Below are 121,896 nucleotides of genomic sequence, written 5' to 3'. Positions count from 1 at the left end.
CAGTGATGCCTCCAGTTTTGTTTTTCTTTTTCAGAATGCCTTTGGCTATTCAGAGTCTTTTGTGGTTCCATACAAACTTTAGTGCTGTTTGTTCTAGCTCTTTGAAAAATGCTGGTGATATTTTGATTAGGATTGCATTAAGTATGTAGATTGCTTTCAGTAGTATAGATATTTTAACAATGTTCTTCCAATCCATGAGCATGGAATGCTTTTTCATTTCATTGTGTCCTCTTCAATTTCTTTCATAAGTGTTCTATAGTTTTCAGACTACAGACCTTTTACCTCTTTAGGTTTATTCCTAAGTATCTTTACGGTTTTGGTGCAATTGCAAATGGATGGATTCCTTAATTTCTTTTTCTGCTGCTTCATTATTGGGGCATAGAAATGCAACAGCTTTTTGCATATTGGTTTTCTATCCTGAAACTTTGCTGAATTCATGAATTAGTTCTAACAATTTTTTGGTGGCATCTTTCAGGTTTTCTACATAGACTTTCATGTCATCTGTAAATAGTGAAAGTCTGACTTCTTCCTTGCGGTTTTGGATACTTTTTTTTTCTTTTTGTTGTCTGATTGCTGAGGCTAAGACTTCTAGTACTATGTTAAACAGTAATGGTGAGAATGGACATCCTTGCCTTTTTCCTGACTGTAGGAGGAAGGCTCAGTTTTTCCCCATTGAGGGATAATATTACTTGTGGGTCTTTCATATATGGCCTTTATGATGTTGAGATATGTTCCAAATATCTCTACTTTATTGAAGGTCTTTTTTTTTTTTTTAATCAAGAAAAGATGCTATATTTTGTGAAATGCTTTTTTTTTTTTCATCTATTGGCAAGATCATATGGTTCTTATTCATTCTTTTATTAATGTGGTATATCATGTTGATTGATTTGGGAATATTGAACCAGCCCTGCAGCCCAGGAATAAATCCACTTGATCATGGTGAATAATATAATTCTCTTTGTTATGCCCGAGTTTTCGCATCCGAGAGACCACCAAGGAGCCAAGCACCGATGCAATCACAGGAGGGTTTATTTGACAAGCTTAAGCTTGTCAGGATACTGAAGGCCTGGTTACTATCAAGCCAGGGCTGTTTTCCTCTAATGAGGCACTAACGAGTCTCCTGGTGGAATGTCACACTCCTGCTATCAAGCGTCCTTGTTAGTGAGATTTAGGTTTAGAAGAGATTTAACTTTATTTACTTTTCCTTCTACCTCAGCCTCCTCTAGTTTTGTTTATGGAGGGGAGGGTGATGTTGGGGCTTGAGGAACTGAGTTATGTGCCTCTGGAAATTGGGCTATTGATAAGGTAACTTCTTTGTTGTAAATCTCTAGGACATTTGTAAACCAAGGGAGACTCCAGTCTTTCAGGATTGTGATCTCTGCAAGTTAACTATTTGTTTCTCCTTTATGGCGGTCAGGGGTGCCTGAGGAATGTCACACATATTACCGAGGGGAGCAGGTGGAGAGGGAGTGCAAGGTGCCAGCTTTTGCTTTGTCTTCAGCCGCCTCCTGCTCCCTCATCAGTAGAATAGGGACTCGGACCCGGAGCTTAGTTAAGGCAGGGGTATTTATGGGTTCCTATTACTAAAGCAGGGTGAGGCTTCCTGGAACTAAAGTAGGGTGAGGGTCTTTAGAACTAAAGTAAGGTGGGGCTTCCTGGAACTAAAGTAAGGTAAGGAAAGTTCAGTCCTTCGGCACAGGGGTCTGAGATGGCTGTACTTAAATGGGATGGCCTTGATCTTTCTTGGCCTCCACACTCTTAATGTACTGTTCAATTCAATTTGCTAGTATTTTATTGAGAATTTTTGCATCCATGTTCATCAGGGATATTGGCTTATAATTTTCCTTTTCAGTGGGGTCTTGTCTTGTTTTGGAATCAAGGTAATACTGGCTTTGATGAAGTTTTAGAATAAAAGTGAGGTTCTGTGGGGTGAGGTCTAGAGCCAATGACCAAGAAAGAATTCTTGAGACATCTTTAGTGCAAAATGGTGGTTTATTAAAGCACAGGGACAGGACCCATGGGCAGAAAGAGCTGCTGCCCCAGGGTTGTGCAGAGTAGTCCATTATATACTTGCAAGTTGGGAGGGAGTTAGGGATGGAGTAAGTCTCTAAGGAATTTTGGGAGCAAGGTTTCCAGGACCCTGAGGGGGAGCTGTTGTTGGGTAAAAGGTTATTCATTAATGGTAATAAAACCTTTGTCATGAGACCCCTTAGATGTATATCAGTGGGGCATATGCTTGGGAATGATTGTCAACAGTATCTTGGAGGGTTTAGAGATAAAGGAAGTTTCCAAAGGAATTGTTAAAGTAGACTTACAGGATCCTGGTTGGGGGTAAGGGTAGGTCAGGCTAGGATTGCCCTTTGCCCTTAACAAAGCCTAAAGGTGCAGGTAGTTGAGTCCCTAGAGGAATATCACTCTGTCTATTTCAAGGGCTTGTCAGTGGGTAAGGCAATTTAATAATTTTTCTTCTGCCTCTGTTTCCCACATCAGCTTCATAGCATGAGTTTGGAAATTTTCCTTCCATTTCTATTTTTTGGAACAGTTTGAGAAGAAAAGGTATTAACTCTTCTTTAAATGTCTGGTAGAATTCACCTGGGAAGCCATCTGGCATAGGACTTTTGTTTGTCAGGAGATCTTTGACTACTAATTTAATTTCTTTGCTGATTATGGGTCTGTTCAAATATTCTACTTCTTCCTGTTTCAGTTTTGGTAGTTTACAAATCTCTGGGAATTTTGCATACCTCCTCTCAATCCCATAGATCCATGCAGGCAGCTGAGAGCTCTTACCCCATTTCTTTGTTTTTAGTTACCCCCAGGAGAAGTTGTTTCTGCACTCTTGAATGAGTTGAGATAGAAGTAGATCTTTTGGGCAACATCCTGAAGAGTGAGGGTAATCTCAGATACTTGCTTCACTCATTTTTTTGACCCTAAGGGAGAAATTGTGGGCTGAAGGGATTTTTTTTTTTTTTTTTTTTTTTAGGTGCCGACTGTTACAACTAATGGGAGGGATTGATACCAGTAAAGTGAAATAGCATTCTTTTATTGGTGTTTTTGTTAGAGAATGAGGCCTAGGACTTCCTTTTCCATTGTCTTGCAGATTTTACTTCCTTTTATTTTTTTAACTACAAATGTAATTTCTTTAGAAGTTATAGGACAATTCAGGTCATCTATTTCACCTTGGGTTGGTTTTAGTTGTTTGTGTTTTTGTGAAATTGGTCCATTTCAACTAATTTGTTGAAAATATGCATGTAGAGTGGTAACAGTGTTCATTTTTAGCTTATCTATATATCGAATATTTAAAAGATTTCTTAAATCTTTATGTTTGCATTCATTTTTCATTGAATATCTTTATTGGCCTAATTGATTCTTTTTTTGGCAATTAAACAAATATTTAATTCAGAATAAATGAGAAGAAATAACTCTTCAATGAAATATATAAAATTATATGAGGTACACTTTCAAAGGGATGTGGTGGGGGAAAGATTGAGAGAAAGACGAAGAACCCGGGAGCTAAGTGGGCTATTTGACAACACCATTTTTAGCAAGTCAAAACATGGCTTTACCTTCTGCCAACATGTTAAAAGGTATATAAATTTTTCTAATAAGTTTAGCACATACAATAGGTACCAGAGAAAGCATGATTTTTTTTTTCTTTCTTTCTGAATCTATTCATTGCTCAAGAATATTTAGCATGGGGCACCTGGGTGGCTCAGAGGATTAAGCCTCTGCCTTCAGCTCAGGTCATGGTCTTGGTCCTGGGATCGAGCCCCCCACATCAGGCTCTCTGCTCATCGGGAGTCTACTTCCCCCTCTCTCTCTGCCTGCCTCTCTGCCTACTTGTGATCTCTGTCTGTCAAATAAATAAATAAAATCTTTAAAAAAAAAGAATATTTAGCATATAGGTAATAGTTACTATATGTATATATATATATATTTTTTTTTAGATTTTATTTATTTGACAGACAGAGATCACAAGTAGGCAGAGAAGCAGGCAGAGAGAGAGGAGGAAGCAGGCTCCCTGCTGAGCAGAGAGCCCAGATGCGGGGCTCGATCCCAGGACCCTGGGATCATGACCTGAGCTGAAGGCAGAGGCTTTAACCCACTGAGCCACCCAGGTGCTCCACAATACATATATATATTCCTATCCTTTCCATAGGCGTCCTACCCTTTCCATAGATCTGTGCTTCCCATCCCGCCATTGGACTCTATGTGACTCCATAATATATATATATATATATATATATATATATATATATATATAATATTTATATTATATATAATATAATATATATATATTATATTATATTTATATATATATTTTTAAGCGGATAATTAACTATACTCCTTGCCCCCCAATCACCTTTGCAATGTGTGCTGACTGACTTGTGCTCATATTTCACAGAAACCATCAATCCCCCAACATGTTTTAATTTTTTCCTAATTATCTGAAATGGAGTTAAGCAACAGCCTTTGAGAGGAATTAGGAAGTACTTCCATATCCCATCTTAACTCCAGGACATTCTCAGGATTCTTCTCAACCCCCGTTTTAGTGATCTTACCAAAAAAAAAAAAAAAAAAAAGTTAAGACTTTAACAATCTGTAACAATGTGGACAGAGGGGAAAATATAGGGGCAAATACAGTAGTAACTAATGAGTTTTTTAACCCACTGAGCCACCCAGGCGCCCCCCTAATGAGTTTTTTAACGCAGGTAAAAACTCAAAAACACGATGACTCTATTTTGAGGAATCCATCTATTTCCTAAACATCACGCCTAATTCTAACCTTTGTTCTCCATAAGCAAAAGTCAATCATCCAATCAAAATCACCAGATGTCAGCAATTTTAGCAAATAGTTGGTCTCTCCTATAAGAAAACAAAATGGACTTAAGCAGTCTCTTTTAGGAAAGGGATATATAGAAAAAAGTATACATATGTGCATATAAATTTTGCCTTTCAAAATAAACTGAATTTTTACGTCTGCTGTATAAAAATGTCATGATATTTTATTATGTATATATTTATGTATAAAAACCATCAGAGCCAATCTTTGTGAAAGGAGAAGGGGGCATCTAGAAGATCACACCAAGAAAATGGGGCTTGGTGCCTCCAGCCTAAAGAACAAATTCCAACTATGTCTGTGGCCCTGTGGGTCTAGCCACTTCGGGGTGGCTCCTGCAAGGTTTGCTGAGCAGGGGTTCCGGCTTGGTACTGCCTTCTTGGAGAGGGAAGGGGGACCCATTTTAACAAGCATCCATCATGGAGTCTACAGAGCTGGTCTTCTTTAGGATAGATGGTACATGCCATATCCGACTGGAGTCACATAGAGTCCAATGGCGGGGTGGGAAGCACAGATCTATGGAAAGGGTAGGACGCCTTGTACATGGATGTGCTCACAGGGACGAAATGAGGGGGAAAGGGTGGCCGAAGCCAGAGGGCAGGCAGCATAGGTTTTTCAGCCATTTTCAGCTTTTCTAGTTCTGCCTCCTGCCGTCTTTTTGCTGTGGCCCATTGGTTCTGGAACCAGATTTTGACCTGGGTCTCTGTGAGGTTTGGAGCCCTGGACAACTCTGCCCTCTGTACAATGGAGAAGTGCTGCTTCCCGCGGAGTTTGCGCTCCAGAGCAAGGAGCTGGGCCTTCGTAAGGGGTGTTCACGGCTTCTGATGGGTCTTGTGCTTCTGCAGGGAGCAGGTGGGGGGCTCCTGTATCTTGGCCGCGGGGAATAGCTGCCAGGTTCCTGAATGCAGGTGGCCCGGTCTCCTGAGTTTTCCGACTTGACCGAGGCAGTCTCCAAGGGCTTACCCAGCGGCCCGGCGGGGTGACGGTGGTGAGGGTGGTGAGGTGGTTTTGCCTGGCTGGCAGTGGGGACGCCCCCTTGGGGGGTTTCTTGTCCCATGTGAGCATGAGCACCTCCAGCTGAAGGGCAGGCTGGAGACCTCCACGTGGCACTCTTCCACCATCCCCTTCGCTCCCCCAGGCCCCGGCCCAGACTAGCCACCCTTGCCTGGGCCTCCTCATCAGAAGAAAACAGGTCCTTGCCGTTGACGCAGAAGCCATGACTTCTCTGACCTGTGGAGCGTGGGACTCCCGGCCCAGCCGATTTTTGACCCGTGGAAGACAGCTTTCACTGAGGAAGCTCTGCTGTTTTGTCAGGATCTCAGTGTTCTGTGTTGCCTTTCTCTAAATCAGGGGACCTTATGCATCCTTTCACTAAACCCACAGAAGGAAAAGTAACATCCTGACATTTAAACAAGAGAAAATATACGTCTCTAGGTTAAAACGAATTTTGACAGAAGAACACCTTAAGGGTCGGCAAATATCAGTCCTAACGTGGGGTAGCTTTGGCAGACTGAAAGCTGAGAGCCTTGAATTACCTTTTTCTTGTTATTGTATCACCCAATGACCCATCTCAGATATGCTATATCAGAAAGTCAAGGGAAGGGTAGGGGCCAAGTAATTTTATACTTAGTAAATTGGTTTTATTTCACAGCTAGACTGAGGACCACTGTTGAAAGCAACATGCCTCCCTGGAGACAGAGCTTTATTTTGTTCCTGGAGACTAGGCCTGGAAAAGGCACTAAACCAGACAAATCATTCAATGGCATTAGCTGCTTCCCTGTATTTCTCTCATCTTGTAATATATTGAAACATTGTGTAATATTTTCAAGATCCTAACATACAATGTAATACACATCCCTTTACAAATGTAAGGCAGATACATAGAATTTGACCAATGTTTAGTAGAGCAATAATCTGAAAACTATGGCTTGGGGATGCCACCTATATTTTAAAATAAAGGTGTATTGGACACAGCCATGCCATCCATGTATGTATTGTCTATGACAGTTTTCACACTACATGGCAGAGTTGCACAACTGAGACAGGAATTACAGAGACCACAGTGCCATGAAATGCAGGAAAGTTAGTCAGCCATTTCTATGAAGAGTAAAACCTTATTTTTTGCTGAAAACTGAAAAAAAAACTGTATCAGAAATAAAAAGGCTAGTGAAGCACATTTTATTTTCAGCTTGAAAAAAAAATTTATTAACATATAATGTATCATTAGCCCCAGGGGTACAGGTCTGTGAATCATTAGGCTTACACATTTCATAGCACTCACCATAGCACATACCCTCCCCAATGTCCATAACCAAGCCCCCTGTCCCTACCCACCTACCCACCCCCCAGCAACCCTCAGTTTGTTTCTGGAGATTAAGTCTCTTATGGTTTGTCTCCTGATCCCATCTTGTTTCATTTTTTTCCTTCCCTACCCCCCATATCCCCCCACCCTGCCTCTCAAATTCCTCATATCAGAGAGATCATATGATAATTGTCTCTGATTGACTTATTTCACTCAGCATAATACCCTCTAGTTCTATTTGTGTTGTTGCAAATGGCAAGATTTCATTTCTGTTAATGGCTGCATATTATTCCACTGCATATATATATGCCCCCACACCACATCTTTATCCATTCATCTTGTTGATGGACATCTAAGTTCTTTCCGTAGTTTGGCTATTGTGGACATTGCTGCTATAAACATTCAGGTGCACATGTCCCTTTGGATCACTACATTTGTAGTCCGATTGTTGGGTCATAGGGTAGCTCTAGTTTCAACTTTTTGAGGAACCTCCATACTGTTTTCCAGAGTGGCTGCACCAGCTTGCATTCCCACCAAGAGTGTAGGAGGGTCCCCCTTTCTCTGCATCCTTGGCAATATCTGTTGTTTCCTGACTTATTAAATTTAGCCATTCTGACTAGTGTGAAGTGGTATCTCATTGTGTTTTGATTTGTATTTCCCTGATGTAGAATGATGTTGAAAATAATTTTTAATCATTTTAAGAAACAACCACTTGCCTAGGATTTAGAAAATTAGGATAAATTCTATATACACTATGTAATACCAAGAACACTATTTTCTTGGCCAAAAAATATAAAAAGAAATCTATAATTTCTTTGGGGGAAAATCAGCAAACTTCCAAGTATAGACTGCTAAGAACTGGGAAAATATTGCCTAAATTATAGGACTATAAACAATCTAATAATTTAGTTCAGTTTTCTAATATATTATCTGTCATCATTTAAGGTCCATCTTTGTAAATTATATATTGTTATAAATACACAATGCATAATTGTCATCACGTTACTATGTTCAGCCCAGTGTCAGTTACCTAACATTCTAAAATGTCTCATTGAATTTATAATCTGGGTGAATTGAACAGGAAAGGAGTGTTTCCTTTTTTGGCCTGTTTGTTTGTGACCCAACCCCTACTCATGCTAATGATTTCTTTCATCTTCTTAGGAAAACTCTGTAGAGGTTCTGGGTCTCTATATAAGGTGGCTTGCTTCAGCTTGGAATCCATCAGGAAGGTTGTCCTTTTCCAGGGCCTAGTAATCACAGAACTAACTGCTTAGACTGTGCAGTTGTGACACAGTAGAAAACTGTACACACACCTTCTTCACTAAAAAGCTAAGATGGTTGTCCCTGACATTGAAACCCATTGTACACTTGGCCAAACTGATGCCCCACTTTGTTCTTAAATTTTTACTTAAGATATGGTTTTTATCCATTTGTCAACTAATGGTCACGCAGAAGAATAAACTGCTCCTGAATGGTACCAGCTCAAATACCTTCTGTGTTGTTAGAGAGGTAAAACCGACCTTTGTTACACAACTTACAATATTTTTAGGAAGAGGACATGATTTTAATTATAGCACTGCATGTCTTTGCAAATTTATAGTGTTATAAAAATGCAAGACCTAATTACTTTCAAGTGTGATGCTATATTTACAAATTCAAAAATTACTTAAGCTATGCCTTGGTTAAGAGTGACCAGAAGGGGCGCCTGGGTGGCTCAGTAGGTTAAAGCCTTTGCCTTCAGCTCAGGTCATGATCCCAGGGTCCTGGGATTGAGCCCGGAGTTGGGCTCTCTGCTCAGCAGGGAGCCTGCTTCTTCCCCCACCCCCACCCACCCACCGCCTGCCTCTCTGCCTACTTGTGATCTCTCTCTGTCAAATAAATAAATAAAAGTTTTAAAAAAATTAAGAAAAAAAAGAGTGACCAGAAAAGCTCTGTTCTTTAAGTCTTCAGCTTATGACGCATACTCTCCTTGGCTTTGCTATGTTCCTCCGGAGATTTTCTATCTCATTATGAAGTTGTCTGCTCTCATTTTGGAATCCTTCCTTTAGTAGATGGGCCTGTTCCTAAAAAGGGAAAAATGGAGACTGAGTATACCAGGTTTCCACATTCATCGATTTTTTAACAAATATTTCATTTCTTTTTGACATTTTCTCTACATTTACTTTTCATTAGTTTCTCTTGGGCATCCTGTGATTACATCTATGATTACATTTCCACTGAGTGGTAAAGACAGTTCAGATATCTTACCCAGCTTTGTGACCCTATAAAAGTTATTGGAACTTTTCTGAACTTCTGTCTCTTTTCCCAAGTAATAGAGGTATGGTATTCTTGCTTCATATAGTATTAAGCAAGAGATACAAATAAGTGATTTTTCAGAAAGCCTAGCAGATAACGGCCATCACTGATTGAAGGATGTACAGATAAAGGACTGGATGGGACGTAATGCAAATAAAATCTTTTAATAACCAGGCAGAGGCAGGAGCCAGGTTAGGCAGGAAGACAGAAATTGAAAAGTACAAGTGGTGCAAGGTCCTTCTTCTGGGTGTCATGTTCTCACCGCTGCACTAAGATATGATCAGGGACAGTGGAGAGGAAAGAGAAAAGCAGACACCTCAAGGAAATGTAATGAAATACCTGAAGTTTGCAAGCTAGAGTTCTCTTTTGTTCTTCCAGCAACTGGATTCTATCCCTCTCCATCTTCTCAGTTAATTGTTTCACATGTTCCTGATAGCTCCTATCTTTCTGTTCCATCATCTGCTGATTCTTTATTTGCATTTCCTCCAGTGCTTTTGTTGCAGCCTGTGCAGATTCGGCTTTCACACGTTCCACTGTGAGGAGGAAAAAGAAAAATGTATGTGAGAAAGCATGTTGTCCCTTCTTTCCCTGCACACTTACCTGTCCTTGTTGCTGCTCACGGCATATGCCCTACTCAGAAATGACCTCAGCAAGTGAAGGGCATCTTTGTTCTTTTTGCCTAAGTGTAAGGATCACAGGCTTACCCAGCCAAATTATTGAAACTTCAAGAGCTCTCGAGGCTATCTAGTCTCTGGACTGGCTCCTCACCTTCGACCTCCTTTTCCTTTTCTGTGAGAGTCTGGTCCATCTGCAGAATGGCATCAGTCATAGACTCTTTGGACTTCAAGTATTCCTGAAGAACCTCTTCAGCCTTAGGACCCAGAGAACATGGACTTAGTAATAGGAAATGGCTAGAAATGCTTATTCCTGATTGTCTTCCCACCATCTTTTCCTCTAGGAATTGCTCCTCTGGGCCCTGGTGTGGCTGCTGGTCAAGATTCCTTGCCACAGGTATGGACACTTGCTCCAGGCTGGCCAATCATGGCGCCCTCCTAAGCAGAATCCTTTATAGGAGACTGACAGAGACACTGGGGGAAAGAGATTCTTTGTTCTTTCAGACTAAGGGCTCTAGTTTTGGAGTTATTGGTGCTGTGGTATCCTTTTGAGTGAGTTACTAAAAAAGGAAGCCATCATGGAGAAAGCAGATCAAAGGAAAGGTAGAGGGAGAAGGAAAGACAGAAGTGTGGGGTTGAGGAGAGTAAAGACAGAGAGACAGATGATAGCATTACTTGAAATCTTGAATCTAGCTGTCCTTAAAGCCAGTTTGTAGCCTAAACTAATGAATTACCATTTTTGTTTAAGTGACCATTACTGGGTTTCTGTCCCTTACAGCATAAAGATCCAGCTATAATAATGAATTACAGTAACAACTTGGTGGTTAATCTGAAAATCTAATTAATAACTCAGTTATTAATTGAGTGCACTCTTTTGGATAAGCACATAGGACATATGTGGTATAATAGGCTCCCTGTACGTGTTTATCAAATGAAAGCATGAATGCTGTTGTTCTTCCAACGTGGGCAATTACACTTGGTTATGCTGGTCTTCCAAGGAGGCATGTCAGCAGCTTTCCAGAATCAGCAGATAACAATTGGTTACCTGTATCCCCTTCCCAGGTTTCTGAAGGTACTCTCTCTTTAGCTCTTGCATCTTCTGGATAAAGAGACGATATCCTCCTGGTTTAGAATAAACCCCCTGATTCACAGCTTCTTCTAGAGTACTGAAAATATCCTTAAGTAAATCTGAGCAACGATCTGTTGATGCTTGCTGATTCTGTTTACAAAAGTCATCTCGCTTCTTTTCTAGTTGGGCCTTTAATTTAAAAATGAGAAGTAAAAAGAATAACAGGGAAAAGATGTTAGCTTGACCTTGGAGATTTTGGAAAGGCATCTCAAGCACAAGTCTATGACCCTAGAAAAAGTTACAGGCACTTCAACAGCATCATATCCTTCCTTTTGCTCCTGACTCTTACTAAAGTCCTTTTTCCTTGGAGGTAAAGTTCAGAGCAGAGCTTGCTGGCTTTTTTTTTTTTTTTCTTGCTACACCTTTAAGAGGTAGACTTCTGCTTGTCAAATTAGACTAGTGATTACATAGAATAAACGTGGCTCAACATAAGCCTGATATGATAATCAGGACTACAATTTTCTTTGCCTTTGACTAGGATATCAAACCGTCTGATAACAGTGGACATTTGAATAGAAGCTCCGATTGTTACCTATATACATTTAGTTAACTTTTGAGGAAGATTATTATTCATGAAAGAAAATTGTTTTAAAACTTTGATTCTATCATAACAAACTTTGTTCTTCTTTTTATGATAATAACAAATAGTGGTTATTACCATTCTAAAGTCTAGTAGACATTCCCTGTCTCAAAATAAATGCCCATTTCATTTTCTGGTAGTACTTTGTTTTCCAAGCCCTAATCCATATAAACTTGGGGAAAAAATTACCCCTAAGTCCTTTTGAAATAAATGGTCTACATCTTTGAAGGAACTATTCATGAAGAGTTCGATGGCCTCTTTCTCACACGCCTGGTGCAGGTTCAGCAGCTCCTGGAGGGTTTCTGTGGGCAGTTGCACCCTCTGGCTCATCTCCTGGTCATAGTGGGCAATGGCCTTTTGCACTGCAGCTGCATTCTCAATCTGGGCCAAGGCCAGGACTGCATTCTCCATGCAGGGCAGATCCCCACTACTGATGGCATTGACATAGGTCAACACCAGGTTCTCTAGACCTACAAATTGAGAACAAATAAGAATACTTGTTGCTGGTGGGATGAGGAAACATTCTATTCTGTGTAATTCTGATCACATCTATCACTACTCATTTGCCTCACAGCATCAACGTCCTCAGGAAGCTTGCTTCCTTCCAACATCCACCTGGAAGCTTCCTGGAAATGCAGATTCTCAGCCTTTGCCCCAGATCAACTTAATTAGACTCTCCTCTCTGGCAAGAGGCCCAGGTGAGGGGCACCTGGGTGGCTCAGTGGATTAAGCCGCTGCCTTTGGCTCAGGTCATGATCTCAGGGTCCTGGGATCGAGCCCCGCGTCGGGCTCTCTGCTCTGCAGGGAGCCTGCGTCCTCCTCTCTCTCTGCCTGCCTCTCTGCCTACTTGTGATCTCTCTCTCTGTCAAATAAATAAATAAAATCTTTAAAAAAAAAAAAGAGGCCCAGGTGATGTGTATATGCATGGAAGGTCAAGAATCTCTGTTATTGATAATATATGCCTATGTTTTTTGAGTGTTTGCCTCCACTTTATCCCCCCAAGCATCATTAGGACAGGAACCATACCTCTGTCATTTAAGTCTCTGTCATCAGCCCTGGTCTGTGGTAAGCATTTGATCAATATTGTAGAACAAATCAAAAGGAATTTTGTTTGTTCTAGCATAGTGTTGTCCAAGAGAAATTTCTGGATGATGGAAGTGTTTTATGTGTATTGTACAGTACGGTATCCAAATGCTAGCCCCATGTAGATATGTATGGGCCTTTGAAGTATCGCTGTGTAATTGGAATTTTAAGTTTTTCTTAATTTTAATTAATTTACGCTCAAATTTAGAGAGCCACACTTGTATAGTGGCTACCATATTGGGCAGTGCAGGTCCAATTAACTAGGTAAATTTAAGAAATAGAGCTTTTTCTCCTTTGGCCTCCCCCATCTTTTCCCGTCTTTCATACCCAAGGGAATTTGGCTAGTAAAATCTATTAGAAATGTTGGTGTCATCTAGAACTTAAAGGTAATAACAGTAGGATTTGCATTTTTCAAAGCTGAAACTGTATGGATATAATTCTACCCTCCTTTAGTCTTAACAATGAAAGAAAAAGACTAGGAAGAGGACTCACGAGGTCCATTGATTGTGATGCCTCCTGAAAGAGTTTTAGCTTTGGAATTGCTAAAGATGTAGGAACAGAAGACTGCAGTTTGTTGCACAAATTCAGAATCCAGCTCATTATCATGCAATATCTCAAGCTGGCCCAGCTTCTTCCTGTGAGTGGGTCGATCGAAGATAAAGCATTTCTTCTTTGGGAAAAACTTCCGGATACAGAGACGGGGCAGATTAAAATTTTTGTCACTTTCAGTGGTACCTGCAGGAAGATAGAAAAGGAATTTCCCAAATATAGAGGCTTGCAAACCTTTTTCTGTGAAGAGCCAAACAGTAAATATTTTAGGTGTTTCAAGACGGGTGGTCTCTTTTCCAAGTACACAGTCCTGCTGTTGCAGCGTGAAAGCAGCCATAAGCAATCTATAAGTGAATAGCTATAGCATTATTCCAATAAAATCTTATGTAGAAAGATAGCTGGCAGGCTGAATTGGCCATCATTTGCTTGTGGACCATCATTTGCCAACTCTTGGACTAGAACACTGTTCAGGCTTTAATCTATTTTCTTCCAATCAAGGCCTATTCTATTCCATATTCCTTAGCTAATTGCAAGCCCTAAGCAAGTAAATAAAATCAATCTCATAATAGCACAGGAAAAGATAAAAGAAAAAGAAATTATTCTTAGAAAAGAGGAGACTATAATTTAAAATCAAACTTATTAATTCAGGTATCAAATAAGCAATAATTCTTAGTTATAGCTACCTAAGAATAAATAGAATACTATAAATGGAATAAAACTGTAAATGGAATGCTGAACATGATAGTTTCTTATGTTTTGTTATCTCCTTTTAATTATAAATCCCTTCCTTTCACCTTTTTTAAGCTTGAGTGAATTCTCCAGGTACTCATCTGCTGTGATGGGTAGTCCATTTACTTCCAAATCTAAGGAAAAATCTCTCAGTGTCCACACAAAATCTGGAAAGAAGCTCATAAAGTCAGCTGAATCTTCGATCCCGTTGGCATTAGGGGAGGATTTTGCCCTGATTCGATCTGACAGCTCTGTCACATAGCTGAGTAGCAAACTAAGGAAAACTAGCAGAAAAGAACAGTGTCCTCCATCTCATATTAGTTCCATATATTTAAAACCTTCACTTCACCCTTGTTTTTAACCCATGTCAATTCTTTAATGGGTACATAGGATCTTTCCCTTACCCTTGAATTATTTCTTATGTTTTCTCTTTTTGTGCTTGATTCACCAGGATTCACAGCCAAGCAGCTGTTCTTAAATAGGTCTCCCTCCTACTTTGGTGCTATTTTGAACAGCAAAAAGGATACTGTAGTTGGTCCATGGCCTGCTGGTTGATGGTTCCCATGCTGTTGTACACAAAGGTGCTGCTCAGGAGTATTGCTAGGGCAAAGATCCAGGAGTCATTCTGGTTATTACCCTGGAAATCAGAACACATTTGGGCTGAGATGCTGAGATTATGTTTCATTCTCCTGATACTTTCCAGATCAGAGGCAGTAAAAGGATGCTCATTTAATTAGAGGGTCATTGTGTTTGTTTGTTTGTTTAAGTTTAGTTTAATTTAGTTAATGACCTATATGAGAAAACCAAATCCAAACAAAGGTGTTAGTGGGACTGCAGTTTTGGGTCATTTTATAATTAGTATTTTTAGTTTACATTGATTCTCACTAGGTCCTCTTATGATCATTGACAGGTAATTACAAAACAAATAATCAAGATTGGTGGGCATGCTAAGGCTTTAAATACAACTTAAGTTTAAAGTTTTCTTTTCCGGGGCGCCTGGGTGGCTCAGTGGGTTAAGCCGCTGCCTTCAGCTCAGGTCATGATCTCAGGGTCCTGGGATCGAGTCCCGCATCGGGCTCTCTGCTCAGCGGAGAGTCTGCTTCCCTTCCTCTCTCTCTGCCTGCCTCTCTTGTGATTTCTCTCTGTCAAATAAATAAAATAAACAAAATCTTTAAAAAAAAGTTTTCTTTTCCTTTTTATAGCAAAGTTGACTTATATAAGAGTAATAATATGTGTAGCTACTTCATTGAGCAATTATTAGGCACTTAACATTTTCCATTACTTACCTTACTCAAAACAAGGCTATGAGGCAAATACAGATCTATAGATAGGCAAAAATCTGTTTTACAGATTTAGAGAGCTGAGGTCAAAATAGGTCAAATAACTTGCCAAAGCCACTGAGTTAGTGACCGGGCTTATATTTAAACACTAGGGTATGGGACTTCAGAACCTAAATTTTTTTTTTTTTAAAGATTTTATTTATTTATTTGAGAGAGAGCAAGAGTGAGAGAGATCACAGAGGGAGAGGGAGGGGGAGAAGTAGAATTGCTACTGAGCAGGCAGCCTGATGCGGGGCTTGTTCCCAGGACCCCTGAATCATGACCTGAGCCAAAGGTAGACTTTGAGCCACCTGAGACAACTGAGCCACCCAAGCACACCCAGAACCTAAATTCCAAACTAAAGTTCTCTGCAGGATTGAACTCATGACATTGATTTTATTTGTACTACTTTTGTGTATCTGGGTTAACTGACTTAGAATATAGGCTGTTGTTAATAGTTAGAATACTACCCACTGACTACTATGATTTTCTCGGATTCTGCCTTCTGAATGTTTTCCTGACCTCTGGTTGCTAAAGTTGGTCTCAGGGCACATAAACAGAAATGAAAAAACATATTTAAATGAAAGCTCTTGTTAAAAAAAAATAAACACTATAGAGAATATTATTAGGTTCTTATGCCAAAATGAAATCCTTAATCCTTACCTTCTCTACATCTCCCAGGCCCTCAGTGTCCAGAAGAACCAAGGTGTGGTTTGGCTTCTTGGGATGAGGCACACACCACATCCAGATTCCTTTTGTATGGGACTGCACTGTGGAGCCCAGAGAAAAGCCTATGAAGGGGAGTGGGGATAAGAGGAGGTAGAGTTTTAATTGCAGATGGATCTAGAAGTCCTACAATACAGCACAAAAAACAACCCTGAGTAAAAAATGAGCAAAGCCCAGGAATAAATCGCACTTGGTTGTGGTGAATAGTCCTAAGAGATGCTGAGCTCTAGGAAACAAACTGCGGGTTGTTAGAGGGTAGGGGCAAAAAATAAATGGGTAGTGGACACTAAGGAAGACACTTGATGTAATGAGCACTGGGTGTTATATGCTACTGATGAATCACTAAATTCTACCTCTGAAAGTGATAAATTTTTTTTTTTTTAAATGAGCACAGGACTCGAATAGACATTTCTCCAAAGAAAATATACAAATGACCAGTAAACAAATGAAAAGATGCTCAACATCACTACTCATTAGGGAAATAACAAATCAAAACCACAATGAGATACTACTTCACACTCATTAGGATGGCAACTATCAAAAAACCAGAAAGTCGTAAGTATTGGGGAGGACGTGGGGAATATAGAAACCTTGTGCTTTTCTGGTGGGAATGTAAAATGGTGCAGTTACTTTGGAAAACAATATGATGATTTCTTAAAAAATTAAACATAGAATTACAATATGATTCAACAATCCCACTTCTGGGTATATACCCCCAAAAGTGAAAATAGGCACTTGAACAGATATTTGTACCCTCATGTTTTTAGTGGCATTATTCATTATAGCCAAAAATGGAAGCAACCCAAGGATCCTTCAACAGATGAATGCAGAAACAAATTGGTATGCCCATAGAGTTGTTCAGCCATAAAAAGAAAGAGAATTCTGATACATGGTACAACATTGATGAACTTTGAAGACATTATGCCAAGTGAAATAAGCAAATTACAAAAGGAGAAATAATGTCTGATTCCTCTTAAATAAGATTCCTAGAGCAAGTGTCATAGAGACAGAATATAGAATGGTAGCCACCAAGGGATGGGAAGTTATTGTTTAATGGCTGCAGAGTTTCTGCTGGGGAAGATGGAAAAGTTAGGATGACAGATGGTGGCAATGGTTGCATAACAGTGTGAACTTAATGCCACAGAACTGTGTGTACACTTAAAAATTGTTACAATGGTAAATTTTAATGTTATGTTTATTTTACAACAGTTAAAAAAAAACAGCCAATACAGACCTAAACATTCCACTTAATAATCAGTGGAAAGTTGCTTTTACTGCATGAGCATTTCAGCAAATGTCTTGTAGTTTATTATTTTGTACACTAATTCTTTTTGTTACTGCATTATTAGTCTTTCTAGGAAAGGAACAACTTATGCTTTTAAAAGGGGATACTAAGGCAAAGTGGGAAGTGAGATGAACTGCCCTTTACACACCATAGTGAAGATAAGAGCATAACTGTGGGCTGAAAGGTAACTTTCAATATTCTTCTGCATCTCTGACTGCCTCTTCTTGCATCATTGCACTCAATGCTGGCAGTGGGTGGACAGAAAGGACTTGGCAGAGCTTTGTTGGTGCCACTCACCCTTGTTCTTCCCAGCCAGCTTGTTCATCAGGTAGGATTTGCCTGTGCGGTAGAGGCCCACAATAGCTACCACAACAAGAGGATTCTTATGGGCTGACAGGATCTTCAGAGCTTCCTGATTAGCCACCAGTTGCTCTCCAGTGTTCTCAATGAGGCACACGGGGCCTGGCATCACCATCTCTGAGGCCATGTTCAGAGTGTTCCTTAGTCTGTAAGAGAAGAGATGGGATGAAATAAAACTTCCAGTATAAGTAGATCAAATAATTCACCAGGTTATTTTACATTCAGAAGGTAGAGTCCCCAAATGTCTAAAAGTTTGATGTCAGCATTGAGATAGATGACGGTAATATCTGTATCATTTTAGGAAGTGGCAGAAGTATTGTCAAAGTAGTCCACTGAAAAAATACTGGTATGATAGTATCTTAGGATCATTCAGCCTCCCTCATTAAAAAAAAAAATTGTTCACTTAGTTCACTATAGAAAATTTTCTTTTTGGATTTGCATTAAAAATTTTAGAGTAAACTTTAAATGTAAAATAGAATAGAAATTAGAAAGATTTATCTTACTTCCTGGTTATGTGTAAAAAATTCAATGTTGATTTATTCATTACTTCTTACTACAAATAAAGACTTTCATACGTCATTTCATGTATAACCTTTGAACAGTTCCCAGAGATTTTAAGTATTTTTCCCCCATAGTTATTCTTATTTTGCTGTAATGATGGTCCACAGAACTGCTCACACTGCCATTCCAAAAGTGGAACCAATATAACTTACTTTTGCAAATTTTATAAAAACATATGCCCATGTAAGACACATGACTAGAGACCCATCCAAAGCCTTGGTGTGGGTCTGTGTAAGCAAGGGACCTTTAAACTTAAACTTCATTACCTTCACAAGTAAATTAGCCTCCAGCTACATGAGAGCACAAGTGCACAACTGGAAATACTTAATGTGGCTAAAAATTATGTGTATAGACATATACATATATATACATAAATATACATATATATGTGTGTATGTGTATACATATACACACACACGTATATAAGTAAGGGAACAAAAGACTGAAATAAGGATTAAATAATCAGGAGGCAGAGAAGCCTGGAAAGATTGCAGAATAGGAGGATTCTAAGCTCACCTCATCCCATGGACATACCTAGTAACAGCTACATCAGTGTAATTACCCAAAAATGAAGCCAAGACTGGTAGAGAAGACTGTCAACAGTTAATCACAGTGATGAGACCACATCAAAAATAATAGCAAGGGTAAAGTCTGGTTGGAAATGAAACTAACATGCAAGACTAACCACAAGCAGGAGGAATACCACAAGTACAGAGAATGGAGAGGAACAGACCCCAAACCAGTCACCCCAGACATGGGGACCTGCACTGGGAATACACTCCCCATTACATCTGGCTTTGAAAACTAGAGTGGCTTAACTTTTTGAGTTTTTATAGGCAGTGGTGCTTAACGTCAGGAACTTTTTTTTTAAAAAGATTTTATTTATTCATTTGAGAGAGAGAGAGTATAAGCAAGGAGAGAGGCAGAGGGAGAGGGAGAAGCAGATTCCCAGCTAAGCTGAAAGCCCGACATGGGGCTTCATCCCAGGACTTGGAGATCATAACCTGAACTGAATGCAGATGCTTAACCATCTGAGCCACAAAGGCACCCCTTAAGATTTTACTTATTTATTTGAGAAAGCACAAGTCAGGGGATGGGCAGGGGGAGAGAAAAGCAGACTCTCTGGTGGGCATGGAGCCTGACGTGGGGCTTGATCCCAGAACTCTGGGATCATAACCTGAGCTGAAGGCAGACACATAACAGACTAAACCAATCAGGCACCTAACATAAGAACTTTAAAAGACTTGGCTCTGAGGGAGCCTGGAGGGTGATGGAAAAGTGAGTCCCCACCCCTAAAGAGCCTGCATAAAAAACAACCCCAGTAAGACACAGCACAGAGGCAACAGTTTGAGAGGCAACTGGGGTATATGAAGAGATTAATTTACTAACCTCAGAATGTGCACAGGAGGGGCAATGATCCTTGGGAGACTTCTCCAAGAACAAAAGAACTGGTGGATGCCATTTCTCTCTCTCTCAACTCTAGCCTAGATATGCAGACACCTGTGGTAACTAGTGTGAACATTCGCCATCTAGTTTCCTAACACCACATACCCTGTTCTCCTGCAGATCCCCCCATCCAATCTACCCCACTCAGGAGAAGTTCCTCAAAAGTGCTTTGGCCCAGTCTCATCTTTCGAGTAGCTCTGATAGTTGTCAGCACCACTCCAAAGTGTCTGAAGATAACTACACAAGCACCAGTTTATCTGCAGCCTCAATGGTCTGATCTGACTACTGGTTCTGCCCACCAAGAAAAACCTCACAAGTGTCTGCACAGAGATCCCTGTAGTTTGGAGTCACAACAACCCCAACAGATAGACTGGAGTCAGACATTTGGTCTGACTGCAGGTCCTTCCCACCAAGGGAAGTCCCACCAAGCCTCTCAGAGGACAATGCAGAAAAAGCACCCTGCAGTTCTGTACAACCACATTTCTGGCAAATGGGCTCAGGGCAGCCATCTGGTCTGACCTAACTATAAGCGCAAGGCTGCCCAGACTGGTCCCTGAATAGATAGAGAGCAAATCCTTCTTTTTTTTTTTTTTAAGATTTTATTTATTTGACAGAGATCACAAGTAGGCAGAGAGGCAGGCAGAGAGAGAGAGGAAGGGAAGCAGGCTCCCGATGCAGAGACCCCGATGCGGGGCTCGATCCCAGGACCCTGAGATCATGACCTGAGCCGAAGGCAGAGGCTTTAACCCACTGAGCCACCCAGGTGCCCCGAGAGCAAATCCTTCTAACAGGCAAAGAAGGCCATTGCAAAGAGCTGAGGCCACTACTTTCAAGATCAGGAGATAGAGCTGACTTTGCTAATACATAAAAACAAACAGAGAGTTAGACAAAATGAGGAGGCAAAGGAATATGTTCCAGATAGAAAGAACAAGACAAAACCACAGTAAAAGCTAAATGAAATGGAGATAAGAAATGTCTGATAGAGAATTCAAAATAATGATGATAAAGATACCTATTGGAGAATGGAGAGTGGAGGATCTCAGTGAGACAAACAAATGGAAAGATATTCCATATTCAATGACTGGGAGAATGGATATTGTTAAAAATGTCCATACTACCTAAAGAAATCTACAGATATAATGCAATTTCTATAAAAATACCAATAGCATTTTTTCACAGAACTAGAACAAACAATCCTAAAATTTGCATAGAACTACAAACAGCCAAGGCAATTTTGAGAAAAAAGAACAAAACTGGAGGTATCAGAATCTTGGATTTCAAGATATACTATAAAGCTCTAGTAATCAAAACAGTATAGTTTTGATCATAGATCAAACATAGATCAATAGAATAGACTAGAGAGTCTAGAAATAAACTTGTGCTTTTATGGTCAATTGATCTACAACAAAGGAGGCAGGAATATGCAATGAGAGGGGGGTGCCTGTGTGGCTCAGTCAATTGAGTGTCCTGCTCTTGATTTTAGTTCAGGTTGTGATCTTGGGGTTGCGGGATTGAGCCCTGCATTGGGCTCCATGCTGAGCATGGAGTCTGCTTGGGATTGTCTCTCTGTCTCTCCTGTTCCTCCCCTGACTCACACACTCTCTTTCTCTCTAAAATAAATAAATAAATCTTTAAAAGAAAAAGAATATGCAATGGGAAAAAGTTTCTTCAACAAATGGTATTGGGAAAAGGGGAGAGTACATGCAAAAGAATGAAACTGGACCATTTTTTTATACCACACACAAAAATAAACTCAAATGGATTAAAGACCTAAATGTGAGATGTGAAATCACAAAATTCCTAGGAGAAAACATAGGCAATAATTTCTTTGCCATCAGCTTTACAAGCATTTTTCTCCAGAGGCAAGTGAAACAAAAGCACAAATAAACTGCTGGGACTACATCAAAATAAGAAGTTTTTGCACAGTGAAGGAAACCATCAACAAAACAAAAAGTTAACCTACTGAATCAGAGAAGATATTTGCAAATGACATGCCTGATAAGGAGTTAATATCCAAAATATATAATGAAATTACATAATTCAACACCAAAAAACTAATAATCCAATTAAAAATGGGCAGAAGACATGATCAGACATTTTTCCAAAGAAAACATACAGATGGCCAATAGACACATAAAGAGATGCTCATAACATCACTCATCATCAGGGAAATGCAAATCAAAACCACAATGTGATATCACATCATACCCGTCAGAATGTTTAAAATAAAAAACTCAAGAAACAAGTGTTGGCGAGGATATGAAGAAAAGATTCCTGGTGCACTGTTGGTGGGAATGCAAACTGGTAAAGCCACTGTGGAAAACAGTATGGAGGTTCCTCAAAAATTAAAAATAGAGGGGCACCTGGGTGGCTCAGTGGGTTAAGCCTCTGTCTTCGGCCCAGATCATGCTCTCAGGGTCCTGGGATCAAGCCCTACATTGGGCTCTCTGCTCAGCAGGGGGCCTGTTTCGCCCTCTCTCTGTCTGCCTGCTTCTCTGCCTACTTATAGTCTCTCTCTCTCTGTCAAATAAATAAATAAAAACTTAAAAAAAAAATAGAACTACCAGGTGGTGGGTAATAGGGAGGGCACGTACTGCATGGAGCACTGGGTGTGATGCCAAAACAATGAACACTGTTATGCTGTAAATAAACAAATAAACGAATAAAAAAAATAGATATAACTCTAAAAAAAAAAAAATAGAACTACCATATGATCCAGTAATTCCATTACTGGGTATTTACCCACAGTAAACAAAAATGCTAATTCAAAAAGATATATGCAGCTCAATGTTTATTGCAGCATTATTTATGATATGGATGCAACCCAAGTGTCCAACTGTAGATGAGTAGTTAAAGTGGATAAAGAGGAAGTGGTGCATATACATATGTATATGTACATATACATACATACATATACATAATTGCCATTATATGTAATACATATTAATAGAATAATAATATGCCTTTAATATGACAAAATACTACTCAGCCATAGAAAATAAGATCTTGTCATTTCTAACAACATGTGTGGATCTATAGAGTATTAGGCTAAGTGAAATAAATCAGTCAGAGAAAGACAAACACCATATGATTTCCCTCATATGTGGAATTAATTTAGGAAACAAAGCAAACAAACAAAGCAAAAAAGAGAAAACAAACAAAAACAGACCCTTAAATATAGAAAAGAAACTGAAGGTTGCCAGAGGTGAGGTGGGTGGGGGTTTGGGTGAAATATGTGAAAGGAATTAAGGGTGTGCTTATTGTGATGAGCACTGAGTAATGCACAGAATTGTTGAATCATTATATTGTACACATGAAACTAAAAAAAAAAAAAAAAAAAAAAAATCAGGGGCGCCTGGGTGGCTCAGTGGGTTAAGCCACTGCCTTCGGCTCAGGTCATGATCTCAGGGTCCTGGGATTGAGTCCCGCATCGGGCTCTCTGCTCAGCAGGGAGCCTGCTTCCCTCTCTCTCTCTCTGCCTGCCTCTCTATCTACTTGTGATCTCTCTCTGTCAAATAAATAAATAAAATCTTAAAAAAAAATCAGGAGGCAGATCAGGAGAGGTAGAGGGGAAGTTGTTCAAAGAAAATATCTGTATTTTCAGCCATACACTTCTAAGTTTTCTGTTCCGTTTTCTCTTCCATTTGGTGGAGAAGGAAAGGCAGGAAGAGAAGGTGAAGGGGAGAGGGAGAAGAATGAGAGATGAGGGGAAAGGAGGAAGAGAAACGGAGAGGGAGAGGGAGCTGTCAGACAAGGGGATGATGAATAAAGCTTGTACCAAGCCAAAGAATTCAGGGCAGGAGTTTCCAGAAGCCAAGGTTGGAACTGCTTGAGGGCACGGAGAGGTCAAGGCAAACAAAGATGTTGCCTTTAGTGATGCACCACAGTAGATTCTTTACAGAGGAGGCATTTAGTAAAACAGGGCTGCAGATACTATTTGTAAGGGGTGAGAAATAAGTTGGTACCAAGAAATTGGATCTACTGAACCTGGATTATTTCTAAAGGAAGAAAAATACACTTTGAAATAAAGTTCAAGTATGTGATTAAAAAGTACGGTGTTTTCATAAATCTCATCTTTCACTCTGGGTTTCAGTTTTTTCTTTCTCTGTCTTTAACAGTGTCATTGGCTGTTTAGCACCTCTTTTACTACTCGAATGTAACCTATTTCAGTTGCCTTTTAGTTTCTTCTTTGCAGTCAGATGGGTACCTAGCAAGTTCCATCAAAGACAATGACAATTTAAAAGAAAAGAGAAAGAAATTCTAATGCATTTCAAACTTCATTTAGGCCCATATCTGCTGGTGCCTAATTCTGCAGAAGCACAGTGCAGAACAGGTAGGAACCTGCTACACCAGGTAACACCAGTATGTCACCATCTGACCTGGTAGCCCACAGCAGGTTCACTTGCAGCCTGTCCCGATGCTGGTCACCTTTTAAGAAAACCACTCCTTATGAATCCCTTCCCATCTCTGCCCCAACCTTATCATGAGTTCCATTTCCCAGAGCAGAGCTTCTTTAAAGCTGAAGAGAAAGCTGCTTTGGTGAGAAAGTGGTGTTCTTACCTCTTTTTTCCCCTTCTCAGTTAGGTGGAGTGGTTTCTGTTACTTCTCTGTCTCTCACTGGATCATGGATCTTTTATTTCACCTGTCCAATGTCATTGGACTTTCCAGATTTCCTTTAAAGACAGAACGGAAGTAAAGCAACCACTGTAACAGACTTTATAGTAACACGAAAATGAAAGCACTAAACACAAAACAATGAACTCAATGACCATAAAAGGAATTTCTGGAAGCTGAGTCAATGGGAGGGTAGATGGGCTTAACATAATTTCTCAATCAGAAACTTCACATTTCTTTGAAAGAAGAGATTTTAGAGAATATTTGTTGATTTAAAGAAATGTCTATCAGATATTTAAATATACTGAAAGGGATCTCAGACTTGGGGTTCAGTTTGAGAAACCCAGAATGAGGAACCAATCATGTAAATTTTTAGGTCTAATTTCCTTAAGTAATGAACACAGTTACAGTAGACCTGGCTTCTCATTTATACATACAGTAAGCGAGGAAAAGGACATGCCTCACACACTCATAACACCCAGCGTCTGCGCTAATCCCCAGTGCACAGTTAGGAAGTATCTCCATACATGGCACACATGTTCCAGGCTCTATGCTGATTGCTGTACATGGGTTTCATAACTTATATCTCATGCTAAACTTTTCCCCATGATTTTATAGAAGCTGAGGCTCAGAAAGGGTGAATGTCTTAAGCCATATCACAGCACTATAAGTAATCTGAACTGAATCGGCGTTGTCCCCTCTTGTTAAGCTACTTCACTGTGCAGAGATCTGAGTGACTAGCAATAGAAGTAACAGGCTTATCTCTCCTTTTTTATGTGTGTTATGTGTCTAGCTCATTCCTGGTAACAATCATGCTGAATAAGTGACATTGTCTTCATCTTACAGTGAAAAGGAGGCTTGAGAGAGGGTGTATTATATGCCTATCCGTATTCAGTAAGTGAGTCATAAGCATGGCAATCAAACTTTAAACTATTTTTACCTTTAAACTCTGCCTTTTCCTCTTCCTCTCCATTGTTTCTGAAAGGAAGGAATAAGAAAATGAGGAGAAAGAGAGAGGTTTACCAGGTTCTCTGCTGATCCCAGATATTTCTCTATACCTAGAAGTCAGTGGGAGATATTTAACAAATAGAATTGTACACTTTCTTTTCTTGTCCCTTTTTGCATTAACTTTCCAAATGTCTCTGAGTAAACAGCACTTCAATTTGTTTAGAAAAGTATGACTTCTCTGGGTATTTCCGTTGCTGGTACACACTCAGTTTCTTCCTGCCTTAACGGACGGGAAACAGCAATTTTGCAGATGTGAAACTTTCTTATCCTTGATCTTGGTAAGATTGGTCCCTTTCTATTCTTATAGAATAGAGGTCTCCCATGAGCCCTTTCTCAGTCTCCCATCACATCACCTTGATTTTTTTTCCCCTTATGACTACCTGAAATTCAGGTTCATAAAAGCCATTAACTCACGTATTCACAGCACCTAGAGTACGGCTTGGCATGGAACAGAAGTTCAACGGCTATTATGTGACTAAATACAAAATGACTCCAACTATGAGAGAAACCCCACACTTTTGCCAATTCGAATATATAAACTTTTTGAAGTATAGAAAAAATAGTAGAATACCTATGTAAAAGGTATTTTTTATTTGTTAATTTCATTATATAGTTCTAAAATTCCATATTACATGTATTTGTAATACAGATATATTGTTTCTTACTCATATTTTAGTTTTATTCAAACTCTTCCCATCCTTTTTTAATATTTATCTTCATCATTATTAAAGCTATTTTAAAATCCTTTAACTTATTTCTTTTTCAGAAGCATCATTCTTCAGTCAAATAATTTGAACTATTTAAAATATCTGTGGGACACCTGCAGGCCCAGTCAGTTATATGTCCAACTCTTGGTTTTGGCTCAAGTCATGATCTTGTAGTCCTGAGATGGAGCCTTGCACTGGGCTCTGCGCTGAGCATGGAGCCTGCTTGAGATTCTCCCTCTGTCCCTTCCCCGACTTGTGTGTGTGTTTGTGTGCGCACATGCTCTCTCTCTAAAAATTAAAAAAAAAAAAAAAAAAGCTGCAAGCAGTCCTAAAGTCATACATTAAACAATGGAACATTTATTCAGGAAGATTTCCTATAACTGTGGAGAGAAAAACTGAGAGTCGATGGTACTTGAGCAAGGACGCACTCCCTCCCCATTTCCAGTTCAGTTTAACAAAAGCTCCACTCATGGCGGCTATGGCAAAAAAGATATGGCTTTCTTTCCCCTCATTTTCCAAGCAGAGATAAGGTATCTCATTGGTAAATGCAGGTCATTGGTATTTCTTATCCCCTCCAACACTGAGTTGCACAGACTAAATTCCTGGTTACTGTGACCAGGGACTGGTGGTCTCCCAGTCTCTACCCAGCCCTGCTTTTAGAGTGGAGGTTTTAGCTGGATTTAGCAGGCTGAGAACATCTGGCCTGACCACCCTCCCTCTGGTTCATTTGTAGGGTGGAGTTTCCATGTTTAGGAAAGACAAGTGAAAAACACCAGAGGCTACCATCCTTGCCCAGTGGAAGGGCACAGAGAATTTTATCCAAGGACAGAGGCAGTCCATAAACACAGAGCACGGTGAAGCTCTCCCCAGTGGGACTGACTTTATTTAAAATGGAGTGTGGGGAAAGTTCAAGCCTGAGGACTTAAAGAAAATTTATTGCTGCAGATTGACATTTATAAGAAATATTAACAGGAGATTTTCAGGCAGGGAGCAAGTGACCCAAGTGGAAAAACTACTACCACCAATGAGGGATATGTAATTATAAAAGACAAAATAAATGCATATTATTTCTCTTTTCTTAACTGACTTAAAAAGAAATTATATAAGGGGTATCTGGGTGGCTCAATGGGTTAAAGCCTCTGCCTTCGGCTCAGGTCATGATCCCAGTGTCCTGGGATCAAGCCCCGCATCGGGCTCTCTGCTTGGCGGGGAGCCTGCTTCCTCCTCTCTCTCTGCCTGCTTCTCTGCCTACTTGTGATCTCCGTCTCTCAAATAAATAAATAAAATCTTTAAAAAAAAGAAATTATATAAAACAATATGTATATAATTGTATCAGAGGGCCTATAACATATATAAATGTAATATATTAACAGCAGAACAAAGGAGCTACATGAGTGCAAAGCTTATTGGAATAAAGATATAACACCAGACATTGACTTGAATCCATGGGAATAAATAAAGAGAACCAGAAATTATAAGTAAGAAAGTTAATATAACAAGTCCTATATATTTATTCTTCCTCTTTCAGCTACTTTAAAAGACACACAATTGTATAAATGAATAATTATAACAATGTATAGTTGGACTTGTAATATATGTAGATGTAATATTTAATATATATAAGATTAGTAGCACTAAAAGGGGGAGGAGGAAGTAGGAGTATAGGAGTAACAATTCTGTATCTTGCTGGAGCTAAGTTAGCATAAATTTCAGGCTTAGAGAAGATTTATATCTCTATCTATTTATATCTTTGTTTATATGTGGTTAGCCCTGGAGCAGCCAAAGAAAATAGTAAGTCTCAAATCAGTATCTTTTCACCTTAAGTAACTGGTAAAAGAAGAGCAAACTAAAATCCAAAGTAATGGAATGTAGGAAATAATAAAGATTTTTGTAAATGAATGTAATGAAATTAATGAAATAGAGAAAATTAATGAAACCAAAAAACTCTTTTTTTTTTTTTTTAAAGATTTTGTTTATTTATTTGACAGAGAGAGAGAGAGCCAGAGCACACAAGCAGGGAGAGTGGCAGAGGGCGAGGGAGAAGCAGGCTCCCTGCTGAGCAGGAAGCCTACGCAGGGCTTGATCACAGTACGCTGGGACCGAGACCTGAGCGGAAGGCAATTGTTTAACCAACTGAGCCACTCAGGCGCCCCCTATCTTTGAAAAGATCAACAAAATCGACAAATTTGAAGTCAAACAGGCCAAGAAAAAACGATGGAAGGCTCAAATTACTAAAATCAGGAATGAAATAGGGAATATTAATATTGACTTTCAGAAATAAAAAGAATTGTAAGACAATACTATGAACAACTGTACACCAACAAATTGTTTTAAAAATGGACTAGTACCAGGGCACCTGGGTGCCTCAGACGGTTAAGCACCTGACTCTTGATTTTTGCTCAGATCGTGATCTCAGGGTTGTGAGATTGAGCCCTGCGTTGGGTTCTGCTTTAGCTTGTCCCTCTCCCTCTTCTTCTGTCCCTGCTCACTCATGCTCTATCTCAAATAAATAAATAATCTTTAAAAAAAGAAAAGAACAATGGACCAGTACCTGGAATGACACAAACTGCTTAAACTGTCTCAAGAAGAAATAGCTCATCTGAATGCACTGAAGGACACAAGTGAAGTGATTGAATTACTGATAAAATTACTTGCAAACTTGGTAAAAGAAAGAAGAAATTTACCCAATTCCTCAAAAGTTATTTTACCACATGTACTTTCCTTCTCTCTCTGAACTATTTGAGAGTTATAGATACAATGCCTCTTTGCTCCTAAATTGTCCAATGTGTATTTCCTTAAAAAGTAATGATTTTACAGAAGCTTGTTATTTCCTTAAGTCATGTATTTTTTTGGTAGTTGCTGTTGTAAAAAGCTGGAATTCTGCCTCCCACCCCTCTTGGAAGGGACCATTGAATGTCCGAACAGACATTTTAGACTGGTTATTGCAAATGTTAAGTAGATATGTAGCTATAAGAAATGAGCAGTTGATGCCTCTTATCCGTATATCTATCTCCTTTATTATGAAATGATGGAAATTTGAATCAAGACTGTGGCATCTTTTGGTGCCATTCTTTGAGCTTTTTAGGTGAGGGATTGGAGTTATTCTGTTGGGACTACTTAGGCCTATATTTGTCCCTGAGCTAATAAACAATATTCAAATTTTAAAAATTATTCAAGCTGTTATGAGATCATAGCTAGCCTATTCCAGAACTAAAAGTTTGTATATGTTGTTTAGTTAGTGAATAATTTTCACCAGGACAGACAATACTTGTGACATGTAGTTTCCAAACTGAGAAAAAAAAGAAGCCTCAAAATCTGATGAAGACTCCATAGAACACAAAAAGCTTTGAATTTCTTGAATTCAATGTAAATCAAATATGAAAGTATTTACTAATGTCTTGAAGAAACTTCACTATTATTTTGAATGAATTGTTGCAATTATATTTAGAATGAGGTTTCCACTACTGAACATCATGATGAAGAGTGACATTTTTCAAATGTCATGGAAATCTTCCAACTAGTTGCTGGATTTAATCCACTTTTGCATGACTACTTGGAAAAAATGCTAAAATTTTAAAAAATACAACATATTCAGTATCTGTATCCCAAATAGATTATGATGAATTAGTCAGAATAAAAGGAAAACATATATAAAGTCAAGTGTTATGTAGAGTCCGAATGCTACTCCATTATTGTAGATTTTCCATGATTTTAACAAATACTGATCAACTGGCAATACTGTGTTTAAGTTATTACATAAAACCATGAAAAATTTGTGGGGTTCTTTTCCCAACTGCAATAACTTATCTGTGACTTTATTTAACACAGCGAAATATATTCTGGGTGATTGTAACTTGCTATTGGACAGTATTTGTGGGCATTAGTATGAGTATGTCATATAACAATGCAGCCATATGAAAAGTAAAGACAAAGGGCCACATGCAATCTTTATAAACGTTAATAAATAAGTAGAACGTGCTGTCCCACGGGAGCTTATTACCTTTTTCATCAGAGTATAAGCTGGCCTTCTAGTACCTGAAGTTATTAAATCCTTAAGTATCTTTCCAATTATATTTTCTCTTTGGGTTAGTCTTGTTTTGTAGAACAAGTATTTTAGACACACAGCTCAACTTTGTTAAGTAGCTAAAGCAGAAAGCCTGGTTTGGCTATAACAAGGAAAATACAAGATGGGTGTGGAGGAGGGACAGGGTGAGCATCAATTATGGTCTATTGTCTATGTACAAGTTGCAAGAGTTAAAGTCTGTGGCATGCACAAAGTCATGTGTCCTAAGTCCTTTACAGAATTGTAGCTAGTCACCAACTTGAAGATAAGATGATGGACTTCATTTAACATAAGGCACAGTGATCAGAGTGGTGCAAGGAGTGAACCATTTCAGATGCTTCTGGTGCACAGACTTGAATATTCTCCATCTAACCTCTGATGCCAGCTCTGGCTGTAGTGGACAGTTCAGAGAAAGCCTGAACTCATCTCAGGCTGAGAACATCTTGCTTTAGTATATATAAAAACCATGTCCTCACAAGAGACTACAGAGGTTATGGGCTTGGGGTTTCTCCCCTATAACTTCCCTCTCCTGGCCTCTCACAAACATGCTAAGCATGATCTTTCCCTAGGGTCTTTGTACTTGCTGTGTTTCCCCTGCAACTTACAACTGTTTCCGCATATATCCAAGTGATCTACTCCCTTTAGAGCTTTAGCTCTTTGCTGAAAGGTCGCTTCACTGGTTGGTGCTCCTGACACCCTATTTAAAATTGGTCTACTTCAAATTGCCAGCACTTTCCCCTATTCTTGCTTCACTTTTCTGCATAGAAATTGTCATCTGATATTCTGGATTGTTGATATTTTTATTGCCTGCTAGAATGTTAACCTCCACGAAGGCAGCGATTTTTGTTTGTTTGTTTTGACTTCTGAATCCCTCAAAAAAAAAAAAAAAAAAAAAAAAAAAAGCCTGGCATATAATAGGCCTTCAGTAAGTAAGTATTTGTGATTGAATGGATCCAGTTGTGAAAGTGAACATGCTGGTGAAAGGTTATGCTCTTTTCAGAGACTTTGGAGACATACTATAAAATTTGCTTCTGGAAATGTTCATACTTTCCTACTCTCCAATTATGTATATAAAGTATGTACTTTTCACATCCTCCCAAACAAATGGAATCATAGCTTCCTAAAATCTAAGCTACACTGAGAGGTAGATAATATCATGCTATTTCAATAGACAATTTTTTATTATTGCTGAAAAAGAACATATATTTATATAGTTATTTTACCACATTTTTATCTCATAGTATAGAAGTTTTGTTGAGGCATTGAAGTCTGAAATAATGTTATAATAAATAAAATGCATTTGGTGCCTACTATATGGTAGACATTGTGCTAATTCCTTATAGGTGTTACTAATTAAATTTAATTTATTCTTTAGCACATGCTTATGAGTAGGTATTATCATTTGCATTCTATAGACTAGTAAATACAGTTTAAAGATTTTTTTAATTTATTTATTTTAAAAAATCAGTTAAGAAAACTATTCATACTGTCTTACAATTATATAATTTACTAGTGTTCTTTTCTTTTTATGTGCATTCATATTACCTGGGCTCACCTTCAGTCTGAAGGATTTCACTATTTCTTGTGAGATGCGCCTGCTAGCAAAAAATTGTTTTTATTTATCTGGAATGTTTTTTAAAGTTTTTATTTGTATACCAGAAACACTGTATGCTAACTAACTGGCATTTAAAGATGTTTTTTAAATAAGAGTTCAGTGGGCAACAAGACAATTGAGATTTCCTTAAATGATAAGTCAGTGTATTAAAAGAGAGAGGTCAAATTAAGTTCATCCATGCCTCTGTATTTGCAAAAGTGGCCTGGGACACTCTGGTATAGTATATATCTTTTATCCCTACCAATTTTGACAGTCTGATTAGTCCTTTCAGTAAATAAAAGGCTCTGCTTCTCAATTAAGGGATTTCTTGTCTCAGTTAAGGACAACTTGAAACTGTTTTTATTGAACACATGTCAATTGAAAATGAAAGCAGGAACAAGCTCTTAGTTTCTCAGAAGTAGGTCAGATGTTAAGAAAAAGCTCTTTCTTATGTAACGTAATGAGTTGTGTGCAATTTTTGTGCATTTTGTTTCTATGTCAGCCTTGCAAATTGTTCTAGGGACTTTTTCTTTTAAATACTGGGTATGAAGAAGCTATCTATATTCCCTTACTTTCTAGTATAATTGGAATTGCAGCCTCTGGAATACTTATTCTAAAAGACAGATACACATCAAATTAATTTGTGTGTTAGTATTATTAAATTAAAAATGTATGTATATATATGCTTAATGGTTTCAAATGTTACCCAGAATTACACGTCTAGAATGTTTTTATATTAAGCTGCTTTACACATGGAGAATTCCAAGCAGAACATTTTAGGGTACTCAGTAACAGGAATTCATTATTTAGTTGGGGTCACTGAGTCTCATATGCAATAGGAGGCAAGACCAAGAAAACAACTTTCAGAGTGTGTGTGTGTGTGTGTGTGTGTGTGAGTGTGTGTGTAGAGCGAGAGAGCGAGCATTTCTACATTCCATTCTCGTCTCACTCCAGCGCTTGGTGACACCATTTGTACTTTCTGTGTCTATGAGCTTGATTAATTTAGATACCTCATATAGGTGAAATCATAAAATATTTGTCTTTCATAATTTATTATTTTACTTAATGTTTTCATGGTTAGTTCATGTGACAGATTTCCCTTTTAAAACTGAGTAACATTCCATTGTATATATACAACATTTTCTTTATTCATTCATCTGTCCATACAGACATATGGGCTGCTTCTACTTCTTGACTGTTGTGAATAATGTTGCAATAAATGTGGATGTGCAAATATCTCTTCAAGATTTTGCTTTCAGTTCTTTTAGATGCATACTCATTAGTAAAATTTCTGAAACATATGGTTAACTCTATTTCTTTTTTTTTTAAAAAGATTTTATTTATTTATTTGACAGACAGAGATCACAAGTAGGCAGAAAGGCTGGCAGAGAGAGAGAGGGAGGCAGGCTCCCTGCTGAGCAGAGAGCCCGATGTGGGGCTCGATCCCAGGACCCTGAGATCATGACCTGAGCTGAAGGCAGAGGCTTTAAACCACTGAGCCACCCAGGCGCCCCAACTCTATTTCTAATTCTTTGAGGATCCACCTTACAGTTTTACATAGCAACTGCATTTTTTTTTTTTTTTTTTCTAGAAAGAGAGAACATGTGTCTGGTACAGAGAAGGGCAGAGAGAGAGAGGGAGAGAGAGATAATCTTAAGCAGACTCCATGCTCTAAATGGAGCCTGACATGAGGCTTGATCTCATGACCCTGGAATCATGATGTGAGCTGAAATCAAGAGTTGGATGCTTGGGATGCCTGGGTGGCTCAGTGGATTAAGCTGCTGCCTTCAGCTCAGGTCATGATCTCAGGGTCCTGGGATCGAGCCCCGCATCGGGCTCTCTGCTCCGCAGGGAGCCTGCTTCCTCCTCTCTCTCTGCCTGCCTCTCTGCCTACTTGTGATCTCTCTCTCTGTCAAATAAATAAATAAAATCTTAAAAAAAAAAAAAGAGTTGGATGCTTAACCGAGTTACCCAGACGCCCCCGTTATTTATTTATTTATTTCCATTCACATTATGTAAGAGTTTCAGTTTCTCCATATTTCCACCAATATTTGTTATTTTCTATTTTTTTTTTATACTGGCCATCCCAATATGTATGAGATAGTATCTCATTATATTTTTGATTTGCATTTCTCCAAGGATTAGCGATATTAAGCATTTTTTCATGTGCTTATTGGCTATTTGTCTCATCTTTAATGAAATGTCTATGCAACTCCTTTGAACATTTTAAAAACTGAGTTATTTCTTTCTCATTGTGAATTGTAGAGTTCTTTATATATTCTAGATATTTGTCCCCTATTAGATATATGATTTTCAAATATTTTCTCCCTTTCTCTACATTGCTTTTTCATTCTATTGGCTTTCTTTTTTGCTTGTTTGTTTGTTTTTTAAAATCAGATTATGGTTTTTTCTTTTTTTTAAACTTAAATTCAACTAGCCAACTTATAGTACATCATTAGCTTCAGATGCACTCTTCAATAATTCATGAGTTTTGTATAAAACCCGGTACTCATCACGTCATAGCTTTTCCATTAATGCATTGAAGTTTTAAAATTTGATGTAGTCCCGTTTTTCTCTTTTTGCTTTTGTTTCTGTGATCTGTTGTTGTCATATCCAAGAAATCATTGCCAAATCCAATGTCATGAAGCTTTCCTCTATGCTTTCTTCTAAGATTTATAGGGGTGCCTGGGTGGCTTAGTCAGTTAAGTGTCTGCCTTTGGCTCAGGGTCCTGGGATAGAGCCTCATGTCTGGCTCCCTGCTGAGCAGGGAGTCTGCTTTTCCCTCTCCCTCTCATCTCCCCCCACCCCCGCTCCATCCCTCATATCTTATGTCTAGTTCTTTAATGTATTTTGAGTTAAATTTTATATATATTTTAAAGATCCATATCATTCTTTTGTATGTGGATGTTCAGATCTTCCAACTTTATTGAAGAGACTGTCCTTTCCCCATTGTGTGGTTTTGATAAGCTTGTTAAAGATCATTTGACCACATATGTGAGGGTTATTTCTGAGCTGTTTATATGTCTATCTTTATGCTAGTATCTGACTGCTTTAATTACTGTAGCTTTGTAATATGTTTTGAAATAAGAAAGTGTGCAGCCTCCAACTTTATCAGTCTTTTTGAAGACTGTTAGGGCTATTCAGAGTTCCTTGAAAGTCCATATGAATTTTAGGATGCTCTTTATGTTTCTGCAAGAAATGTTATTGGGATTTTGATAGGAATTGCATTGAATCTGTAGTTTGCGTAGATTAGAATGGACATTTTAACAATATTAAGTCTTGGAATTCATGAACATGGGATGTCTTTTTATTATTTGTGTCTTCTTTAAATTCTTCCAGCCAGGTTTCATAGCTTTCACTGTATAAGTCTTTTGCCTTCTTAGTTTAATTTTTAAGTTATTTTAGTAATTTATAACTATATAATAATTTATATAATACATACATATATTTTAATATGTATGTTTATGCTCCAAAAAGTTATTTAAAAACATTCAGGAATAAATCTAACAAAATGTACAAAGCGTATATGTTGCAAAATATAAAATATTACTGAAATATTTCAAAGGGCTAATAAATTGTGGGAAGTATGATGATGAATTAGAAGACTATTTTTTGAGTGTCATTTCTTCACATATTTATCTGTAGATTTGGTACAATTTCTATTTTCACACATGTAAAGAAAATTGTTTCATGACCACTATAGCAAAAAGATATAGCTATTGAGTCTTCTCAATAGCTGTTGCTAGGTCAATATTACATGCTCATAAAAAAATTAAACTTGACTCTTACCTTCTGACATTATAAAATTGATTTAGGTGGGTTATAAATCCCAATATGGAAGACGAAATAATAAAATGTATAGAAGTAAGTCAAAGAGATTATTTTCATGTCCTCCAAGTCAGGCAATAGAACAAACAAATCAATAACTTGTAAACAAATAATTGATAAGTTTATGTTACTATTAAAATTCATGTTCACTCAAACACCACTAAGAGAATTTAAAAGTAAACTAAATGATAATAGAAAAAAATTATAGAATATAGGATATATAGTCTCTAAGTAAAGAAGAAAAGAAAAAAGGACAGACAACCCATTAGACACATAAGCAAATATATTGAATAGGAAGGTATGCAAAAGGCAACAAACACAAAAATGCACTCAATCCTCCTAATTATCACTAATTAAACAAATTAAACCCACAATTAAAACTATACACTTATTACAATTACTAAAATTTACAAGTCTGACATTACTAAGTGATGATAAGAATGTGGAACTAGGAATTTTGCATATCACTTATGGCTGTATAAATTTGGACAATCACATTGAAAAACTGATATTACCTACCATAAAATGAGCAAATACTTACCCTATGAGCAAATAATTTCACTCCTTGTTATATACAGAAATATTGTTACTGAATCCAACAATTTGGATGAATTTAAAAAAATACAATGTTGAACCAAAGAAGCCAAAATGAGATGAATCATCTACATACTTGAATTTATATAAAGACAAAACCCAGACAATAGCAATCATGGTGTCAGAAGTCAGATAAAAGTTTCTGTGTTAGTCATCTGTTACCACATAATAAATTTTCCCCAAATTTAGCAGCTTTCCATAACAACATTTATAATCTCAAAGCTTCTGTAGGTCACAGTAATCTGGCTATGGGTTTAGTTGGGTCCTGTGCTTCAGTGTCTCCTATAGACTGTAATACAGTGCTGAGTGGCGATGGTAGTCAGTTCAGAGCAAAGTGGGGAAGAATCACTTCCCCAGATCACTTCCCAAGATCTCTGATGTGGTTCTTGGCGGGGTTCATTTCTTTAAGGGTTGTTAGATTGAAGCCCTCAATTCCTTAAAGTTTGTTATCTGAAGTCCATCCTTAATTCATTACCATGTGGGCTTCTCTACCATGGTAACTTGGCTTCATCCATGTGAACAAGCCAAGAAAGAGAGAATGAGAGGGGTAGGAGGAGGGAGAGAGAGAAAAAAAGAGAATGGGATAGAGAGAAAGAAGCAATAAGAGGGAGAAAATGCTATCAAGACAGAAATCAATCTTTTGTTACATAGTCATAGAAATTACATCTCATGTTTATGATATTCTATCCAATAGAAGCAGTTCACCAGACTCAGCTTCCACTCAAGACAGAGGCAGTTGCACAAGAGTGTGAATAATAGGAGTCAGGGATCACTGAAAGCTAGTGCTAGAAATTGCTTTCTACACTTCCTTTGTGGGAAAAGGGAGCGAGAGGAAATCTGAAGGTGCTATGACTAAGCTTCTGGGCACATTTGTAAAATCATCTTCCTTACATAATGGCACAAAGACATGTCTACTCTTTGAAAATCTCCATAATATTATAATTTGGTTATTATTCTTTATATATGTGAAATTTTGATTTGTTTTTTAAAAGCAAAAAATTCCTAGGACTAGATTAGATCTAGGAGGATAAGACTGAACATAGTTGTACAGAAATACAATTATAAGAGAATGTTATGAAAAACTGTATGCTAACAAATTAGACAAACTGGAAGAAATGGATAAATTCCTAGAAACATATATACTACCAATTTTTGTTACTCTCCACTTTTGAAAGTATCTTTTATACATGTCATCAGATTTTTTGAAAATAGTTCATTTACAGTTAAGGAATTTTTAAATTTGAGATTTAAATTTGAGATTAAATAAGGAATTTTAAATTCAAGAATTTATTAAGCCCAACCAAAGCCTACTGACAAAAAGATTTTACTTTATGTTTTGCCTATTTGTTATTATTACATACCTTCCAGTCCTTCAAACTAGCATTTCCATTGCTTTTGTATATTTAAAAACAAAGAAAAGTTCTCATTCTTGGCTAACCTGCATCGTGAAAAGGACAGATACTTTACCATTAGATAAGAAGTGATTACTGATAAAATGATGTTAAAAATAAAGTGCATGAGGGGCCCCTATGTTGTTCAGCTGGTTAAGCATCTGCCTTGAGCTCAGGTCATGATCCCAGGGTCCTGGGATAGAGCCCCATGTTGGGCTCCCTGTTCAGGGCGGAGTCTGCTTTTCCCTCTCCCTTTGCCCCTCCCCCTGCTGATGCTCTCTCTTTCTTGCTCACTCTCTCTCTCAAGTAAGTAAATAAAAATCTTAAAAAAATAAAGTATTTGGTTGGCTACAAAAGCAACAATGAATTATATTCAGAAGGATTTTAGATGGCTTCACAGAGGAAGTGCCATTACTGCTGGATCGTGAAGGAGGACTCAGATTGCAGCAAGGAGAAATTGAAAGGAAATCTATTTTAGACTGAAGGAAGGGAATGAGCAAATACACAATGGTAGTAAGCAAATTCTAGGAATCAGCTGGAGTTCACTATAGCTATAGGCTTATTAAGGATGAAGTTGATAGATCAGTTGGGAGTCATGGAATTTATTCCAAAGGCAGATATAGACTTTGAATAATATTAGGTATGCTCAGAATAGTATTGAGTGCCACATTCTGATGGCAGGAAGAGGAAAAGTAAAGTGAGGACACTGGAGATAGAGATCACTTGAGGTTGCTGCTACAGCTTGGAAGACATATCACTGTTCTACCATTCTGGGCATGTGTGGAAGCTTTGCTCCACAAGGTGGTTGAGGGATTCAGGTTCCTTCCATCTTGTTGTTCTGTATCCACCAAGAAAGCCTATTTATCAGCAAGGTCAAAGCTCAACTGCTGCCAAATCTGATGTGGTAGATGGAGAAAGATGTACTGGTGGAGCACAGGAGCATAAATCTATGGCCCAGACTCTCAAATCACATATTTCTGCTTATATCTCATGTGCAAACACAATCACATGACCATTGCTAGCTTTAAGAGCAGCTAGAAAAATCTAACATCTAACAAGGTTTTCATGAGCTAATTTTGATAATGAAAACATTAATATTTAGAGCTGAGATTTCTGTTATTATTGTAAAAATATATGCAACAACTAATGAATCATTGAACACTACATCAAAACCTAATGATATATACTCTGTGTTGGCTAATTGAACATAATAATCAAAAATTAATTTTAGACATTTAAGTCATTAAGTTCCGTCTTATTGCACCAAAACATAGGTCTTATAGGGAAAACTGAAATTACAGTGGATTTTAATTTGCACAATGGATATTCAGGAAAGAGTCTTCAGTAAGACTTGGACAGTAAAGTGCCAGTATAACATACTTATGAGTTGATAAAAGTGTCTTTCAAGCTATTCTCATTCTCCAAAGAGGTTCAGGCCCCGTGCCTCTCTTCCATCATCCACCCTTATATGTAGTAAGACAGGGGCATCTGGACGGCTCAGTTTGTCAAGCATTTGACTCTTGATTTCAGCTCAGGTCATAATCTCAGGGTTGTGAGACTGAGCCCTCTTTCTCTCCCTCTGTCCCTCTCCTCACCCTCCCTCTCTAAAATAAAAAAAAAATGCTACATGGGGTAAGACAGCCTTGTGCCACATCTCTGATGGTGATGACAGATGGAGTCCTAGACTTTGCCCATTCTTTTTTCAGGAGGACCATTCAGAGATTGAGATTGCTCTGATTCCCATATAATAGGTTCAAGTAAATGTACTAATGTGAAAACCCCCTCATCTTTCTTCCAGATACACAATATGGAATTCCAGAAAAATCTAGTTGATTCTGAAGAACAATTTTCTTCTAATTCATCCCCTTTATAAGCATGGGGTTGGAACTTGGAGCATTTCAGCAACTTTTCAAGTGACTGAATATTAAAAAAAATTAGATGTACAGTATGTTGACTATCATCTATAATATTTTATTTAAATTCAATTAGCCAATATATAGCCCATCACTAGTTTTTTTTTTTTTTAAGATTTTATTTATTTATTTGAAAGACAGAGATCACAAGAAGGCAGAAAGGCAGGCAGAGAGAGAGGGGGAAGCAGGCTCTCCGCTGAGCAGAGACCCTGATGAGGGGCTCGATCCCAGGACCCTGAGATCATGACCTGAGCCGAAGGCAGAGGCTTTAACCTACTGAGCCACCCAGGTGCCCCCCCATCATTAGTTTTTGATATAGTGTTCAATGATTCATTAGTTGCATGTAACAGCCAGTGTTCATCACATCATGTGCCTTCCTTAATACTCATCACCCAGTAACCTCTTTCCCCACCCACCTCCCTTTCCACAACACTCAGCTTGTTTCCCGGAGTCAAGAGTCTCTCATGGCTTGTCTCTCTCTCTGATTTCCTCCCATTTAGTTTTCCCTCCCTTCCCCTATGATCCTCTGTGCTGTTCCTTATATTCCACATATGACTAAGACCATGTAATTGTCTTTCTCTAATTTATTTCACTTAGCATAATGCTCTCCAGTTCCATCCATGTCGATGTAAAAAGTGGGTATTCATCCTTTCTGATGGCTGAATAGCATTCCATTGTATATATGAACCACATCTTCTTTATCCATTCATCTGCTGGAGGACATCTTGGCTCCTTCCACAGTATGGCTATTGTGGACACGGCTGCTATGAACATTGGGGTGCATGTGCCCCTTTTTACTATATCTGTATCTTTGGGGTAAATACTCAGTAGCACAATTGCTGGGCCATAGGGTAGCTCTATTTTTAACTTCTTGAGGAAACTCTGTACTGTTTTCCAGTACCAGCTTGCATTCTCACCAACATTTGTAAGAGGGTCCCCCTTTCTCCACATCTTCGCCAGTATTTGTTGTTCCCGGTCCTAATTTTGTCCATTCTAACTGGTGTAAGGTGGTACCTTATTGTGGTTTTGATTTGTATTCCCCTGATGGCAAGTGATGTGGAGCATTTTTTCATGTCTCTATTAATAAAAACTGTTAAAATGTCTGTGCTGCCCAGAGCAATCTCCACATTCAATGCAATCCCTATCAAAATACCATCAACATTTTTCACAGAGTTGGAACGAACAATCCTAAAAATTGTATGGAATCAGAAAAGACCCTGAATAGCCAAAGGAATGTTGAAAAAGAAAATCACAGCTTGAGGCATCACAGTTCTGGACTTCGAGCTGTATTACAAAGCTGTAATCATCAAGACAGTATGGTACTGGCACAAAAACAGACACATAGATCAATGGAACAAAATAGAGAACCAGAAATGGACCGTCAACTCTATGTTCAACCTATCTTTGACAAAGCAGGAAAGAATATCCAATGGGAGAGAGACAGTCTCTTCAATAAATGGTGTTGGGAAAATTGGACAGTCATATGCAGAAGAATGAAACTGAACCATTCTCTTACATCACACACAAAGATAAACTCAAAATGGATGAAACACCTAAATGTGAGGCAGGAATCCATCAAAATCCTAGAGGAGAACACAGGCAGCCATCTCTTTGACCTCGGCCGCAGCAACTTCTTGCAAGACATGGCTCTAAAGGCAAGGGAAACAAAAGCAAAAATGAACTATTAGGACTTCATCAATCTAAAAAGCTTTTTTACAGCAAAGGAAACAGTCAACAAAACTAAAAGCCAACCTAAGGAATGGGAGAAGATATTTGCAAATGACATAATAGATAAACGGCTGGTATCCAAGCTCTATAAAGAACTTACCAAACTCAACACCCCCCCCCCCAAAAAAAAAACAACCCAGTCAAGAAATGGGCAGAAGACATGAACAGACACTTCTCCAAAGAAAACATTCAAATGGCCATCAATTGTAATACATATTTCAAAGTTACCAAGAAAGTAATCTTAAGTTTTCATCGCAAGGAAAAGAATTATAAATTTGCATGGTGATGCATGGTAACTAGACTTGTGGTGATCATTTCCCAGTGTATACAAAAGTTGAGTCATTATATTATAAACCCAAAACTAATATAATGTCATATGTCAACTATACCTCAGTAAAAAAAAAAAAAAAGGAAAGAAATTAGAAACTGGAATACTGAAAGGTTATAATTAAAACAAGATTAGGATGCGTATCTTATGGTTTCCAGTTCCCTGTTGTAATCAGCAGACACTTCTATTGCACTGAGGTATGTTATTTCAAGGAGCATAAACGCTCCCATCCTGTCATTAATTGTACCCTTTTTATGTATTATTATTTTAGTTTTAATTTCAGTAATTTCATCTTCATTTCTAAATATGTAAAAATATATACTCTATAAAATGGAAGAGGCATGGAAGAGGATATGTGATGTAAAGTTGGCCATCTCTCAAGCCTCATGTCAGCTACACAGGTCCATCCTCAGTTGTGACCATAGTTACTAGTTCATTCTGTATTCTTCGTGAGACAGATAAAATAGATGTATCTATTTAGTATATTTAAATTTACTTGTAGCAACTGTATACTGTCTGCATCTTTGTTTTTTCACTTTATGCTAAATCTGGAGATTTTCTCATATTAGTACAAATAGAGTTTTCTCTTCCATTGTAGTGACTCTAGAGTATTCTTTTGTACAAATGCCCCATGATTTCTCTTACCAGTACCCGACAGAGAGGTATTTTTTTCTGATTTTTTAGACATACACAAGTGCTACAACATATACCCTCGTATGTATGACATTTGGCACATGGACAATTAAATCTATAAGTTAAATTCCTAAATTTGAACTTGCTGGATCAAAGGTATGTGCATTTAATACCTTGATATAGAATTGTTTCAATTTCCACCTACTAGAAAATATGGGAGATTTTCTATTTCTCCAAATCCTTGGCAACCTAGGACCAAAGGAGCTTTTCTTTGCTAATCTTAGAGATGAAACAGGAGCCTCATAACTTCATTTTGCATATCTCTTATTATTAGCAAAGTTGAATATATTTCGTTTCTTCTAAAATATTTGTCCACTTTGGGGACATGGCTGTTTTTTTTCCTCACTACTTTAAAGAAGCTGTGAGAAAAAGAAAATGGCTTAAAGAAATTATATCATTTTTTCTGATATATATTAAAATGTATTCCTCATTTTGCCATTTGTATTTTTACTTTGCTCTTGTTTTTCTTTTTTACTTTTTATTTGTTTTATTTAAATCCAATAAGCCAATATATATGCTTATGGCTTTCTATGAAGAACATTTTTTTCTTAGATAGCTGATAGTCAAATTTATCAGTATTTTCTTTTATCTTAGTCTGACTTATTTCACTTAGCATAATACTGTCTAGGTCTATCCAGGTTGTCTCAAATGGCGCTATTTCATCCTTTTTAATGGCTATGTAATATGCCATCGTATATGTATACCACAACTTCCTTACCATTCATCTATCAATGGACACTTAGATTGCTTCCATATCTTTACTATTGTAAATAATGCTGCAAGTGTTTTTGTTTTCTTTGGGTAAATACTCTGAAGTGGAATTATTGGATTATATGGTGTTCCTATTCTTAATTTTTTAAGGAACCTCCATATTGTTTCCATAATAGTTGTAGCAATTTACATTCCCACCAACAGTGTATGAGAGTTCTTTCTTCTCTACATCCTTGCCAACACTTGTTATTTCTCGTCTTTTTGATTCTAGTCATTCTGACAGGTGTGAGGTAATATCTCAAGGGGGTTTTGATTTTATTTCACTCCTAAGTAAAATCTAAAAAAACAGATGAATAAACAAACAAAAAGCAGAACTAGATCTGTAAAATACAGAAAATAAACTGACAGTTACCAGAGTGAAGGGGGTGGGGATTGGACAAAATGGGTGAAGAGTGGGAGATACAAGCTTCCAGTTATGGAATGAATAAGTCAAGGGAATTAAAGGCACAGCACAGGGAATATAGTCCATGATATTTTAATAGCAATGTATGGTGACGGATGCTTGCTAGTCTTGTGGTGAGTATAGCACAATGTATAGACTTGAGAAATCATGGATGCCTGGGTGGCTCAGTTGGTTAAGTAACTGCCTTCAGATCAGGTCATGATCCTGGAGTCCTGGGATTGAGCCTTGCATCGGACTCTCTGCTCAGCAGGGAGTCTGCTTCTCCCTCTGATCCTCCCCTTCTTGTTCTCTCTCTTGCTCTCAAATAAATAAAATCTTCAAAAAAAATAAACTTGAGAAATCATGATATAATTGAAACTACTGTAATATTGTGTGTCAACTACACTCAAAGAGAAATAGCAAAATATATTTTATTCATTTCCATTATGTCATACTTAGAAAAGTTCTACCTACTTCAATATTATTTTTTAAACTGCCCCTATTATTTAATTTTATGGTATAGTTTTTCATGTTTATATCTTTGAACCATCGGAAATTTACTTGCAAATGAGACCTCAACTTTTCTTTTTCAGTTGGCTACCTATAGTTCAAACACCATTTGCTAAATATTCCATGTTCCTTCACAAAAGAATACACCTAAATTATCATCTGTTCAATTTTCTCATGACTTTGCACTGATTTTTAAAAGTCTGTTTTGTGGTTGTTACAATATTGAGATGTTAGTACCACAGTGTAATTGTTGGGGTGTTTTGACATGTGGCTAAAGCTAGTTCCCTTTCATTTGTCTCTTTTTCAGGATTGCACTAGATATTTTTGTTTGCGGCTTTCCATAAAAACTTTATTTTTTTAAAGATTTTATTTATTTACTTGACAGACAGAGAGAGAGATCACAAGTAGGCAGAGAGGCAGGCAGAGAGAGAGAGAGGAGGAAGCAGGCTCCCTGCTGCGCAGAGAGACCAATATGGGGCTCGATCCCAGGACCCTGGGACCATGACCTGGGCTGAAGGCAGAGGGTTTAACCCACTGAGCCACCCAGGCGCCCCATTCCATAAAAACTTTAGAATTAATTTTTCTACTTTCTGAAAAATTATGTTTGATATATGTTTTGGATCAAATTAAATGCACATATTAGGTAAAATAACATTGACATTTTAATTTCTGTCAATGTGTCTTATATGGCACTTAAAAATTTTCTTCATATAAATTTTACATACTTCATGATAATTTTATTCTGCAGTATCATATCGTTTGATGTTACTGCAAATTTGGTCTTTTTTTCCACTGTATCTTTTAACCTGCTTCTCACTTGTTCAAGTTAATTTAATCAATAGTAAGTTTGTCTTTTCTGTGTAAGACCTTCCTATATTTAGGTAATCACTTTTTAAACTTTTGTTAAATGAAATTAACATGACACCTATATCTCAAAAATGAGTCACAGCATAACAAAAGAAGCCTCATTTTATAATTTCCTAACAGGAATTTTGAGTCTATTTTGTTTGTAATCTGAGAATTTTAAATCCTTTAATATGCATTTTATCTTAGACTTACAAAAGGGAGAGTTCACTTTTGAAAATACCTAGTTATCAAGTTGGGTTTTGTATTTAACACTGGTAGCTAAGCTAAGCATATCCATCTACTTCTTTATTGTTGTAGTGTTCTTTTATGGAATTTTTCAGTATTTCCATGTTCTGACCCTTATGGTAAGACTATCTGTGGCTTATAACTTCCTATGATTTGCTCGGGATCATCTTGCTGAGGGTGGGGAGATGTTGGGGCTAAGTCAAGACTGAGAACTATCACAGACATGTGTTCCAGTTCTAATGATGCCTTTTGGGAGAGAATGTAGGTTTGATTCTAATTAATTCTTAGTTCTACTTCAGGCAGCATGGTTGCCATCTACAAAAATGGGAATTGCTAACAATGTGTAGAAAACAGGCTATCAGGTTGCATGTTGAAATAAGGAATACTGTTTCCTTATAGTTTACAGAGTAATTCACACAGATCTGGAAACAAATGCAGCAAGTTATAGGGCTTTCTGGATTTTGTATTTCCCATCAAGCATAATCTGATACACAAAACCCAGAGGATCAAAATCAAACAAAACAAACAAACAAACAAAAACCCAGAGGATCGATTTTAGATATATCTGACGGTTGTACTAGTATCCTAAGGATTATAGGACTAATGTCCTACTCACTCCAGGCATTATGAAAGCATACCACAGTCACTACAAACAGCAGCCTAGCAATCTGGGGGTGTCATTTGTTTACCTCAAAGACTAACACTATAGAAAAGGTTAGAGTCTTGTGGATTTAAGGACCTCAGCAGGATCCAGATGGATCTGAGGCATTAAGTGAATCATATGTCTTTATGATTCCCCACAGGGTGATGGTTTTTATTAGTTTTGGTCCTTCTCCTGAGGAACCACAGCATTGTCCCTTGGGCATTGCCCAGGCTCTGTGCAGATTTACCGTTAGCTTGTGCTTCAACCTTTTTTCCTGTTCCCCCTGAAAGTTTTCACTTTCTCTTTCCAACTTCTCTCTCAGTTGGGCTAAGTTTTCCTTAAAGCTTCTCTCTTGAATCTCCAGTTTTTGCTGTTGCCCCTTGTATTTCTGTCTTAGCAGCTCCAGTTTCTTCCCAGCTGCCTCTTCCTTAGCCTGCTTCGCACCTTAGAGAGAAGAAAGCAACAATCAGGTCTGATGATTTTATTTTGCAGTATTTTGTTTAGCTGCAACTGCAAATCTGGCCTTTTCTTACACTTCTCTTTTACAATCTTGTTTACTATTTCCTTAATTTGATCAAAATTAAGTCTGACTTTTGTATGTCATATCTTAGTAATCATTAATAATCACAGTTTATCTTTAAACTTATGTTAAAGAAACTAATATGACACATGCTTCCAAAGTAAGTCAGAGCATCACAGAAATCCCTCAAGGAATTCTGGGCCTATGTCATTTTGAGCCCACAATCTTCATCCCCACACCAGGTAACTCACTAGGATTTGGCATTTCTTCACCTAATACTTTACCAATCAAATCAAAGATCCATAGATCCAATGAATATTTATTTTCATTATCCGCTGCAATCTCTTTTTTTAGTAGCTGTATCTCTGTAAGCAAGTCCTCAGATTTCTGTAGAAATCCTTCATTAAGAAGTTCTTCTTGGATCTATAAAAGAGAAGGAGTCCACTTTTGAAAATCCTCTATTACCAAAAGTAAGGGTTTTGAGTTCAACAGTTTCAGCTCTGAAGCACAGTGTCTACTGTTCGATCACCTGAGAGTGCTCTTCGATGGGTCTTTCCTGGAGAGTGGGAGTATCCATGGTTTACACCTTCCCAGGAGTCGCTCAACACCACCTCACTACGAGGGGAGTGGGGTCAGTCTAGGTCAGACCTGAGAACTATCCTCTTAAGAGGAGTTCCAGCACTGAGGATGCCCTTCAGAGTGATGTAGGATTAATTCTAATTATTTCTCAGTCCCACCGAGGCAGCATGAACAACACGTCTAACAGATAATGGAAACTGCTGCCCCCCTCTAGATTGCTGCTTATCAAGTGCCTGGTTGAGCTGAAGAATTAATTTTCCTCTGTGCTTTGTAGGATAACTCACACATATCTAGAAACAAATGTAATACATTTTAGAGCTTTTGGAATCCTGTATTTCAAGTCTAATCTGATACTTTAAAGACAAGATGGAGTTCTTACGGGTCTGTTTGATGGTTCAATCAAGAATCCTAAGGACTAGTGGACTAAGGCCCTATTTAACTGGGGCCAATGAGATCACCCTAACAATCACCACAAAGAGCAGCCCAGTGGCCTCAGGGATGTTAAATGCACACGACAAATTCTCACGCTACATAAGGCACTGGAGTTTGTGGGTTTAAGGGCCCCAGCAGGGTCCAGATGGAGCTGAGGTTTCAATGAATCATGTCTTTATGGTTCTCCTTGGGATCATAATTTTTATTAGTTTTGGCCCTTCTCCTGAGGAACCATAGCATTGTCCAATGGGCACTGCCCAGGCTCTGTGCAGACATACCTTCAGCTTGTGATTCAACATTTTTTCCTGCTCCACCTGAAGGCTTTCTCTTTCTCTCTCCAACTTATCTCTCAGTTGCTCTATATTTTCCTTGAAGCTTCTCTCTTGAGCCTCCAGTTTTTGCTGTTGCTCCTGGTATTTCTGACTTAGAAGCTCCACTTCCTTCTCAGCTGCCTCCTTCAAAGCTGACTCAGCTGTTCCAGAAATGTTTTAGAGAGAGAAGAAAACAAAAGTCAGATCCGATTCTCACCTCCTCAGTAGAGATACCAAACTGACTCTGAAAAGGTAGCTGAGAAACCTCTGAACTATGTGGGTTACCAAGAGCACATTTCAGAATGCGATCGAGATGACCTTCCTTGGCTGCCAGATTTAAAAAGCCAGCTCCGATTGTTATATTTAGCAGTGCTGTTTCACAGAAAGAGAGGAAGCTCTTTGTTTCAGGAAGGTTTTGCTCTCATCTCTGTCTGAAGTTAGTGCAGAAACCTACCCACTCTGCTATGAGCTCAACCCTGCACCTGTACCTGCTAGGGCCTTCTCCTGATAGGTGAGGACAACATCTCCCTGCAGGATGGAGTTCTCTACTGCCACCTGGTTCTGTAAGAAGTGCTGGAGAACTTCATTTGCCTAAAGAAACAAGGAGAGACATGTCATGTAACAAAGATCTTTTCTTTTTAGGGAAATTATCATTCTATGAAGTCATAAATCTGGCCTTGTAAGTTTTGTATTTGCTTAAGATATCCTTTATTAACTTTCCTTCCATGGGTCCAATATAAATTCTGAGTTCTTTTGGGATACCTGAAACCTTCTATTGTGGCCTCCTTCCTAGCACTCCATCTTTCTCTCCAGGGAGGCCTTCCACTATCTACCCCAGGTACAGCCAACCAGACTTCAGTACATGTATAAACAGGGACCCCTGCTTTCTCAAACATTTGCTCAATCTCTTTTCTGACAGGAAGGATGCTTATCTACCCTTTCTTAACTAGGATAACATTTATGGATACTTGCATCTTACATCTCTTACTCCTCTTACAGGGTGCTTTGCCAAGCCACATTTCCAGTTTTGAAGATAGCCAATTACTCTGAGCTGCCCTACCAGCTCTCCCACTTGCTGGTAGTAAGACTTTGGACAACTTGTTTACTTCTTGTACAACACATTTCTTGACTGCATAACTATAGTATCTAAATTATAATAATATTCTAAGCATTAAATTCACAGTCCAACGAAAGTACCTATCTATGGGTTACTTACTATATGCATGGTATATGTTAGCCTTATTAAAATCATTGCTATTGTCATCATAATCATTACCATTATTTTCACTATCTGTTCATGAATGTATGATAATCATACAATTGCCCAATTATTTGTCTTCAAATAAAGAAGACATCTTGGAACAAAGATTGTTATCTTTACTCTTTGTATCCTCTATACTCAGCAAAGAAATTATCACATTGTTTGATACAGAAAAATTGTTCTCTTTAATCCAGAATTCCCAATTCTACACCATTTCTTGGGAGGAAATATTTCTAATCTCTTCAACAACATATAACTAATTGTGGATAAAAACTAAAAGGGTGGAGATGTGGCCATGCTCTGCTTTCTCCCTTAAAATGGTGCTGTGATCTTACATTTTCAGAAAAAGCAACACTCTTTGACTCTAGGATTTTGACAACCACCCCTTTCTCTTTATTCCTCACCTTAACCCCTTTCCTGGGCACTTGGTTATAGTCCCGTTCAATCTTTTCCTTTTTCTCTAAGTAAAGATGATATCCTCCAGGAACACAGAAAGTTCCTCTTGAAATACTTTTCATCAAGGGCTCTGAAAGTTGCTTAAGCTGTGCCTGGCAATATTGGACAGATGCATCTTCATTCTGCAGCAAGAAATCTTCCTTTATTTCCTCTATGGTCTCCTGCCAGGGAAATTATGGAGAAATCAATTAGAAAGAAGCTGTTAGGAGGGAAAGTCTAATGTCATCCTCTTAGGAAAAGCATCATAATCACCTATGAGTAGACTGGAACATGGAATGGACCAGGAGCCAAGAGACTTTTAGTCCTAGTTCGTTCATTTCTTTCTCTCTTTCTTTCTTTTTAAAATTTATTTATTTGAGAGATAGAGAGAGAAAGAATAAGCATGCAAGTTGGAGAAGGGGCAGAAGGAGAAGGAGAGAGAAAGAATCTCTAGCAGGCTCCCTGCTGAACACAGAGCCCTATGGGGAGCTCAGTTCCTCAACCCTGAAATCATTACCTAAGCTGAAATCAAGAGTCAGACACTCAACCAACTGAGCCACCCCAGCATCCCCAGAGACTTTTAGTCCTAGTTCTGATTGATTCTCTTTGTTTCTTGTCAAAAGCCCATTAACTCTCTTGGATTCAGGCTTATCATCTATAAAATGATGGGGCTGTAAGATATAAACTCCAATTTTACTTCTGCTGTAGTATGACTAACAGTGACCCAACCATCAACAATGAAAAAGAGCAAGTTGAATTGTGCCTGGAAGTAGAGTTTCCTCAGAGGAGAGTGAGATAGCTCAAAAAGGGGGAGTGGCAGAGGGAGATGGAGAAGTAAGCTCCCTGCTAAGCAGGGAGCCTGATGTGAGGCTTGATCCCAGGACCCTGGGATTATGACCTGAGCCGAAGGCAGATGATTAACCAACTGAGCCACCCAGGTACCCCTCATGGCAATTTTTAATGCAGCAGAAAATTAATAAAATATCTATGTTATAGTAAAAGGGTAATCTATAGCCTGTATAGCTCTATCTCACAATAATCCAGGCTCCTTTATTTATTTATTTTTTTAAAGATTTTATTTATTTATTTGATAGAAATCACAAGTAGGAAGAGAGGCAGGTAGAGAGAGAGGGGGAAGCAGGCTCCCCGCTGAGTAGAGAGCCCGAAGTGGGGCTTAATCTCTGGACCCTGAGCTCATGACCCAAGCTAAAGGTAGAGGCTTAACCTACTGAGCCACCCAGATGCCCCAATCCAGGCTCCTTTAACCAGGATAAAGAGATGAACTATTTGATAAAAAATATATAGTCTCTAAGCATGATTTCTGAAGGAGAGAAATCAGGAGTGCTAAATGCTAAGACAATTACCATGAGTTTTTTCTGGAACTCCCGCTTGTCATCTTTGAAGGAGTACTCCATGAACACTGCAATGGCTTCCCTTTCACAGTCTGTATGTACATCCAACAGCTCCCGAAGCGTGTCTGTGGGGAGCCTCACTCGTTGGGCCATCTGTTCTCTGTAGCGGTCAGCTGCCTTCTGCACTGCCACCGGATTCTCAATCTGAGCCAGAGTTGTCACCACGTTCTCCAAGCAAGGAACTGCTTCATGATGGATGGCATCCATATAGGTTATCAACAGAGTCCCCAGCCCTATATAAGCCAGGGAATTTGAGCAGAAATACCAAGGTCTCACTCAGTGGCTTATAGTTTTTATGAAGCATCATTGTAAGATCACAAAAAGCCCCACCTTATTTACAAGGAAGTTTTATATTCTCCTTCTGGGAATCTATTTCTTTCTAACAGCCTTATTGTTTTCCTATTCTTTCTTTGATTGTTCTCCATTTTGTCACAGCACAATTTAAATGACCAATTATACAATATGCACCTGTGTACTGGAAAAATGGTTTCCCATTCATGAGAATGAAAAGGAAGAGATTACATAGGTGAAGTAATAGACACAAACAAGACCAGCTGCATAATGTGTGTGCCCCGGTACAAAATAAAAATGTGAACTCCTAGTTGAACATGATTGAGAATTCAAAACAGGGATAGAGAATCTTAAAGCAAGTATGGGCCCATCTCCACACAGGATACTATAGGACTGCGTAAGTTACATGCCCATGAAGCCTGCCTTGCACATAAGATGACACATAATTCTGTTTCTCAGTGGTCTTGCAGGAACTCAAAGCTTGCTATTTATGACCTGACTCATGTGAATTTACAAAATAACCTGCTATCTCCTTCAAGACAAGAAGTTATCCCATAGGATTTCTCAATATACAGATGTCCTCTCTTTAATGCCATCTTGTCTTCTTAGGATTAGTGGCTTAGGTTCCTGAGATATATCAGGTCTCAGCAGACCCTCAGGGAGACTTTAATGAGTAGGAGAGGCCATGAACATCTTCTTCTCCATAGTTACACACAGATGTAAACAAAATTACTGACAAATCCAGGCTCTCATCAAAGCTCCACCACACACTGACACAGAGACATGCTTTGGGACAAAGGTGACTCACGGCTCCCAGTGACAGTGATTCCCTCTCTTAGGGTCTTGGTCTTTGTATGATTGAAAATATAGGTACAGAATTTCTTTGATTGCTCCTGGAAAGTACTGTCTAGCTTGTCTTCTGACACCTCCTCAAGATGGAGTAAGAGATTTCTGTCACTTGTAGGCCGGTCAAAGACGAAGCACTTCCGTTTTGGAAAGAACTGCCTGATACACTCTCTGGGCATGTTGGAATTCTGGATTTTGGGATTTGTGCCTGCAAAAATGGAAAAAAACTGATCACTGAAATGTGGTCTTTAGGTAAGGGAGTCAGAACTTTCATTTCCAGGCATCTTTGTATTATGGCAATTCCTGTGCCTGTGAATTTCCTTTATTCTAATCATGAGCTTTGTAAATCGAAATTATGCCAATTTACCATTCCTTTCTGAACAGAGCTAAGAGTCAGGGAAGTACTTCAGGAGAGGAATGGGAGGCATTCAGCACAAGTGAATAAACTTATGCTAGTTTCCCTAGCATTTTTATGGGGTCCCAAGGATTAAGTATCTGATGTTTATTGAGTGTCTAAGAAAAAAAGTCAGAGGGCCATAAATACAGAGAACAAACTGGTGGTTGCAGAAAGGATGGTGGTTGGGGACGAGCAAAATGGGTGAAGGGGAGTGGGAGGTACAGCCTTCCAGTTAAGGAATGAAGTCAGAGGATGAAAGGTATAGAATGGAATATAGTCAATGATATTGTTACAGTGTTGTTTGGTGACAGATGGTAGCTACACTTGTGGTAAGCACAGCATAATGTACAGAGTTGTCAAATCACTATTTTCTACACCTGTAACTAATGCAACACTATGTGTCAACTATAATTTAAAAAGAGGTCAGAAGTATTTCTCCATGTCAAAAATGAAATATGGGCCTTACAGTGACGCCAGAGCAAAAGGGTAACACTTTGCTGGGGAAAATGTCAGGAAGAAAACAGATGACATCCAGATCAATAAAGAAAAAATTTTATAAGCATAAGCCAAAAATATGTCACACCATAAATATGTTTAGAGATTCCTTTAACTGAAATCTCTAAAGTATACTTTAATCTAAATGTAATTTGAGACCTCATCATTTCCCTATATCAGATCAATTCAGACTTCAGAGGACCTTACAGAGCAATCTGTAGCACATATCAGCTGTTCAATGAATAAATAAAAATGGATGTTCCCTATCCCTATAGATGTCTTCTATTATCCACTTTGCTAAATATTTGTAACAAATTTATAATATAAAAACAGAATATTGTGTAAGGCTACAAAGTGAAAAGGATGATGTTATAAGGAAGGTAACATGAAGGTCTGACAGCTTTACAGGAAAGATATGTCAACATTTTTTCTGGACCTTTTAGTTTGCAAATGTCCTTTCTGTGGAGAATATAACTCTATAGGTACTAGTATTATATACTTACTAAATATTGTAACTTTATTTATTACTTTAAAAACTCTAGCAATTGGAGCTTAAGCTCACTAAAGAAATTCAGGCCCAAATGTTAGATCAGATAATCTATTAATCAGATAAATTAGATCAGATAATCTATTAATCAGCTAATACTATTAAAATATACTATTCTACCATTTTGATTACTATATTACTATTACTATTGAAATACATTTTAAAAATAAGTAATTGATTTCAATGTGATTTTGTTTAGCAATTTCCAATCTGATGAACTATTTTTTTTTTCCAATAAAGAAAAGGAAGAACACTTAACAAGGCACAAAAGTATGTGGACCTCAAGAACCTATAGCACTGGGGCATCTGGGTGGCTCAGTGGGTTAAGCTGCTGCCTTCGGCTCAGGTCATGATCTCAGGGTCCTGGGTTTGAGTCCCGCATCGGGTTCTCTGCTCAGCAGGGAGCCTGCTTCCCTCTCTCTCTCTCTCTGCCTGCCTCTCTGCCTACTGGTGATCTCTCTCTGTCAAATAAATAAATAAAATCTTATTTAAAAATGACATTTATAACCATGTTAAAAAAAAAAGAAGTTATAGCACTGATTGAAATCTGGAAATTTTTTTTTCATGGTATTAATTAGCATTAAATTATCTGATCTAATAGTGGTCCCCGAATTTTTTTAATGAGCTTAAGCTCCAATTGCTAAAGACTTTAAAGTAATAATAACCCACAAAGCCCAATCACCATTAGCACTGGCTTCAATCCAAATTCAAATAAACATTTATGTCAAATGCTGAATGACAGGGCTCAGTTGATCCTATCATTAAAAAACCTGCCACCATTTAAGCCATACTCTGAGACCTGGAAGCAGCTTCAAGGCATCCTCCAGGTACTCATCTTCAGTTATGAAGAGTCCATTTATCTTCATTTCCAGTGTGAAATCTCGTAGAGCCCAAATGAAATCTGGAAAGAAACTCACAAAGTTGGCAGAGTCGTCTACCCCACTGAACTTTGAGGATGACTTCGCCCTGATTAGCTGTGATAGTTCAGTCACATAGCTAGGAAATTAGCTAAGGAACAAGTACTTTACATCACAATTTCCAGATCTCAGATAGAAATAAATTTTATAAGCACTAATTTTTATTCTGGGTCCCTCTTATTCCCTTCTGCAACCATGACAATTAAGTCACAGAAAAGATGACAGTCTCAGTTGAGAAAGCAGTTCCTGTAAACTCAATGAAATTTGGTGGTTTGGTCGCTGAAAGGATACTGCAGCTGCTCCAGGGCCTGGTGGTTGATGGTGCCCATGCTGTTGTAGATCAAGGTGCTGCTCAGAAGCACAGTCAGGGCAAAGATCCATGAGTCATTCTTGGGGTCGACCTAGAAAGCACATTACACAAGGGACTTAGAAGGCTGCTATTTATTCACCCATTCATTTATTCATTCATTCAGTTTTTCATTTATTATTTTGCTACTATATATTGCTGAAATCTCAAGACAAAGAACACAAGTTTTGAAGACAATAATAAATTCAACCTCATTTTTAGTGTTAACATAGTACCCTCTCAGGGCCTCAGTATCTTAGCTATTAAAAGAAGTAAGTGACATTGTCAATATGGATAAAATGTCTAATGCAGTCCCTAGAATACAGCAGACATACAATAATGTGAGCAATTATTCCTCTATCAAATTTTTCTTCATATTATCTATATTTGCAACACAAATGCTATTCAAAAAAAATTCAACAACTCTTTACTCTTTTTACTCTTTAGGCACCTACAAAATGCCAGACACTGCATTTGGCTGTATGGATGCAAAAATTACTGTACTTATGATGACTTAAGAGGGGACAGATAAAGGCAACCAAGCTTATAATTTTTCACATGGAAAAAAGAATCGTGCAACTTCAGAGCAAGAAGTGACTATGGGGTCATTATGGGGTCTTGGATATGGAGGGCAAAATTGGAACCAAGATTCAGGGAAAGACCTGAAATTCTTTGAAGACCAGGAAAATCGAGTCAGACATCTCAAAGCATTTCACAATTTTAGTGTCAGCCACTGGTTCTGCTGTCATCAGCAGTTTACAGCACAGTGTATCCTGCTGCCTTGTACAAATGCAGTATCTAGAGTCTATGCTTATCAGATTTGATCTGGAAGACGAGAAAATTTTTTCATATTTTTGGGAAAAAAAAAACTATTTCCCCAAGTCCTTATTGTCCCTGAAAGTATCCAAATGAGATTGCCTTTTTTGTTTTTTTTTTTTTTTTAAAGCAGGATTTGGGCCAAATAACAATCGTTTGCCTGGGTGGCTCAGTGGTTTAAGCCGCTGCCTTTGGCTCGGGTCATGATCTCAGGGTCCTGGGATCGAGTCCCACGTCCGGCTCTCTGCTCTGAAGGGAGCCTGCTTCCCTCTCACTCTCTCTGCCTGCCTCTCTGCCTACTTGTGATCTCTCTCTGTCAAATAAATAAATAAAATCTTTAAAAAAAAAAAAGAGAATCATTTTGCTTTTATACTGAATTTACTGTTAAGAGCTTTAAAGCTGAGCACAGAATCTTTGAATACTTTCTCCCCACATTTATGGAAGCCAGATATTTACCAATGCTACTTTGAATATAGGCTCAGAGTAATGTAAAATAAGGAGAAACAATTTGTTGCACTTAATAGTATAAAGAGAAAATATGTAAGATTATATCAGGTAAGATAATTTCAGTGGGTCAAGGTCATTCTCTTATATAAATCAGAGAAGAAGTAATCTCTAAAACCAGAGACTTGAACTAAAACCTTTCATGAATGCTCCTGGCATAGCTAAACTTCATCTGAAGAAGATTTAAATAACCCTATTTCACATCCCCTACTTCTTTTACTTTTTTTTTTTAATTTTTTAATTTTTTTTATTTTATTTTATTTTTATTTTATTTATTTTTTATTTTATTTTTAATTTTTTAATTTTATATTCTCATTTTCATACTTGGGTTTAGAGTTTTTCAGAACAGGTAACAGAAACTGAATTGAGGTAGCAAATGAAAAGTAGAGTCAAGATTCCCCAATGACTTTGCCTTACCTTTTCTATATTACCTAGACCTTCAGTGTCCAGAAGGACCAGGGTGTGGTTCAGCTTGGAGGGGTGGGGTACACACCACATCCAAATACCTTTGGTTTTAGACCTCACTGTGGAACCCAGGAGGAAGCCTGTAAGAGAAGAGAAGAAAGCAACATGGATGTATGGGGATGGTTAGAGTTTAGTGGACTGAAGTTCAGCACCTACTGCTGCTGAGCCAGAGAGGAGGTAAGATATTTGGAAAACCAGGGCTGCATGGTCTACATAGAAATAAATGACTAATGATTAATGGGGCCAGAGGCAGGTTCTCCTAAAAATCAGTAGGAACTAAACAAGACAATCCAATTACAAATTTTAAAAAGACTTCAACAGGCATTTAACAAAATAGGAATTACAAAGGGCAAATAATATGTGAAAGGGTACTCAACCTTATTTATAGTGAGGCACATGGCATAGAACCAAGTAGTCATCATAACAGTAAAAGTCAAAAATTTTTCTTTGGATGTGAGAATTCTTAATTCCTGCTAATAAACATGTAACTTGAACAGAGAGTTGAAAAAGACATCGATATTATCTGGAAGTCCTAAAGAAACACATACTCTGTGACATAGAAATTCCACTTCACGATATAGTATATGAGAAGTTTGTGTATATATACATCAGGATAAAATTACAAGAATATCTAAGACAATTTTGTTCATAAAAGATAAAAGTTACGGGGCACCTGGGTGGCTCAGTGGGTTAAAGCTTCTGCCTTCGGCTCAGGTCATGATCCCAGGATCCTGGGATCGAGCCCCGCATCGGGCTCTCTGCTTAGCAGGGAGCCTGCTTCCTCCTCTCTCTCTCTTTGCCTGCCTCTCTGCCTAATTGTGATCTCTGTCTGTCAAATAAATAAATAAAATCTTTAAAAAAAAAAAGATAAAAGTTACTATAATGCCTTGAAATAAATTATAGGTACATACAAAAAATGGATGAATCTTAAAAACTTCTTGTTGAGCAAAAGAAGACATCAAAAAATACATAAAATTTAATTCCATTTAAGAAAACTTCCAAACTCATTCTACCAGGTAATCAGCATTACCTTGATTCCAAAACCAGACAAAGACCCCACTAAAAAGGAAAATTACAAGCCAATATCCCTGATGAACATGGATGTAAAAATTTTCAACATTACACTAGCAAATTGAATTCAAGAGTACATTAAAAGAATTATTCACCATGACCAAATGGGATTTATTCCTGGGCTTCAGGGCTGGTTCAATATTCACAAATCAACTGATGTGATACACCACATTAATAAAAGAAAGGATAAGAACCATATGATCCTGTTAATAGATGCAAAAGAAAAAAAAAAGCGTTCGACAAAATACAGTGTCCTTTCTTGATAAAAACCCTCACTTCAACATCGTAAAGGCCATAGATGAAAGACCCACAGCTAATATCATCCCTTGATAGGGAAAAACTGAGAGCCTTTCCCCTATAGTCAGGAATAAGACAAGGATGTGCACTCTTACCATTATTATTTAACACAGTATTGGAAGTCTTAGCCATTCAGCAACTAAACAACACAAAGAAATAAAAGGCATCTGAATGGGCTACGAAGAAGTCAAACTTTCATTCCTTGCCATTTTCAAGGACATGGATGAAGCTAAGAATGTATTATGCTATGTAAAATAAATCAAAGAAAGACAAATGCTATATAATTTCACTCATCTGTCTAAAGAAACAAAACAGGTGAACATATGGGAGGGAGAAAAAAAAAAAGAGAGAGGAAAACAAACCATAAGAGACTCTTAAAGAAACCATAAGAGACTCTTAAAGATGGGCTAGATAGGTGATGGGTATTGAAATGGATATTAAAGAGGGCACTTCTTGTGATGAGCAGTGGGTGTTGTATGTAATGATGAATCACTGACTTCTACTCCAGAAACCAATATTGCACTGTATGCTAGCTAGAACTTAAATAAAAAGTTGAAAAGAAAAAGATTTTGTTTAAATAGGACCTTGTTTTATTTCCAGGAAAGCCACATTACAGGTTTGAGGCTACACAGCTGGTGGCAGAATGGACACTGGACCTTAATGGAGGTGCACACAGAGCCAGTGTCTGGCTACTGTCCACAGCACTGACTCGCCTGGGGGAGGACACTGAACCCTGAGGCTAGGATTGCTATCTCTGCAGCCCCTGATGGCTGCATGACACTACCGTGACACTGCTCAGACCATCTGTGCCCAATGCATGGACACTGTCCCAGTGTGTCTATCACATGTCCTGAGTCAGAGTTGTAGGTGGTCATATGACTGTTGAAGCTTCATGTCATGTCCAACTGCAAGACTGGTAAAGTAGGTTCTCCCCTCAATGGATGGAGGTCTCTGCCCCCATCAAGATTCTTTAAGTGTGGAATTCCTTTATGTGGGAAGAGAGGTACAAGTTCCAGGAATAGACGCTGGGGACCAGGAATGGAAAAGAATGATGAATTTTCACATTTGGAGCTGTGATCTGAGACTAGAACTTGATTAAATTCCATTTATATCAATTTTAAAAGCAGTCCAAAATAAAGTATGCTTTAGAAATGCAAACATAGACATTAAAACCATTTTAAAAAAGCAAAGGTATAAGTATCATGAAAATCAAAACACTAGTGAGCACTAGTGAGAGTGTGAGAGGGTATGGTTTGGGCCTTTGGGTGTTGACAATGATTTCTTTTTTTTTTTTTTTTTGAATTTTTATTGTAAGTAGGGCTTAAAATAAAAGCCTACTCAGGCTCAAGCCAACACAGGGCTTGAACTCATGATCCTGAGATGAAGACCTGAGTGGAGATCAAGAGTTGGATATTTAACCAACTGAGCCACCCAGATGTCCCACCAATGATTTATTTCTTGACTCAAGCCATGATTACACAGGTGTTCACTTTATTCATTTAATTGTACACTGTGTTTTAGGCACTCTTCTGTATGTATTAAAGTTCACATATTTGAAAAGCCTAAAAACAGAGAGAGAAGAGGTTATGACTTATGAAAATTTTGCCTTGACATGGAGCAGAAAAATAAAATGGTAGCTCTATTGACATATAGGATAAAAAAGATTTCCCCCTTTTCTCTTCCTTTCCTCTTTTAACAAAAGTGGTAAATATTAATTTGAAGCTTCTTGAAATGACATTACAGGTTTGGCAGGAGTGATACAGGAGAAAGAAAGGAAGTAGTAGTAGAAGCTGAGTCTCTGAGAAGAGTGGATGGGATCCAGAGGAATTAGTTGGGGGAGGCAGGTTGGATCTCTAATAGGATGTGGAAAATGGCTGTTCATTATTGGAGAAAAGAGGTTTTATGAACAAATGGGGTTGAGGTTGTTCATTAGATGGTCAATATTACAAGTTTTCTTTATTGGGCAGAGTCAGCCTCTTCCTTTAGACGACATCAGAGGAGCATGACCAATCTGCAGTATCACTGGTTCCAAGCAAATGGCTCCGGTCCCAGGACAACACTCACCATGGTTCTGTCCTACTAGACGGTTCAACAGGTAGGATTTTCCTGTCCGATATTGCCCTACAATGCCTACCACCATCACAGGCTGGGAAATCTTGTCAAGAATCTGTAACGCTTTTCGATTCACATTCAATTGCTCTCCGTGGTTTTCCACTAAACAAATGGGTTCTGTCATGGTGGGTCCAGATGCCATGGTGACCTGAAATGCAGAAGAGCCTCTCAGTAGAATGTAAGATCCCAAAGTCATCTTTAATGGTTATTCAAGGAACGTGCGTATCTACTTCCTATATTTTGTACATTTTTAAGGGAGAAGTATACAGTCTGCCACCGGTAGATCACAGATCTCTTCTAACATGCCCATAATCCCTAGCAATATCTATGACAGCACATATGTATCATTTGTCTCCAGTGATTTAGTTCTCTAAAAATAATGTACTTGCTCAGGAATCCCTCTGCATTAAAAAGCCTTGGTAAAAATTTTTTTAAGGTGGGGCACCTGGGTAACTCAGTCAGTTAAAGCAGCTATCTTTGGCTCAGGTCATGATCCCAGTGTTCTGAGATCAAGCCGTGCACTGGCGGAGAGCCTGCTTCTCCTTTTCTCTCTGCCTGCCACTCTGCCTACTTGTGCTCTCTATCTCTCTGTCAAATAAATAGATAAAATCTTTTAAAAAAATGTTTAAGGAAAAAAGAGATATATGTATATATCTCTTTTTTCCTTAAAAAAAAAAAACCCCTGGAAGTTAAAGAATTTTATCTTTTCTTACTAGATGAAGTAATGATAGTACAGATATTTAAGTTAGAGGTTGGTAGAGGCTTTATGGTCAGTCAGTGGCAAAAGCAAGAGTTGAATAGCAATCTCACTGCACTAACTACTCCAAAATCTGACCTGTCAGAATTAATTTCCTCAAATACACATTTAACAAATAGGTAAGTTTCTTGATGGGGAAACTGCAGGGTTCTCTATTGACTCATTAGGTATGAAGTCATTATAATACATAGTGTGATCTGAACAGATGCTGTTATTCCTGCATAGTCATCAAGCCACCAATCTATTTCCAGACCAACCCCTCTATTTACAGGGTGTGTGTGTCACTGGAGACTTCAGTTCATCTTACATTTTGTAAAAGGTATAACTCTTTTTTTAAAAAAAGATTTTATTTATTTACTTGGCAGAGAGATGGAGATTACAAGTAGGCAGAGAGGCAGGCAGAGGGAGAAGGGGAAGCAGGCTCCCCGCTGAGCAGAGAGCCCGATGTGGGCTCCATCCCAGGACCCTGGGATCATGACCTGAGCCGAAGGCAGAGGCTTTAACCCACTGAGCCACCCAGGTGCCCCATAAAAGGCATAACTTTGATATCCAGTCTAACTTATTACCTAATTCATTACCTAATCATTATCTAATTCATTATATAATTGATGAGCCTGATGCCATGTTCAATGCTGGGGATATAAAAATGAGTAAGATAGAGTTCCAACCTTCAAAGTGCCTTAGAATCTATATCAGCTAGGCTTTGGTTCCTCTACAAATAACAGAAAAGACTAGAAAGCCACCGCTTAAAAAGCTGAAAGTATACTACCCTTTGTCACAAGTCAACAAAGATAAAGATTATAATTCACAAAGTCATCAGGGGCAAAGTTTCCTTTTATTTCTTGCTTAGCCATCTTTTAACAATGCCACTTCATGGTACAAGTTGACTTATCATCACATGTCCCTTCTATCCAGCAGAAGAAGAAAGGAGGAAGGAGGCTAGGTCACCTTCCTTTAAGGATATCTCATGGATAATTGATCATGATGATCACACATCCCTTCAGCTCAGAGTTCAGTTACTACAATTATACTTCAAGAGCTTATAGTATATTGGAGAAGACAGGCAATAGTCATGATTGCAGCATAAGTAGAGAAATGCCATGATAGACATATGCATGGCATAGTGTCCAGTAAAAGAAAGGTGCTCTAATATAGCTTGAAAGAAGAAATCTAAAGAAACAATTTGGTAACTATGACAACAGGAGAGAGTTAAATATGAGAAGAGACAGCATGTGTGATGACTTGGAAGATTAAAATGAGAGAGAGGCATCTAAAGTGACTCCTTGGTTTTTACGTTGGACACCTGGGTAAACGTCAAAAAGAAAAATACAAGTCTGTTTTTTGTAGGTGTTAAAATTTTTAGAAATATTTAGTTCTGATATACTCATAGACATTAAATAGAATTGTGCAGACCTGAATGAGAGCATTACGGGCTAAGCATTCAACCCATACTTTGTCAGGTTCACTTGAATCTTTTAACACTAAGTTCAGTGAAGGTAAGGCCTCCACAATTCTCAGCACCTACTGGGCACTACATAAACATTTGCTCATTTGAATTGATGTGCAACTAAGGAGAAAAATCTATCGGTAAAGTAAGATATGAGAAGTTGTAATATATGCATCAAAACAGCAAGGATGTTTTTCTATCTCCCACACGGTGAATACATAAAATGAGTTCCAAGAGCCTATGTGTCTCAGAAGGGTAGGTGGTGTGGGTGTCAAGAAGGAGGAAGTGACCAGAAAGACTAAATATATGGAGTTTACATAAGAGAAGGACTAAACATATTCTTAGGTTGTGAATAATCATTAATTTAACTTATATATGTGTTGTATACCTGCCACATGCTGGGCATTATTCTAGATGCTCTGTATCCAGCAATGAACAAAATAGATATAAATTCCTGCCTCATGGAGCTCTATTCTGTTAGGAGAAGACTTCTAATAAGCAAAATATATTACATATATAAGTTATATATATATATAAACATATACATACATATTGTATGATACATGTAATATATGAAATGTTAGATGATGATGAATACTTCTGGAGAAAAATTATCAGGGTGTGAAATAAGCAAGCAATGGGGATACGCGGTGTTAGGGTAGAATTCATACATAGGGTAGTCAGTGATGGTCTCCCTGAAAAAGAGACATAATGGAGGTCATCAGTGAGCTTGATGAAAACAGTGAACTGTTGGGGAAAAGAGTCTGGGTGGATACCTGAGTAACATGAGAGGAGAGTGGCAAAGAATGGAGCCCTCTCTTAAAACAAAATAGAAATACCTTTATAGTGACGAGAAAGATATGGTTCCAGAATTTATTAAACTGGAAGAAAAGGACATTTCTATGCTTTATAATGTTTTATTTTTGTTTATAGGCTTATAGAGAAGTGAGTCAGTAGTGTGGATGTTTAAGATTCTGCCCAGATCTGACAGAGTCCTGTATCTGGGAAAGTTTGAATATTTTCCTCTCAGTGGGTAGAGCACTTCATGAGACAAAGAGAGAGAGATCAATCATGCAGCTTTGACTCTCCCTTTATTTTTTCTACAACAGTGCTGAGCAGTGGTGTTCCCACTGTTTCCAGCTTTCCACCTAAGGAGGTGTTTCTTTGACAGTGACTGAGGCAGTCCTGGACGCCAAGTGGAAGACACTGTCAGGCTCAAAGGTGCCCCAAAGTTTAGCCCATAAGTCAAAGCTGAGTTCCCTTCACATGACTGAGCATCTGCTTCCTGTGCCGTTGTTTTAAGTTTGTACAATACCTAAGCTCAATCTTGTATCATCCAGGACAGACTAATGTTGACATGTAACAACAACTCTCTTACCTCATTTGAGATACTAAATGAAATACTAAAGAGCAACCAAGCATAACTGCAGGATAAAGAAAGCTTTTGCATACACTTCTCAACATTCTATTTTGTCTCTACATTTTGTGAAATTAGACATTGTCCATTTATTTCCTGTGAGAAACAAAAAATTATTAACTGCATGGCAAATACCCAGGCCTTTCAGCTTATAATACAAAGCAGCCTGAAGGCATTGGTAATAGAGGGGGTGAGCTCCAGTAGAAATAAAACTAGAGCAGGAACAAGAGCGACAACTGAAGAAAGGCACCATGATATGCTGTGTTTAGAGAATGACCGCCTGGGTTCCTATACTGGATCCATTCTTTACTAGCTGTTTCACCATGAAAAGAATACATAATCTCTTTGTGCCTCTGTGAGTAATCTCATAAGGTGGTAATATTAATAGTAACTACATTATGGGTCACTGGGAGTAGTAAATAATTCATGACAGGTATGACAACTTAAAACCATGGCTGGTGCATTGTAAGTATCTGAGGAGACAGAAAAGATAGAATTCCAAATGCACGTGAAGGACCATTTTGGACAGAAATAGTGACACTTCTCTCATCCAGGAGTCAATGTGAGTGTGAAGGAAACAAGAACGGATGCAAACAAGGAAAAGGAAGAATAGGTAAGAGAGGCACAGCACAAAGGGCTGACATGGAGGTCACTGATGCAGGGGGAGGCAGCAGGAGGAGCACAGAGCCATTCTTGGGTGACAGCACAGCATCTGGAGTTAGGCTATCAGGTTCAACTTAGAAGGTTCAAATCACCTACTGTCTGTGAAACCTTGAAAAAGGGACTGGGTAAGCCTTGATTGATTTTGTTCCTTTCTAAGATTTACTTGCTGGAAGGGGTGGGAGAGCAGAAGGGGGTGGGAGGGAGGGAGGGGGAGAGCAGAGGGAGAGGGAGAACCAGACACCCTGCTCAGCAGGGAGCGTGATGCAGGCCTCACCCAGGATCTCAGGATCATTACACAGCTTAAGGCAGATGCCCAATCAACTGAACCACCCAGGTGCCCCAAGTCTTGATTTTCTTATCAATCTTAAGGGTAAAATAATAATTCCTTTTTCATCCATAATGGTATAGACTAAACAATGAATAGGCTGTCAATGAATTATTTTTAATTTTCAACAGCTAATTACTGTTTCTGTAATTAGCAACTGAGGCAATGAGTTAATGTGTCAGTACATTCTATCAGGTGCACATTACCAAAAATCTAGGCTAAATAAAAATCCCTTTCTTCAAAAAAAAAAAAAAAATCAGTTCATTAGGTGCTAGAGAGTTAAAAAATATGGAGTAAAGCAAGAGTTTTGCTGGTGTACTATAGGACAAATTTCAGATTTCTTTTCTTGGACTTAATACTTTTAAAACCTTTGGGGAGGAATATATGGATTACAAAGTTTATTATTATTATTTTTTTAGCTGCAAAGCAGTACTGAGGTATCCAAGCTAAAATGATTCTAAATCCAAATTAAATAAATAGAATGAGATGGTTCTACTAGACGGAGTTAGTCAATGGTTTACAAAAGTTATGGTCTATAAGAATCATCTCGCATGATGGTTAAAAATGCCCCCCAAATCCATATTTTCAACAAATACTACAAGATACTCTGATGTAGTTTGTGTATGGAACACACATTTATAAACAGTGCAGGATAAACACGCTTAAACCTTAGGATTATTTTTAACAATCGATTAGCGTGAGATTGAATAACTCCACACACCACTGCTGTCTCTACGGAATATTACATGTGAATAGTACACACGCACAAGTCCTCTTCCAGGATGTCAGCGGTCAGTGACACAAGGGCCATCCAGGCTGTTTTCCCGGCGCCCGGCAGGGGGCAGGCAGGACACGCCTCAGGACGGAGGACGCCACCCAGCGCCCCCGTGGGGGATGGACGGCGGGAGGGGAAGGTGCCTCCATCCTGTCCGAGGAAGGCTTCAGTCCCCTTCCGCAGCCCAGGCGACAGGCACCGGTGCTTCTCCCGCGCCCGGCTCCCCGTGACGCCTCAGGGGCTGCGGCGCCTCCTGGGACGCGGCGCGACCGGGGTCGCCCGCGGGCGCCCCTGTCCTCGGACAAGCTGAGCGGCGGGAGCTAAGCTCCCCGCGCCGGCCTCCCGCCGCCTTCCAGCTACCCTGCGCTTGGGCCTGAGCTATTCTTGTTAGCCGAAACGGCCGAGCAAAACCAAGTTTAGGAGCGAACTTACGTGGCGCGGGCGCTGCAGTCAGGGCGCAAGTTCTCGGGCGCTCTCCCTCTCCCCTCAGGCGGTCCGCCTGCGTCTGGCTTCTCAGGAAGCTGCCTGTTCCCTTTGGAAGCGGGAGAGCTGCCGGATGTTACAGCCATGCCGCCGTGGGTGGGGGATGCGGAGCACCGTAACCGAAAGTACACGCACAGTTTTTGCGAAGCTACCTGCGGGGGCTTCGCCTGTTTCACTGAGGCGGGAGAGCGGGGCGTGTGGGACAAGGCACGCGGCAAGTGCTTGCGGTTCCTGCGCCTCAGCGGACCGGGGTCCCAAGCCTGGCCGGCGCCGCATGCGCAGTCGCCTCCGTGGCCTTGGTCAGGGAAACTGAGCCCGCGGAGGGAGTGCGGCGGCGGCGGAGCCTGAGGTTGCCGGTTTCCCAGGGCGTCTTCTCGTCAGGGCACAGCTTTGTTCTGTTTTGTTCTTTAACTTCTACTTGCTCTTTCCTCTTTTCTTTTTCCCCCATTTAAAGAACTACTACTCTCGCTACTAATGTAAGTATTCTTTCATAACGATAAAAATACGTATATCATCCCCAAATAATCACTAGTATTTTATTCCAGTTCTTGCAGTTATTTTTTTCTCCGTTTATTCTATGATGGAGGCAGATGGGGGGGGCATATTGCTTATATAATCTGGGGTTTGCTCTGAAAAACAGAAAAATAAGTCAACAGTGAATTTTTTATTAGAAATAAGCAAAGAAATCATAACCAACATCACATTTTAAAAAGCTGGCAAGTGCTGGGGCGTCTGGGTGGCTCAGTGGGTTAAAGCCTCTCCCTTCGGCTCAGGTCATGATCTCAGGGTCCTGGGATCAAGCCCCACATAGGGCCCTCTGCTCAGCAGGGAGCCTGCTTCCTCCTGTCTCTCTGCCTACTTGTGATCTCTCTCTGTGTCATAATCTTGAAAAAGAAAAAGCTGGCAAATGCTACAAACATTTTCAGAAATTTCTGAGTGGATTAAGTAGACATTAAGTGTCAGTTCCATCTTCACCACTGTATTTGTGTGAAATAGGCTCTTTGGCAATTAACAGTGTAAGTAAAAACTAAGTACCTGCCGATGGGATGGTTATAGACTCACTTTCTAGAAGCTATCAAAAATGTTATTAAATTATAAAAATTAAAAATAAATTTTATTAAATTATAAAAACATTTATAGCACCAATATGACAAAACTGTTTAAAAATATCAGAAAATAGGGTGCCTGGGTGACTCAGTGGGCTAAAGCCTCTGCCTTCAGCTCAGGTCATGATCCCAGGGTCCTGGGATTGAGCCCCACATGGAGCTCTCCACTCAGTGGGGAGCCTCTTTCTCCCTCTCTCTGCCTGGTGCTCTGCCTACTTGTGATCTCTGTCTGTCAAATAAATAAATAAAATCTTAAAAAAATATATATCAGAAAATAAAATTTCACATTGAAAATTTTAAATCCCCCTTTTCCTTTCATATGTAATGTAATGCTACCATATTCTTTTGAAATCAATTACAGTTTTATGGGCAATTTGTCTTTCAATATGAACTTATATATTGTCTTCTTAATAGTATATAAAAATATACTCCTACTTATACCACTAGTGAAACTGGATGTCCTTTTAAAATTGCCTTTACTTGATATTATTAAAATTGAACAATAGTACGTTTTTTTCCCCCCTCCTGAAACATATAATCCAAACAAAGGACACATTGCTATTGAGTATTTTAAGAGCATATCAGAATTCTCTCTTTTGGTGGATCTTTGGAGCAAATATTGTAACATAAAGTAAGATGTGTTGGGTGTTAAGTAATGTTACAAATGAACTACTTGGTTGTCTGCAAAAGCAACAATTGATTATATTCAGAAGGGTTTTAGATGGCCTCACATAGGAGGTAGCATTACTTTTAGATCTTGAAGAATGACTCAGATTTAATTGAGGAAAGACTAGACAAAATGTATTTTAAAACAAAGGAAATAAATTAGCAAATATACAATGGTAGTGAGCAATACTAAGAATCATCCAGGGTCCTGATAGCATTGAGGATGAGGTTGAAAGATCAGCTGGGATCTGGGTCAGACCCAGTGAAGTCTTAAGTGTTATCAGACATGCTTTAAAGTTTAGAGTTATCGGGGCGCCTGGGCGGCTCAGTGGGTTAAAGCCTCTGCCTTCAGCTCAGGTTATGATCCCAGGGTCCTGGGATCGAGCCCCGCATGGGGCTCTCTGCTCAGCAGGGAGCCTGCTTCCCTTCCTCTCTCTCTGTCTGCCTCTCTGCCTACCTGTGATCTCTGTCTGTCAAATAAATAAAAATAAAAAAAATAAAATCTTAAAGTTTAGAGTTATCACCCATCTCTCTGAGCAGGAGAGAGACTATAAAGTGGGGATACTGGAGACAGAGATCACTTTGGAAGCTATTGAACAATTTAAAGATGTTGGAATCCTTCCACTATAAGTTTGTATGGAAACATTGCTCCACCAGATCATTGAAGGTGCAGGTTCCTTCTCTACCACTAAGGCATGCACTCGTTTGCAAGGTCAAACATTGATGGCTGCTACATCTGTGATGGTACAATACAAGGGAAAAAAGGGACTGGTGGATTATAAGCTCGAAGTTCTCTGGCCCCGACTTTCGAATGACAAAACTATACTTCTATACTTATTTCATATACAAACATAACCATATGGCCACTGTTAGCTGTAAGAACAGCAAGAAAAATACAATCTCTAGCTGAGTCGTCATGAACTTATCTTATACTGCAGAATCTTACAATATTTAGAGCTGGAAGTCTGTTACAGTGCCAGATTTTTTTTTTTAAGTTCTAAAATTAAAGTTGACCATTTTGAGAGTTGAACCCAGGCTGAACTAAGAACATTCTTTTTATACCATCTTTGTGTGGTGTAAGTTCTTTGGTGGTACACATCCAACTTGCTTCTACTCTCAGACTTATTCACGATATAATATTTCTTATAGCAAAATGTTCTTATTAGGGACGCATGGGTGACTCAGTTGGTTAAGTGTCTGCTTTTGGCTCAAGTCATGATCCCAGAGTCCTGGGATCAGTTCCTCATCAGTCTCCTTGCTCAGTGAGGAGCCTGCTTCTCCTTCTCCCTCCACCTGCCACTCACTCCCTCCCTGCTTGTGCTCTCTCTCACTCTGACAAATACATAAATAAAATCTTGAAAAAAAACTTTTTATTAGTATTTAGCAATGAAAGAAAAAAATAAATTTGGAGACTTTCTTTAAGTTTTCCTTGTTTATAATTACTTCAAAGCAAAAAATCTTTTATAATTATACTTTGTAACTCTAAGTAACAGGAGCACAATATTGGCAAAGGAAGAATCATTACAAATGTTTTCCTAAAGTGATGGAGGTTAAGGAAGTTTTATTTAACAAAGACAAAGTGTTTTTCATGTACTATTCATTTAACTCCAAAAATAAGAGTCTATCATGTTGTTTTAGAAATGTTTTTATTTGGCACCTAGTGTATTCAGCTTCTGAACTTATTTGAAGTTCTTAGGAAAAGTCTCATTTTAACATTCTGCTACACACTGTGAAAAACAAAAAGTTATGGATGCACTAGCCCTTCCAGAGAGCACAAGGTAAAGCAGTTTCAGGTTTGATATTTGCTGATATCAATTTTTTCATTGCATTTTTTCAGCTGAAATATGAATATCATGCATTTTTTCAGCTGAAAAAGACATGTGTGTTGATTTTTCTTATTCATAATTAATCTAAGAGAACAGTTTGTTCAGAATTACAGTGCCAACAATATATTTGATTACATATGCTTATATATATATCTTGGTATGTATTACATATATATATGGATATAGATATAGATATATGCTATGTATACTTATGTACATAAGGGAATGACAGCAGCAACACAAGGAATGGGGAGGAGGAATTAGGCTTATTTTCTTATTTTAAAGTACACTACTTGTGAAGTGGTAAAATATAATATTATTTGAAAGGAGATTTGGATAAGTTGTAAACATATATCATAAACTCTAGAGCAGGGATGCTTGGGTGGCTCAGTCAGTTAAAGTGGCTGTCTTTGACTTGAGTCATGATTTTAGGGTCCTGGGATCAAACCCCAGGTTGGGCTCTCTGCTCAGCAGGGAGCCTGTTTCTCCCTCCACATGACTTTCTCTTTCCCTCTCTCAGATAAATAAATAAAATCTTTAAAAAAAAAAAAAACTCTAGAGCAACTGCTAAAAAGTGAAGAAAAAACACCCATATGCAAAGAAAGGAGAGAAAAATAGAATCATAAAAAGCTAGGTTAAAACCAGAAAAAGGCAGAAAAAGAGAGGAAGGAAAAATAGGAACAAAAAACAAGAGCAACAAACAAAAACAGTAACAAATATGGTAGATATTGACCTCAGTGTATTAATAACCATTTTGAATGCCAATGGTTTAGATGAGAGCAAAGCAGAGAAGTAATAGAAATATTATAATATGTGCAAACCTATGTATTGCATAATATATAGAACCATATGAAAAATATATTAAGAAAGAAAGTATGCCTAGAGATGAAAAGTGATGCAGAAAATAATGAAGAAGATAATGAAGAAAATAATGAAGATCTCAGTTTTCAGGAGGATTTAAGGCTGTTAATTTTTGTTGACTTTTAAAAATTTTTTTCCAAAATATAGACTCAAATAAGCAAAAATAGGAATAACTATAAGAATAGAGAAGACTACAATTATAAAGAAACATTTACAATACTTCTGTGACAATTTGCTAGATTGAACCTATAAAATGCAGTAGTATTGAAGATTTGAGCATCATGATTAGCAAAACTAAACAAATAGTTATTTACTATATAGATAATTGTGCTAAAATATGGTAGAAAAATATTTTTTGGGCTCAAAGGATTTCAATCAAGCAAAGCGTGGTTTACCTTGATACATGTTAAGAAAGCATAATGAAAGGATAAATGGAAATCCCCAAATATAATTTAAAAATTCCACTTCTAAAAAAATACTTTGGGTCTAAGAAGACTTCATTATAATGACTAAAATACTTTAACCTGAAAAATACTGATAATCCTTATATCAAACTTATAGGGTATGGGTAAATCACTTCTCATTGTGAAATTCATCATATTAAACTCATGTATGAAGGAAGAATTAGTTAAATACCGATCTCAAGAAGTTAGAAAGTGGACAAAACATGTAAGAAAGAAAAATAAAAAATAATGCAAGAATTTAATAAAATAGAAAACAAATATGAAATAGAGTCAAAGGATCCAAAATGTTGGTCTTTCGCAAAGATTAATAGGTTGGTAAAATTGTAGTAACTAATAAAGTGACCAAAGGTATGAGTTCCTCTTTTTCTCTCAGCCTTACGGAAAGGACCAGATGTTCTAAAAAGTCATAATGTTTTACCCGTCTAGGAACTGACAACACATGGCAAACAGGTAAACTGAGTTCTCAAGACACCAGTCTCTTTAGAAGAGACATACCGCATAAAGTTTTAAATCTTTGACATAGCACAAAGTTAAGAAGAAATCAGCTAAAAATTACTGATTTTTAGAAGACTGAATTGGAAGTACCCTGAAAATTTAGAATTTTTGCAGCCTCCTGACACAATGAGAATGCGACATTCTCACAAGATGTCATATGAGAATGATTCCAAGAGTTGCCTGATTTCAAGCTTTACTACAAAGCTGTGATCACCAAGACAGCATGGTACTGGCACAAAAACAGAAACATAGATTAGTGTAACAGAGTAGAGAGCTCAGATATGGACCAGCAACTCTATGGTTAAATAATCTTCAACAAAGCAGGAAAAAACATACAGTGGAAAAAAGACAGTCTCTTCAATAAGTGGTGCTGGGAAAATTGGACAGCTACATATAGAAGAATGAAACTTGACCATTCTCTTACACCATACACAAAGATAAACTCGAAATGGATAAAAGACCTCAACGTGAGGCAGGAATCTATCAAAATCTTAGAGGAGAACTTAGGCAGTAACCTCTTCAACATCAGCCACAGCAACCTCTTTCAAGACATGTCTCCAAAGGCAAAGGAAACAAAAGCGAAAATGAACTTTTGGGACTTCATCAAGATCAAAAGCTTCTGCACAGCAAAGGAAAGAGTCAACAAAACAAAGAGACAACCCATGGAATGGGAGAAGATATTCGCAAATGACACTACAGATAAAGGGCCTATATCCAAGATCTATAAAGAACTCCTCAAACTCAACACACACAAAACAGATAATCACATCAAAAAATGGGTAGAAGAAATGAACAGACACTTCTCCAAAGAAGACATACAAATGACTAACAAACATATGAAAAAATGTTCATCATCGTTAGCCATCAGGGAGATTTAATCAAAACCACATTGAGATACTATACACTTTACACCAGTTAGAATGGCCAAAATTAACAAGACAGTAAACAACAAATGTTGGAGAGGATATGGAGAAAGGGGAACCCTCTTACACTGTTGGTGGGAATGCAAGTTGGTACAGCCACTTTGGAAAATGGTGTGGAGATTCCTCAAAAAATTAAAAAGAGAGCTACCCTATGACCCTGCAACTGCACTACTGGATATTCACCCCAAAGATACAGATGGAGTGAAAAGAAGGGCCACCTGTACTGCAATGTTCATAGCAGCAATGGCCACAGTTGACAAACTGTGGAGAAAACCAAAATGCCCTTCAATGGATGAATGGATAAAGAAGATATGTCCATACATACAATGGAATTTTATGCCTCCATCAGAAACGATGAATACCCAACTTTTGTATCATCATGGGTGGGGCTGGAGGAGATTATGCTGAGTGAAATAAGTCAAGCAGAGAGAGTCAGTTATCGTATGGTTTCACTTACTTGTGGAGCATAAGGAATAACAGGGAGGAGATTGGAAGGTGAGGAAAAGGGTGTTGGGGGAAATCAGAGGGGGAGACAAACCATAAGAGGCTGTGCACTCTGAGAAACAAACTGAGGGTTTTGGAGGGGAGGGGGTTGGGAGGTTGGGTGAGCCTGGTGGTAGGTATTAAGGAGGGCATGTTTGCATGGAGCACTGGGTGTGATCCATAAACAATGAATCTTGGAACACTGAAAAAAATAAAATAAAGTTTAAAAAAAATGCTTAAAGAAAAATAATAGTAAAAGTAACTATAACTACAATAAGTACTTAAGGGATAAATAAAAAGATGTAAAATACAACATTAAAAACATGAAACTTGGGAAAGGATTTAAAAATTAGGTGCTTTTATAATGCATTCAAACTTGAGTAATTATCAGATTAAAATAGACTGTGATAGATAGATGATAGATGATAGATAGATAGAGAGATAGGAACTTCATGGTAACCACAAACCAAAACCTACAATAGGTGCACAAAAAATTAAAGAAAAGGAAACCCAAAATAACAATAAAGAAAGGCATCAAGCCACAAGAAAGAAACCAAGAGAAGAAGAAAGGAACAGAGAGCAACAAAAATAATCAGAAAAAATTTTTCTAAATTACAATAGATAATACCTATAAATAATTACTTCAAATGTAAGTGGACTTAATACTCAATTCAAAAGACATGGGGTAGCTAAGTGTATAAAAAACAAGACTCACCTATATGTTGCCAACAAAAGACTCTCTTCAGATTTAAAGACACACAGACTGAAAAGAATGGAAAAAGATAGTCCATGCAAATGGAAATGAAAATATAGTTGGACTAGCAATACTCATATCAGACAAAATAGTGTTCTTGAAGATTTATTTATTTATTTGAGAGAGAGCACATGAGTAGGGGGGGGGGATGGAGGGAGAGAATCTCAAGGAAACTCCTTACTGAGTGTGGAGCCTGATGTGGGGCTTGATCCCACCACCCAAGAGATCATGATCTGAGTGAAACCAGGAGTCAGACACTCAACCAACTGAGCCACTCAGGAGCCCCCAAGACAAAATAAATTTAAAACAAAGACTGTAACAATGGACAAGGCAAAGGCAACAAAGGCTAAAATAAATAAGTGGGATTACTTCAGACTAGAAAGATTTTGCAGAGTGAATGAAACTATCAACAAACAGAAAGGCAGCCTACTGAATGGGAACAGATATTTGCAAATCTGATAAGGGGTTAGTATTCAAATTGATTTAAAAAAGTACACAACTAAATATGAAAAAGCCAAGTAAACTGATTAAAAAATGGGCAGAAGACTTGAATGGACATTTTCTAAGGAAGACATACAGATGGCCAATAGGCACAAGGAAAGATGCTCAACATCACTCATCATCAGGGAAATGCAAATCAAAACTACAATGAGATTTCATTTCATAACTGTCAGAGTGGCTTTGAGCAAAAAGACAAAAAATAACAAGCACTGGTGAGGATGTGGAGAAAAGGGAACCCCCGTGCACTGTTGGTGGTAATGTAAAATGGTATAACCACTATGGAAAACAGTGGGGGGTTTCTCAAAAAATTTAAAATAATATTACTATATGATTTACAAATTCCAGTTCTGAATGTATACACAAAATAATTGAATGTAGTATCTCAAAAGATATCTGTACATCTATGCTCACAGCAGCACTATTCACAACAATAAAAGGTAGAAGCAAACTGAGTGTCCATCTACAGTAAATGTGGTATGTATACACTTGCAAATGGTATTATTCAACCTTAAGAAGGAAGGAAATTCTGACACCTGTTACAACATGAATGAATCTTAAGGAAATTATTTTAAGTGAAATAAAACAGTAACAAAAAGACAAATAGTGTATGATTCCTCTTGTAAGAGGTACTTACAGGAGGTAGTCAAATCCACAGAGACGGAAAGTAGCTTGATGATTGTCAGGAGCTGGGGCATAGGAGAAATGGAATTGTTGTAAGGTGAAGAGTCCTGGAGATTCCTTGCACAATGATGTGAATTACTTAACACTACCAATTTATACACTTTAAAATGGTCAAAATGGGAAATCTTCTCTTATGCGTAGTTTACCAAAATTAAAAATTAAAAAAATAAAGATCAGGAAAGTGGGCACCATTTATTAGGAGAGGAGAGCTCTGATAGAAAAAGGGACATAAAGCTTCAAGAGCATTGTTAGTGTTGTTTTGTTCCTATTGAACAGTTTAAAATGTAAAAATAAAATTTCTGGCAAAAGTCTTTATCATAATAAAAAGGCCACTTGGGTCCTTTAATTATAAATATTTTGCCTCTTTTATGTCACAGGCAACTAATAGAAGTTAGACTCTTGCAGAATCACAGTGCTTGAAAAAATTGTTCATGATACTTGTTAAAATGGTCCTAAAGATTTTATTCAATTGGGACATCATGATAGGTATAGGACCAGTACAGTGGGATTTTGTGGTAGATACGGAGCTCAACTCCAAATGTAAGAAAAAGGGAATTTACAGCCAAGAGGCAGGAAAGGGGAGGTCAGCAGAGAGAAAATTACTAAGAGGAATCATCAGGGCTAGGGGAGGATTTTGGCTAACTGACTACATGTTTTTTGGTAAAGGTAGGCCAGTGTGATCAGATATCACCTGGGGGATGGTGGAAGATAAAGAACCCAATCAAGTATTGAGGATGTACAGGTATCAAGAGTGAGAGGTTCTGGTTAACTTGACTTAGTAGGATTCTTGCTAAAATGCAACAATGCAGAGACAAACATGAAGCCCCAAAGTCAAGGCCTCCTTGTGAAGAGAATTCAGAGAAGGCTGACTAAAATTTGGTCAAAAGAGAATTATTGTCCCTGGACAATTTTACATTTGATCCAGAATTAATGTTTTGTACCCAAACCATCAAGAGTATAGGCTCAGAACCTAAAATGACACCAGTGCGTCCATAGACTCGGGGGCTATATTCAACTCCATTCTGAGAAAAATTGAGCCAGAGCTCATCAGTGGTGTTTGTTTCTCCTGTGGCCTTCCTTGTTTGTAATTAACAATCTGTTAATGACTAAGCCTATAGTTTATCTCCATCTTTTTTATGAAAGTAAATTCTGGTGTCAGTTTTAGGACAAATTTTGAAACTCTGTTTCTTGTTATTATAGGTGAGTTTGGAAAGGAAAATAAGGGCAGGGCTACATGAAAATAGAACTGATGTTAAGAAATCACTTACTTTTTCTTCTGATAAGTGAAGTCTATTGTTTATAGGGAGCAGTCAAACATAATTCCAGGAAGAACTGAATTTTCCTGTGAGTTTTGTTTATAAAGGAACTGAATTTCCTGCCCATCCTCCCAAGCCTTTCCTGGGAAAAGGACATTTTCTGAGTAGCTTCTATGTAGTGGGCTAGTGCTTTCAGATTAGATATTTATTGGTTAGACAATTATTTAATAAGCAATGACTCTAAGAAAAAACTTTGTCATACATTAGGGTTTAACTGGACACATTTGAGTTATTTATAGTAAGATAGTCTGGATAGAAAAGGCTTCTTGGGATAATAGATTGTACCAGTCCCTGGTCTGGACAAACACCAGGAGCTTTTCATATAGTTGCTGGATGGAAAGGATGCCTTTTCCTGGTGACCAAATGAAGGAGACAAACCATGAGAGCAGTAGGTTGGAATTGGAGTAAATTATTTTATTAATGTGATAATTTACTTTAAAGTACTTCAGAAATTGGGGCTCATGGGTGCCTCAGTTGGTTGAACATCTGATTTGGGCTCAGGTCATGATCCTGGCTCCTGGGATCGAGTCCCATATTGGGCTCCTTGTTCAGCAGGGAGTCTGCTTCTCCCCCTGCCCTTCCCAGGTTCGTTCTCTCTCTTTCTCTCTCTCTCCCCCTCACTCTCTCAAATAAATGAATAAAATCTTTAAGAAAGGAATAAAATACTTCAGAATAAGCAGTGTGCTCTATGTGTTCAGAGGCTAACTCCAATTTATGCCTTCCTGTGGTTAGTGAGCCAGTGAATTGCCCTCATCTCTAAGGATCATCTTCAGAGCTGGTGATTTAACACAGGAAGCACTCTTTTCTGTGGCATAAGGGTTGGCTAAATAATGAAGTCTGTGGAGTTTAAAGTATGGAATGGATTAGGAGAAGGGAACAGGACCTGTTTACCCTTGTATGAATAAGATGTAATACATGGAAGGTCCAGTAGCTCAAGTCAGTTATGCCTTTTTCCAGGGATTGAAACTGCTCTTTTGTATCTAGACCCCAGAGATCAGATAATTCAGTAATGACATGGTAAAGTGGGGCCCTGTTGGATGGCAGCTCATGTATTTATTCAATCAACATTTTTTTGAACACTGGGTGATTATAAGGTGGGCTCTGTGGTGGGAGCTAAAGATAAGATGAAGAAGATCAAGTACCCAAGAGCAAGAGACAGAGGAGGAGACAGCGGTAAATAGGTCATTTTAATTTTACAATTACATAAAAAGTGCTATGGTAGGAGTGACAAGGCACAGTGGCAGCACAGAGAAGGGTCACTTCATCTGGTCTCGGGAAGTCAGGAAATAGGAGATCTGAAGGATGAAGAGAGGCTACCATATAAAGAATATCAAGTAAGAAACCAAGATTATTTTTTCTTTTAAGATTTTTATTTGTTTGTTTGCTTGTTTATTTATTTATTTATTTTTGAGAGTGAGAGAGAGGGAGAGAGAGAGGGAGATAACTAGCGGGGGAAGGGGCAAAGGAGAAGCAGACTCCCTGCTGAGCAAGGAGCCTGATGGCAGGGCTCGGTCCCAGGACCCTGAGATCATGATCTGAGTCCAAGGCAGATGTCATCTTGGTGCCCCAGAAAGCAGGGTTACGTTAACAAGCATAGGTATGGTGCAAAAACCTAGAGTCAAGATAAAACATGTGAAACTTGTAGAATCAGAAGGAATTCATTCTAGCCATAGCAGAATCAAAAGCACTAGACAGCTAGAAAGAGTTCCATACAATTGATCTCGAAGAAAAATTTCCTTCTCTTTTACTGATATTATCACTTTGAACTAGAACTCGGAGCCTATTCCAGAAGACTTTCTAAGTGAATTTTTATTTGAAAAGAAATTAGGGGCTAGAATTTTTGGGCTTTACTGAAAAATCCTAATGAAAAGATTTGAGTGCATCTCTATGCTTCATAGTTCCCTGTTCTACTGAGCAGACTCCTCCTGCTTCTCCCTATTCTTATAACCTAGTCTTCGGTCAAATGTGTTGTTTCTTGCAAATCAGGGAAGAGAAATGGGTAGCTGATGGCTTTCATTTACATAGTTCTTATTAGAAGGCTTGATAAACTATATTTTCGACTTAGAGTTCTGCACATTTTCAGTGGGGTTGTTTATCTTTCTTCATTGACTTATAAGGACTCCTTATTGCTTAATGAAATATTCTCATTGGGATATAAATTGTGAATTTATATCCATATTTCCATTTGTCTTTGTTTTTATCTTTTCTATGAATAATCTCATTATTTTTATGTAGGGGATATGTTAATCTTTTTTATCATTTTCACACTGACAAAGGACTTTGCTACAATGAAACCATTTTTTAATCTTTTATAATCTAATTTTCCTTTTAAAATCTTTGGTACATCTGAAATTTGTTTTGGTATATGGAGAGAGGTAGACTCAACTTTTTTTTTTCCCAGATGGCTACATCTAGTCCACATTCCATTTATGGAATACCACTTTTCCGTTCACTAACATGAAGTGCCAAATTTATTATATAATGAATTTCTTTTATGAATATTTGTTGAAATCTAAACTTTCAATAGTATTTTATTGATGTTTGAATATTCAGGTGCCAGGACCACTATGTTAATTATTGAGGTGTTTTAACATACAATTAGAGATACCTGCCCCTCCTTATTTTTCTCTTTATAGAATTGCATTTGCTATTTTTGCTTGTTGTTTTTTAGTGTACACTGTAAAAAAATTGTCTACTTTCAAAAAATGTACATGTACACTTGTATATGTATAAATCATGTACATATACATGTACATATACATATACACACATATCATATATGTCTTATAAGGATTGGTATATTTACTTTGATTCATTGTTATAAATTTTTGTGTTTTTCAGTAACATTTAAAATATATCTTTAAGTGAAGTTTAGGGATGCCTGGGTGGTTCAGTCAGTTAAACGTCTGTCTTCGGCTCAGGTCATGATCTCTGGGTCCTGGGATTGAGGCCTGCATGGAGCTCCCTGTTCAGCAGTGGGGGGGTTGTCTACTTTTCCCTCTCCCTCTGCCCCTCACCCAGGCTAGTGCTCTCTCTCTCTCACATGAATAAATAAATTAAATCTTAAAAAAATTAGTTCAATCAGAAATTGTTTGTCTTTTGTATGCCATGAGCTGATGTTTTTTATAAACATTTTTTTATTTATTTATGTATTTGACAGAGAAAGACGGAGAGCACGCAAGCAGGGGGAGGGACAGAGGGAGAGAGAGAATGTCCAGCAGACTCCCTGCTAAGTGCAGAGCCCAACACAGGGCTCTATCTCACAACTGTGAGATCATGATCTGAGCTGACATAAAGAGTTGGATGCTTAAACAATTGAGCCACCAGGCATCCCATGTAATCACTTTTTATTTGTAAGCATAAATAAAATTGTGTGAAAGTAAATGAAGTTATGTGAAAATAAAGTTGTGTGAAAGTGGCATAACACATGTATTTCAAAAATGAGCACAGTATTACATTATTAATGCAAAAGAAGCCTCATTTTATAATATCCTTAACAAGAATTCTAAGCCCATTTAATTTTTTTCACTGAGAACTGTCTTCCCTTCATGGAATAGCTTAAAAATTTCAGGTAGTGCAACAATTAATACTTTCCCAGCCACTTCAATTGCATTTGAAATCAATAGTGAATCATTTTTTTTTGCTGTCTCAATCTCTTTTTTTAGTCGATTTATCTCCTTATTCAATTCCTCAGATTTCTTTCCAAATCTTTCATTAAGCAATTCTTCTTGGACCTATAAAAGGAAAAGAGTCCACCTTTTAAGATCTCCAATTATCAAGACACAGTCAACAGTAAACATAGGTGTCTGTTTTTCTACCACTTTAGATTGTTCTTTGGGGGATGTCCAATGTGTCCATACTTTTTGACCAGATAATGAGAGTATCCATGGTTTGTAATTTCCTAAGATGTCCTCACAACCCTCTCTCTGGGATGGGTAGGGGTTGGGGTTAGATCAGACTTGAGAACTTTCTCCACTATGCACTTTAGCCCAAATGATGCTCTTTGGGTAGGTGTATAGTTTTAATTCTAATTCATTCTCAGTTCCACTTGAGGATGCATGGCCACAACCATCTAATAAAAAGTGGTAACTGCTGATTCTGTATAGAGCATTGCTTATCAAGCTCCAGGTTGGACCAAGGAAAGATGCTCCTCTATATTTTATAGTAATCCCAGGATAGTCAGACAGATGGAGCAAGTTTTGGAACCTTTGGTGTCTTGCATTTGTCTGGAAACAAATGAAGCAAGTTTTAGAAATTTTAGTGTCTTGTATTTCATATCAGACCTAATCAGATACTTTCAAGACAAAGTAGATATATTTCAGATCTCTCTAGTGGTTCTATAGGACTAGAAGACAAAGACTCTACCCAACTGGGGTTCATGGGACCATTGGATGAACACCACAAATAGCAACCCACTTCCCCCAGGGGATGTTATTTGTATACTCTGAAGTCTAGCACTGCAGAAAGGGCAGGAATAATATGGTTTTTAGGGTTACAGCAGGATACAGATGGATTCAGGCACTTAGTAAATCATATGCCATTTGTATTTCCCTCTTGGATCATAATTTTGCTTAAAATTTTATCCTTCTCTTCCTGAGGAATGAGAATCTGCCTGAATCCAGGCCATACTTACCTGCAGATAATGCTTCAACATCCTTTCCAGCATTACCCGAAAGTTTTCTCTTTCCTTCTTTATCTTCTCTTCCAGCTGGCCCAAGTTTTCACTGAAGCTCCTCTCTTGAGCCTCCATTTTTTGCCGTTGCTCATCTTCTTTCTGTTTTAGCTGTTCCTGTTCTTTCTCAGCTGCCTCCTTTTTGGCCCGCTCCACTGACCCATGAAAGTTTTTAAAGGGAATAAAAGAACAGGTGAGACCTGACCTCCTAAGCTCAGAGACTAAACTGACTTTGCAATGGTGACTGGGAAATTTGTAATTTCACCAAATGGCCACACTGCTGGCAGGTTTCTCAGTGTGAAGATACAGGCTCTGCCTGGCTGCTGATGTGCAACTACCACTTGTCTTGTTATTTTCAGATTTGATTGAACAGAACATGTGTTCTGTGGCAGAAGAGGAAACTCTTTGTTGCAGGAAGGTCTTCTGGTCAGATCTGTCAGCAGTCACTGCAGGAACCTACCCATTCCACCACAAGCCAAACCCTCCCCTGTACCTGCTATGGCCATGGCTCCTCTATTAAGGGCTGTGTCTAACTGCACGATGGATTCCTCTATTGTTGCCTGTGACTGTAGGAAGTTCTGGAGGATCTCATTTGCCTGAGGAACCAACAAGGAGCAAATACACATCAGGCAACAAAGATCTAGTCTCTTGCTATGGAAATAATTGTTCAATAAAACTCCAAATATAACCCTGTAAATTGTGTATCCCTGAGTAATTCCCTTCCTTCTATGTCCACAGTAGAAATTCCAAGTCTATTGATGATAATGGGAAAACTCCATTATAGTCTTCCTAGTTCTTGAGATCGCTTTCTCACTGATACCGTCCCCAACCCCACCATGGGTTATAGCCAATCACATTCATAATTCTACAAATACATTATATCTATTGTTTACTTGTTTGGATATTCTTTTCTTCTTTCTGGAAGCTATTCTAGCCTTTCTCAACAAAACATCTATAAATACTTCATCTTAAACTTCTAGGAACTACCTTCTGTATAATTTCCTAAACCGCAATCTGAGCTTTGAATGGCCACCAAGATACTGATTTGCCCTACTGGCTCCACCACTTACTGTTCGTATGACCTTAGGCGATTTATTAACTTCTTTTTGCATCACATTTATCAAATGCATAATGTAGATAGTAGTATACTTAATTTATAATATTGCCCTGAGGATTACATTAATAATCCAACAAAAGCACCTAAGTAAGACCATGTGCAGTAAAGAAAGTTAGTCTCAATGTGTTAACCATTCTTATCATCATCACCATCATCATTAGTATCTTTGAATACTAGTATAACCTTTATCATACCCTATCCTTTTCACTATTTGCCTGTATCTCTGGTAAAATCCTCAGCATCTTGAGAGCAAGTTGTGTCTCTAATACTTGCATTCCCCAGGGACCTAGCCAAATATTAACACATGTTTCATAAATGAATCAAGTATTTTATGTCACCTGAATTCATGATTGTAAATCCTTTCTTTGGGAGGAATTTAATTTCTGGTATCTATAGGAGTACCTAATTAATTGTAGATGTAAAATCTGAAAATTAGGACTTACTGCCTCGCTCTGATTTTTTCCCATAATTGGTGCTGGAGTCTTAGATATTCAGGAGGAACAACAAAGACCACCTAACTCCACTCTACTGTTCAAACTTTTTCCCTTTATTCCTTACCTTAACTCCTTTCCTGGGCACCAGTTTATAATCAAGTTCAACCTTTCTCTTTGCTTTTAAGTAGAGATCATGTCCTCCATGAATAGAGAAAGTTTTTTCTGAAATGCTTTTCTTCAGAGGCTCTGAAAGCTGCTTCATTATAGCCTGGCAATATTTGAAAGATGCATCTTCATTCTGCTGCAAAAAATCTTCCTTCTTTTTTTCAATGGTGTCCTGCCAGGGAAATGTGGAGAAATCCAATAGAAAGAAGCTGTTAGAAGGGAAAATCCAATGTCATCCTCTTAGAAAAAGCATCCCAATCACCTAAGAGTGGATTGGAACATGGAGCAGACCAGGAATCGAGAGACTTTTAGTCCTAGTTCTGACCAATTCTCTGTGTGACCTGTGGAAACTCCCTTTACTTCCTTGGGTTGGAAGACATGAACTCCATGGTTCTTTTTGCTGTAGTATGATTAAAAGTGACCCAACCATTAACAATCAGCAATAGAAAGTTGAATTATGGCTGGAAGTAGAGTTTCCTCAGAGAATTTGTGTTGCTATGGATGACAATGCACATTTCAACACCCCTGCCCTCCCAACAACTCAATCATCTGGTAAAGACTAAAGTGTACTCTGAACAGAGTTTGGAACGCTTCATAAATTCTTCTAATAAGAATTTGAGTGTGTAAAGAAAAAGAAATAAACATTTCTTCTGCTCTTGAAAATTATAATACATCTTCAATAGGAACAAAGAGGTTTTTCACTCCTAGGCTGGTCATAAACTGAGACAAATTTCCACTGAAGGTGCCCATGCTAATTAGTTGTCCCCAAGAATTAAATTGTCCCCTAAGATTTTCTTCCTCTGATGTGTAATCCTTCCACCGTCCTGGATTCAGTGAGCTTCATGAATTTTATTACAGTAGTTAGGCTTTATTATATGGTACAAGTTGACTTTAAGAAATGGAGATAACTAGGGGTGAGTGGCTCAGTCATTAAGAGTCTGCCTTCGGTTAAGTTCATGATCCCAGGGTCTTGGGATTGAGCCCTGAAATGGGCTCCCTGCTTGACAGAAAGCCTGCTTCTCACTTTCCCACCCCTCCTGCGTGTGTTCCCTCTCTCAGTGTGTCTTTCTCTGTCAAATAAATAAATAAAATCTTTAAAAAAATAAGAAATGGAGATAACTAGAGGATAGAGGTGGAGAAGTCTTAGATAAGAACATGAGCTCTGAGAGTCATCTGCAGGAAATAAAAAAAGCTAAAACATGAAAAGAATTTGATGCATCATTGTTGGCTTGAAGCAGAAAGGAGAACATGGAGGTATATGAAAGATGCTTCTGGGAGCTTGGAAGCACCCCTGTCAAAAAGCCAACAAAAAAGGGAACATGAGTCCTACAATCAAAAGGAAGTCGACCCAGTCAACAACAGGAATGAACTTGGAGCCACTCCAGAGCCTGCCGCTGAAAGCTCGTTTTGGCCAAAATCTTGTTTCCAGTCTGTGAGCAGACTGTGAGCAGTCTCTGAGCAGAGTATGGTGCCATCCTATGCCTCCTTTTGACCTACAGAATTGTGAGCCTATATAAATTAAGGGTAATTTTTCAAATGTGGCAATAGAAATTTAATAAAATGCCCATCTTTTAGTAAAAAGGTGAACAGTAACCTGATAGAGCCCTGTCACTCACAAGACCCCAGGCTCTGTCGACCATGAGAGCTAGATGAGCCACAGAGTAGGAAAAAAAATGTACTCTAAGCATACATCTGGAAGGGCAGGAATCAGGAAGGATAAATACTAAGACACATTACCACCAGCTTTTTCTGGAATTCCCGCTTGTCATCCTTAAAGGAGTGCTCCATGAATACTGCAATGGCTTCCCTCTCACAGTCTGCATGTACATCCAGGAGCTCCTGGAGTGTGTCTGTGGGGAGCCTCACTCGTTGGGCCATCTGCTCGCTGTAGTGGTCAGCTGCCTTCTGCACGGCCACTGAGTTCTCACGCTGAGCCAGAGTTGTCACCACGTTCTCCAAGCAAGGAACTGCTCCTTTCTTGATGGCATCCACATAGGCTTTCAACAGAGTCCCCAGCCCTATATAAGCCAGGGAATTTGAGCATAAATACCAAGGTCTCAATCAGTGGCTTATAGTTTTTATGAAGCATCATTCTAAGATCACAAAAAAAACACCCCACCTTATTTACAAGGAAATTTTATTTTCTCCTTTTGGGAATCTATTCTTTTCTAACAGCCTTATTGTTTTCCTATTCTTTCTTTGATTGTTCTCCATTTTGTCACAGCACAACTTAAATTACCAACTATACAATATGCACCTATGTTACTGGAAAAAATGGTTTCCCATTCATGAAAATGAAAAGGAATAGATTACATAGGTGAAGTAATAGACACAAACAAGACCAGCTGCATAATGCGTGTGCCCCGGTACAAAATAAAAATGTGAACTCTTAGTTGAACATGATCACGGAGAGGCCATGAACATCTGCTTCTCTATAGTTACACACAGATGTAAACAAAATTACTGACAAATCCAGGCTCTCATCAAAGCTCCACCACACACTGACACAGAGACATGCTTTGGGACAAAGGTGACTCACGGCTCCCAGTGACAGTGATTCCCTCTCTTAGGGTCTTGGTCTTTGTATGATTGAAAATATAGGTACAGAATTTCTTTGATTGCTCCTGGAAAGTACTGTCTAGCTTGTCTTCTGGCACCTCCTCAAGATGGAATAAGAGATTTCTGTCACTTGTAGGCCGGTCAAAGACGAAGCACTTCCGTTTTGGAAAGAACTGCCTGATACACTCTCTGGGCATGTTGGAATTCTGGATTTTGGGATTTGTGCCTGAAAAAATGGAAAAAAGAACTGATCGTTGAAATGTGGTCTTTAGGTAAAGGAGTCAGAACTTTCATTTCCAGGCATCTTTGCATTAGGGCAATTCCTGTGCCTATAAATCTCCTTTAATCCAATCATTTCAAATCAATCTGGGCCATCACCATAGGCAAGGAAATTCCATTTCTACATGGAGCAGAGCCAAGAAAATAGGGGAGAAGGAGAGGCATCAGTCCCAACTGAAGCAAGTTATGGTTGGTTTCCTTAGTACTGTTATGGAGTTTAGTGGTTGACATATTCATTAAATGTTTATCAAATGACTGAGGAACAAAAAAAAAATGGTAAGAATTCCTTTTGTGATTTGACTGTCCCCATATTAGATATAAAATATGGACCCTAAAATAAAATAATACCAAAAGAAGAGTAAGATATTGCTTGTTAAAATATCAGGTGGAAGATGAATAATATCAAGGTAAGAAAAAAATGTCTAAAATTCAGAGTAAAAAAAAATCACACTAAATAAATATGTTTGTAGTTCTTTTAGCAGAAACATCTCTAAGGTAAGATTAACTTAGAAGTAATTGGAAACCTTAACACTGTCTATATCAAACTATATCTGACTTGACAGTGCTTCACAGAATGATTTGGGGGGTATGTCAGATGTTTAATAAATTTCTTTGAAACAATGAATACATGAATGATGAAACAGAAGTATGTATTACTTCCAAGTGCCATTAGTTATTCACCTTACTAAAATAAAATAAAAATAAACTGTAAAATTTACATGTAGTAAATTAATAATATTAAAGTGGTAACATAATGTACAAGACTGTGAGAAAGAAGAATGTGAAATCATAAGGAAGATCAATGTGAATCTGAAAATGTTACCAGAAGGACATTTTTCCTCCCGGATATTTACTATGTAAATATCCTTTCTCTGAAATTTGTAAGTATCTGGGCACTAGTAAAATATTCATAGAATATTTCATAGAAACATGAAATATATTTTTAAAATTAGGTCATTTAAATGTGGTATATAAATTTAAAAAAATGCTTTTCAGTCTTAGAAAGGAAGATATTCTACACATGCTACAGCATGAATGAATCTTTAGGACGTTATGGTTAGTGAAATAAGCCAGTCACAAAAAGACAAGTAGCGTATGACTCCATTTGTATGAGGTACCTATATGGAGACAGAGAATGGAATGGCAGTTGCCAAGGGTTGTGGGTGGGGGGTATTAAGGAGTTAGTTTTTTTTTCTGTAAGATTTTATTTATTTATTTGAGAGAGAGAGAGCATGAGCTGAGGGAAGAGGCAGAGGGAGGAGCAGGCTCCCCGTTGAGCAGGGAGCCCAATATGGGACTTGATCCCAGGACCCTGGGATCATGACTTTAGCTGAAGACTGATGCTTAATGACTGAACCACCCAAGCATCCCAGGGAGTTAGTTTTTAATGGGAAGAGAATTTCAGATGGGGAAGATGAAAACTTCTGGCGTGGGTGGGTGGTGATGATTCCACAGCAATGTGAATGTACTTACTGCCACAGAGCTATAAACCTAAAAAAATGGTTAAAATGGTAAATTTTATGTTTTGTCTATTTTTCCATAACAAAATTTAGGTCCTTTTATTTCTTGTGATTCTAGGTTTACCAGCTTCTCATCTGATGATCTATTTCTGTCAGTATGGAACAGGAGGAACACACAATAAGGAGCCCAAGTATGTGGGGCTTAGGAAGTTACAGCACGATAACCTAGAAAAATGTTTCACAATACCTATGTGGTCTAAAATCGTTTGGTTCACATTGGTCCTTAAATTTCCTCAATGAGATTGCTCCAGAGGCTGGAGTTTCACAAGTAATAATCTATGAAAAACAATCACCAAACGCCATTTAACAATCACCCCTCACTATTAAGACTGCATCTCAATCCGATGTTAAACAAAAATTGAATTCAAGTGCTGACTGACAGGGCTTAGTTGATCCCAACCCCCTGTTGAGACTCCCACCACCCAGACCATGCTCTGGAACCAGCTTCAAGGCATCCTCCAGGTACTCATCTTCGGTGATTGGGGCTTCACCTATCTTCAACTCCAGGGTGAAATCCCGAACAGTCCATACAAAGTCTGGAAAGAAACTCACAAACTCAGTGGAGTCCTTCACTTCCTCAGAGGTTGAGGAGGATTTTGCCCTGATTAGCTGTGTTAGTTCAGTGACATAGCTGAGAATTTAGCTAAGGAAGGAGAAATTATTTACACCACAATTTTCAGCTTGTATTTAAAAACAAATTTTATAAACATTAACTTATGTCTCACGTTCCCTTCTCCTCAACCATGACCGTTAAGTCACAGGAAAGATGACCGTCTCAGTTGCCATTCCTGTAAACTCAATGACACTTGGTGGTTTGGTCCCTGGAAGGATACTGCAGCTGCTCCAGGGCCTGGTGGTTGATGGTGCCCATGCTGTTGTAGATCAAGGTGCTGCTCAGAAGCACAGTCAGGGCAAAGATCCATGAGTCATTCTTAGGGTCGACCTAGAAAGCACATTAAAGCAAAAGACTAGAGAGTCCACTCTTCATTTACTTGTTAGCATTTCCATCCCATAACACAGTGACTGGAACATAGTAGGTATGCACCAATAAACAGGAAGTTATTCCTACAGCAAATTTGATGTGTCATGGTCAACATTAGAAACATAATGTTGTTCAGTTAAATTCAACAGCTATTGGTTGAGTTTCTTCTAAATGCCAGGCGGTGCATTTGGTTAGGTGGATGCAAGGTTGCATATGCTAGTCCCTGCCCTCAAGAAGTTGACTTTCTGGGTTGGCTGACCAATAAGTAAACATAAACACCTGCAACCAAGTTAATGATCTCTGCTGCAAGTAGAGCCAAAAGCTAAAATAGAAAAAGGGGGTAAATCCAAAACTGGGGGGGGGGAAGTGTCCTGGGAATTCTGAGCAAGACATTACTTCTGACTGTGAAATTATGACAGTAGGTTTAAAAAAAAACACCTGGGTTGGGGCACCTGGGTGGCTTGGTTGATTAAGCATCTGCCTTCAGCTCAGGTCATGATCTCAGGGTACGGGGATCAAGCCCTGTGTCGGGCTTCATACTTAGCAGTGAGTGTGTTTCTCCATCTTCCTCCATCCCTCCCCCTGCTCATGTTCTTTCTTTCTCTCAAATAAATAAATAAAATATTTTAAAAATTTTAAAATTAGCTGGGTTTTAAAGAAATGATGAAGTTGTGGACTTGACTTGTGGAAATGAAAAGATCATGCAGGTAGAAAGACTAACAAAAGCCAAGTCAGCGTTGAAAAGCACAGTCATACAAAGATAGAATTATTCCCTTTGGCTGAAGCAATGTGTAAATGTGTGGGAATAGACAACAAGGCTGGGAAGGAGACTCAGGACAGTATGTGAGTGGCACTGAAGGCCAAAAAAACAGAATTACACACTACCGAAATCATGCCACATGTTCTAAATTTATCAAAATGTTCTGCTGCCATCAGTTATTAATAATATAATATGTTTTGGTCCTTTAAACAAAAGAAATGACATAAAAAGAAACAAGTTTGGGCCTAAATATGACATTTTCACCATTAAAAGTCCCTCTTCGTTTTTTGGGGGCAGAGGGAGGTGATAATTGGAGTAGATCATCGGGAATTAACTTAGGGGCTGTGTAAAATAAGTAACAAGTAAGGATTTCTTGTTGTTGTTATTGTTATTTAGTGTGAAAAGTTGCTGGTACATTCAAAGAAGGAATAAACTTGTTAAAATTCAAACATGGTGAGGTGAATTCATGAGGCCTGATATGTGTTGTTCTAGTTTCTCTTCTGTTTTTGTTTTATACTTTATTTTTTATTGAGCACTTTACAATTTCTGAAGTTTTAAAACATTAAAATTTTTTTTAAATTCAGAATTTCTAAATTTCTCCTTTACTTATTCTTGGGGCGGGGGGAGGAATATTGGAATCAAACAATCTACTGCAGCAACAATGTAGACTCAGACTTCTATAAAATAAGGAGAGGGCACCTGGGTGGCTCAGTGGGTTAAGCCGCTGCCTTCGGCTCAGGTCATGATCTCAGGGTCCTGGGATCGAGTCCCGCATCGGGCTCTCTGCTCGGCAGGGAGCCTGCTTCCCTCTCGCTCTCTCTCTGCCTGCCTCTCTATCTACTTGTGATCTCTATCAAATAAATAAATAAAATCTTTAAAAAAAAATAAAATAAGGAGAAAGTACTGATTGTACTTAACACTGTGAAGACAACACACCTACCAGTATCCTGTTTGCACTGTTTTCTGCTTGTCAAGATCATGCTTTTTAGAAGTCGGTGAAGAATTAATCTTTAAAGTCCAGCAAGTTAGACTAAAATCATTATGAATGTTCTTGGAACAGCCGAAGATTTTCTGGGGCTTATTTAAATAGATTACTTTGTTTAAACCCTATTTTCAAGATTAATATATTCAAGGTCACGAATCTATAAACTTTAACTGGTAGTCCCATTGACCTGATTAGTTACAATTTAGATATTTTACATGTTATTTCACCAGGAAATCTTAAATCTAATCCTTACTTAAAATGAGGTTGCATCCATGACACTCTGTACTGATTGAACTAAGTACTTGAGATCTCCCCAGCTGGCCTCTAGGTCTTTACTTTCTTCACTCCAGTGTCTCTAGTACTTAGCAGAGAGCCCTGGTTTTACTTCTTAAATTGTGTCATTAACCCAGGTGTTAAAAATAAGATGAATATCTTGCCTCCAAATACCAAAATATGTGTGCTCTCAAGGAAAAAAGTTCAAGGTAAGAGAATCTAACCTCATTATCCATAATTTACACTTACTATTTGTGGAGATATGTCACAGAAGTTGAATTGAGGTGGTGAATTCATAAGCAAGAGCAAAGAAGGGTTCTCAACTCCCTGCCTTACCTTTTTCACATCCCCCAGCCCCTCCGTGTCCAGAAGGATCAGGGTGTGGTTCTTCTTGGTGGAGTGGGGCACACACCACATCCAGATGCCCTTGGTTTCAGATCTCACTGTGGAATTCAGTCGGAAACCTGCAAGGGAGGAGTACACAACATACAGGGACAGTGGAGAGTCCAGGTTGCCCAGGAGTTGCAGTGGTGAAGCTTGTAAGAAAGTAAGGGCCCAGCGGGGAGAAGAGTTTTTTCCATTTTGGTGACCATCTAATGTTAATTCAGATTAAGAACTTTCTTAAGAAACGCTTTGGGTTCCCTATTCAACTTGCACCTGTAGAGGTTCAAATAGGTCAGGTGAAAGATTAACGTAAACTCTACCAACCTGTGTAATTTTAGTTGACCCTTAAGAGGAAAGAAAAAGCATGCTTCCATAAGTAGAATTAGAGAGGAGTCTGAAACAAAAACTCTGTGTGGTTCACTCTTCATATAGCGTCTCCTTTTCCTTATCTGGTTTATTGTTAAGAGAGAGCCTCTAAATGGAGAAGACACTGACATGGGAAGGATAGCACTGAGCTGTCACTTGAACCCAGTTCTGTCCCAACAGTTGCCTAGTAGGGGAGCAGTGAGGACTGAGTCTTGAAATGTAGGCATGTTAACCATAATGTGAGGTTCTGAATGCCTAGATAAGTAGACCGCATTTGTTAAATAAGAAAATCACTTAAGTTTTTGAGATGGATGGTAATAAAACCAAAAGTATATTTAGAAAAATTAGTATGGTATTGGAATAGGGGAGTAATTTGGAATTGAGATTCTGAAGTAGTTAGAAGGCTTCTAGAATTTTAGAGCAGGGATGGACTCTAGTGACCATGCAGTCCACTGGGAAATTGCCTTGTTATTATTGATGTCACCTCAAGTGGAAAAGAAAAAGGAATTGTTGAAACACCCTAGATAATATTGAATCCCTCAAATAAAACTTATGAATTTATTTGGGTCAGAGGAGGAAGTGTCCTTCTCTGATTGGTCAAGAATTTTCCTTAAAAGAAAAATAAAGACACGATATTTTGCTTAGAAACTAATAGGAGATTGGAAAGTAAAATGGGAGAGAGAACGAAGGAGAAACTATAGGCTGAGAAAGAAAGGAGGAAGGGAGGAAGGAGGGAGGGAAATGGATGGGTATGTGGGATCCTGAGAATTTAGTGTACTGCGGTTCAACCTCTAGGGGGGCTGGACCAGAGAGGAATTAATATGTCTGAAAATAATAGCTGCATGTTCTAAAGAGACAGAAAGTCCTATAGGTCCTATAGGATAGTGGGGAAATTTTCCTAAAACACCAGTAAGAACCATAAGAAACAACTAAGTTAAACAACAAAAGCAAAACTCCACATCAGGAAACAATAAGAACATTCACATTACTCTGAACAACAGACTACGTTGACCCTAACTATTATATTTATTTTTATAAAGACCATAGCATTAAAAGGAAAACTCAATGCTTGTTAGTAATTAACACAGTGTTGGACATTGTATAAGACCTAGAAGCCACTTTTAGACTTCTTGTGACTTCTGGGACACTTATCACTGATGATTCAAAATTGTACAATCAATCAAGTCTTTAGGCATTGATTCTCAAGTAAAAAAAGTATGTTATCAATATCAGTACCTGAGCCAGCTAAAATAGTAAATGCTGTAGACTTCTCCTAAGTTGCTGTAACCACAGAGGAAAGGGCTGAGATTTTAGGTTTATTTATTTGAGAGAGAGAGAGAGAGAATGTGTGTGAGCGCATGTGCTTGCACAGTGGGAGAGGGAGGGGCAGAGGGTGAGGGAGAGGGAGAGAATCTCAAGCAGCCTCCCTGCTGAGCTCAGAAGGCTGAGATTTTAAATAGATTAGTGTTTTTTTCCCTCACATTTTACATGATTAATTACAGATGATTAAAAAAAAAAAGAATACTGTGGGGTATCTGGGTGGCCCAGTCAGTTAAACATCTAACTCTTGGTTTTGGCTTAGGTCGTGATCTCATAGTCATGAGATGGAGCCCTACGTCAGACTCCACATTTAGGACAGAGTCATTTTGAGATTCTCTGTCCCTCTCCCTCTGCCCCTCCTACTCTCTCTCTTTAAAATAAATAAATGTTGGGGCACCTGGGTGGCTCAGTCATTAAGTGTCTGCCTTCAGCTCAGGTCATGATCCCGGAGTCCTGGGATCAAGCCGCACATTGGGCTCCCTGCTTGGTAGGGAGCCTGCTTCTCTCTCTCCCACTCCGCCTGCTTGTGCTCCCTCTCTTGCTGTGTCTCTCTCTGTCAAATAAATTAAATCTTTAAAAAAAATAAATAAATTTTTAGAAAAAAGAATATTGTGGATTAAGTAAAAATTTTAGATTTCATGAAGTCGGGGGGAGGAAATAAAGGAGAAATAAAATATTTTCACTAAAAAAATAGGAAATACAAACATCAAGTAAGTGTGAGAAGGTTCTCAGATTGACTTAAAATGAGATATATGCTGTATGACTATACATTTACCAGAGGGTGATAAGGGTGTGAAAAAATCTCCATGACTGCTAGTAATCATGTAAATTGTAAGTAACGTTTGAAAAACTGTTTGATATTATCTGGAAAGGCTGAAAACATATATACTCTGTGATCTTGCAAGTTCATTTCTGTGTATAATCAACAGGGAAAGGTTGAGTACCAGAATATAAGCACAAAAACATTTATGATAGCTGAATTCAGAAACAATAAAATCTGGGACTAGTATCAACATCCATTAATAATAAATGGAGAAAATTGAGATATTTTCATATGATTGCACACTATAAAGCAGTTAACATAAATAAATTATATATACATATAAGAAATTGGATGATTTTTATAAACTTGAGAAAATGGATATGCAAAAGAATGCATGTGGTATAATTCTAATTATATAAACTTTAAAAGCAGATCAAATTAAATTTTTTGAAATACTTAGTGAAACCATTTTTAATAAGTGCCATGAAAATGAAAAACATTAGTGAGCACAGATGGGAATGTGAAAAGTGATTTAGGCTTTCAATCTTGGTAATGTTAAACTTCTTGACCTGAGCAGTGATTACACAGGTGATCATCTTTCATTTAATAACTTTATAGTACATGACTATTTTATACGCTTTTCTGTGTGTGAGATATATTTCACTCATTAGAAAATTATACTGAATACAGAAAGAGTATAATTTATCAAACTTTTATTATGAACAAAAAAATGAATCTTCACTGCCTTGAGATTTGTGAGTAACAGGTTTTTCCCTCCCTCCTTTCTCTTCCTTTTTCCTTTCCTCTATTCTTTTTTGAATATGGTACAATAAAATAAATTTTTATGCGGCTGGGAATGATCGTGTAGTTTGGGCAAAAGTGATGCAAAAGAAATGAAGGGAAGGGATCATAGCAGAAGCTAAGCTGATGAGAGTGGATGGGATCCAGAGGACAAGTAGAGGGATCTATTGATAGGGTTGGGAGACTCTTCTTTCTTACTAGATAAAAGAATGAGATTTTGTAGACAAGTTGGGTTGAAGTTGTAGATTTGGTGGTGAGAATTAGATTTTTCTTCATTGGGAGGAGTTAGGCTCTTCCTTAAGATGACACTAGACAACCATGACCAGCCTGCACTATCAATGATTCCAAGCAAATGGCCCCAGTCCCAGGATAACACTTACCATGGTTCTGCCCCGCCAGGCGGTTCATCAAGTAGGATTTTCCAGTCCGAGACAGCCCTGCAATGGCCACCACCACCACAGGTTGAGATATATTGTTAAGAATCTCTAGTGCTTCTGGATTCACAGTCAGCTGCTCTTTCTGGTTTTCTACCAGGCAAATGGGGGCTGTCATGGTGGGTCCAGATGCCATGGTGACCTGTAATCCAGGAGAGCTGTTCAATATAATGCAAGAGCCCAAAGTCCCCTCTGATGGTCATACAAATTATACAACTATCAGCTTTCTGTTTATGGAATATAGACACCATTTCTAAGGGAAAATTATGCACTGTAGTTAGTGTGTCAAAGCTTGGGACAGAAGCCTTTCATCTCTTATCTTATTGATCTTAAAATGAATCTTAAAATAACCATATTGAGGAGATGCATAAAATGAATACAACAAAGAAAGCAAAGGATGGGGATGCAGACCTGAGAAAACCAATATGTTGCGGGTAAGGCAGAATGAAACATAAAGATAGATGAGAGGAGTAGTCAGAAGAGTTTCTAAGAGTTCCAGAACAATATGGTGGCTCATCAGTTCTGCAGATATTTATTGAGCATAGCCTGTGCTGTACTGTTGCAGGTGCTCAGTATCCAGAAGGGAACAGGTGGCTGAAACTCTTGCCTCGTGGAGTTCTAGACTAGTAGGGGCAGTCAGGTAATCAACAAAGCAAATGAGCAAAGATATGTGTTAGATGATAGTGAGTGGTTTGGAGAAAAGTAAGCAGGGAATGAAATACACAGCAATGGATACGGGTTGTGGGGTGTGGAATTATATACAGAATATTCCACAAAAGAGACAAAATGAAGGTAATCAGTGTCCATGATGAGGTCAGATTTCATGAAAGGGCAGTAACATGAAGTAGATTGGTTGGGGTAGTGAGCATAAAAGAAGGGAGAAGAAATAATAGTGCAGCTTGTCTCAACATGCAAGATCTTTATACACTGTGCTTAAAGAAATATATGGGTCCAGGATTCATTCATGTAACTGGAAAATATTTCTCGTTTATAAGTTTACAACAAAGAGAGCCAGTTGTAAGGATGTTTAAGGATCTTCCCAGATCTGACAGAGTCCCAAATCTGAGCTAGATTCTGCCTTGGTTGTTTTCATCTAAATGAATGGAACATTCCATCATACCAAAAGATAGAGAACCTGCCAAAGACCATTTGCTGTGCCTTTAGTCCAAGATAATACTTAATAACATTCACGTGTCCCCACACTGCCTCCAGCCCTCTGCCTAAGGTGGGGTTACTTGAATAGTCATTCAAGCAGTATGGGACCCAAAGTGGTAGGAGTTCTCACATATAAAGGTACCCCTATGAGGATGCCCACAAGTAAATCAATGCTCATTGGGCACAATTAAGCACTTTCTTCAAGAGAGAGAACTGAACTCACCGCTCTAGATAATATAATCCTGTATATTTTGGGACAATTGATGATACACAATTACAATTTTCTTAACTGGTTTGAGATACTAATTGAAATATCAGTCTGTAATCACCCATGATTTCTGGATAAAGAATGCATCATTACATAAATTTTCAATATTTTATTTGCTCTTCACATTTTGTGGAAATATAAAATATTGTCCATTTGTTTCTTCTGAGAAACAAAGATAATTAACTACATGGCAAATACCCAAACATTTTCAGGCACACAAAAGGGACTTGTCAAAGGTGTTAGTAATAGGGAAATGTAGAGCAGAACTAAAATTAGAGCAAGAGCAAGGAGATAAGATTGAGAGAGACAGAGAGAGAAAGACTGAAGATCCTGGAGAGACAGGGATGACTGACAAAGAGAGACAGCATCATACTCTATGTTTGGAGCCCAACTTCCAGGGCATGAATACTGGACCCATCTTTATAAGCTGTGGGACTCCTGGAAAGATATCTCTCTGTGCCTCTGTTTTTTCATCTGTGAAATGGGAATTCTTATAGTAACTAAATTGTAGGGCCAGTAGAATAAAAACATCCCAGAATACATACATGCAGAACATTTAAAATTATATTTGATACCTAATAAATGCTATGCAAGTATTGCTTAAAAATAAGTATCTAAGGAGCACCTGGGTGGCTCAGTGGGTTAAGCGTCTGCCTTTGACTCAGTTCATGATCTCAGGGTGAAATTCCAGAAGGCAAAAAATTGGTTTGGGAAAAATGGTGACAAATCTTTCCCACAAATAAAAGCTGGTGTCAAGGAGACAATGATTACTGCAAGCAAATTGTCCCATGAGAAGCCAGAGTGGGCAGAAGCTGAACCAGCACGAACCACTGACTAGAAGGGAACTACGGTGTCAGGCAGGGGCAACAGAGAGACATGACCAGATGTTAGCACTGATTTGGGAGGGAAAGTGCTGTGGTTCAAAACTTAAGAGTTCTAATCATCTATTGCCTGAGAGACCTTGAAAAAGGAACCTACCTCTGTAAATCTTGACTTTCTTTTCAGTGTTATGGGTTAAAAAAAAAAAAGTATTTCCTGCTTAATCCATTACCGTAGAGGGCAATAACAAAAACTTCCCAATACATTAAATTTTCCACAGTTAATGTACTGTTTCTACAATGAGCCTGTTACGCCATGGAGTATTGAAGCAACAAGTTCTGTAAACTGGGAATACCAAGAAATAATACGGTAACTAAAATAGTTTTTCTTGAAAAAAAAATCAATCTGATTCTTAACAGACTTCTGTGCAATTTCTCTTCTTTTCTATGGATGGGCGGGAGAAGAGATTAGAAGTAAAACATGAATGGGGCGCCTGGGTGGCTCAGTGGGTTAAAGCCTCTGCCTTCAGCTCAGGTCATGATCCCAGAGACCTGGGATCCATTGCCGCACCGGGCTCTCTGCTTGGCAGGGAGCCTGCTTTCTCCTCTCTTTCTCTCTCTCTGCCTACTTGTGATCTCTCTATGTCAAATAAATAAATAAAATCTTAAAAAAAAAAAAAGGAAGCAAGACATGAGCTTTTTAATACTGTGTCAGGAGGAAATGTAGAGTTCTCATAGTTAATATTTTGAAAAGTTTTGGGGAAGAGATGATACTACAAAATGATTTAAAATTTTTTTTTCATGCAAAGCAAGAAGCTTTTATCTCCAAAATAAACAAATAGAATGAGATAGTTCTATTCTATACAGAGAAATGATCATTGGTTTCCTAAGGTACTGTCTGTATGAGTTATCTGGAGTGATGGTTAAATGCTCAAAACCTGTATTTTGAATAAATACTGCCAGTTATTATTTGTGGGGATTGTGCATTTGGAAACAGTGCGTGATGAACAAACCATATAGTTCCGTCACACAGTTATTTTTAACAGTTGATTAACAATGGATTAGGAAGAATGCCATTGAATTATTCCATGTAATATAGCTTTGTAGTAATTTCAGAATATTGGACGTTATTAATAAAAGAACAATCGACAATCCAAATTTTAGATTCCAATTGTCTCTAAGGTAAGGATCATCTTTTTGTTTTTCCAAAGCTCAGCAGGGCGCAGGCAGGACCTGTCGGAGGGGGAAGGGCGTTGGGAAGTGGAAGGGGCATCCTACCCAGGGCCTCTGCCACATGACCGGGGGTCTGGGGTTTGGTCCTTCAGTTTGAGAAGGGGCTTCATCCCCCTTTCTGCGGGTGCGGTGGGATGCACTCCTTCCGTGCAGGGCTTTTTATGCAAACCTGGGAGGACGCCAGAGGAGGTGCCGCGCATTCCGGGGACACGGTGCGCGCGCGCCGTCGCTTTGCCGCTAAAGCAAAGCGCCCCAAAGGTGACACACCATCCAGCACCCTCCCGGTTCTTTTGCTGTCTTTGCGACCTGCCAGCATGGAGTCTGCGTTTGGGAATTTGTTGTTGTTGTTAGTTAGCGTCTATATGCACGGAAGACCAAGTTTAGCAGCGAACTTACCTAGGGCGGGCGCTGCAGTCAGGGGACAAGTTCTCAGCTGCCCTCGCCTATCCTTTCGCGCTCCTGCGTCTGGCTTCTACGGAGAGGGTCTGTTCTCTTTAGAACTTAAAGCAAACCGGATATTACAGCCATGCTTTTCATGAAGGTTCGGGAGGGAGACCGAAATCGAAAGGAGAGACATTATTCCTGTTCCATCTATGCGGATTTTCACTTCTAGCCGTCAGGATACCTGATTGTGTGAATGAGGCGAAGTAGAACATCTTTGGTTCTCCCGCACCCCTTCCTCCTGCACAGCTGGCTTAGGTTCCCTTGGCACCCCCAATAAATACGGAGCAGTGGGAGTGAATGTGAGCAAAGCAGGCTGAGAATATTTGAACAACCTGTTTCTCTGGGGTACTTTGTCAGGGAAAGGTTTTTGTTTGTCTGTTTTAAGTTTTTACTTGGTTACGTGTTCTCTTACTGCCTTTTTTTTTTAAATTAAAAAATTAACCAAAGGCCGCAGAGATTCCATGGCACAGTTCCTATCTATCCATCCAGAAGGCAACACATGGTAGTAAAAAAATGTAATACCAATTACATTTTTAATACCAATACCAATTTTAATACCAATTTTTAATTTAAAAAAAGCCCTTCTTGGTATTACATAAGTATTTTAAAAATAACAATAAAATGCATATGTATACATATAAAATTAGGGGATATGTATATATAATTTTGAAATTATTATTTTATAGTTCAGAAATAATGACTATTATTTTAAGTCACAGTTTATCCATTTTTCCCCCCCTAGGGTGGATGCAGATTTTGGGAAACTGGAGCTTATACATTTTGAGGGTTCACTCAAATACAAAGAAAATTTCACAAGTAGATATTTATTTAAAATGAGCAAAGAAATAGGAACAAAAAAATGTAAAAACCTAACATGCTACAAAAATATTTTTCTATTATTTTTTCTTCTATTTCTTCTCATATCTGAACTTTAGTATGAGCAATAATTCTGGAAAAATAACAAAAAATATGAATTTAAGGCATTCCATGGTATTGAGCTACAGAACTGGACTATGTAATCAATTACTCTTTTACTACAATGTGTTGCCTTCTGGATGGATAGATAGGAACTGTGCCATGGAATCTCTGCGACCTTTGGTTAATTGGCTGCTTTCCTCTGCCGAAAATGTTCTGAGTGAACTAAAAAGACAGTGAGAATATTAATTACATTTTTGTTAATATGTTTGTGTGAAATTGGCTCTTTGAAAATAACATGGTAAAAACTAAGTACTAAGAGATTTTAGAGATTCATTATTTATAATACTATCAAAAACAATTCCTTAAAACCAGACTTGAATTAAGAAAGCTGTTACATGGAATGTGGTATCAGATCACAAATTTCTAATTGTCAATTTTAAAGAGACCCATTTCCTTTGATATGTGATGGAATGCAAGCAATAACATTTATTTTTAATTGTGGTAAACTATGTATAACATAACTATTTTAACTATATTTTAAGTATACAGTACAGTGTTAAGGATATTCACACTGTTGTGTGATCACCAGAACTCTTTTCATCTTGCAAAACTGAAATCCTATACCCAATAAACAGTAATTCCCAATTTTCTTCTTTCTCAGTCCCTGGCAGTTACCAGTCTACATTTTCTTTTTATGAACTTGACTACTCTATCTATACCGTATAAGTGGAATTACAGTTTTTGTCTTTTTGTGATTGGTTTATTTCACTAAGTCTAATAATCCATATACACAAGATGTCTTTCCATTTATTCTTGTCTTCTTTAATTTACTCTTATTTTATTTATGAGAGAGAAAAAGAGAGAAAGGGGGAGAGAGTGAGAGAAAGCATAAGCAGGGGTAAGGGCAGAGGGAGAGGCAGAAGCTGACTCCGCAGTGAGCAGGGAGCCTGACATGGGGCTTGATTCTAGGACCGTGAGATCATGACATGAGCCAAAGTCAGACACTTAGCCAACTGAACCACCCAGACACCCCATGTCTTCCTTAATTTCTTTCAGCAATGTTTTGTAGTTTTTGAATGTATAAGCCTTTAGTTTCCTTGTTTAAGTTTATTCCTAAGAATTTGTTTTTGGTGCTATTTTTTAAAAAGATTTTATTAATTTGAGAGAGAGAGAGAGAATATGAGCAGAGGGAGAGGCAGAGAGAGAGAAGCAAGCTCCCTGCTGAGCAGAGAGCCCAATGCAGGGTTTGATCCCAAAACTCTGATATCACCACCTGAGCCAAGGCAGACACTTAACAGACTGAGCCACCCAGGTGCCCCTGTTTTCGGTACTATTGTAAATGGAATTGTTTTCTTAACTTCCTTTATGATTTGTTTATTGTAAGCTTATAAAAATGCAACTGATTTTGAGTATTAATTTTATATCTTGCAACTTTGCTGAGTTCATTAATTATAACTTTTTTGTATGTGAACATTTAGGGTTTTCTACATGTAAGATTATATTGTCTTCAAATAGGGATAATTTTATCTCCTCCTTTCCAGTTTATTTCTAGCTCCATTCCACTGTGAAGGATAGGTAGCATGATTTCAATAATTTAAATGTATTAAGACTTATTTTGTGTCCTAACATTAAGTCTACCTTGGACAATATTCCATTTGCACTTGAGAAAACTGTGCATTCTGCTGTTGGGTGTAGAGTTTTGTATATGCTTGTTAGGTCCATTTGGCTTCTAATGTTGCTCAAGTCCTCTTTCATTACTGATCTTCTGTCTGGTAACTGTATTCATTCTTGGAAAGTGAGGTATTGATTTTCCTATTGTTATGTAAATGTGTCTGTTTCTTCCTTCAATTCTGTCAATGCTTGCTTCATATATTTAGGAGCTCTGATGTTGGGTATGATGTTTTATCTTCTTGAGGTATTGATCTCAATACCATAATATAATGACCTTTTTTTTTCTCCTGTAGTCGATTAAATTCTACTTTGTATGATGTTAGTGTTTATCCTGCTTTCTTGTCTCTGCCCATCTCCAAAGAAGTATTGATGGAATTTTCATAACTGTCGTAGGCTTCTTGATCCAGCACAACAAATCTAGAGAACCAGATGTGAATGTGAACAAAATAGTGGCAGGATGAGACTATCTCAATAGCCTTTTATCAAGAAGAAAGGATTTTTTGTTTTTTAAATTGCTTTACTTAGTCATTCCTTTTCTCTTCCCTCCTTTTTGGGAAGGACTTTTCTTACTTTTAAGATTTTATTTATTTGACAGACAGAGATCACAAGTAGGCAGAGAGGCAGGTAGAGAGAGGAGGAAGCAGGCTCTCCGCTGAGCAGAGAGCCCAATGTGGGGCTCGATCCCAGGACTCTGGGATCATGACCTGAGCTGAAGGCCTTTAACCCACTGAGCCACCCAGGCGCCCCGAGGACTTTTATTATTAACGTGTTTTTTTTTTCAATAACAAAAAAACATATTTATGTGTGTATGTATAAGATCCCTACTTTTATAGTCCAGAGACAGTCATTAATATTTGTTCCATTGTCTTCCAGTTTTCTTCTCTGCTTATACTAGGATAGATTTGGAGGTTTTTTGGGGGAGGGGTACCAGGTAAAGCATAAAAATACAAAATTTAGAGCTTAATGGTGTAACTCAAAAGTATATACAACAGTATCACAGACAGAGGTCTTTAAGTCCTGAAATTGAACATAGTAGCTTCAAAACTTAAACCCTAGCTGGGCTAAGTGTAGGGGACATGCATATCTTGAGAAACAAAGGTTTTATAAAAGAAAGGGTGAGCACATGATTCAAGTCTTATGAAGACAATCCTTCAGCCAACTTGGTTAAAATCTTCTCTCTGCCTCTTTTGTTTTTGTTCATGAGGCTATAAAAACGCCAAGTCCAGAGATGAAGAATTTAAAGCTAGTAATTTTTGCCCAAAAGATCTAAAAAATTATTTTTATTTATTATTTGTTCTTAATATTTTATATATTTTAAATTTAACATTTATATTTTACAATTATAAGTTTTACATAAGTAAAGTATGTATTACCTCAAAATGGTAAGGTTATTATTATTTTATAATGTAAGAAAATAAATTTGGAGTTTTTCTTTTAGCTTCCCAGGTTTGTAATTGCTATGGAAAAAATCTCTTAAAGTTTAAATTTAAAATTATAGACAAGTCATAATGAGAGTATAATATTGGTAATGAAAGGATGGTTGAATATTTTCCTAAATTTATTTATGAAATTTATGGAAATAAATAAGACAATTTAGCTAAAATGACGTTTTTTCATGTTATACTACTTTAACTCCAAAAATAATGATGTTATTTTAGAAACTGTTTATTTGATGGAAATTCTCAGACAGGAAGAGTCTCATTTTAACATCCTGCTATACAACATTTGGTGACAAAGCTGTGGATACTCTAGCTCTTCTGACAGGACACAAACTTAAAGCAGTTTCTGTTTAAAAAATCTATTTAATGCAGTTCTGCCACTGAGAAAAATGTGTGTACAAAGAAAACAAGATTCACATGCTTAAAGAATTCTAGAATCAGAGAGGGTCAGCATGGTGATTTAACTATAAAAATCAACCCGAACTAAGAGCATGTGGATGTTGTTGAGTACCGAAAAACCACAGCTTTTAAGTCTTTAATCCACTTTTAAGAGATTTTATTTCTTTATTTGAGAGAGAGAGAGACAGAAATTAAGAGAGAGTGCGAGTAGCAGGGAAGGGCAGAGGAAGAAGCAGTCTCCCTGAGCAGGGAGCCAGATGTGGGTCTCCTTGTGGGGCTCTATCCCAGGACCCTGGCATCATGATCTGAGCTGAAGGCAGAAGCTTAACTAACTGAGCCACCCAGGTGCCCCAGTCTTTCATCCATTTTCAGTTTATTTTTGGATATGATGTGAGGTAATTGTCCAATTTCATCCTTCTGTATGTGGATATCCAGTTTTCAGAAGCTATCCTTTCCCTACTGTCTGTTCTTGCTACTTTTGTTGAAGATCAGTTGGCCTTAGATGTGTTTATTTCTAGCCTCCATATTCCATTACATTAGCCTAACTGTTGGCTTTTATGCCAGTATATACTGTTCCTATTATTGTAGATTTCTAATATATTTTGAAATCAGGAGATGTGATGCTGCTAGCTTAGTTCTTGCTCAAGATTGCTTTGATTATTCAGGGTCTTCTGTGACTCTACACAGGTTTTAGGGTGATTTTTCTATTTCTGCACAGAATACCACCAGAATTTGCATAGGTATTGCTTTGAATATGCAGATCACTTTGGGTAGTATGGACCTTTTAACAATATTAATTCTTCTAATCCCTGAATGTGAGATGTCTTCCCATTTATTTGTGTCTTCTTTATTTTCCTTCATCACTGATTTATAAGTTTCAGTGTACAAATCTTTTACCTCTTTGGCAAAGTTTATTTCTCAGTATTTTATTATTTTTACTGTTACTGTGAATGGTATGTTCCTCAGAAAATTAAAAACAGAACTATTATGTTACCCAGCAAGCCAGCTCCTGGGTATATATCCAAAGGAAATGAAATCAGGATCTCAAAGAGATATTTACATCCCTATGTTCACTGAAACATTATTCACAATAGCCAAGATATGGGAACAATCTAAATGTCCACCAATCAATAAAGGGTTAAAGAAAATGTGGCATATTAGTGAAGTGGAATATTACTCAGCCTTAAAGAAGGAGATCCTGCCATTTGTGACAATGTGGATTGAACCTGGAGGACATAATGTCAAGGGAAATAGGCCAGATGCAGAAATGCAAATACTGCATTATCTCACTTATATGTGTAATCAAAAATAGTAAAATCATCGAAGCAGAGAGTAGAATGTTGGTTGCCAAGAGCTGGGGGAGGAGGAAATGGGAAGATATTAGTCAAAGAGTACATTTCAGCTATGTATGATAAGTTCTGGAGATCTAATATATAACAATGTGACTATGGTTAACAATACTGTATTGTATAGTTGAAATTTCTTGAAGGGTTGATTGTGTTTTCCCATCACGCACACAAACACACACCAAAAAACACAATAAAAGAATAGAATTCAGAACTATGCAAAAAGTAAGGCAATTATCTTGCTTGGCTGTTGATTATAATAAGCATATCCCCTTGCCAGCAAGCTAAAGAGTACATGACTAGAGGGAGGGCACACCTTCATTTTAGTGATGATCTTTTGGAATACAGGGCATACATGGAAAACTAAAATTATAGAGGATTTTAATTAGTGGGATAGATATTTAGGAGAAGAAAGAGCCTTGAGGAATGCCTGGAAAGCTACTACTGTATAATTACGAGTTTATGGCAGTCCAAAGCATCTCTCATGTCACTTTCTGAGAAGCCCTAGAAAATTTCCTGTTCCCTTATTCCATACAAGTTCAATCCAGTGAGTTCCCTCCACTCATCTCAACTTAACTGAGGTGAGACTCAGCCTGGAACCACATCACTGACAATAATAAGCGCTCCCTTGGCCCCAGGCACCTGGTCATTCTTCCTTCTGGGAGACCCTTCGGAGACACTGCTCTGACTTCCCAGGGGGACAATTCAGTGACTTATAAATGGGCCTGATGTGAAAAAGCACCTCATCCTTGTCCCAGAGACCCAGTACGAAAAACACCTTCACAACAATTAGTGGGCGTGGCCCTCCATGGCCCACCGCATCTGTTTTGGTGTGGAGACATAGGTAAGTGCACTGGCATTGGGCCACACCTCAAGAAGTACTTCCTTTACACATTTGGTTTTGACTTGGGTTTTAGATCTCACTGTTAGGCAGTTCTCACTCTAAAGCCTCCTCAGGCCCGGTTTATGAGGGGGAAATGTTATCCCTAGCTTAATGTCTTCTTTTTTACCATTTCTTGAGTGGCAGAGTCCACATAACAAAAATTGAGAGACTTTGAAGAGGGAAGATTTGAAAGATTTGAAGAGGGAGGGGGTTGTCTTTTAGAACCACCCCAAAGGAAAAAGCAGAATCTAAGAAAAGGGGGGCACAGGGAGTTGCTGCTTAACACACATAACGTTTCAGTTTTACAAAATGAATCAATTCTAAAGATCTGATGTAGGACCAACATGCTTATGGCTGATAGTAATGTACTGTGCATGTAAAGATTTGTTAAGGGGGTAGATTTCATGTTGAGTGTTCCTACCCCAATAATAATTAATAAAACGAATCTAGTACAAAACATGAAGACCTAAGTGCCTGTGTACTCGTCACCATAAAGAGCTCACACTATAAAGGAAATTTCACATTTGGTGCTGTGGGTTCCATTAAGCCTCCTTGCTCAGCAGGAGGGTCTACCTTCTCATTCATTTCCACTACTCTTTCAGAATATGTTTCTAATAATCATGCTACAGCTGTAGAAGGAGAGGGGCGCCTGGGCGGCTCAGTGGGTTGAAGCCTCTGCCTTCAGCTCAGGTCATGATCTCGGGGTCCTGGGATCAAGCCCTGCATTGGGCTCTCTGCTCAGCGGCGAGCCTGCTTCCTCCTCTCTCCCTCTTTGCCTGCCTCTCTGCCTACTTGTGATCTCTGTCTGTGAAATAAATAAATAAATTCCTCCTCTCTCCCTTTCTGCCTGCCTCTCTGCCTACTTGTGATCTCTGTCTGTCAAATAAATAAATAAATAAAATCTTAAACAAAACAAAACAAATGTAGAAGGAGAGTGCAGCCCTTAGACTACATTTTACCATTTCATACAATTCCTGTAGTGGGAGGACATTTAGGGAGCCATCAGCCAAACCCAACCTCCTTTGTCTTGGTGTTACATTTCCTAGAGTATGAGGAAAATGGAAACTGCATTAATGATCTGCCAGAGGCCTACTCTGATGAGGAATCGGATCAGTTTTTATTTTTGCATATTATCTTCATATATTTAGCATAAGTACCTTCAATATTGTCAACTGATATTGACCATTTTTTTTCCTCTACACATGCACTGGTACATTGAAATGATAAAGAAATAAGAGTAAGCAGCTCGTTCTTAAAAGTCAACTTACTGGGGCGCCTGGGTGGCTCAGTGGGTTAAAGCCTCTGCCTTTGGTTCAGGTCATGATCTCAGGGTCCTGGGGTCCAGCCCCGCATCGGGCTCTCTGCTCTACAGGGAGCCTGCTTCCTCCTCTCTCTCTGCCTGCCTCTCTGCCTGCTTGTGGTCTCTGTCAAATAAATAAATAAAATATTAAAAAAAAAAGTCAACTTACTAATTGCTGTTAAAGCTATAGCTCCTCAGCTAGCCCCTTTTCTACCCTGGCTACCAGGAGGGCAATGTGACATCAACATCTGCCTTTCAAGGTGTGCTTCTTTGCAATCCTTCCTAATGAACTTGGATACTGACACAACACAAAATGAGTTTAAATTCATGTGATCATAAATTCAAAGGATAATATTACAGAACAAACCATTTAGATGTTGCTGGCTCAATAGAACTGTGAAACAGATACTTTAATTTTCCATTGTGGTAAAATACATATACCTAAAACTTACCATTTTAACCATGTTTAAATGTACAGTTCAGTGGCACGAAGTACATTCACATTGTCATGCAACCATCACCACTATCCATTTCCAGAACTTTTTCATCATACTAAACTGAAACCAAACTAAATGTATTTCAACCTTAACCTTACATAAATGGAATTGTACAATACAAGGTCTTGTGGGCCTCACTTTGTTACACTTAGTATATAGCTAGAAATGGAATTGCTGGGTCATAAGGGAATTTTACATCTAATCTTTTGAGAAGCTGCCAGTCTGTTTTCCAAAGTGGCTGTTCCACCTCTCGTTCTCACTAGCGATGTATGAAGGTCAAAACTGCTCTACATCCTTCCTCACCAACACGTTACTATGTGTCTTCTTTATTCTTACCATCCTAGTGGGTGTGAAGTGGTATCTCACTGTGGTTTTGATTTTACATCTTCCTAATGGCTAATGAGGCTGAGCATCTTTTCATGGGCTTGTTGGCCACATGTGTATCTTCTTTGGAGAAATCTTTATTCATATTTTTTTGCCCGTGTTTTTCTTGGGTAATTTCTCTTTTTATTATTGAGCTGTAAGAGTTCTTTATATACTCTAGATACAAGTTTCAAAGGTTATTTGGAAGGCAGAAGTAGAGTGGATACCATGATTCCAGGGCAATTTGGGGCTTCATTTGCAATGCTGGCCAGAAGCAGCTATTACGCAGATCTCTCCAGTCTTGTGTTGGTAGTCAGATGGGTACAGGTTTTTGGACTTTCACAAGCTCCATCTTCTCTATCTGCATGAATGCTTCAGGGTCAATGCTTAGTAACTCTTCGTTCCACAAAGTCGCCCCAATCAGACCTTCACACCTTAGCTCCCCTGCATCATTTATGTTTCCTATGTCGACATAATTCCCACATGAAGCATAATCAATGTATGGTGGTTACTCTGTTTTACTGACCAAGTCCATACTGATGTGCCAACATAAGGATAAAATTCCAATAGAGGATAAATCCAACATTTTTAAAAAAGATTTTATTTTTAAGTAATCTCTCTACCCAACATGGGGCTTGGACTTACAATCCCAAGATCAAGAAACTCATGATCTACTGACTGAGTCAGCCAGGCACCTCTGATTCCAACATATTTGAAAGTGTTCACTGCATTGTTTCCCCGACACTGTTTTCACACTATGACCATTGGACAAAAACAGGTAAGTCATTTGACTAGAATATGGTGTCTGTAAGCTGATGGTTCTAACAACTTGTATTTAGAACACTTATATAAGGAATAGAACTCTGCAATAAAGTCTTTGTATATCCGTTCATCATGAATACACTGAACAAATGTGTATGAAATATGAAAAGAGAAATTAGCCAAAATACCAAAATATTAATAAAATAATTATAATGCACTAATATTTTTGAATCATTTATTTTTGAACTTTTGTTGAATAAAACTAGTATGACACACAGACTTCAAAAATGAGCTACAGTATTATGCTATTAAAACAAAAGATGCTTCATTTTGTAATATCCATGCCAGGAAATATAAGCCTGTTTTGTCAGTGAGCTGAAAATTTTTATCCCCACACCAAACAGATTAACAGTACCAGGCAGTGAAACAATTACCACACTGCCAGACATATCTATGATCTTTGAAATCAATAACCACTTTTATTTTTAGTTGTTTCAGTTTTTTCTTTTAGTCAATATATCTCTAAATGCAACTCCTCAGACTTCTTTTTCAATCCTTCATTAAGTGATACTTTATTAAGCAGTTCTTTTTTTTTAAAAAGATTTTATTTATTTGACAGAAAGAGATCACAAGCAGGCAGAGAAGCAGGCAGAGAGAGAGGGGGAAGCAGGCTCCCCACTCAGCAGAGAGCCCCATGTGGGGCTTGATCCCAGGACCCTGAGATCATGACCTGAGCTAAAGGCAGAGGCTTTAACCCACTGAACCACCTAGGCGCCCCTATTAAGCAGTTCTATAAAAGAGAAAGTGTTCTCAATTCCACAGAGGTAGCATAAGTACATGCATATAACAGTTAAGAACTGTTGACTCTGTATCGAACACTAGTTATCAGGCTCCAGGTTAAATCAGAGAAAGAATTTACATGATCCCTGGGAATATGTTGGATTTTCATGTCACGATTTGGTTATATGATATGATACAAGTTGACCTTTAGAAATTGAAGTTACCCAGGTTGGCATTACCTATGCCCAAGGCACCCAGGTGTCACTTTTTTTTTTTTAAAGATTTTATTTAGTTATTTGACAGAGAGAGATCAAAAGTAGGCAGAGAGGCAAGCAGAGAGAGAGAGGAGGAAGTAGGCTCCCCGCCAAGCAGAGAGCCCGATGCGGGACTCGATCCTAGGACCCTGGGATCATGACCTGAGCCGAAGGCAGAGGCCTAAACCACTGAGCCACCCAGGCGCCCCCAGGTGTCACTTTTTGAAGGATACTATGGCCAGTCCGTTCAACTCCCTTGCAAGATAGTCAAAGTAATCTGTTGCATCTTCGGGGTAGTAATACCCATTGGGTATGTCAGAACTTATGAATAGGCAGATTCCTTGCTCCTTCAAGATTCTGCTCCTAGGACTCAGCCTCTCCAGATACCTGACCTGTTCCAGGTCCCTGGCTACCCTGGCCTTCCAACGGGAAGGAGCCCAGTACACATTCCACCTATGGCTTTGGGAATCAGGGTCCCTCCAGGCCTGTGGAGCTCAGGTGTGTGACTACGCACCTCTATAGACCCCACGCTGGAGAGAGAACACCTACTGAAAATTAATCTGAGGTGGAGCTTTAAACTGGCAACAGTCAGTCTTCATTTGAACTTGTGGTATAATTGGGTCCCAGGCTTCTCCCATTATCAGGGCTCCCAGGTGTTTCCTGTTGAAGGAAACCAGGATGAATCAGCCCAGTCCCTCCCTGCCAATAACCTCACATTTGCCTTCACGGGGAATATTAGTCAGTGGCTAGTTTAGGGCTCATGACTGGGCAGATGCTTGTTTACCCAAGGTCCTGCTCCTGTGATCAGCCTCTCTCAACCCTTGCCATGTTCCACATCACTGATAATCCCGAAATGAGCTGTAAGCACATGTGTAATACACAGCCCTTCAGTAAACCCTGGGCAGCTGGGGCTTACCAGGGCTGGGGATCTGGGGCCCAGGCCTAAAGCCCTGTATACCTTCCAGAATATAAGGAGCCCATATCAAAAAGGTTCCACTCTGAGGTGGCAGCAGCAAGTAGGCTACAGTCATTTTCCATTTAGACCTGCTGTTGATTGTGTACCAGGCTTCTCCCACCAGAGCTCCAAGGTGTAATTTATTGGATGATATTGGCAAGTCAGCAGTATGGTATCCTCCAGTATTGTCTTCAGGGGGAATAGGTTCATTTGTGTAGGTAAGAGCTTGGAATTAGGCAGATTCCTTAAATACCTAAGAGCTGTGACTCAGCCTTTCCCTCCACTTGACTGATCCATGTCCCAGGCTACTCTGACCTGTTCACCCATGCCTGAACAGTACACACTCTGCCAGCCAGCCTTGGGCAGCCGAGGCCCTCCAGGCCTGAGAGACTTGGGCCAGTTCCCAATCACCTGCATAGCCATAAGGGTGGAGGAAACTGGATCACCACAAATCTTTCTGAGGTTGGAGCTTTAAACTGGTGACAGTCAGTCCCTATTTGGATTTGCTGCTGGATGGGATCCTGGGCTTCTCCACCAATCAAGGGTTCCAGGTGTCTTGTATTGGAGGATATCATGGCAAGAGGGCCAGATTCCTCCAGGTCTGCCTTCCAAGAGAATATGCACATTTGTGTAGTTTAAGATTTGCAATGAGGTAAATACCTAGTGCCCCCCCCCCCCCCAAACCCTTTCTGTGACCCAGCATATCCGGATGCTTACTCTATGCCAGGCCTCTGGCTACCCTGTCCTGCAAGGGCACAAGCATGTGAACTGTGCAATACATTGGCTGGTTTTGGACAGCCTGAGCCTTCCATGTTTGTGCGGCTTAGGCTGATCCCCAAATACCTGCACAGTCTCAGGTTAGAGAAAGTCCACTGCAAGAAAATTATTCTGAGTGAGCAGCTTTCAACTGGCATCAGTCCCCGTGTGACCTTCTTCTTCTTTTTTTTAAAAGATTTTATTTATTTATTTGACAGAGAGATCACAAGTAGGCAGAGAGGCAGGCAGAGAGAGAGGAAGGGAGGCAGGCTCCCTGCTGAGCAGAGAGCTCATCCCAGGACGCTGGGATCATGACCTGAGCCGGAGGCAGAGGCTTTAACCCACTGAGCCACCCAGGCGCCCCACCCGTGTGACCTTCTTGCCTAATGGCGACCCAGGCTTCTCCTGCAACCAGGAATACTGGGGATATTCAGCAGGGATATTCATTTTTGGCTATTTAGTGAGTGGGATTAAGCAGATGCCTTGCACCCCCCAAAACACGTTCCCGAGACCCTACTCCTCCCAGCACTTGCACTGTTCCAGTGCTGTGGTGGAAAGCCTGCGCACGCGTAGTAAGCATCCCATCAGCCAACCTTGGAACTCCAGGGCCCTTCATACTTGCAGAACTCTAGCCCATCCCCACTCACCTTCGTAGCTTCCAGGGCATAGATAGCCCAGATCCTGAAACCTTCTTTTGGCAGTAGCTTTAAATTGGCCATAGTGAGTCCTCATTTGGACTGGCTGCCTGATAACGGTCCTACTTTCTGATTGGCCTGATCGGACTGATTGAACCCACTTTCTGATTAGGTCCTAGGCTTGTTTTATTGGATGAAACCCTTGTCAGCCAACCTGCCTTATACTGGGGTTGAGATCTGATTCCTCCTGCTTCGCCTTCAGGGAGAGTATGTGCTTTTCCCTAGGTCAGGTCTTGGAATTAGGTCAATACTTTATACCCCTAAGTGCTTGCTCCTGTGATTAGGCCTTGTTGACACTTGTCCCGTTCACAATCCCCAGCTCCCCTCACTTTTGAGTCCAATGTATGTGTGGTCTGCACCCATTCAGCTGGCCTGGGTGGCCTAATGTGTTTTCTCCTCCTGACTCTTAAAAGAGTTGAAACCTGGGGTGCCTGGGTGGCTCAGTGGATTGAGCCGCTGCCTTCAGCTCAGGTCATGATCTCAGGGTCCTGGGATCTAGACCGCGTTGGGCTCTCTGCTCTGCAGGGAGCGCTTCCTCCTCTCTCTCTGCCTGCCTCTCTGCCTACTTGTGATCTCTCTCTCTCTGTCAAATAAATAAAATAAAATTAAAAAAAAAAGTTGAAACCCCCTGGTTGTGCTTTATTAGCATAGAGACCCTAGTTCTTTTGTATGCTGCTTAGCTGTTGTTTAACATGCCACCTCATGGGTAAAATTTTCTTACCCTCACATGTACCTTGCACTCAGCAGAAGAGTATAGGAAAAAAGAGACAATGTTTCCTCCCTCTAAGCACATTTCCTAGGTGATTGATTATGCATAATAACATCTCATTATAATTATTTACTAGAATTACATGTCATGGCAAGATTATCTGCAAAGAAGCCCAGGGCGTTTAGTGTCTCTAATTGTAATTTCCTATTCTACTTAAATTAGAAATTCTAATTTCTAATTGTAAATGTAAATGAGAAAAGGAGAGAGTAAATGCTCAAGATAAATCCTAGTGTCTTCCACAGCAACCATGGATAATTCTAGAACTTATGTTGTATTGATGTAGATAGACAATACATCATTGCACCCTTAGTAGAGAAAGCAGCATGATAGATATAGGTATAGAATAGTGCCTAAATAAAAGAGAAGGAAAGTCCAAATGGAGAGGGAGATAAAGGCTTCCAGTTATGGAATAAATAAGTCAGAATAAAAGGCACAGCATAAGGAATACAGTCAATGATATTGTAATAGCCATGTAACAGGATAGATGGTAGTCACACTGGTGGTGAGCACAGCATAATGTATAAACTTGTCAAATCACTAAGTTGTTCACCTGAAACTAATGTAACATTGTGTGTTAACTATACTCAAAAAAGGATCATCTAATATCACTGAAGGAAGACTGAACCAAGAACATTTTCTAAAAGGAGCAAATTAGTAAAGACAGTTAAAATTGAAAAGTAACAGCATATAGAATGATTTAAAGGATTAAGATGATTAGAAGGTATCTAAATGATCCCTAGATTTTTCACTTGAATAACTAAGTTGATGTCAAAAAGTAACAAACATAATCACAGCAGTGTCTTTTCAGCAGATGTTGATTTTTTTCTGGACATGTGTAACTAGTTGTAGACTCATAGAACATTCAAATGGAATTGTATAACCCTGAATGCACGTATCTCCTGCTAGAAAAGCATTATTCACAGTTTATCCTGCTCATTTGTATCTCCTGATAGTAAGTTCTCATCTCAGTAAGATGAGAAGCCAATTCTCAGTTCATACAGGATACGAAATAAACACTGCTACTTTGAACAGAGGTGGAGCTCAGAAAAAAGTTCTGCCTGGGAGTTAGTGCACATTCATTGTATATCTGTAAGACTGTAGTTTAGGCATGGAAACTGTCGGCATGTCCTTATAAGACTTTGCCCAGAGGATGCACACAAAATTAGAATGAGAGAAGCAAAGGACTGATGATAGAGCCTTGAGAACACTCATATTTTGAGTATTATTGCAAACAGAATAAGACATGAGGGAAACTGAGGAGTGGTCAGAGAAGGGCCTAGGAGTTCTGGGGGAACATGCCTCAGAAGCCTAGGATGAGTGCATATCAAGAATGAGGCAGTGATCAGTAATATTAAATATACTCAGAAAGTTCACATAGAAGGACTAGATAGATCATTAGGTTTACCAATATGTATTACATCAACAAAGATACACTGAGTATTCACTATGTACTGGGCTTTGTTTTAGATGTTCAGTATCTGGGATTCTCCGAAAAAAAAAAAAAAAAAAAAAGGGAAAAAGAATATAAATTCCTGCCTCATGAAGCATTAAGAAACCAGAAATATGTGTATGCTAGGTGGTGGGACGTGCTCTGCAGAAAATGAACAGGAAATGATGATACATCATATTGGGTGCTGAAATTATACAAAGAGTATTCTCTTCGAGAGAGACAAAATGAAGGTGATCTGTGAGCTTGCTGAGATTTAGTAAATCCGTGGGTTTTGGAGGCAGTTTGGATGGAGAAGTGATCTTGAGAGAAGAGATAAAGAATTTGGCTTTCTCCTAGTAAGGAAGGATAGGGCACATCCTATCAAGAGAAGAGCAGGCAGGAGCAGTCATCAGCAAGGGATGACTGGGAGGGCACCCTTGGAGGATGTCAGGCAAGGGGAACCCAGTGCCATCTAGGGCTGTCCCAACACATTCTGGCGTCAGGCTGTCAAGAGTTCAAATGTTCAGTTCAAATCACTCCTATGAGAGCTTGAAAAAGGATATTTCTGCAAGCCTCAATGTTATTATCAATATTAAGGGTGAAACAGTTATTCCTTCTTGATTCAGTACTGTTAATGACAAGTAGTTTCTCAGTAAGTTATTTTTAAATTCCCAGAATCAATATACTATTTCTCCAATAAGCAAGTGAGGCATTTGTTCATATGTGTCAATAAGCCCCTATAAGCTGTAAAGTACCAAGAAAACTAGATAAACTAAAAATCCTTTTGTCAGGAAAAAACATTGGTTCCACAGACTTCCTCTGAATTATATATCTTATTTTATGTCAGCTCTTGAGGAGCAGTATGGAGTAAAATATGAGTCCTTTCTTGGTGTGTTATAAGCAGGAAGAATTGCAGAGTTCTTAGAGTTAATATTTCAAAAAGCTTTGGGAAGGAGTAAATGGGCTTACAAAATTGTAGGTTTGGTTTTATTTGGTTGTTTGTTTGCTTGGTTTTTGTTTTTCCTGCAAAGGAGGGCTGAGATAGCCAAGAAAAGAAGTTTTAATTCCAAATTAAACAAGTAGAATGAGGTAATTCTATTAGATCTGTAGACAGTCAACAGTTTCCAAAAGTTATTGTCCATAAGAAGAATCTAGAGTGATTAAGATGTTCCAGATCCATATTTGCAACAACTGCTACAGGTTATTCTGATGTAGTTTGTGCATGGACCATGTATTTAAAAAGTACCTGATCGGGATGCCTGGGTGGCTCAGTCGGTTAAGCGGTTGCCTTCGGCTCAGGTCATGATCCCAGCACCCTGGGATCGAGGCCCGCATCGGGCTCCCGGCAGGGAGGCTGCTTCTCTCTCTGCCTCTGCCTGCCACTCTGCTTGTTCTCGGTCTCTCTCTCTCACTGTCAAATAAATACATAAAGTCTTTAAAAAAAATAAAAAGTACCTGATAAACACAAGTAAATTTTATATTTTTAACCGCTGGTTAATGTAAAAGAGACCGAATTTCTCTATATAATACAGCTTTTTAGAATCTATGGAATTAAATGTACTTAATACAAAATAAGCCAGAAAAAAAATCTGGGATTTAAATAGTCAGTGACACAAGGGCCATCCAGGCTGTTTTCCCAGCACCCGGCAGGGGGCAGTCAGGACACGTCCCAGGAGGGGCGACCCCAGGCAGTCCGAGGAAGGCTTCAGTCGCCTTCCGCAGCCCAGGCGGTAGGCGCCGGTGCTTCTCCCGCGCCCGGCTCCCGGTGACGCCTGAGGGGCTGCGGCGCCTCCCGGGACGAGGCTTGGGCGTTGTTGCCCAGTGGGCGCCCCGGTCCAGGGGACAAGCTGAGCGGCGGGAGCTAAGCTCCCCGCGCCGGCCTCCCGCCGCCTTCCTGCTGCCCTGCCCTTGGGCCTGTGCTGTTCTCGTTAGTTTGTTAGCCGAAACGGCCGCGCAAAACCAAGTTTAGGAGCGAAGTTGACAGGCGGAGGGCGCTGCAGTCAGGACACAAGTTCTCGGGCGCTCTCCCTCTCCCCTCAGGCGGTCCGCCTGCGTCTGGCTTCTCAGGAAGCTGCCTGTTCCCTTTGGAAGCGGGAGAGCTGCCGGATGTTACAGCCATGCCGCCGTGGGTGGGGGATGCGGAGCACCGTAACCGAAAGTACACGCACAGTTTTTGCGAAGCTACCTGCGGGGGCTTCGCCTGTTTCACTGAGGCGGGAGAGCGGGGCGTGTGGGACAAGGCGCGCGACAAGTGCTTGCGGTTCCTGCGCCTCAGCGGACCGGGCTCCCAAGCTGGCCCGCGCCGCATGCGCAGTCGGGGAAACTGAGCCCGCGGCGGGAGTGCGGCGGGAGTGCGGCGGGAGTGCGGCGGGAGTGCGGCGGGAGTGCGGCGGGAGTGCGGCGGGAGTGCGGCGGGAGTGCGGCGGGGCCTGAGGCTACCTGTTTCCGGGGGTGCATCCTCCTCAGGGGACAGCTTTGGGGTTTGCTTAAATCAGTTTGTGTGTGTGTGTGTGTTTGTAATGTTTACTTATTTCTTATTTTTTCTTCCCTTTCTCACTCATTTTAAAAAGTACTCTTGTAGTTAGCATGAGTATTCTTTTATATTGAAATATTTATATAAACATTATAGTATTAAGTTACATATTTTATGTATAAGACTAGTATTATGGGGCACCTGCGTGGCCCGGTTGGTTAAGCATCTGCCTTTGGCTCAGGTCATTATCCTGTGCTCCTGGGATGGAGCCCTGCATCAGGCTCCCTGCTCAGCGGGGAACTCAGGCCCAAATAAATAAAATCTTAAAAAAAACAAACAAACAGCTTTTTAAAAAAAGGGAAACAAATTGAGTGATGCAGAAGGAAGGGGGTGGGGGAATGGGGTTACTGGGTGGTGGCTTTAAGGAGGGCACATGATCTGATGAGTACTGGGTATTGTACGAGCTAATGTATCAGTGAACACTATAAAAAAAACAGAAAGACTAGTATAACAGCCCAGAGATAATGACTACGTTGCATATTTTTCTCGATTTTTGCTCTGCTTATTCTAGCGTACATGGGGGTTTTGCTATCTTGAAGTTTATGTAATTTAGGGTTCTGCTTTAAATAAAATAATAACTCAAAAGTAAATGTTTAAAATGCGCAAATAAAAAAGTAAAATGAGTAAATGAATCATAAGCAACATTTTTTTGAAGCTGACAAATGCTACAAACATTTTATCTTTGTTTCCAAGTTTTAGTTCTGTTAGGGCACTTCCTATCATATTTGAATTTCAGTATGAGCAATAATTCTGGCATATAAAGTTGAGGCACACAGATGAACCATTTTAATACATCTTAAAATTTTATTCCCTTATGCTGAGCAATAGAACAAGAATTGAAGTTAAATTAGTTTTTTTATGACATCTCATCTTCTGAATGAATACAGGTAGGAACTGTTTTGCTAGAACAATGTACCTCTGGTTCATCAGCTCTTTTCCTATGTCCAGACTGTTCAGAGTGAATTGAGAAGATATTAAGAATCTTACCCAATTTCACCAATATATTTTTGTGAAATTGACTCTGACCACAATGAGACAAAAAATAAGTACCAATGTTTACATATTAGAGATTCACTTCCATACCTTTCTTAAGTTCCTAATATGACAAACTTGTATCATAATAGTGTAACCCATGTGTAAGTAGAATTTCATATTGAAGCTTTAAAATCTTTTTCCTTTTATATATAATGCTATTAGTCACATTTTTATTGGAAAGTTGACCTTAAAGTGAGCTTGTATACTGTCCTGCCTAATATTAAATGTTAAAATGTACTCTTCTTAAGTAATGTCATTGTGAAATTAGATTATTGGTTTGTTTTCAGTTGTCTATTTATACTTGGCATTATTCAGATTTGGCAATGAGGGTTTTCTTTTTTTTTCCCCTGCAACAGTTGAGGGCACATTTTACTAAAGCATATAATTCAAGATGGACCCATTGCTAATGGATATTGAAAAATGAACCAAAGCAAAGTTCTCACTCTTGGTGAAACTATACCTTGAAGGAGCAGATACTGTAAATAAAATGAGAAGTGGTCAGTGTTACTATAATGTTACAAATGAAATATTTGAGTGTCTTTAAAAGCAACAATTAATTATACTTAGAAAAATTATAGATGGCTTCACAAGAAGGTACCATTTATGCTGAATTTTGAAGGATGACTCCAATTTCATCAAAGAGATAGGATGAATTGTATTTTAAAAGAAAGAAAGGGAATGAGTAAATATGTAATGGTAGTGAGTAAATGCTAGGAATCAGCCAGAGTCCTCTGTAGCCAATGGACCCTTTGAGGATGAGGTTGGAAGATCAGTTGCAACCTTGGTCATAGACTTTATTCCAGGGACAGTGAAGATTATTAGGTATGCTCAGAGCTGTGCTTGAGGTCCATCCCTTTGATGGCAGGAGAAGAGGGAGATTAGGAGATACTGGAGAAAACTTATTCAGGAGGCTCTTGGTTCAGCTTAAAAAACATGCTATAGTCATTCTGCTCTTGGCTTGAATGGAAACATTGCTCCACAGGATCATTCAGGGATGCAGGTTCCTTGCATCCTGTTGTCCTGTACCTGCTAAGTCACTGTATTCATCTACCAGGTCAAAGCTTGACTGCTGCCACATCTGTGATCCAGACAGTAGGAAAGAAAAGAGATCCGTGGAGTACAGGTTCAGAGTTCTCTGGCCCAGATCCACAAGTGACATGCATGCACTTCTGTTTATATTATATATAGAACGTAATCACATGACCACACCAAGCTGGAAATGTAGTTAGAAAAATATAATCTCTAGCTGGGTTGTATGAACTCATCTTGCAAAATACAACCATATAATACTTAGAAATGAGGTGTATGTTATAATTGTATATGTAACAATATCAGAGACAGATTTTTAATGGGTCCTGACACTAAACTTGGCCATTTGGAACATTGAACCCAAGCTGAGACATAGACATTAAGGTACGAGGTGGGTATATGAGTAAGGACAGTCTTTTCTCTCCTAACTGGATCAAAGAAGTGTACCCCCACTTATGTCTTTGTTTTTCATTTTCTTAATGGGGTTATAAAGATGTCACTCTAGGAAAAAAGGAATCTATAGCTAGGTAGTTTTTTTTGGACTATAAATAAGATTTTTAAAAATTATTATTTAGTAATGAAAGTAAAAATAAATTTGAAGTTTCTTGCAGATTCTATGGTTTGTAATTGTTGCAAAGAAGAATATCTTTTAAAATTATATTCAATAAATCTCAGTCACAGGAGTATATTATTGGTAAAACAAGAATTGTCAAAATGGTTCCTAAACTGACAGAGGTTAATGAGGCTTCATTTAGTTGAAGCGTTTTCACATTCTATTAGTTGAACTCCAGAAAAAATGATCTTAGTATCTTGTATTAGAAATTGTGGGGTTTTTGGCACCTACTGTATTCAGCCTTGGGCCAATGAAAATAAACAGACATGAAGAGTCTCATTTTGTAATATCTTGCTACACAAGGTTAGCTGAAAGACCATAAAAGTGGCCTCCATCAGGCTAGTTTGGTGGGGGGCATGAGACATGAGGGAGCCCCTTGGGCTGGACAGGCCACCTGAGCATTCCATCATTTGTGGTTGCACAGCAATACCTGTAGAGATAACCAGGTTATCTTGAACCAGGTTACAAGTCCCAGCAGCCTATCACTGGGATAGGAACAGAGCCTAAAGAAAAAGACCCTTGTGGGGCGCCTGGGTGGCTCAGTGGGTTAAGCCACTGCCTTCGGTTCAGGTCGTGATCCTGGGGTCCTGGGATCGAGTCCCACATCGGGCTCTCTGCTCAGCGGGCAGCCTGCTTCCCTCTCTCTCTCTCTCTCTCTGCCTTCCTCTCTGTCTGCTTGTGATCTCTCTGTCAAATAAATAAATAAAATCTTTAAAAAAAAAAAAGAAAAAGAAAAAGACCCTTGTGACATAGATATGTCAGGGCTGCTAAAACTGGGAGAGGAATAGCAACACAAAGACAAACATTCTGGCATTTCAGGCCCTACATAAAGAACAATGTGGGGTGCCTGGGTGGCTCAGTGGGTTAAGCCGCTGCCTTTGGCTCAGGTCATGATCTCAGGGTCCTGGGATCGAGTCCCACGTCGGGCTGTCTGCTCGGCAGGGAGCCTGCTTCCCTCTCTCTCTCTCTCTCTGCCTGCCTCTCTGCCTACTTGTGATCTCTCTCTCTCGCTGTCAAATAAATAAATAAAATCTTTAAAAAAAAAAAAAAAGAACAATGTAGTAGCAGAACTCCACTGGAGAAATTTGAGGCTTCTAGTACACTGAAGGTAGCTATTGAAAAAGCAAAGCAAAACCCAGAGCTAACTGAACTCATTGAATCAATGCTTGCCACAAACACTGTAACATAAAAGAGGTCCTATTTCTAGGTAAATATTACTATCTCAATCTCAACTATTTTTGAAACAATGTTTAGCATTCAATTAAAAAAATGAGATTTACAGAAAAATAAAGTAAAACTATCCATTGTGAAGAGATAAAACAAGCACCAGAAACAGAGATAGATCAAGTGTTGGAACAATCAGACAGGATCTTTAAAACACTATGATCATTGGATAAAGGGATCTAATGGGGGAAGTGAAAAGCACATACAATCACATGTGTATAGTCAGTGGAGAAATGGAAACTACTGATAGAGTTAGATGGAAATGCTAAAAATGAGAAGCACAATATCAGTAATCATGTACTTCAAAAGAAATGGAAAGGAAAGAGAACATGACTGATAATTTTCCAGAATTACTGAAAGACAATTACCCACAGATCCAGAAGTTCAGAGAAACCCATACAGGATAAACACAAAGAAAAACACAACTAGGCACACTGTAGACAGAGTAATGAAATCTAAATATAAAGAAAAATCTTGAAGCCTGCTGGAGAAACACAAACATTACATACAGAGAAACAAATGAAGAATGTGAGGGATTTCTTTTTGGAAGCTGTGCAAACTGGAGAAAGTGGAAAAACATCTCTTAAGTACTGAGAAAAAACTAATGGCAACCCAAAATTCTTTACCCAGTTAAAAAATTTCAAATGAGGAGAACCTGGGTGGCTCAGTGGGTTAAAGCCTCTGCCTTCGGCTCCGGTCATGATCCCAGGGTCCTGGGATCGAGCCCTGCATTGGGCTCTCTGCTCAGCTTGGAGCCTGTTTTCCCCTCTGTCTCTGCCTACCTCTCTGCCTACTTGTGATCTCTGTCTGTCAAATAAATAAATAAATAAAATCTTTAAAAAAAAAATTTCCAAATGAATAAAATGTTGATTTCAAAGTAAAGCTGATAGAAATATTTTTTAATGGATTCAGTTTAAACCCAGTGAAAATACAAACCATTGCTTGGGGTATAAAATGATTTTAGAATGTATATAGAAACACAAATGGTCAAGGAAAGTCAAATGTACTTTTGAAGTACATTTTAGAAGGATTGGTTAGAACAGAAATAAAAACTTATTAAAATTTTAGTAAATAATATGTTGTAATATTTGCACTTGAATTAGTAAATAGAGCAAAAGAAAATCCCTGAACAGGTATACGTATATATTGATATTTAACTTATGGCAGAGGTAACCCTGGGGGTGTCTGGCTGCTCAGTCCATAGAGCATGTGACTCTTGATCTCAGAGTTGTAAGTTTGATCCCCATGTTGGGTATACTTAAAATCTTTAAAACAAATAGCAAGGGATGACAGAGTAGCCCTTCACAGGGGTGGGGAAATTGATGAGAAAGTAAGTGATCCTCCAGAAAAATATTTTACCCTTATACTTCCCACCACATGGGGAAAAAAATTCTCGTGGATTATGGAACTAAATATGGAAGGGAAAATGATAAATATTTTAGTACAAGAAAAATAATTCTTACACAACACACACACACACACACGCTCTACTACCCATAAAATAAAATGTTAGATGATATGAACATTAAAAATTCTTTTCATGAAAAACACCATAAGAAGAGTTAATGAAGCAAGTCACCAAAAGGGAAATGACATTTTCAAATTATTGAGCCAACAAAAACTTGTGTCCAGAATAAATTATGCAATCGTACAAATTGCCTGGTGGTGGGTATTAAGGAGGGCATGTATTGCGTGGAGCACTGGGTGTTGTACATAAACAATGAATCTTGGAACACTGCATCAAAAACTAATGATATATTTTATGGTGACTAACATAAATAAAAAAATAAAGATGGAAACTGGAAAAAAATCATACAAATCAAGGAAAAGACAGACAACCCAGTATATAGACATCAACAGCCATTTCACAAAAAAGGACAAAGAACTAGCAAGCAAGCGTATGGAAAGATATTCTATCTGATTTGTGTGAGGAAAATGCAGTTTGATATCTCAATGACATATTGAGATATGTCATACAGTCATCATAAGAGAAGTTAAAAATTCTGATGTCTGATGTGGAGTACAATTCTATTCTGCTGATAAGTAGGTAGATTGTAAGAGAGACTGAAATGATGTTAAACCCGATCCAGAAAGACTAGATGCAAATCCTCTATGACCTAGGAATTTCACTTCTGACTTTATTACACAAGGGAATTTTATACGTATATTCAACAAATCTTTAATAATATTTCATAAAAGATAAACCTGAAAATCCAAATACCTATCAGTAATAGAATGAATAAATTATTGTTCTTGTATAGCTCAATATTTATAATTTACAATATGCACAATGGACTAGATGAATTTTACAAATATCTGTTGAACAAATGATCAAGACACAACATAATACATACAATGTAATTGCATATACAGTTCGAAAATAGGCCAAACTAAACTATATTATTTAGGACTCAGGTGTTCATGATAAGATCCTAGAAAGGAATGTGAAGCTGGTGATATTGGTTGGCTCTTAGCAAGGTTGTCAGGATTTTAGGAATGCACCTTTAGGCTTTTAGGAATGTTAAATTCTATAATTAGGTATTCGTTTTAAAATTATATTGTGGGGATGTCTGGGTGGCTCAGTCGGTTAAGCTGCTGCTTTCGGCTCAGGTCATGATCCCAGAATCCCAGGATCAAGTCCCACATGGGGCTCCTTGCTCATCAGGGAGCATGCTTCTCTCTCTACCTCTGCCTGCTTGTGCTCTCCGTCTCTCTCTGACAAATAAATAAATAAACAAAATCTTTAAAATTCTATTGTGTATTTTACATTTTATATTCTATGCATTCTTATGCATATATCATATTTCATAATTTTCAGAAACAGAAGGGGTGCAATTTATCAA

At 38.6% G+C, this 121,896-nt stretch overlaps 3 protein-coding genes and 1 pseudogene across 3 annotated transcripts; all 4 read right to left on the bottom strand.

The window, feature by feature from the left end:
* Positions 1–5,281: 5,281 nt before the first annotated feature.
* Positions 5,282–7,146, bottom strand: LOC123954194 (annotated as a pseudogene).
* Positions 7,147–7,730: 584 nt separating this feature from the next.
* GBP1 (guanylate binding protein 1) lies at positions 7,731–24,507 on the bottom strand. The gene is made up of 11 exons (XM_046028327.1): positions 24,376–24,507; positions 17,746–17,954; positions 16,101–16,228; positions 14,646–14,755; positions 14,184–14,380; positions 13,333–13,575; positions 11,947–12,227; positions 11,094–11,306; positions 10,203–10,305; positions 9,774–9,967; positions 7,731–9,202 (listed from the first exon to the last, which is right to left on the bottom strand). The coding sequence occupies exons 2-11, from the start codon at positions 17,933–17,935 to the stop codon at positions 9,086–9,088; spliced, it is 1,776 nt and encodes a 591-aa protein (XP_045884283.1). The 5' UTR covers positions 17,936–17,954; positions 24,376–24,507; the 3' UTR covers positions 7,731–9,085.
* Positions 24,508–37,646: 13,139 nt separating this feature from the next.
* Positions 37,647–65,655, bottom strand: LOC123954166 (guanylate-binding protein 4-like). Its single transcript, XM_046025035.1, has 14 exons — positions 65,545–65,655; positions 59,681–59,876; positions 56,201–56,328; positions 54,409–54,518; positions 54,000–54,196; positions 51,724–51,969; positions 50,577–50,857; positions 49,182–49,394; positions 48,005–48,107; positions 47,484–47,677; positions 46,479–46,617; positions 45,922–46,118; positions 41,123–41,176; positions 37,647–37,661 (listed from the first exon to the last, which is right to left on the bottom strand). Exons 2-14 carry the CDS (start codon positions 59,868–59,870, stop codon positions 37,647–37,649), a joined length of 2,067 nt encoding a protein of 688 aa, XP_045880991.1. The 5' UTR covers positions 59,871–59,876; positions 65,545–65,655.
* Positions 65,656–78,878: 13,223 nt separating this feature from the next.
* Positions 78,879–97,649, bottom strand: LOC123943664 (guanylate-binding protein 4-like). Its single transcript, XM_046007874.1, has 11 exons — positions 97,356–97,649; positions 93,432–93,627; positions 89,754–89,881; positions 87,251–87,360; positions 86,846–87,048; positions 84,599–84,844; positions 83,797–84,077; positions 82,019–82,231; positions 80,837–80,939; positions 80,305–80,498; positions 78,879–79,405 (listed from the first exon to the last, which is right to left on the bottom strand). Exons 2-11 carry the CDS (start codon positions 93,619–93,621, stop codon positions 79,187–79,189), a joined length of 1,887 nt encoding a protein of 628 aa, XP_045863830.1. The 5' UTR covers positions 93,622–93,627; positions 97,356–97,649; the 3' UTR covers positions 78,879–79,186.
* Between the last annotated feature and the right edge of the window lie 24,247 nt (positions 97,650–121,896).

This window comes from Meles meles, chromosome 1, assembly GCF_922984935.1.
Source record: "Meles meles chromosome 1, mMelMel3.1 paternal haplotype, whole genome shotgun sequence".
In the NCBI taxonomy this organism is placed as follows: domain Eukaryota; kingdom Metazoa; phylum Chordata; class Mammalia; order Carnivora; family Mustelidae; genus Meles; species Meles meles.
This window is presented reverse-complemented; position numbering and strand designations above follow the sequence as displayed.

Excerpts from the sequence above, each read along its gene's own strand:
- GBP1 (XM_046028327.1), bottom strand. The coding sequence starts at position 17,935 with ATGGCCTCAGAGATGGTGATGCCAGGCCCCGTGTGCCTCATTGAGAAC. Across the intron at positions 12,228-13,332 it reads CATCACAATCAATGGACCTC|GTCTAGAGAACCTGGTGTTG; the intron begins GTGAGTCCTCTT and ends CTCAATTTGTAG. Across the intron at positions 10,306-11,093 it reads AACCTGGGAAGGGGATACAG|GCTGAAGAGGTTCTTCAGGA; the intron begins GTAACCAATTGT and ends CTGGGTCCTAAG.
- LOC123954166 (XM_046025035.1), bottom strand. The coding sequence starts at position 59,870 with ATGGCATCTGGACCCACCATGACAGAACCCATTTGTTTAGTGGAAAAC. Across the intron at positions 49,395-50,576 it reads AGTTCCAGAAAAAACTCATG|GAGACCATAGAGGAAATAAA; the intron begins GTAATTGTCTTA and ends TTTCCCTGGCAG. Across the intron at positions 46,119-46,478 it reads ATGGATCTTTGATTTGATTG|GTGCGAAGCAGGCTAAGGAA; the intron begins GTAAAGTATTAG and ends CTTCTCTCTAAG.
- LOC123943664 (XM_046007874.1), bottom strand. The coding sequence starts at position 93,621 with ATGGCATCTGGACCCACCATGACAGCCCCCATTTGCCTGGTAGAAAAC. Across the intron at positions 87,361-89,753 it reads GGCTGGGGGATGTGAAAAAG|GTCGACCCTAAGAATGACTC; the intron begins GTAAGGCAGGGA and ends TGTGCTTTCTAG. Across the intron at positions 80,940-82,018 it reads TGCCCAGGAAAGGAGTTAAG|GCAAATGAGATCCTCCAGAA; the intron begins GTAAGGAATAAA and ends TTGGTTCCTCAG.